This window comes from Ranitomeya imitator, chromosome 2 (genome assembly GCF_032444005.1).
Source record: "Ranitomeya imitator isolate aRanImi1 chromosome 2, aRanImi1.pri, whole genome shotgun sequence".
Taxonomy (NCBI): Eukaryota; Metazoa; Chordata; class Amphibia; order Anura; family Dendrobatidae; genus Ranitomeya; species Ranitomeya imitator.
In genome coordinates this window covers 365,325,847-365,470,025 of record NC_091283.1, presented here as the reverse complement: position 1 = coordinate 365,470,025, position 144,179 = coordinate 365,325,847, and the positions used below count along the sequence as shown (strand labels likewise).

The window sequence follows — 144,179 nt, the reverse complement described above, 5'->3', positions numbered from 1 at the left end:
AACCTTCTTTAATGATACTGAGAATCCACGGACTATTGGTGATCCTCAACCAGGCTGGGTAGAAGGCTAAAAGCCTACCGCCCACCTGGACCGCCAGTCATTGAGGCTTCTTAGAGTCCCGAGGGGAGTTAAACATATATCCCCTACCTCTTCTTCTGCTGCTGTTATATCTGGACGAATCTCTATTTGGCTCTCTATCCATCCTCTGTTGTCATCACGCCTATAAAAGGGTTTTCTCAATAGAGGGAACCACTTCTTAGAATCACCTGCCTTCTCAAGCAGCTCATCTAGTACCGGACCAAACAAATGAACCCCTTCACAGAGGATGCCACATAGTTTTGATCTGGCCTGTAAATTACCTGGCCAACATTTTATCCAAAGTGCTCTGCGGGCTGCGTTGGATAAGGCTGAGGATCTTGCGGCCAGCCTAACTGAATCTGCTGACGCATCTGAAAGGAAGGCTGCAGCATCTTGGATCATGGGCATAGAGGATAGGATTTCATTTCTAGGAACTTTATCCTTGAGTTGGTCTTCCAGGTGGCCTAGCCACACCATCAAGGACCGAGCTGTGCAAGTGGCCCCAATTGCTGGTCTCAAGGATCCCGCAGAAGTCTCCCAAGCCCCTTTAAGGAACACATCAGCTTTTCTATCAAGCGGGTCCTTTAGGTTACCTAGATCCTCAAATGGAAGAGAAGACTTTTTGCACACCTTGGCCACCGCTGCATCCAACTTCGGGACCTTGTCCCAAGAAGCTGAAGCCTCTTCCTCGAACGGATACCTTCTTTTAAATGCTGGTGGCAGTGACCCCTTCCTTTTGGGCTTCTTCCATTCCTTCGTAATCAGTGACTTGATTTTTTCCACTATAGGAAAAACCCTTCGAGATTTACGGTCTATGCCCTTGAACATAATGTCCTGAATGGAGAATTCTGACTGGGTCTCTTCAATCCCCATAGTGTTGTTGACAGCCTTCACTAGGTGATTAATCCTGTCTAGTGACAGACATGCTCGACTAGATTCTACGTCCTCTGAAGATGAAGATGATGGATGAGAATCCGAGCTCACCCCATCTGAATCCACATCTGAAACTGGGGATGGGACTTCTATCCTCTTTTGGGACCTTGTCCTGTGAGAACTGGATTTTAAGGAATCCCTGACCTCCTGTTTAACCATGTCCCTAAGGGTAGATGTCAGGTCAGGGGCCTCCTCCTCGATTAAGCGCTGTATGCAGGATCTGCACAGCTTCTTTTTATGCCCATCTGGAAGTGGCTCTGTACATACGGCACACTCCCTATGCTTGGCTTTGGAAGTACTTTTTCTCCCCTGGATAAGGAGAGAGGGAATACAAGGAGGGACAGCAATCAAAAAAGCGTACTTTCACGTAGCTCACTTACCCATCCTTGCAACAAATGGTACCGTGATCGGGGGTCCTCTCTAGCCGGAGAATCCTTACGGCCTGAGGATTTGGTAGATTTCTGAGCAGCTTTAGCTCCACCAGCGCGACTACTGCCACTAGAACGCCGCTGGGAGCTTCTCAGAGATTTCCCTGTCTGTGGCTGCTCCAGTGGTTGCTGCTGTTCACCGCACAGCTGCGGAGTTCCCTCCGGTGACTCCATGTAGGAAACAGGACAGGAACATGCAGAGGCGTCTGTGCAGGTCTTAAATCATCCCCCTCGGTACCACCCCCGGATGGGGGTCAGCAGGGCTTCCTCCAGGTGTCGTTAATCGGTACACTGTGAGCCGCGCCCCCATGCTGAGCGCCGGACTCCCTGCGGCCACAATCCCCCTTCCGCCCCTGGGCGCCGCCATTAGCCGGAGAAAAAGCGCTACCGCGCATGCGCGGCCGCGTCATCACCCCGCGCCGCTCGCCGCGTCATCCGGACACGCCCCTTCCGGTCACAGCTGCGGCGCTGAGGGCAGACGCGCAGACAGTGGCAGCGGTTGTACAGGCCCCAGAGGCCCCACAAACATGGTTCCACGGCCTACTTACCAGGTATGACAACGCGGACACCCAAGAAGCTAACCCCTTCCCTTGGGTTGCTTCCTCCTGCTGCCACCTACACCAACAGTCCCCCTGCCGTGTGGTGCTACCAACCTCCTGACCAGACCGAGGCAGGTGACCCCCGCTACCTGTATCGGCCTGTCAGGAGTGGGATAGCTTCTTTTCTTCAACCTTCTTCCCAAGGTCTGTCTGAAGAGGTTCCGCTGTCAGGGACAGGAAACCAACTGGCGGGGGAGTGAGGTGCCGCCCTTTTTATGTCTGAGGTTTCCTGTCCCTGAAGGGCGGATCCCCTCTCTCGTTGTGCTGTCATGGCGACTGAATAAAAATATCCTGTCATGGATTATTTACTGTTAAATGAAATCTGTAAAGGCAGAATTAGTTCCCTATAAAACATTTGATTAATTGACTTTCAGAAGAAAATAAATTCTAGGAATCAGATCTTGGATTCACCTTAAACAATGAGACCTAATTGTAAATTCTGCTAAAGTTCTTTTCTACGTCACATGAGAGAATGATCCAATTTATCGTTATTCACAGGCTATGCCTTCCCGGGCTTTTATGCATAAGATAGGATATATTAAATAATCCATACACTGGTCAACAGCATTTTTGGTGCCAAAGATATTTCATCGAATTTAGGGTAACTTTGGGGTGCTGATTCTGAATATGTCATCAGTTTTGCCAGATTGGCTCAAGTTTTTGAGATTTTTGGTATCTTATTTATAGCACTTGTTGGTAAATGCGACGCATCATCTCATTAATTTCTTTGGATTAGTACTTGAACTGAGCAGTTCTCAATATAGTTTTGTGTTAATTAGTGTTCTAAAAGTTTGTTCATAGCTTGATTTTTGCACTAACTTTATGTTGTTGTCTGTTTTCCAGTGAAAAGCATGAACTCATCAAGAAGAAGTTGTCTTAACGATCCAGACTCATTCTGTTACATTTGTGGTGAATACACACTGCCAAAACATAGAAGAAACATAACAGACTTCGTAAAAAAAGTGTATTTTGCCTATTTTGGGGTTATGCTTGGGGACCAAGACAAGTTTTGGGCACCACACATAGTGTGCAAAGCATGTATCGAATTATTACGAAAATGGAGCAAAGGACAAAGAAAAAGCTTCAAATTTGGTGTTCCAATGGTGTGGAGAGAGCAAAAAAATCATCATGATGACTGTTATTTCTGTGCAGTGCAAGTGCAAGGATTCAATAAGCATAAGAAACGAAAATGGGAGTAACCTAACATGGAATCTGCAAGAAGGCCTGTCCCTCATTGTGAAGATGTGCCTGTACCTGTGTTTACCATGTTACCTGACCTTCCCCCACCTGATGATGATGAAGTGTGTATTGGCAGTGTGTATTCACCACAAATGTAACAGAATGAGTCTGGATCGTTAAGACAACTTCTTCTTGATGAGTTCATGCTTTTCACTGGAAAACAGACAACAACATAAAGTTAGTGCAAAAATCAAGCTATGAACAAACTTTTAGAACACTAATTAACACAAAACTATATTGAGAACTGCTCAGTTCAAGTACTAATACAAAGAAATTAATGAGATGATGCGTCGCATTTACCAACAAGTGCTATAAATAAGATACCAAAAATCTCAAAAACTTGAGCCAATCTGGCAAAACTGATAGCATATTCAGAATCAGCACCCCAAAAATACCCCAAATTCATTAAAATATTTTGGACACCAGAAAAAAAAAATTTTTTTGTTGACCTGTGTATTGAACCTGTTGCCGAAATTATCAGGAAACATTCGGACAGGGTAGGATTCCGCAGAGAAGCAATAGAAGAGAAGGTGGCCCTCTATGCTGACGACACTTTGTTGTTCTTGGCAGAGACTTCTAATACATTACCAGTGACGATGAAGGTTATCGAAAGATTTGGGAAATATTTGGGTTAAAAGATCAACTGGAACAAATCAGTCTTAGGCTACTTTCACACTAGCGTCGGACTCGGCCCGTCGCAGTGCGTCAGGCCGAGGTACCGACGCTAGCAGTGAATGTGCCGCACAACGGGGGCAGCGGATGCATTTTTCCAGCGCATCCACTGCCCCATTGTGAGGTGCGGGGAGGTGGGTGCGGAGTTCCGGCCGCGCATGCGCGGTCGGAAATGGCGGACCGTTGGCAGCAAAAAACGTTACATGTAACGTTTTTTGCTCCCGGCGGTCCGCCACAACACGGCGCAACCGTCGCACGACGGTTGCGACGTGTGTCAATGCGTCGCTAATGTTAGTCTATGGGGCAAAAACGCATCCTGCAGACAACTTTGCAGGATGCGTTTTTTTCCCATAAACGACGCATTGCGACGTATTGAAAAAAACGCTAGTGTGAACGTAGCCTTACTCCCATTAGATAATTATGATAACCTACCTTCATATTCAGGTTCTGGCTTACAAGTAGTTTCTGAATTCAAATATTTAGGTATTAACCCCTTTCTGACATCAGAAGCAATAATTTGTTCATGTGCCCTGGGCCTATTTGACCAGGGATGGATCATTACGTCTGCACAATCGCCCGTGCACATAGTGGGTGTGCGGGCGATCGCCGCCAGGTGTCAGCTTATTCTGACAGCTCATACCCGGCACTAGGTGCCAAGAGCGTGTCTGCAGCGACCCAACCTATAAAACTGTCCCACTACAAATAAAAAAACAATACTTTATCATCATACTGCCGAAAAGTGGAATAAAACGAGATAAAAAAGAGGGATATAAATAACCATGGTACCGTTGAAAACGTCATCTTGTCCTGAAAAAAAAAGCCACCATACAGCTCCATCAGCGGAAAATTAAAAAAGTTATAGCTCTCAGAATAAAGCGATGTAAAAATAATTATTTTTTTTCTATAAAAGTTTTTATTACACAAATAGTGCAAAAACAAAAAAAAAAACAATATAAATGAGGTGTCGCTGTAATCGTACTGACCTGAAGAATAAAACTGCCTTATCAATTTTACCACACATGGAACGGCATAAAGCCTCCCCCCGCCCCAAAGAAGAAATTCCTTAATTGATGTTTTTGTTCATTCTGTCTCCCAAAAATTGGAATAGAAAGCAATCAAAAAATGTCATGTGCCCAAAAATGGTACTCGCAAAAAACAAGACATCACATGACTCTGTGGGCCATAATATGGAAAAACTATAGCTCTCAAAATGTGGTGATGCAAAAACTAATTTTTGCAATAAAAAGCGTCTTAATGTGTGACAGCAGCCAAACATAAAAACCCAATATATATCTGTTATAGCTGTCGCACCGACCTGAAAAATAAAGCAGCCTTATACCGCAGGAGGAACGGCGTAAAAAATAAATAAAACCAATTCTTCACATGCTGTTCATGTTTCCATTCTGCCTCCCAAAGATCGCAGTAAGGCTCGGCGCACATTTATCCTACGCTCTGCGCTGAGCGCTTACACCGGGGTTTCCGTGTAAATCTCTGAAATACCAAAATCAGATGGAACCCTTGGCAGAAGATTCCCCATAAAGAGGCAGATGGAGGCACTGTGGACGCCGTCTGATCCGGCGGTGTCTGTCTTTTTAAGATTGCATAAAAGTGCCGTCGGCCACAGTTTTGTGCACTTCTGAAAAGAAGGACAATGCTGAACAGAGGCCATATGGCGTCCAGAGTAACTCTGCTGCCTCTTTACAATGAATTAATACCTCGGGGGTTTCATCTGAATCACGTCACTCAGATATTTAGATGGAAACCCCAAAGGACTTAGCGCAGAGTGCTGGATAAATGTGATCCCAAACATTATGTAAAATGTTCCCAATAAAAGCTTCCACTAAATCCACAAAAAAAGCAAATCCCCACTCAGGTCCATCATCTGTTAATGGAAATATAGGGGCTTCCACGTTACTGGTAGCACACAAAGGCTCTGGGAAAGCAAAATGGCTCCTTGCCCGCCAAAAGAAATTCAGCAAATTCTGCGCTCCCAAATTCAAATGCACCCCTCACTTCTGAGCCCCACAGTGTACCTAAACCACATATTGCATCCACATTTGGCATTTCTGAAGCAATGAGAGCCTGCCTAACTTACGGGTGGCATGCCTCCAGAAGCACTGATTGGGCATGATATATCGATGTTATTTATACTATATTGGAAAATGCCGAAATTCATTATACATTCTGACAAATGGTATATTAGCTGCCATTACAGCATTCCTATCCTTTACTGAACTGTGAAATCCACTTTACTGGGTATGTTGTACTTAAATATAACTTGCTGTATTTTGTTGGGGTGGGAAGGATCAGAGACTTGTGGGGGTAATTTTGGAATTGTAATATTCATATACAAAAACTTTCAATAAAAAATACTGAATAACCCCTTAACGTCCAATGACAGACATGGTCCGTCATTGGATGCCTTCCACCATTTGGGGTGGGCTCTGGCGATGAGCCCGCACCTTTTCTGGCATATGACAGCTGATCTGATCAGCTGACATGTGCTCCTAACAGCAGCAGGTAGAATCGCGATCCACACGCGGCTGTTAATATGTTAAATGCCGCTGTCAAACTCTAACAGCGGCATTTAGCATGCACGCACATGAAGCGCGTCATTACCTCATCCCATCGGTGCCTGTGTCACATGATTATGGGTCACCGATGGGCCGGCTTGACAACCAGAGGTCTCCGTGAGACCTCTATGGTTGTCACTGCCGGATTGCTATGAGCGGCGCCTGGTGGTCAGCACTCATAGCAAGTGTGTAATTCTACTACATACAGGTGATCTGATCACGGCCTGTATGTAGCAGCGCCGATCAAGTTATGGCATCTTCTTGTCTCCCGTGGAGACTTTTGAAGCATGACAAAAGTTAAAAAAAAAAAAGTTTTTAAAAATAAAATGGAGACGCTATGAGAACCAGAAAATGTGACTCTTTTTTAACAATGTTTGGATTTTTTTTTTTGACCACTTAGATAAAAAAAGAATCTAAACATGTCTGGTGTCCAAGAACTCAATGACCTGGAGAATCATCATGGCAGGTCAGTTTTAGCATTTAGTGAACCTAGTAAAACCTTATTCAAAAATACAACTCTTCCCGCAAAAAGCAAGCCCTCACATGGCCATTTTGACCAAGAAATAAAAAAGTTGTGACCATGGGAAGAAGGGGAGAAAAAAATGGAAATGCAAAAACGGAAATACCCCTGGTTCTTAAGGGGTTAAAAAATAAAAATTCTAAATGTCTCAAGTGTAACTCTGAGACGGTAGAGCCATCTCATATGGATTCAGATTCCTGGGAAATTAGGGAATTTTGGGAACCAGTTATCTTTTTTGTCATTTCATTTTTGTAATAGGAGTCAAGATGGTTTGTTCTACTAAGGATCTAATTACTTCACGGTCGTGATCTACAAGGGGAATTATTTTTAAGAACTGGATAACTACTAACAATACGTTACACCAAGTTACACGTTGAAATAAATTAATAGCTGTGATAAGTAAAAGCAAAGAGTTGTGGAAATCCGGGCAACAATTATTGATTGAAGGGTTTTATCTTCTTTACTCTCTACTCTGAATGAGGGGGTGTCAGGGATGCATTTAAATAAAATTATGTATCTATATTTGAGCATATAAATAAAAGGACTTGGACTGGTGTCTCGTCATAAAAGCAAGGCCCGCCGTACAGATTATACTTTTCTGCACATGATTTTCTATGTTGTCAGCACATTCTACTTACGCTGTCATTGGGCTTTGCAGTTTAGAGATCTGGGAAGGTAAGGGTCAGCATCTTCTAATTCCAGCTAGTAGGGTGCATTCTCCGGGCTGTAAGCTCTTGTTGAGATAGGTCTCACTTCAACAAAAGAACTTTCAATGACCAAAGTAATCGGGACAGTTTGTGTTTAGCAGGAGAACGGTGACTGTTTGATTGTAATATGGTGGTACTACACTGAAGATAGAGCAGCCACATCCAGTGACAGAAAAGAATCTGTGACATCTCTGCATTTAGTGGTTACTACTCACCTGTGTGGCCATATGTAGGAATCTCCTCTTTACACCACTCATCTCCCTTCACATATGTCTCTGTAGTATTAATATGGGTCAGATCTTCACCCTGAAACAAATATTGTACAAGTCACAGACAGAAGGAGAAGTCACATCTATGAACAGCTCTAATCCTGCCATCTCCACCGTTCTCATTACACAAGTATAAAACATATAATACTGGTGGATAAAACAAGACTGAGCACAAGACCTTCACAGCCGTCTACACATCATAGGGGAGATCTCATGACACCTTCTCTCCATCTACCTGATGATCCTGAGGAACATTGGGATCTTCCTGTTTATAGTCCTGTGGAAGAAGAGGACGGGGACATCTCTCTGGTGTTGTCCTCTTACTGGATAGTACTGGAGGAAACACAGGGACCGAATTAATTTTTTACATACAGATAATTTATAGGACGTTTGTACTTAGTTCTGTCCATTACCTGATGATGTGAGGAGCTTGGGATCCTCCATCATGACGTCCTTGTATAGATCTTTGTGTCCTTCTAAATACTCCCATTCCTCCATGGAGAGATAGATGGTGACATCCTGACACCTTATTGGAACCTGACACATACAATGATACCATCATCCCCTGATCCCTTCATAGTGTTATTATACAATGTCCCAGTATTCCCAGCAGTGTCACCTCTCCAGTCAGCAGCTCAATCATCTTGTAGGTGAGTTCTAAGATCTTCTGGTCATTGATGTCCTCATGTTTCAGGGGATGAGGTGGAGGCCCCGTAATTGGGCTCAGGGGTCTTCCCCATCCCTCAGACACAGGGGCCTGACAGCGCTCACTAGAGGTCTTCTTCACTACTGTATAATCCTAGTTATGGAGAGACACATTAATAAATCTCTCTACAGACATTTCCAGAGTCCTCCCCTCTCCAGTTCTGTCCATCTGTTATTCCAATAGATAAGAATGGTGTAATGTGACGTCATCAGAATCTCTCACCTCTCCAGTAAGCTGGAAGAGGATCTCTAGGGTGAGGTGTAATATCCTCTCCGCCATCTTGTCCCTGTCTCTATGCATCCTTGAGGGGTCAATCGGGAAAATTCTCTTATATAGAAGATCTCCACTGAGAGGATCCGATATTGTAGGAACCTGAATGAGAAGATGATGATGTAACATCATAAAGATCTCATGTAATAATACAATTACTGGTGATAATAAGGGGAAACATATGAGGAGATAGAATGTGTAGATGTTGTACTCTTAAATCATATACAATGCAACATTAGTTCAATTAGTGATAGTCCGTTTGTGCCATTCACTAATTTGGTCACTGCTTCTTACAATCCATGCGTATTATTGCTTACCGGGGACGGTGGCTGCGATGAAGCGAGATCCCAGGGTCGCTGCTGGTGGAGGCAGGAGTGGGACGATGCTCCCCACCCCAGTCTGCATCTGCACATGCGCCGCCCCTGGCAGCCATTTTCCCTGAGTCCACCACATAGTAAACCATGTAAGTGCGGGGGCTTTGGCTTTCACAAAATGTCAACGGAGCCCCTGCCCCACCGAACACCAGCAGCATTGCACATCCGAACACCCCTTTCTCCCAGTCTGGGGTGCGCAGCATCGCCCCACTCCTGCCTCCGCCAGCAGTGACCCTGGGATCTCGCTTCACCGCAGCCACCGTCCCCGGTAAGCAATAATACGCATGGATTGTAAGAAGCAGCACCACGTTATTAAAAAAAAGAAAGTTTTTTTTTTCCTAATTTTCTCCTCAAAATTTGGGTTGCGTCTTATAATCCGGTGTGTCTTATAAACCACAAAATACGTTACATCACTATAGGGAAAACAATCTCCCTGCACAATGTTGGGGAAATCACGTCCACAACGACTTTATTATACTCTATTATCCTACACAACTATCATGTGGTGATTATCTCATATGTCCCGGGTTCAACTGTACTGACGTTAAGAATGGGGCTAAGTGAGTAATTATTAGCCAGTAAGGTGGGTGGTATCAGACTGCGGGGGCAGGGTTGTGGCCTCGGTAAACCTAACCTCCGACTCATCAATTTCACTGACTCCCGACTGACCCTACAGCACTGCCTCACTACTGAGCATGTACATCATCTCATATGCACAGATTCATCTCAACTAAAAGCAGAAATCCTCAGATCAGAAACAGAACAAACATTTATAGGACATTTCATAACTTTCCCAAATTATTAATAAAACATTTACAGCACATCATGCACTCAATTACTGAGCCCAATTTATTATATTTTTTAGGAGTAGCTCCATTACATACCGACTCCATGTCTTCGACTCCACAGATCTAGTGGACGGCACCATGTAGTATCATGCTGTGTGTGGGGGGGGGGGGGGGATGGCGGTACTGTGGGAACATTATACTGTGTGTGGTGGGATGGTGGTACTGTGGGGACATTATACTGTTTGTGGGGGATGGAGGTACTGTGGGAACATTGTACTGTGTGTGGGGGGATGGCGGTACTGTGGGAACATTATACTGTGTGTGTGGGGGATGGCGGTACTGTGGGGACATTATACTGTTTGTGGGGGATGGAGGTACTGTGGAAACATTATACTGTGTGTGGGGGGATGGTGCTACTGTGGGAACATTATAATGTGTGTGGGGATGGCAGTACTGTTGGAACATGATACTGTGTGTGGGGGGATGGCAGTACTGTGGGAACATTATACTGTGTGGGGGATGGCGGTACTGTGGGAACATTATACTGTGTGTGGGGATGGCAGTACTGTTGGAACATTATACTGTGTGTGGGGGGATGGCAGTACTGTGGGAACATTATACTGTGTGGGGGGATGGCGGTACTGTGGGAACATTATACTGTGTGTGGGGATGGCAGTACTGTTGGAACATTATACTGTGTGTGGGGGATGGTGGTACTGTGGGAACATTATCCTGTATGTGGGGGGATGGCGGTACTGTGGGAACATTATACTATGTGTGGGGGGATGGTGGTACTGTGGGAACATTATACTGTGTGTGGGGGGATGGTGGTATTGTGGGAACAATATACTGTGTGTGGGGGGATGGTAGTACTGTGGGAACATTATACTGTGTGTGGGGGGATGGTGGTACTGTGGGAACATTATACTGTGTGGGGGATGGCGGTACTGTGGGAACATTATACTGTTTGCGGGGGAATGGTGTTACTGTGGGAACATTATACTATGTGTGGGGGATGGTGGTACTGGGGAATATACTGTGTGTCGGGGATGGCAGTACTGTGGGAACATTATACTGTGCGTGGGAGGATGGCGGTACTGTGGAAACATTATACTGTGTGTGGGGGATGGCAGTACTGTGGGAACATTATACTGCGTGTGGGAGGATGGTGGTACTGTGGGAACATTACACTGTGTGTGGGGGATGGCGGTACTGTGGGAACATTTTACTGTGTGTGGGGGATGGCGGTACTGTGGGAACATTATACTGTGTGTGGGGGGATGGCGGTACTGTGGGAACATTAAACTGTGTGGGTGATGGCAGTACTGGGGGAACATTATACTGTGTGTGGGGGATGGCGGTACTGGGGGAACATTATACTGTGTGGGGGGATGGCGGTACTGGGGGAAAATTATACTGTGTGTGGGGGATGGCAGTACTATGGTAATATTATTGTGTGGGGTCCAATAAAAGGGCACAAGGGCAGCACGGTGGCGCAGTGGATAGCACAGCAGCCTTGCAGCGCTGGAGTCCTGGGTTCAAACCCCACCTTGGACAACATCTGCAAAGAGTTTTTATGTTCTCTCCGTGTTTGCGTGGGTTTCCTCCGGGTACTCCGGTTTCCTCCCACATTCCAAAAACATACTGATAGGGAATTTAGATTGTGAGCCCCAACGGGGACAGCGATGATAATGTGTGCAACCTGTAAAGCGCTGCGGAATATGTTAGCGCTATATAAAAATAAAAAAGATTAAAAAAAAGACTGTACTGTGTGATAAAAATGTGTTTAAAGGGAACCTGTCACCCCGAAAATCGCGGGTGAGGTAAGCCCACCGGCATCAGGGGTTTATCTACAGCATTGTGTAATGCTGTAGATAAGCCCCCGATTTTACCTGAACGGTGACAGGTTCCCTTTAAGGCTATGTGCACATGTCAGGATTTTATGCAGAAATTTCCTGAACAAAACCGGACTTTTTCCGCAGGAAATCTGCATGCGTTTTTCTCGCAGTTCTCTTGCGGTTTTTGTGCAGATTTTTCTCTTTTTTTTCCCAGAGCTTCAAAATGCAATAAATAGTGGGAAATCCGCATAAAATCCACAAAATTAATGAACATGCTGCGTATTTTTCCGAGATCGTGGAAAAAAAAGCGCAACATGTGCACAAAAATTGCGAAATGCATTAAAAATGATGGGATGCTTAATGTATGCTTTTTTTACCACGGAAAACAGTCAAAAACGCGAAAAATCCAGAACGTGTGCACATAGCCTCAATGTTTCCTGTTTTTCATAGTTAGGTCATATGTAACTATCAGAGGAAAAGGAACAAAAAATATTTAATTCTTAAAAGGTAACAACAGAAAAAACACCAAAATAGTCTCTTCGTGAAAGGGTTATTGTCCTCCCCCCCCCCATAGGGGCTCAAAATAGCCGGACCACCCAGAATTAGTACCCCTCCCCGCAAGTAATGGGGAATCTCCAGCACCTACCTCCACTTGCAGAGCCGCACACCACATATATGGCTGTTCTGTGCGCACAGGACCTGTGATGAGGTCACAGGAGGGGAGGAGTCAGGGGTCACATGATCAGGGGCCTCAGTGTATGCAGGACTCTGCTGTGCTGGTTGTCATGGTGCTGGATGAGGGGAAGTTTATGTGTGGGGTCAGGAGGGGTTTACAGTGTGGATGTAGCAGAGCCGTGTGTGTACGGAGAGGAGCCGTGTGTACGAGGTGAATGGAGCGGAGCTGTGTGTGTACGAGGTGTACGGAGCGGAGCCACGTGTTTGAGGTTATGGAGCGGAGCCGTGTGTGTGTACGAGGTGAATGGAGCGGAGCTGTGTGTGTACGAGGTGTACAGAGCGGAGCCGTGTGTATGAGGTGCATGGTGCAGAGCCGTGTGTGTGTGAGGCTGCCGTCACACTAGCAGTATTTGGTCAGTATTTTACATCAGTATTTGTAAGCCTTTAATGATACTATTTTGGTGCAGATACGTTCTTTTGATCGCCCATTATTGCATTTTAATGCAATGTCACAGCGACAAAAAACTTTTTTCTTGCTATGCCGTTTAGCGATCATGTTAATCCTTTATTTTTGCTCCCGAATGTCTCTGTATACTGCATTGATTTTCCATGGTATGCACTGACTTTACCCAGCTCTCCCTGGCTCCCGAATGTCTCTATATATTGCACTGACTCTTCTATGCTTCCCCTGGATCTGAGTGTCTTGGTGCAGCACATATAATATTTAAAGTATGCTTTCTCACCTATGAGCTTGTTTCCACGACCTGTTTTCATGTCTCTCATTGTGTGATCCTGGCATCTCTTTGAGTGGTCAGTCTTACCCCTCCCTCACTTTATGACCTTTGCTTAACTCTCTACATCTGGTCTCCCATACCCAGCCACCTCCTCATTCACACCTGATTGCCCTTAACTGGGGATATATTCACATGCAGGAGTCTGCTATAGACTCAGTCTGCTGCAATTTCATCTTTTAACTTCCATCTTTTTAATTATGATTCTGAATTAGACTGAATTGGACTGGAATTGACTGGAAGGTAACAGAACACCGACCACTACAATGTTTCGGTTTCTTTTCTCTTTCACCCCCATACTACTTTCCTTCTTACAATCTCCTGCAATCACTCCACCTAGTAAGGAACTAGTCATTTCTTCCTCCATACTCCCCAGCCATCTCACCTTCTCCTCAGAACTGTTCCTCCACATACAATCCTTTTTATCCAGACACACACGGCCGCATCATGTCCTATCCTGCTCCCACCTTCTAATGATCTGTCTGCTACTCCTCATTGCTGGTGACATATCCCCAAATCCCGGCCCTCCCCAATTCATCCCCACACTCGTTTCTAACCCCCTGCCACGATCCTCCGCACGTTTTCCCAACCACGACAACCTCATACCCATTCATCCAGCCCCCACTCCCCAGCTCCCCCTACTTGGAGCACTATGGAACGCACGCTCCATCTGCAACAAACTGCCATTTATCCATGACCTCTTCATCACCAACAAACTCTCCTTCCTCGGCCTCACCGAAACCTGGCTCACCCCCTCTGACTCGGCCTCTCCAGCTGCGCTCTCCTATGGCGGATTCCACCTCTCTCACACCCCTCGCCCCAGCAACAAACGCGGTGGAGGAGTTGGCTTGCTCCTGTCCGACACCTGCTCCTTCACTCCAATCCCGTTACCACCCTCCGCTAATCTTCCCTCGTTTGAGGTGCACTCTGTCCGCATCTATGCCCCCTCCAACCTCCAGCTAGCTGTCATCTACCGCCCCCCAGAACTAGCCATCTCCACCTTTCTCGACCACTTCACCACCTGGCTACTTCATTTCCTCTCTTTTGACATCCCCACTATCATCATGGGTGATTTCAATGTCCCCATTGACACTTTCACCTCAGCTGCCTCTAAACTTTTATCACTGACTGCCTCCTTCGGCCTCACTCAATGGTCCTCTGAGGCCACTCACAAAGATGGCCACACGCTGGACCTCATCTTCACCCGCCTCTGCTCCCTTACTAACCTCACTAACACACCCCTCCCCCTGTCTGACCACAACCTACTGACATTCTCATCCCTCTCCTCTCCTAGGGTGCAACCCCCACTCCACAAACTCACTCACCCTCGCAGAAATCTCAAACATCTCAACTTACAATCACTCTCTGAGTCCCTTCTCCCTCTCACAGACATAGCTTCCCTTCACGACACAGATGCTGCTGCCACTTTTTATAACACCACAATAACAGCAACACTCGATTCGGCCGCCCCACTCATGCATAGTAAAACTCGTACAATTAACAGGCAGCCCTGGCTGACCAGCCTGACCAAAGAATTGAGACGGGCTTCCAGGATTGCTGAGCGGAGATGGAAGCGATCCCACTCTGCCGACCACTTCACTGCATACAAGCAGTCCCTCGCCAGCTTCAGGTCTGCGCTCACTGCCGCAAAACAAACTTACTTCTCATCCCTCATATCCTCCCTGTCCCACAACCCTAAACAGCTTTTCAACACTTTCAATTCTCTACTCCGTCCCCCCGCACCTCCTCCCTCCCCCCTCATTTCTGCTGATGACTTCGCCTCTTTCTTTAAACAGAAGATCGATACGATCAGAGAAAGCTTTGGCCCACAGCGCCCACTACCCCTCTTAGCTGCTCAGCCCTGCTCCTCAAAAACCAGCTTCTCCACCGTGACAGAAGATCAGCTCTCCACCCTCCTGTCAAGATCACACCTCACCACCTGCACGCTTGACCCGCTCCCATCCCACCTCATCCCTAACCTTTCCACTGTCTTCATCCCAACCCTAACGCACCTCTTCAACCTCTCACTCACAACAGGTGTCTTTCCCTCATCCTTCAAGCATGCCAAGATCACACCCATCCTCAAAAAGCCCTCCCTCGACCCATCCTCTGTGTCTACCTATCGCCCGATATCTCTTCTCCCTTATGCCTCCAAATTGCTGGAGCAACACGTCCATCTTGAACTGTCCTCCCACTTCTCCTCCTGCTCCCTCTTTGATCGGTTACAATCAGGCTTCCGTTCCCATCACTCAACTGAAACTGCCCTAACTAAAGTCACCAATGACCTACTAACTGCCAGGAGCAAGCGACACTACTCTGTCCTCCTTCTCCTGGACCTGTCTTCTGCCTTTGACACTGTAGACCACTCCCTTTTGCTACAAATCCTCTCATCCCTTGGCATCACAGACTTGGCCCTTTCCTGGATCTCGTCATATCTGACAGACCGAACATTCAGTGTCTCCCTCCCCCACACCACCTCCTCACTTCGCCCCTTGTCAGTCGGTGTTCCTCAAGGCTCTGTTCTAGGACCCCTACTCTTCTCCATCTACACTTTCGGCCTGGGACAGCTCATAGAATCCCACGGTTTGCAGTACCATCTCTACGCTGATGACACGCAGATCTACCTCTCCGGACCTGACCTCTCCTCCTTGCTTACCAAAATCCCGCACTGTCTGTCTGCCATTTCAGCCTTCTTTTCTGCTCGCTTTCTACAACTGAACATGGACAAAACAGAATTCATCATCTTTCCCCCATCTCACTCTACCCCTCCACCAGACCTATCCATCAATGTCAACGGCTGCTCACTATCCCCAGTCCCACACGCCCGGTGCCTCGGGGTGATCCTCGACTCTGCCCTCTCTTTCAAGCCACATATCCAAGCCCTTGCCTCCTCCTGTCGTCTCAAACTCAAAAATATTTCCCGGATCCGTGCTTTCCTTGACCGCAACACTGCGAAAACGCTAGTGCATGCCCTTATAATCTCCCGCCTCGACTACTGCAACCTCCTACTCTCTGGACTCCCCTCTAGCACTCTGGCACCACTCCAATCCATCCTACACTCTGCTGCCCGACTAATCCACCTGTCCCCCCGCTATTCTCCAGCCTCTCCCCTGTGTCAAGCCCTTCACTGGCTTCCTATCGCCCAGAGACTCCAGTTCAAAACCCTCACACTGACATACAAAGCCATCCACAACCTGTCTCCTCCATACATCTGTGACATGGTCTCCCGGTACCTACCTACACGCAACCTCCGATCCTCCCAAGACCTCCTTCTCTACTCCCCTCTCATCTCTTCTTCCCATAACCGCATCCAAGACTTCTCCCGTGCTTCCCCCATACTCTGGAACTCTCTACCCCAACACATCAGACTCGCGCCTACCATAGAAACCTTCAAAAAGAACCTGAAGACTCATCTCTTCCGACAAGCCTACAGCCTGCAGTGATCCTCAACCTACTGAACAGCCGCACAGCCAGCTCTTCCCTCTCCTAGTGTATCCTCACCCACCCCCTGCAGACTGTGAGCCCTCGCGGGCAGGGTCCTCCCTCCTTATGTACTCGTGTGCCTTGTTATCTGCTCATGTTTAATGTATTTGTCTATATCTGCCCCGTATTCACATGTAAAGCGCCATGGAATAAATGGCGCTATAAAAATGCATAATAATAAAATAGATCGGGCGATTCTGAATGCGGCGATACCAAATACGTGTAGGTTTGATTTTTTTAAAAAAAAATTTTGAATGGAATGAAAGGGGGGTGATTTGAACTTTTATATTTTTTTTTACTTTTTTTTTTATATATTTTCAAAAACTTTTTTTTTTTTTTTTTTACTTTTGGCATGCTTCAATAGTCTCGATGGGAGACTAGAAGCTGCCATAACTCAATCGGCTCTGCTGCATACAGGCGATGATCACATTACCTATATGTAGCAGAATTATTCACTTGCCATGAGTGCCGACCACCGGGCAGTGCTCATAGCAATCCAGTAGTGACAAACATAGAGGTCTCCAGGAGACCTATGGTTGTCATGTCAACCCATCGATGACCCGCGATCACGTGACGGGGGTCACCGATTGGCAGATTTCCAGCACGATTGCTGGAAGCGCATGTTAAATACTTCTGTCAGCCATACCATAGAGACTTTGTAAAATATCCTCCCACGTGCCCTCACTTATAGGACCTATATCCTGCTCCCATTTGGGTTTAAGGGTACAACCGCTCTTTTTTAAGGACTGGCTCCATCCTCCATTGTGGAGAGGGATGATACCACTTGTCAAGCCCTCTCTGACTACATTATCTAAGAATATAGCCCCTGTTACTTGAATGAATGGGGTTTATCTAATTGCAGTGTAAAGGCATGTCTCACAGGTACTGGTAGAATCTTTTGCGTAAAATACCCAGCTCTTCCTTAAATTCCTTGAAAACCTTGAACTGGCTATCTCAAATTAGTTGTGAAATCTTGTAGAGCCCTTTATTTTGCTAGTGTCTAAAGCCGACCAGGATCGGTTTTAGACAAAGTGGGCCAAGGGCAAAATCAAAAGCGGGGCCTCAAATACAAAGATATTGCACCATCACGCAGCAGTCTCATGAAAGCTATTTATAACTGGGTGATAGAGGCTAATGGGTAACTCCAGGTAAAATGTCTGTCATATACAGTTAGGTCCATATATATTTGGACAGAGACAACATTTTACTAATTTTGGTTATAGATATTACCACAATGAATTTTAAACAAAACAATTCAGATGCAGTTGAAGTTCAGACTTTCAGCTTTCATTTGAGGGTATCCACATTAAAATTGGATGAAGGGTTTAGGAGTTTCAGCTCCTTAACATGCGCCACCCTGTTTTTAAAGGGACCAAAAGTAATTGGACAATTGAATCCAAAGCTATTTTATGGAATGGTGTGGACAATCCCTTCGTTATGTCATTCTCAATTAAGCAGATAAAAGGCCTGGAGTTGATTTGAGGTGTGGTGCTTGCATTTGGAAGATTTTGCTGTGAAGTAAACATGCGGTCAAAGGAGCTCTCCATGCAGGTGAAACAAGCCATCCTTAAGCTGCGAAAACAGAAAAAACCCATCCGAGAAATTGCTACAATATTAGGAGTGGCAAAATCTACAATTTGGTACATCCTGAGAAAGAAAGAAAGCACTGGTGAACTCATCAATGCAAAAAGACCTTGGCGCCCATGGAAGACAACAGTGGTGGATGATCGCAGAATAATCTCCATGGTCAAGAGAAACCCCTTCACAACAGCCAACCAAGTGACCAACACTCTCCAGGAGGTCGGCGTATCAATATCCAAATCTACCATAAAGAGAAGACTGCAGAAAAGTAAATACAGAGGGTTCACTGCACGGTGCAAGCCACTCATAAGCATCAAGAATAAAAAGGCTAGACTGGACTTTGCTAAAAACATCTAAAAAAGCCAGCACAGTTCTGGAAGAACTTTCTTTGGACAGATGAAACCAAGATCAACCTCTACCAGAATGATGGAAAGAGAAAAGTATGGCGAAGGCGAGGTACAGTTCATGATCCAAAGCATACCACATCATCTGTAAAACACGGCGGAGGCAGTGTGATGGCTTGGGCATACATGGCTGCCAGTGGCACTGGGTCACTAGTGTTTATTGATGATATGACACAGGACAGAAGCAGCCAAATGAATTCTGAGGTATTCAGAGACATACTGTGCGCTCAGATCAAGCCAAATGCAGCCAAACTGATTGGCCCTCGTTTCATACTACAGATGCACAATGACCCAAAACATAAAGCCAAAGCAACCCAGGAGTTTATTAAAGCAAAGAAGTGGAATATTCTTGAATGGCCAAGTCAGTCACCTGAGCTCAACCCAATTGAGCATGCATTTCACTTGTTAAAGACTACACTTCAGACAGAAAGGCCCCAAAACAAACAGCAACTGAAAACCACTGCAGTGAAGGCCTGGCAAAGCATCAAAAAGGAGGAAACACGGCGTCTGGTGATGTCCATGAGTTCAAGACTTCAGGCAGTCATTGCCAACAAACGGTTTTCAACCAAGTACTAAAAATGAACATTTTATTTAAAATTATTGAATCTGTCCAATTACTTTTGGTCCCTTTAAAAACAGGGTGGCACATGTTAAGGAGCTGAAACTCCTAAACCCATCATACAATTTGAATGTGGATACCCTTAAATGAAAGCTGAAAGTCTGAACTTCAACTGCATCTGAATTGTTTTGTTTAAAATTCATTGTGGTAATGTCTATAAATAAAATTAGAAAAATGTTGTCTCTGTCCAAATATATATGGACCTAACTGTATAAAGAGTGGAAAGCCTCTACAATTTCACAGAATCCATGAAAAAGGAGCGAGCAGGAGTTAGCTACTGCTTCTGTGATACGCATACTGTATACACACAAATGGAATATATGCTCTGTCTACATTATATATCAATAATATAACGCTGGGAGCGTCACTCTGTCCGAAGCCTTTATAGACTGCGCAGGCGCGACGCTCCTAGCGTTACATTATAGTGTCAGGAAAAAAAAATGGCGCCGGAAGGCGCGGACTGCCGGGAGCAGGGGGTTGGGAGCAGGGGGACACCGTGCACATATTTGCGCCCTGATTATGCTGTGGCACTTCATGCCACAGCAATTTGTTACTTACGCCATTCCTTTCCGCCCCGCCCATTTTCTTCGTCCTCCTGCTGCCAGAATCGGCGCCTGCGCAGTCCGCGCTTTATGGCGCCATTTTCTTGAAGACACACTGTAGGTGTGTGTCTTCAAGAAAATGGCGCCGGAAAGCGCGGACTGCGCAGGCGCCGATTCCGGCAGCAGGAGGACGAAGAAAATGGGCGAAAAGGAATGGTGTAACAAATTGCTGTGGCATGAAGCTGTGGCACTTCATGCCACAGCAATTTGTTACTTACGCCGCCTGATTCCTTTGTCCTGCTGCTGGAATCGGCGCCTGCGCCCTGCAGTGTGTCTTCAAGAAAATGGCGCCGGAAAGCGCAGACTGCGCAGCCGCCGATTCCGGCAGCAGGAGGACGAAGAAAATGGGTGGAAAGGAATGGCGTAAGTAACAAATTGCTGTGGCATGAAGCTGTGGCACTTCATGCCACAGCAATTTGTTACTTACGCCACCTGATTCCTTTCCGCCGCCATTTTCTTGGTCCTGCTTCCGGAATCGGCGCCTGCGCAGTCCGCGCTTTCCGGCGCCATTTTCTTGAAGACACACTGCAGTGTGTCTTCAAGAAAATGGCGCCGGAAAGCGCGGACTGCGCAGACACCGATTCCGCCAGCAGGAGGACCAAGAAAATGGCGGCGGAAAGGAATCAGGTGGCGCAAGTAACAAATTGCTGTGGCATGAGGCTGTGGCACTTCATGCCACAGCTATTTGTTACTTACGCCACCTGATACGGGGCATATATTATGGAGAAGCGTATGGGGCATATGGATGGGAGCAGCAAATTAAAGAACGGTGGCGCAGGATGGGAGCAGCACATGACAGAACGGGGGTGCAGGATGGGAGCAGCACATGACAGAACGGGGGTGCAGGATGGCAGCAGCACATGACAGAACGGGGGTGCAAGATGGAAGCAGCACATGACAGAACGGAGGTGCAGGATGGGAGCAGCACATGACAGAACGGGGGCGCAGGATGGGAGCAGCACATGACAGAACCGGGGCGCAGGATGGGAGCAGCACATGACAGGATGGAGGAGCAGGATGGGAGTAGCACATGACAGAACAGGGGCGCAGGATGGGAGCAGCACATGACAGAACGGGGGCGCAGGATGGGAACAGCACATGACAGAACGGGCACGCAGGATGGAAGGATGGAGAAGCACATGACAGAACGGGGGTGCAGGATGGCAGCAGCACATGACAGAACGGGGGTGCAAGATGGAAGCAGCACATGACAACAGTGGCGCAGGATGGGAGCAGCACATGACAGAACCGGGGCGCAGGATGGGAGCAGCACATGACAGGACGGGGGCGCAGGATGGGAGCAGCACATGACAGGATGGAGGAGCAGGATGGGAGCAGCACATGACAGAACAGGGGCGCAGGATGGGAGCAGCACATGACAGAACGGGGGCACAGGATGGGAACAGCACATGACAGAACGGGGGCGCAGGATGGGAGCAGCACATGACAGAACGGGGGCGCAGGATGGGAACAGCACATGACAGAACGGGCACGCAGGATGGAAGGATGGAGCAGCACATGACAGAACGGGGGTGCAGGATGGCAGCAGCACATGACAGAACGGGGGTGCAAGATGGAAGCAGCACATGACAGAACAGTGGCGCAGGATGGGAGCAGCACATGACAGAACCGGGGCGCAGGATGGGAGCAGCACATGACAGGACGGGGGCACAGGATGGGAGCAGCACATGACAGGACGGGGGCGCAGGATGGGAGCAGCACATGACAGAACCGGGGCGCAGGATGGGAGCAGCAAATGACAGAATGAAGGCGCAGGATGGGAGCAGCACATGACAGAATGGGGGCGCAGGATGGGAACAGCACATGACAGAATGGGGGCGCAGGATGGAGCAGCACATGTCAGAATGGGGGCGCAGGATGGCAGCAGCACATGACAGGATGGGGACGCAGGATGGAGCAGCACATACCAGAATGGAGACCATATACCAATATAAATGCTCGCCACCCGGGCGTAGAACGGGTTCAATAGCTAGTATATATATATATTTCTGGTAGACGGCTGCGCTGACTTTTGTCTTGATAAAACACAGTGGATCTACACCAGCAGATGACATGGCCCCTCAAACCATCATTGATTGTGGAAACTTCACACTAGACCTCAAGCAGCTTGGATTGTGTGCCTCTCCACTTGTCCTCCAGACTCTGGGACCTTAATTTCCAAGGTCTAGTGTAAAGTATCCACAATCAATGATGGTTTTGGGAGCCATGTCATCTGTTGGTGTAGGTTCACTGTGTTTTGTGTCAAGACCAAAGTCAGCGCAGCCGTCCACCAGGAAATTTTTTAGAGCACTTCATGCTTCCCTCTGCTGACAAGTTTAATTTTCCAGCATTTTCTCCTTCCCTTGTTCCAAGAGCCATAACTTTCATTTTTTCGTCAATATACCGTAGATGTACGAAGGCTTGTTTTTGAAGGACTAGAGTTAATTTTGAATGACACCATTATGTTATCATGTAATGCACTGGAAAACAGGAAAAAAATTCCAATTACCGTATATACTCGAGTATAAGCCGACCCGAGTAGTATAAGCTGAGACCCCTAATTTTGCCACAAAAAACTGGGAAAACTTAATGACTCGAGTATAAGCCTAGGGTGGAAAATGCAGCAGCTACTGGTAAATTTCAAAAATAAAAATAGATACCAATAAAAGTAAAATTAATTGAGACATCAGTAGGTTAAGTGTTTTTGAATATCCATATTGAATCAGTAGCTCCATTTAATGCTCCATACAGTTCATGATGCCCCCATAAGATGCTCCATACAAAATATGCCCCATATAATGCTCCATACAGTTTATGATGGGCCCCATAAGATGTTCCATATTAAAATATGCCCCATATAATGCTGCACAAATGTTGATTATGGCCCCATAAGATGCTCCATACAGACATTTGCCCCATATAATGCTCCACAAATGCTGATTATGGCCCCATAAGATGCTCCATAGACACATTTGCCCCGTAAAATGCTCCACAAATGCTGATTATGGCCCCATAAGATGCTCAATACAGACATTTGCCCTATATAATGCTGCACATGGCCCATACAGATATTTGCCCCATATAATGCTGTACATAGCCCCATAAGATGCTCCATACAGATATTTGCCCCATATAATGCTGCACATGGCCCCATACAGGTAGTTGCCCCATAGAATGCTGCACATGGCCCCATACAGATATTTGCCCCATATAATGCTGCACATGGCCCCATACAGATATTTGCCCCATATAATGCTGTACATAGCCCCATAAGATGCTCCATACAGATATTTGCCCCATATAATGCTGCACATGGCCCCATACAGGTAGTTGCCCCATAGAATGCTGCACATGGCCCCATACAGATATTTGCCCCATATAATGCTGCACATGGCCCCATACAGATATTTGCCCCATAGAATACTGCACATGGCCCCATACAGATATTTGCCCCATATAATGCTGCACATGGCCCCATAAGATGCTCCATACAGATATTTGCCCCATATAATGCTGCACATGGCCCCATAAGATGCTCCATACAGACATTTGCCCCTTATGCTGTTGCTGCGATTAAAAAAAAAAAAAAAAAAAATCATACTCACCTCTCAGGCCCCCGACACTTGCTATATTCACCTGATCCGTGTTCCACCGTTGGCGCCGCTGTGTCTTCCCCGTCCTCTGCACTGGCTGTTCAGGCAGAGGGCGGTGCACACACTAATCGCATCATCGTGCCTTCTGACCTGAGAGTCAGTGCAGATGACGGGGAAGACGGAGCGACGCCGACGGTTTAATGGGGAGCAGGTGAATATCGCGCACTGCGTTATACTCACCTGCTCCTGGCACGGTGTCCCTGGTTCTCCGGCGCCGGCGGCTTCTTCCTGTATTGAGCAGTCACATGAATATGCGGCTCCACCCCTATAGGAGTGAAGTCGGGTCCATATTCATTACTGTAATGAGCGGTACCATGTGACCGCTCACTACAGGAAGAAGCTGCCGGCACCGGAGAACAAGGGACTGCGCCAGGAGCAGGTGAGTATTATTACACAGCTGCCACTCCCCCTCCCCTGCCGACCCCTGGGTATGACTCGAGTATAAGCTGAGAGGGGCAATTTCAGCCTAAAAAAATGGTCTGAAATTCTCGGCTTATACTCGAGTATATACGGTAGGTTAAAATTGCAAAAAAGCTGCAATCTCGCCATTTTTTTTACCATGTTTACTATACAGTAAAACTGACCTGGCAATATGATTCCCCAGGTCTGTACGATTACATTGATACCAAACAGATAAATAAAGCAGTGGAAAAAAAAATGTAAATTTGTGAACCCCCCCCCCCCCCAAAAAAAAAAAAAAACCTTGTGTGCTTTGCTCCATGGTCTACCGCGTCACAGTCTCCGATAGAAGTGTCCAGTTTACCTCTTGTTTATGGAGGGACACCTGTAAGCTACTGGATGTTACTTTGGATTTCTCATCTTCCCCGCCCTGCATGTTTGGTGCTCTTTAGAGAGCCAATGAACGTGCAGGGATTGTCTGCCACACACTGTAATGACGCAGCCATGTTGGTTGTGGCATCACAGTGATTGGCTGGCCACTCAGCATCATCAGGTCTATATCAGACCTGGCACCATTATACTCGTCACAGTCTACTTCGGAATCAGGCATTGTAGGGACAGTTGCTTCTAAGCTAGGGAGAGATTTGCTTGTGTCTTAGTTAGTGTAGGTATACCATATATGATACACATATCATCTCAACTAACAGTCCTTCTGAGGACTAATAAAGCTGCAGAGATCAGTGCTAGGCAGGCATGCAATGTATGTGGCAGACTGCTGTGCATATAGCAAGAGGGTCCATTCCAGTTCTGTCTGCTGCTGCTTTGACAGATATTTCTAGACATAGCCCCAGGTACCAGAGGCCAGTAATCATTTTTTTATGGATCTTAACCCCTTTCTGCCAGCTGATGGAATAGTACGTCAGCTGGCAGTATCCCCCGCTTTGAGATGGGCTCCGGCGGGGTGAGCCCACCTCAAAGCTGCGCATGTCAGCTGTTTTTAACAGCTGACATGTGCGCACCATGGGCGCGAGCGGAATCGCGATCCGCCCACTCCCATTAACTAGTTAAATGCCACTGTCAAACTCTGACAACGGCATTTAACCAGTGCTGCCAGCAGCGCGGCCGGAGGTACTGATCAGGGGTCATCGGTGCATTGCCATCACAACCAGAGGTCTCCTTCAGACCTCTATGGTTGTTGATGGCAGATTACTATGAGTGCCACCCTGTGGTCGGTGCTCATAGCAAGCCTGCAATTCTGCTGCATAGAGGTGATCTGTGCATCACTTCTTTGTAGCAGAGGCGATCGATTAGTGTATGCTTCTAGCCTCCCGTGGAGGCTATTGAAGCATGCCAAAATTAAAAAAAATTGTGTTTAAAAATCAATCAAAATAAAGCAATAAAAAAAAAAATCAAAGCTACACACATTTGGTATCGCCGTGTTCAGAATCGCCCGATCTATCAATAAAAGAAAAGGATTAACCTGATCGCTAAACGGCATAGTGAGAAAAAAAATGAAACGCCAAAATTCCTTTTTTTGCTCGCCACAGCATTGCATTAAAATGCAAAAACACCCGATCAAAAGAACGTATCTGCACCAAATTGGTATCATTAAAAACATCAGCTCAGCATGAAAAAAATAAGCCCTCACCTGACCCCAGATCACAAAAAATGGAGAAGCTACCATTATTAGAAAATTGCGCAATTTGTTTTTTTAGCAAACTTGGGAATTTTTTTTACCACTTAGATAAAAGAGAACCTAGGCATGTTTGGCGTCTATGAACTTGTAATGACCTGGAGAATCATAATGGCAGGTCAGTTTTAGCATTTAGTGAACCTAGAAATAAAGCTATACTAAAAACAAGTGTGGGATTGCACTTTTTTTGCAATTTCATCGCACTTCGAATTTTTTTCCCGTTTTCTGTTACATGAGATGGTAAAACCAATGGTGTCATTCAAATGTACAACTCGTCCCACACAAAATAAGTCCCCACATGGCCATATTGACGGAAAAATAAAGTTATGGCTCTGGAAAGAAGCAGAGCGAAAAACAAAAATGGAAAAAGCTCCGGGGAGAAGGGGTTAATCCTGATCATTTGCTTAAAAAGCATTCCAGAGAACACCATTTTTCTGCTCCATTTGCCTGTTGGCACTGCAGAATACAGTCAGATCCTTTCCATATTACAGCCCTAAAAATCCATCCACTTAAAACTGTGCTTTGTCCGTCACACGGATCACATATAATTGCGCTCAAAATTCTAACATTTCTTGCCTCCATTTAAATTTAGTTGCAGTGTGTTAGCAAAGTTATTGTCACCAGTTTGCCGGTAAAAATAGTTACCTACAGGCCAGCTATTTAAAACTGTGGTTTGTCCGTCACACGGATCACATATAATTGTGCTCAAAATTCTACCATTTATGGTATCCATTTAAATTTTGGTGCAGTGTGTTAGAGAAGTTATTGACACCAGTTTGCTGGTAAAAATAGTTACAAAGAGGCCAGCTATTTAAAACTGTGGTTTGTCCGTCACACGGATCACATATAAGTTCACTCCAAATTCAGCCATTTGTATTGAACATGGATAATATTGTCCTCCATTGGGCAAGGCACGTGGCAAGGGAGGGGGAACTGGATGTGATGGTAATGGTGCATGCAGAGGCCAAGGCCATGGGCAAGCTGAAATTGTGCCACAGCAAACACTCACATCTTCCTGCCCAACCTTCCTGTCCCAATTACTACAGGACCACAGCACACCACTATTAAACCCAGCGCAGTGTCAAAAGGTTGTTTATTTGATAGTGGATAATGCTTCCAGTCACTTTGCCGCCACCACCACCTCCCTGCCTTCCACACGGTCTCAGAAGCTGTGAGTCTGGACCGCATATTCCTCACCCTGATCCTCCTTCCTCCCACAATGCCGAGTGCCCAGAGACAACTGATCCCACACTTGGACACTCCGTTCACTTTTCCATTTATAGTTTTGGGCCTCTCACCCAGTTCACTTGAAGTGGGGCAAGAGAAGGTCGCATATAGCGATGCCAAAATATTTGAGCAGCCACGGTCACATGAAGGTGATGGTGGGAAAGTGTCACAAGAGGTGGACGATGATGAGACACAATTGCCAGAAAGTCAGGAGGACCAGAGTTCAGAAATGGAAGATGAGGTGGTGGATGATGATATAGTAACTGACCCAACCTGGCAGGAGGACCTTCAGAGTGAGGACAGCAGCACACAGGGGCACCCCAACAGGCAGGAAGAAGCAGTGTGGTGGTTGCAGACAGAAGGTGGGCAACCATTCCCCGTAACACCAACACGATGGAAGTTGCCAGTACAAGTACAAATGTCAGGTCTTCCCAAGTCTGGTTGTTTTTTTAAAGAATCTGCTGATAACCCCAAAAAGGCCATTTGCACCACCTGCCAGGCCAGCATCAGCAGGGGTAGCAAAACTACCAGCCTGACCACCCCCAGCATGATCAGGCACATGGCAGCAAAGCACCCGACTTCGTGGGCCGAACACCAGGGTCCAGGAACAGTGTCTGCGGGTGACACCACTGCTTATTCCGCTGTTGTGCGTGAAAGCCAAACCCCTGTATATGGTGCATGTGAAGATGCCTATTGCCCTGTATTTGTCATTGCACACACTCAACTAGCACCATCAGGAAGTAAATCCTTGTCCCAGGGCAGTGTTCAGTTGTCCATACCCCAGTCCTCGGAACGCAAGCGCAAATACGCAGCCAACACCCCGCAGGCCAGTCTATTAAAATTCCTCATTTCACAACTGCTAGTGCTAGAAATGTTGCCTTTTAGGCTCCTGGAGATGGAAGCTTTCCACAACCTGATGGTGGTGGCCGTCCCTTGGTACTCGGTCCCCAGCACCACTATTTCTCCCCGAATTACACAAGCACATGTTCCACAAGATTAGCCATGCCCTCAACAATGGAGTTACTGGGAAAGTCCACCTAACCATGGACACGTGGACAAGTGCTTGTGGGCAGTGACTGTGCATCTCGCTGATGGCACACTGGGTTAAAATAGTGGAAGCCAGGACCCAGTTGGACCTTGGGATGGAACACGTCCTCCAGACGCCGAGGGTTGTGGGCTTTAGGTCAATCAGGGTTGTCCCCACAATCTACAGCTCCTGCACCTCCACCACCTCCTCCTCTTCAGCCTCCATCTCCAAAATGACCACATCAGTCACAAGCTGGAAGCACTGCAGCACTGTCTCAGCCAAGCTGCAACAGGCTGTGCTGAAGCTAATATGCTTAGGTGACAAACCACACAATGCTGAAGAGTTGCAGACAGCTCTGAAAGAGCAGGCAGATCTGTGGCGGACACCGCTGAACCTACAGCCAGGCATGGTCGTGTGTGGCAATGGCTGGAATCTGGTGGCAGATCTGAGGCGAGCTCACACACGTACCATGCCTGGCCTATGTGCTTAACCTCGTGGTTCAGCAGTTTCTCAAAACTTACCTAGCTGCCAGATCTGCTTGTGAAAGTACGCTGCCTGTGTGCCAATTTGAGAAAGTCAGCTACAGCTTCCGCCACCCTTGATGTGCTTCAGCAGCGTTTGCAGCTTCCGGCTCACCGACTGGTGTGTGATGTCCCCACGCCTTGGAAATCTACACTGCAGATGTTGGAAAGGATTTGTGAGCAGAAGAGGGCAATTGTTGACTACCAGCATCAACAAGGCCATCTGTATTCAGTTCAGACTCCCACATAAGACCTCAGAAGTGGACATGGATGTCAGACATATGTACCATCCTCCAAAACTTTGAGGACTCCATCGACGACATGTATTGCAGATGGAATGATTTAATACAGTAAAGTCCACTTCTTCCTTGAAACTCCATTACTAATGGGGGGCACCATGTAGAAATAGCAATTGGTAGTGTGATCGGTTGGCTCTTTTCAGATCATTGGGACTGCAAAAGGCATAGATTGCCTCTTTCTATGTAACCACTGGAGATGTGATGCAAAACTAAAGGCTCAATAGACTAAATATATTATGTAATAGACTAGATACTAACAATATGAATATATAGATTAGAGCACCATATAATCTAATGCGGAGCAACTCCCAATAGTCTATACACAATAAAGCAAATGGAGTCAAAGAGGCTCATTCATGAATACAAAAGTATAACATTTATTAAGTACATCGTCATAAAACAATCTAAGCATAATAATACAAAAGTTAGTTATAGTTTACCTCCTCCCCAAGGTCCACAAGGATGCTCAAAATCCTCCTGGGCGTCCTATTGTCTCTGGCATGGGAGGGCTAAACGAACCAATTTGTAAATATATTGACCACTATTTGAAATCACAGGTCGAGACGTTGCCCTCCTATGTCAGGGACACTATGGACGTCCTTAGACGTCTGGATGGATTGCACCTCGAGCCTGACATGCTCCTCGTGACAGCAGACGTTGAAACGCTATATACATGCATTGATCACGAGGATGGCATGCGGGTTGCGAGCTTTTTCCTTGAGGTTAGCAATCTTGATCCAGACGTCCGTGAGCTGGTGTTGGACTTGTTGCGGTTCATCTTGGAACACAATTTTTTTACGTTTAAGGACCGTTTCTTTCTGCAGAAGCGTGGTACCGCAATGGGGGCGGCATGTGCGCCTTCATATGCTAATTTATTTTTGGGATTTTGGGAGAGGGAGATTTTTCCGGATGACGCACATGCCGTCCCCCAAATCCTTAGCTGGTACCGCTTCATTGACGACATTTTTTTCATTTGGCAGGGGTCGGTCAGGGATTTAGATCATTTTGTTTCCAGTTTGAACCGCAACAATTACAACATCAGACTCACCCATACTTACCATGCTCATGAGGTTTCATTTCTGGACATCAAGATACAGGTGCAGCCTGATGGTTCACTGGGCACCGATGTGCACAGAAAGGATACCTCAGTGAATGCACTTCTACATGCCTCATCGGCACATACGGAGTCAACCATCAGGGCTGTACCTGTGGGACAATTTCTCAGGATGAGAAGAATTTGTACCTCTGATGAGGATTTTGAGCGTCAAGCTGTGGACCTTGGGGAGAGATTTAGAGAACGTGGGTATAGCAGGAGGTGTATTAAAAAGGGATATAAAAGAGCAAAAAGAACACCCAGGACCTCGCTGCTATCCCAGAACCAACAGGGACAGAGTTGTGCCAACAAAAAGGAAATGGATAAGACACAACAAGTGTCAACAAGATTCATTACAACTTTTAATTCGAATTGGGACGAATTACGTTCCATCCTATCAAAATATTGGTCGGTTCTTACAACCGATCCAATATTGAAACAACACCTCTCTGAATACCCACTGATGACGGCTAAACGAAGCCGGAACCTACGTGACATTCTCGTTAAGAGTCACTATGTGGCAAAACCACCCACAATCCCTGGCATTGGGAAACCAAGAGTGGGATTTTTCCCCTGTACTGAGTGCCTGGCATGCAAAAACCATCAGAGAGCCTCTTCCTTTTATTCTTCAGATGGGGTACAGGAATATAAAATCAGAGAATTTATAACGTGCAAGAGCACATTTGTTATATACTATGCAAAATGCACCTGTAACCTCATATATATAGGCCTCACCTCACGGGAGTTACGTGTGAGGACACGCGAACACGTGAGGGAAATCACAGCCGCAAGATTGGAAAAGGAAACAGGGAACCTCAAAACCATCCCAAGACATTTCAGGGAGAAACACAACTGCAATCCCAATGATTTGAGAGTATGTGGGATTGATAGGGTCCACGCCGGGATCAGGGGTGGTAATTTAAAACGTCTTCTTTTCCAGCGCGAATGTAGATGGATCACGGATTGAACAAACAAATTAGTTTCGCCCCGTTCCTTTAGATTGTACAGATTACCTCTGGATTTGGTATTTTATATCCGTGTGTCTTTTATGTTTTATGTGATGTCTCATTTTATTTTTATGTTTATTTCTAGTTGTACCATAAAGGGACTAAATCTATTTACAATAGCCATCTTACCGAGTGGATGATGAGTGATGCGGGAATTCGATTCACTTCTATATTTCAAGAAAGAACTGCACTGAAGTTTCTATATGTATTTATAATATGTTTATTGTTGATTTTCTATATATAATTATATATGCATATAAAAGTTATGTGAATCAATATTATTTTGTTTTTTTGACATTAGTTTTTATGTAACTTTACTTAGTATATTTTTGGAACGCTTGTGCGTCCTATCTAGCACAGTAGTATGCATTTTCAAATGTAACCTTATGTGCACATAATTAGTGACGTCTTAACGTTGCATTTGGCACGCCTCTATGCACTTTTATGATTACACTGTGATGTGCCTGGATTGGTACATATTTAGGGACACCTTGCGTCCTATTCAGTACGGACTCATGTATTTTCCATGACTCTGGTGTTAGGCACTTGGAAACTCAGTACGCACTAAGGGTTGTTTCAGCGTCCCATTTGCACAGCACTTCGCACTTTACATATGTTTATAGCTCCCGCTCTCATTTTTTCTACTACGGGCCAGTGCGCATGACCGTGACATCGGTGCTTCGGAGCATCTTTCTTGGCGCCCATTGGGTGATGCGCGCCGACCATGGCTGCCATGGAGATGGCTCCCTGGCGTCGCGCGTCGCTCAGGAGGCCGGGGATGATGCAATTTCCGGCGCCTGCGTCGCGCGTACATGCACCGTTCAGGTCCGGTTATCCACATCAGGTGCGGTAGCACTATTTAAGACCTCGTAGTGACACACTTGACACGGCCCCCTGAAGAAGCCTACGCGAAACGCGCGTAGGAGCTGGCGGTTCCGCATCCACACTACGGCAAACATGGGTGAGGTTCAGTCTTTTTAATATTGTACCACCTTGTAACGGCAGCCCCTGTATAGTGGCTACATGCAATTGTAATATTATAGCATTGAGAACTTGAACCTCTGGCCGATACACTTTATGTTTGTGTGGGTGTAGGAACATCTTTACCCGGATCCTTGTACAAATAGTGAGAAATCCTCTTTTTGTATAACTAACTTTTGTATTATTATGCTTAGATTGTTTTATGACGATGTACTTAATAAATGTTATACTTTTGTATTCATGAATGAGCCTCTTTGACTCCATTTGCTTTATTGTGTATAGATACTAACAATGCAATAATGCTAAAATAATAAAGACAACATTTTTCTATACACCTGCATGAAAGGTGTCATAAGTAATTACAACTTCCTCTGGTTCTTGAAAGTTAGAGCCAATCAACAAATTTAAGCATCATATTCATTTTCAGCACCACAAAATTAGTTAAGTTCAGCTATTTTCTTCTCTGAAACAATTTGGCTGTAGAGCAGTGTAATCACTGCCTGGAGGTGGGGTCGCTTAGGGGATTGAGGCCCTAAGCAACTGACCAGTCTTTCCCCCTCTAATACCAACTCTGACTATCACATATCTATTTCTTCACAAGGTCGGCATACGTCTAGAGGCCAAAAGTCCGAAGTGTTTAGTGGAAGATTATCTTATACACATACTGCGAGATTATAAATTCTTTTTTAGAGTAAGTTATTACAATTGTATAATCATAATCAACAGGTTTGGTTGGAGACATCAAGGTTTCTTTTACCAGGGTATTTATGTAGCACGGACACTGGACACGCAAGGTAAAACTGTGGTAGTACCTTTATCGTTTCTTGCATATATTGTTAACATTTAGATGGATTCAGACGAACGCTCCTACAAAACCTGATTAACAAAGTCATTACTACAGAACTTTATGAGACGGTGATTTATTCTGAAAGAAACACCAAAGCCCAAAATGAGAGAATCCAGGCCCCGTGGCTGGATACTCCGGATCTGGCCTCCAGCATGTTAGTACCAGATGGGGTCTATGTCTCTGGGGCTGCTCTACTCGGTATAAGGAGACCTTGATCATTCACACAAAGAGTGTGTGAGAATATTATGAGGACTATGTCTGGTCTATAGGTCATTGCACAGAGAACAATGGCGATAGTGCTATTCTTCTGTATAAAATATGTGATGTTTCTGTAGCCCTAAAATTTCCTGTAGATGATGCCTCTGTTCAGTAATTCAGGTAAGAAAAAATAGTGTGACTTATTATCAAATAAAGTGATTACTTTTTATTTAAGCATGAAATTGCTAAACCAGGCAGATAAAAACCTGTGTTCGTGCAAAATGGCATTGTCCACTGGGTCTTCATTTTCCCAGTTTAGTAATTTCATGCTTGAATAAAAGGTCAACATTTTATTTGGTATTAGGTGCCGCTATTTTTCTTACCTGGATTACAACATAGTTCTCACTATGGGATGAGCACCACTACCTGCGTTTCCTTTTCTACCTGCCTTGTGTGGTGTTATAAGATCTTTGGATGGGCGTTTCCCTCTCTGTCCTACTAAGTAGCTGTTATCTGCAGCTGGCAGTTTTGGTGAGCATTGACCCCTTCACCCCCAAGCCTGTTTTCCCCTTCATGACAGACCAAATTTTAGAACTCTTACCAGTGTCACTTTATGGCTGCCGTCACACTAGTAGTATTTGGTCAGTATTTTACCTCAGTATTTGTAAGCCAAAACCAGGAGTGGGTGATAAATGTTTCTATTATACTTTTCCTCTAATTGTTCCACTTCTGGTTTTGGCTTACAAATACTGATGTAAAATACTGACCAAATACTACTAGTGTGACGGCAGCCTATATGGTGATATCTCTGGAATGGTTTCAACAGTTCTCACTGATTCTGAGATTATTTTTTCGTGACATTTTGTACTTTACAGTGGTAAAATTTCCTCGATATCACTTGTGTTTTTTGTGGGGGAGGGGGGGGAAATCGGAAATTTGGGGAAATTTGCAATTTTCAAACTTTTAATTTTTATGCCCTTACATCAGAGAATTATGCCACACAAGATAACAGTTCCCACATGTCTTCTATACATCAGCTACATTTTTAAACATTTTTTTTTGTTAGGAAATTAGAAGGATTGAAAGTTGACCAGCGATTTTTCATTTTTATGACATTTACAAAGCCATTTGAAGTGACTTTGAGGGGTCTATATAACAGAAAATACCGAAAAGTGACAGCATTCTGAAAACTGCACCAGTCAAGGTGCTCAAAACCACATAAGAAGCTTACAGGTGCTTCACAGGAACTGAAGCAACGTGAAAAAAAAGTGAACATTTAACTTAAATTATTGTTAAACTTTAGACCACATTTTTTATTTTCAAAAGGGTAACAGGAGAAAATGGACCCCATAATTTTTTGTGCAATTTCTCCTGAGCATGCGGATACAACTGTTCAGGTGCACGTTAGATCTCAGAAGGGATGGAGTGCCTGTTCTGTCTCCGCCATCTAATTTGTTACCTTTGATTATCTGTTTGCATAATTTGCAGTTTTCTTAGTAGCTAGTATACAGTAACTGATATATTCATACCTGTATTTGTCTGTACTGTTTTGGCTCCTTCTAGCGGTCAGAGTCATGTTCACAGTTCTATTTTCTTTTTTTTCTATTTTCCATGTCTGATTCTCCTCCCCTTTGCAAAGCATTATGATGACTCAGCTTACATCTCCCTCCATTTTGTTTTCACTTCTTTCAGTCTTCTTTCAAGGAAAGACGCTTCCACTTCATCCCCCTTGCGATTGCATTGCCGGTATGTCTTTATGCTTTCTGTAGGTAATTTCTGCTCTAATAGTAGCCTAACTTACTGTGTTGTACTCCTAGTTCAGATACTAGCCTTATAAATGTTCATGCATAATGTGCAACATGTTTAGTATATATTTCTGCTATACCATGCACTGATTGTATGTATATGATTGTTTACAGTTTCACCGCATCAATATACTACTACGTTCAAGAAAGCACAGACTCAACCAGTCTCCTTATTGGACTCCGGTATAGCGGTTTAGCTGCCTATATAGCTACATATGAGCCTCCCTCATTTAGTGAGGACAGAACAGTGCCATTTGACTTTATGTATGCAAAATTAGCTGGAATCATTCGCGAACTGCAAATCGCGTTAGAGAGCCACTGATGTGCCCATACAGTGGAAACCCCCCACAATTGACCCCACTTTGGAAACTAGATCCCTCAAGAAACTTATCTAGATGTGTGATAAGCACCTTGAACCCCCAGGCACTGTACAGAAGTTTATAACGTTGAGCTGTGAAAATAAAAATTGCATTTTTTAAACAAAAAAAATGTTTTAGCTCCAAATTTTGCATTCTCAAAAGAACAGCATGAGAAATAGGGATTTTTGTGTTACTCACCGTAAAATCCTTTTCTCCGAGGCGCTCATTGGGGGACACAGGACTGTGGGTGTATGCTACTGCCGCCAGGAGGCTGATACTAAGTAAACATAAAAAAAGGTTTAGCTCCTCCTCTGTCGTATACACCCTGACATGGGCCGAAGGCAAACCCAGTTTGGTGAAAAAAAGCAGTAGGAGAACAAATATGGCAGCATTAATACAGAAACAACATGTCTCGAAAACGACCCTACCGACTGATAAAGTCAAATAACAAAAAAGAGCCATCTGGCTAATAGGGAGGGAGCTGGGTCCCCCAATGAGTGTCTCGGAGAAAAGGATTTTACGTAAGACAAAAATCCCTATTTCTCCTTCCCCTCATTGGGGGACACAGGACTGTGGGATGTCCTAAAGCAGTCCCTGGGTGGGAAATTGACTCACCGGAGTAATATCCAGGCATCTGCCGCTTATAGGTGCGCTACCGCTGCCTGAAGAATCCTTCTACCCAGGCTTGCATTTGCAAAAGTCTGAGTATGGACATTATAGTGTTTGGAAAAGGTATGCAAACTGGATCAGGTTGCTGCCTTGCAAACCTGTTCTGCCGAAGCCTGGTGCCGAAGCCCAGGAAGCCCCCACTGCTCGAGTGGAGTGAGCTCTGATTCCGGCCGGAACGATCATGCCCTTGACGCGGTAGGCCTCCTGAATAGCTGATCGTATCCACCTTGCTATGGTGGATCTTGATGCAGCGAGCCCCTTCCTGTGACCCTCAGGAAGGACGAACAGCGCATCCGTCTGCCGAAAAGGTGCCATCCAAGAAATGTACCTCCTTAGTGCTCTCACTAGGTCTAGCGTATAGAGAGCTTTTTCCACGCGGTGCGTTGGCACTGGGCAAAAAGAAGGTAAGACAATGTCCTCGTTAATGTGGAACGAGGAAACCACCTTTGGAAAAATGAGGGTGCTGGCCTGAGCACCACTTTATTTATCCTGATGGAAATGTAGAAACAGAGCCCGGCAGGATAGAGCCACCAGCTCTGATACCTGCCTAATGGAAGTTATGGCCACCAAGAACACGACTTTCCAGGAAAGATAGGTCAAAGAGACATCCTGAAGAGGCCCAGGGGGGCCCTGTAAGGCGGTACCATGTGAGTGACTCCCTGTAGAAAAGTTTTCACCTGTAAATTGATGGCAATCCTGCGCTGAAAAAGAACCGATAAGGATGATACCTGTCTTCTGAGGGTACTTGGTGTAAGCCCCGAATCCAGGCTGGCTTGGAGAAAAGCAAGGATGTTAGGAATGGAGTAACGTAGAGGGGGAAGCCCACGGTTTCCGCACCATGAAAAGAAAACCTTCCAGGTGTGATTATAAATACGTGCTGAGACGGATTTGCGGGTGCTAATCACGGTAGCGGCAACCTTTTGTGAGAATCCGGCCTGCGTCAGAATCCAAGATTCAATGGCCAGGCCATTAAACACAGGACCTCTGAGTTCTGGTGGTAGATCGGGCCCTGAGATAGTAGGTCTGGGTGCTCTGGAAGTCGCCAAGGAACCTTGGTGAGTAGCTGCACTAGGTCATCGTACCATGACCGACGAGGCAAATCTGGAGCAACCAGGATTGTTGGAACTCCATCTGTCTGGATCTTCCTGACTACCTTTGGGAGCAGCGCAAGAGGGGGAAACAGGTATGGGAGATGAAACAGGTTCCAATGTAGAATGAATGAGTCCACGGTGATTGCCTGTGGGTCTCGATACCAGGCGACAAACTTGGGTACCTTGGCACTCATTCCGGAAGGCATCAGGTCCATGTCCGGGGTTCCCCAGCGATGACATATTTCCTGAAACACCTCGGGATGGAGAGACCACTTCCCGGATGCAAGGCCCTGACGACTGAGAAAACCCGCAGCCCAGTTTTCCTCGCCCGGAATGTGGACTGCTGAAATCACAGAGTGGTTCTTTTCAGCCCAGTCGAGGACCTGTTTTACCTCGTGCATGGCTGCCCTGCTGCGGGTACCCCCTTGATGATTTATGTAGGCCACTGCTGTGGCATTGTCCGATTGAATCCGGACAGGACGGCCTGCTAGAAGATGAAAATGTTGTAGCACCAGCCGAATCGCCCGAATCTCCGATAGATTGATCGGGAGGGTTGACTCCCGCGAGGACCAGTGTCCCTGGGCTGTGTGGTGGCAAAACACTGCTCCCCAACCGAGAAGACTGGCGTCTGTCATGACTACCAGCCAATGGGCTGGGAGAAAGGGTTTCCCTTGTCATAGAGAAGGGCATGTTGACCACCATGCAAGAGCCTGTCTGACCTGGAGAGACAGACGACACCTGAGAAGCAAGATGGCTAACCGCACTTCACTTGACCGGAGCGCCAGTCCAAGTCCAGGGAACCCACTAGGACCGTAGAAGTCTGAAGATAGGAAAATGACAGCGCTCCATCCGGGTGTAATCCAAATATGAAAATTTATTAAGCCATAATAAAGCATGATAAAGACCTGTTAGGTCGAAACGTTGCTGTTTGCTGTTTTATGGCTTAATAAATTTTCATATTTGGATTACACCCGGATGGAGCGCTGTCATTTTCCTATCTTCAGACGACACCTGAGATTGAGAGAATACAGATTCTTGTCCCATGCTGCCAACAGTGCATCTTGGATAGGACAGAGATGGAATTGCACAAAAGGTACTGCCTCTATTGCCACCACCATTCTTCCTAAAACTCTCATGCAGGACCAGATTGTATGGTAGGTCGGCCGGCGAAGGATCCTCACCTCTTTGCAGAGGGTCAGGACCTTGTCCCGGTGTAGGATTGTCAACCCTTGTGAGGTGTTGAAGATCATCCCTAGAAAATAGATTTTCTGAGATGGCACAAAGGATGATTTTTTTAGATTCACCAGCCACCCTAAGCGAGAAAGCGTATCCAGGGTAATGCTGACATTTTCCTCGCAGGCTTGAAAATACTACCCCTTGATAAGGAGATCGTCTAGGTATGGCAAAACGAGTATGCCCCGGGAATGCAGGATGGATACCACTGCTGCCATGACCTTTGTAAATACCCTGGGTGCGGTGGCCAGCCCGAAAGGTAAGGCAGTGAACTGAAAATGTAGGCTGCCTACGGCAAAACGTATAAATTTTTGATGCGAAGGGAACATGGGAATGTGAAGATAAGCATCTTGAATATCTATTGAGGCCAAGAATTCTCCCTTTTCCATTGCCGCAATGACTGACCGGAGAGATTCCATTCGAAAGTGACCAAGGTTGACAAACCTGTTTAAACTTTAGGTCCAGAATGGGCCTTACAGATCCGTCTTTTTTGGGAACCATGAACAGGTTGAAATAAAACCCCTGAAATCTCTCTTCCTTCGGGACTGGAATGATGACCCCGCAGAGCCGAAGGGATTCTACAGTTCCGAACAAGGCTTGTACCTGGGATCCTGAAGTGGGAAAACGGGAGGGAAAGAACCGCCATGGGGGGAGACTGAGAAACTCTATTTTGTACCCTGAGAACATTAGATCTCTTACCCACCTGTCGTGAACCACTGACAGCCATGACTGATGAAAGAAGAGTAGACGACCGCCTACTCTGTTGGAGGTGATCGGATACCGCCTCCAGTCATTTGGCCGAAAACCTATGGGACCTAGGTCTCCTTGACCTTGGTAGCTGGGACCGCATTCTTCCCAACGGGTTTGCCCTGTAGGAGATCTGATGATCTTTGTCCTGATTAGGTCGACCTGGGCCAGCGGGGTTTGACGCTGGGGTCCACCTGGGATTACGAAAGGATTTGAAACGAGCCTGAAACTGGCGACAAAAGGGTTGTTTAATCTTTTGCTGTGGGAGAAAATTGCTTTTCCCCCCTGTGGAATCAGAAATGAGTTGATCCAGTTTTTCCCCAAATAATCAACCACCTTGATATGGGAGAGTTGTAAGGGATTTTTTCGAGGTAGAATCCGCCCACCATGTTCTCAACCAAAGGGCCCATCTAATGGCAATTGCGTTTGCGGCAGATAATGCCGCACCATTCGCTGCATCCAAAGATGCATTGATCAGGTAGCTCCCAGTTAGGGCTATCTGATTTGACATCTCTGTTAACTCCGCCGGTAGGTTCCTCTCCTGTAGAGCCTTAGTTAAAGTTTCTGACCAAGATATCATGGCCTTAGCTACCCAAGTCGCCGCAAAAGAGGGCGAAAGGGCTGCGTTTGCAGAGACCCTGATGTGGCTAAACAGTAGAAACCCCCCATAAGTGACCCTATTTTGGAAACTAGACCCCGAAAGGAACTTATCTAGATGTGTGGTGAGCACTTTGAACCCCCAAGTGCTTCACAGACGTTTACAACGCAGAGCCGTGAAAATAAAAAATCATTTTTCTTTCCTCAAAAATGATGTTTTAGCAAGCAATTTTTTATTTTCACAAGGGTAACAGGAGAAATTGGACCCCAATAATTGTTGCGCAGTTTGTCCCGAGTATGCTGGTACCCCATATGTGGGGGTAAACCACTGTTTGGGCGCACGTCGGGGCTCGGAAGTGAGGGAGCACCATTTGACTTTTTGAATACAAGATTGGCTGGAATCAATGGTGGCGCCATGTTGCGTTTGTAGACCCCTGATGTGCCTAAACAGTGGAAACCCCTCAATTCTACCTCCAACACTAACCTCCCCACACCCCTAACCCTAATCCCAACTGTAGCCATAACCCTAATCACAACCCTAATTCCAACCCTAAGGCTATGTGCCCATGTTGCGGATTCGTGTGAGATTTTTCAGCATCATTTTTGAAAAATCCGCGGGTAAAAGGCGCTGCGTTTTACCTGCGGATTTACCGTGGATTTCCAGTGTTTTTTTGTGTGGATTTCACCTGCAGATTCCTATTGAGGAACAGGTGTAAAACGCTGCGGAATCCGCACAAAGAATTGACATGCTGCGGAAAATACAACGCAGCGTTTCCGCGCTGTATTTTCCGCACCATGGGCACAGCGGATTTTGTTTTCCATAGGTTTACATGGTACTGTAAACCTGATGGAACACTGCTGCGAATCCGCAGCGGCCAATCCGCTGCGGATCCGCAGCCAAATCCGCACATAGCCTAATTCTAAAGGTATGTGCACACGCTGTGGAAAACGCCGCGAATCCGCAGCAGTTTCCCATGAGTTTACAGTTCAATGTAAACCTATCGGAAACAAAAATCGCTGTACACATGCTGCAGAAAAACTGCACGGAAATGCAGCGGTTTACATTCCGCAGCATGTCACTTCTTTCTGCGGATTCCGCAGCGGTTTTACAACTGCTCCAATAGAAAATCGCAGTTGTAAAACTGCAGTGAAATGTGCAGAAAAACCATGGTAAATCCGCCATAAATCCGCAGCGGTTTAGCACTGCGGATTTATGAAATCTGCAGCGGAAAAATCCGCAGAGGACCAGAATACGTGTGCACATATCGAAACCCTAACCCTAACCTTAGTGGGAAAAAAAAAATTCTTTATTTTTTATTGTCCCTACCTTTGGGGGTGACAAAGGGGGGGGGGGGGGAATCATTTACTATTTTTTTTATTTTGATCACTGTGATAGGTTATATCTCAGTGATCAAAATGCACTTTGGAACGAATCTGCCGGCCGGCAGATTCGGCGGGTGCACTGCGCTTGCGCCCGCCATTTTGGAAGATGGCGGCACCCAGGGAGAAGACGGACGGACCCCGGGAGGATCGGTAAGTATGATGGGATGGGGGGAGCACGGGGGGGGGATCGGAGCATGGGGGGGTGGATCGGAGCGCGGGGGGATGGATCGGAGCGCGGGGGGATGGATCGCAGCACGGGGGGTAGATCGCAGCACAGGGGGGTGGATCGGAGCACGGGGGGTGAATCGGAGCACGGGGGGTTGGATCAGAGCACAGGGGGGTGATTGGAGCACGGGGGAGCGGACAAGAGCACGGGGGGAGCGGAGCACAGGACGGAGGGGAGCCGGAGCAGTGTACCGGACAGATCGGTGGCTTGGGGGGGCGATCGGTGGGGTGGGGTGGGGGCACATTAGTGTTTCCAGCCATGGCCGATGATATTGCAGCATCGGCCATGGCTGGATTGTAATATTTCACCAGTTTTAATAGGTGAAATATTACAAATCGCTCTGATTGGCAGTTTCACTTTCAACAGCCAATCAGAGCGATCGTAGCCACGGGGGGGGTGAAGCCACCCCCCCTGGGCTAAACTACCACTCCCCCTGTCCCTGCAGATCGGCAGGGACGCGATCTTTCCATGACGCCACATAGGCGTCATAGGTCGGATTGGCACCGACTTTCATGACGCCTACGTGGCGTCAAAGGTCGAGAAGGGGTTAAGTCTCCCTCCATCTACGGACTCACTCACCTCATCCCCTACGTCAACTTTAAACAAAATTGACTTACTCCAATTTATCGTCAACCCCGAGAAAGAGCCAAATCTCTCAATAAGCCCAATGGCACTTCCCAAGGAAGCAATTGGATCACCCAAAAACAGTAGTATATCGTCCGCGTATAGCGCTATCTTTTCTTCTATTGACCCATTCTTGAACCCAGACACCTCAGCAGACTGTCGAATTTTGGCAGCCAACGGTTCCACAGCCAAAGCAAACAAAAGAGGGGAGAGTGGACACCCCTGTCTCGTCCCTCTATGTAACTTTATAGTGTGAGATAGCCCTCCCTTCACCCTAATTGTAGCCTCTGGTTGAGCATACAGCAGCTGAATCCAGGACACAAACTGAGCCAAAGCCCAAACAGTGTAAGACCTGCCACAAATATCCCCATTCTACACTATCAAATGCCTTGTGGGCATCTAAGTATGCGATAACTCTCCAACCATAGTTGTCAACCCCCAGCTGCACATTCATAAAAAGCCTTCTCAGATTAACTGCCGTAGATCTGTCAGGCATAAAACCAGACTGATCTGAATGTACCAGCTTGGAGATAACACTCGTTAGTCGGGTTACTAACACCCTAGCCAGAAGTTTGACATCCATTGTGAGCAAAGAAATTGGACGGTATGACTCAGGTTGCCGTAAATCTTTATCCTCCTTCGGAATTTCCACTATTATGGCTTCTCTCATGGAAGCTGGCAAAATCCCTCTACTCTTAGCCTCCTCCAAAACCACCCTTAATCTAGGCACTAACACTTCCCCCATACTTTTATAAATTTCAGCAGGTAACCCATCCACTCCTGGCGCCTTTCCATTTGCCATAGACTGTAATGCCCGACACAACTCCTCATCTGTAATAGGTGCCTCTAAACTTTCCCTATCATCATCATCCAACCTAGGCAACCCAAGTCCCTCTAAAAATACCACTGTGTCTCCCACCGATGCAGCCACATGAGAGGAGTATAGGTCTGCGTAAAAATCAATGAAGACTTTCAAAATCTCCGGAGTCTCCGAAACCTTCGTGCCACTCCCCGAAACCAGCGAATGGACAAACAAAGTACTCCTCTGGGCAGAAGTGTTGTGAATTCTGTGGTCAAGCTCCCTCCTGTGGTTATGAGTGGTACTTCGGCTGGTTCTGTCTATGAGCTTCCTCTGGTGGATGTGAGTGGGGCTGCGGCTTCGGAGTTTCCTTCCTCAGGTGACGAGGTTAAGTCGTTAGGTGCTGCTCTATTTAACTCCACCTAGTTCTTTGTTCCTGGCCTCAAGTCAATGTTCCAGTATTGGTCTTGCTCTCTCCTGGATCGTTCTTGTGGCCTGTCTGCCCTGCATAAGCTAAGTTCTGCTTGTGTTACTTTTGTTTGCTATTTTTTCTGTCCAGCTTGCTATATTGGTTTTTCTTGCTTGCTGGAAGCTCTGGGACGCAGAGGGAGCACCTCCGTGCCGTTAGTCGGTACGGAGGGTCTTTTTGCGCCCTCTGCGTGGTTGTTTGTAGGTTTTTGTGTTGACCGCAAAGCTATCTTTCCTGTCCTTGGTCTATTCAGTAAGTCGGGCCTCACTTTGCTAAAACCTATTTCATCTCTGTGTTTGTATTTTCATCTTTACTCACAGTCATGATATGTGGGGGGCTGCCTTTTCCTTTGGGGAATTTCTCTGAGGCAAGGTAGGCTTATTTTTCTATCTTCAGGGCTAGCTAGTTTCTCAGGCTGTGCCCGAGGCGCCTAGGTCTGGTCAGGAGCGCTCCACGGCTACCTCTAGTGTGTTGTGATAGGATTAGGGATTGCGGTCAGCAGAGTTCCCACGTCTCAGAGCTTGTCCTATGTTATTAGTAACTATCAGGTCACTTTGTGTGCTCTTAACCACCAGGTCCATTGTGTTTCTGAATCACCAGTTCATAACACAGAAGCCACCAGCGACAGCATGTGGCCCACAGTCTCCCCCTCCTGGTAATAAGCCAATCTCTGAAATTCCCGTTTCCTCTCTGTCTTTTCCAAAATAATTTTATCCATATGATTTTGAGCTACTTTTAACCTTTTCCCAGGCTCAGGGGTACTGTTATGATCAGGTAATTCAGAACCACAATGGACATTGAAGTTCAGAGCACACAAAGTGACCTGACAATTACCAAAAACAAAGGACGAGCTCTGAGACGTGGGAACTCTGCTGACCGCAATCCCTAATCCTAACACACCACACTAGAGGTAGCCGTGGATTGCGCCTAACGCTCCCTATGCAACTCGGCACAGCCTGAGAAACTAACTAGCCCTGAAGATAGAAAAATAAGCCTACCTTGCCTCAGAGAAATTCCCCAAAGGAAAAGGCAGCCCCCCACATATAATGACTGTGAGTAAGATGAAAATACAAACACAGAGATGAAATAGATTTAGCAAAGCGAGGCCCGACTTACTGAATAGACCGAGGATAGGAAAGATAGCTTTGCGGTCAACACAAAAACCTACAAACAACCACGCAGAGGGGAAAAACGACCCTCCGCACCGACTAACGGTACGGAGGTGCTCCCTCTGCGTCTCAGAGCTTCCAGCAAGCAAGAAAAACCAATAAAGCAAGCTGGACAGAAAAAATAGCAAGCAAAAATAACACAAGCAAAACTTAGCTTATGCAGGAAGACAGGCCACAGGAACGATCCAGGAGGAAGCAAGACCAATACTAGAACATTGACTGGAGGCCAGGATCAAAGCACCAGGTGGAGTTAAATAGAGCAGCACCTAACGACTTAACCTTATCACCTGAGGAAGGAAACTCAGAAGCCGCAGTACCACTCTCATCCACCAAAGGAAGCTCATAGACAGAACCAGCCGAAGTACCACTCTCGACCACAGGAGGGAGCTTGGCCACAGAATTCACAACAGTACCCCCCCCTTGAGGAGGGGTCACCGAACCCTCACCAGAGCCCCCAGGCCGACCAGGATGAGCCACATGAAAGGCACGAACCAGATCGGCAGCATGGACATCAGAGGCAAAGACCCAGGAATTATCTTCCTGACCATAACCTTTCCACTTAACCAGATACTGGAGTTTCCGTCTCGAAACACGAGAATCCAAAATCTTCTCCACTATATACTCCAATTCCCCTTCAACCAAAACCGGAGCAGGAGGATCAATAGATGGAACCACAGGTGCCACGTATCTCCGCAACAATGACCTATGGAACACGTTATGGATGGAAAAAGAAGCTGGAAGAGTCAAACGAAAAGACACAGGATTAAGAACCTCAGAAATCCTATATGGACCAATGAAACGAGGCTTAAATTTAGGAGAGGAAACCTTCATAGGAATATAACGAGATGACAACCAAACCAAATCCCCAACACGAAGTCGGGGACCCACACAGCGCCTGCGGTTAGCGAAACGTTGAGCCTTCTCCTGGGACAAAGTCAGATTGTCCACTACATGAGTCCAGATCTGCTGCAACCTATCCACCACAGTATCCACACCAGGACAGTCAGAAGACTCAACCTGCCCTGAAGAGAAACGAGGGTGGAACCCAGAATTGCAGGAAAACGGCGAAACCAAAGTAGCCGAGCTGGCCCGATTATTAAGGGCGAACTCAGCCAAAGGCAAAAAGGACACCCAATCATCCTGATCAGCAGAAACAAAACATCTCAGATATGTTTCCAAGGTCTGATTGGTTCGTTCAGTCTGGCCATTTGTCTGAGGATGGAAAGCCGAGGAAAAACACAAATCAATGCCCATCCTAGCACAAAAGGCTCGCCAAAACCTCGAAACAAACTGGGAACCTCTGTCAGAAACTATGTTCTCTGGAATGCCATGTAAACGAACCACATGCTGGAAAAACAACGGCACCAAATCAGAGGAGGAAGGCAATTTAGACAAGGGCACCAAATGGACCATCTTAGAGAAGCGATCACAAACCACCCAAATGACCGACATTCTTTGAGAGACGGGGAGATCCGAAATAAAATCCATAGAGATATGTGTCCAAGGCCTCTTCGGGACCGGCAAGGGCAAAAGCAACCCACTGGCACGAGAACAGCAGGGCTTAGCCCGAGCACAAATCCCACAGGACTGCACAAAAGAACGCACATCCCGCGACAGAGACGGCCACCAAAAGGATCTAGCCACCAAATCTCTAGTACCAAAGATTCCAGGATGACCAGCCAACACCGAACAATGAACCTCAGAGATAACTCTACTCGTCCATTTATCAGGGACAAACAGTTTCTCCGCTGGGCAACGGTCAGGTCTATTAGCCTGAAATTTTTGCAGCACCCGCCGCAAATCAGGGGAGATGGCAGACAAAATTACCCCCTCTTTGAGAATACCCGCCGGCTCAGACAAACCCGGAGAATCGGGCACAAAACTCCTAGACAGGGCATCCGCCTTCACATTTTTAGAGCCCGGAAGGTACGAAACCACAAAGTCAAAACGGGAGAAAAACAGCGACCAACGAGCCTGTCTAGGATTCAACCGTTTGGCAGACTCGAGATAAGTCAAGTTTTTGTGATCAGTCAAGACCACCACGCGATGCTTAGCTCCTTCAAGCCAATGACGCCACTCCTCGAATGCCCACTTCATGGCTAGCAACTCTCGATTGCCAACATCATAATTTCGCTCAGCAGGCGAAAATTTCCTGGAAAAGAAGGCGCATGGTTTCATCACCGAGCAATCAGAACTTCTCTGCGACAAAACAGCCCCTGCTCCAATTTCGGAAGCATCAACCTCGACCTGGAACGGAAGCGAAACATCTGGTTGGCACAACACAGGGGCAGAAGAAAAACGACGCTTCAACTCCTGAAAAGCTTCCACAGCAGCAGAAGACCAATTAACCACATCAGCACCCTTCTTGGTTAAATCAGTCAACGGTTTAGCAATGCTAGAAAAATTAGCGATGAAGAGACGATAAAAATTAGCAAATCCCAGGAACTTCTGAAGACTCTTCAGAGATGTTGGCTGAGTCCAATCATAAATGGCCTGAACTTTAACAGGGTCCATCTCGATAGTAGAAGGAGAAAAAATGAACCCCAAAAATGAAATCTTCTGAACACCAAAGAGACACTTTGACCCCTTCACAAACAAAGAATTAGCACGCAGGACCTGGAACACCATTCTGACCTGCTTCACATGAGACTCCCAATCAACCGAGAAGACCAAAATATCATCCAAGTATACAATCAGGAATTTATCCAGGTACTCTCGGAAGATGTCATGCATAAAGGACTGAAACACTGATGGAGCATTAGAAAGTCCGAATGGCATAACCAGGTACTCAAAATGGCCTTCGGGAGTATTAAATGCTGTTTTCCATTCATCGCCCCGTTTAATACGCACAAGATTATACGCACCACGAAGATCTATCTTGGTGAACCAACTAGCCCTCTTAATCCGAGCAAACAAATCAGACAGCAGCGGCAAGGGGTACTGAAATTTGACCGTAATTTTATTTAGAAGGCGGTAATCAATACAAGGTCTCAGCGAACCATCCTTCTTGGCCACAAAAAAGAACCCTGCTCCCAATGGCGACGATGACGGGCGAATATGACCCTTCTCCAAAGACTCCTTCATGTAACTCCGCATAGCGGCGTGCTCAGGTACAGATAAATTAAACAGTCGACCCTTAGGAAACTTACTACCAGGAATCAAATCGATAGCACAATCACAATCCCTATGCGGAGGTAGGGCATTGGACTTGGGCTCATCGAATACATCCCGGTAATTAGACAAGAACTCTGGGACCTCAGAAGGGGTAGATGATGAGATAGACAGAGATGGAACATCACCATGTACCCCCAGACAACCCCAGCTGGACACAGACATTGATTTCCAATCTAATACTGGGTTATGGACTTGTAGCCATGGCAACCCCAACACGACCACATCATACAGATTATGCAACACCAGAAAGCAAATATCCTCCTGGTGCGCAGGAGCCATGCACATGGTCAGCTGGGTCCAATACTGAGGCTTATTCTTGGCCAAAGGCGTAGCATCAATTCCTCTCAATGGAATAGGACACTGCAAGGGCTCCAAGACAAACCCACAGCGCCTAGCAAACTCCAAGTCCATCAAATTCAGGGCAGCGCCTGAATCCACAAATGCCATGACAGAATAGGAAGACAAAGAGCAGATCAAAGTAACGGACAAAAGAAATTTCGACTGTACCGTACCAATGGTGGCAGACCTAGCGAACCGCTTAGTGCGCTTAGGACAATCGGAGATAGCATGAGTGGAATCACCACAGTAGAAACACAGCCCATTCTGACGTCTGTGTTCTTGCCTTTCAGCTCTGGTCAAAGTCCTATCGCACTGCATAGGCTCAGGTTCATGCTCAGATAATACCGCCAAATGGTGCACAGATTTACGCTCGCGCAAGCGTCGACCGATCTGAATGGCCAAAGACAGACTCATTCAGACCAGCAGGCATAGGAAATCCCACCATGACATCCTTAAGGGCTTCAGAGAGACCCTTTCTGAAAATAGCTGCCAGCGCACATTCATTCCATTGAGTGAGCACGGACCACTTTGTAAACTTCTGACAATAAATCTCTATCTCATCCTGACCCTGACACAGAGCCAGCAAATTTTTCTCTGCCTAATCTACTGAATTAGGTTCGTCGTACAGCAATCCGAGCGCCAGAAAAAACGCATCAATATTACATAATGCAGAATCTCCTGGCGCAAGGGAAAATGCCCAGTCTTGAGGGTCGCCACGTAATAAAGAAATAATGATCTTAACTTGTTGTACTGGGTCACCAGAGGAGCGGGGTTTCAAAGCCAGAAATAGTTTACAATTATTTTTAAAATTCAAAAACTTTGCTCTATCTCCAGAAAATAACTCAGGAATAGGAATCTTAGGTTCTAACATAGGATTCTGAACCACTAAATCTTGAATATTCTGTACATTTATAGCGAGATTATCCATCAAAGAGAACAGACCTTGAATGTCCATGTCCACACCTGTGTTCTGAACCACCCTGATGTAAAGGGGAAAAGAAAGACAGAACACAGTGCAAAGAAAAAAAAATGGTCTCAGAACTTCTCTTTTCCCTCTATTGAGAAGCATTAGTACTTTGGGCCTCCAGTACTGTTATGATCTGGTAATTCAGAACCACAATGGACATTGAAGTTCAGAGCACACAAAGTGACCTGACAATTACCAAAAACAAAGGACGAGCTCTGAGACGTGGGAACTCTGCTGACCGCAATCCCTAATCCTAACACACCACACTAGAGGTAGCCGTGGATTGCGCCTAACGCTCCCTATGCAACTCGGCACAGCCTGAGAAACTAACTAGCCCTGAAGATAGAAAAATAAGCCTACCTTGCCTCAGAGAAATTCCCCAACAATGGCAGCCCCCCACATATAATGACTGTGAGTAAGATGAAAATACAAACACAGAGATGAAATAGATTTAGCAAAGTGAGGCCCGACTTACTGAATAGACCGAGGATAGGAAAGATAGCTTTGCGGTCAACACAAAAACCTACAAACAACCACGCAGAGGGGAAAAAAGACCCTCCGCACCGACTAACGGTACGGAGGTGCTCCCTCTGCGTCTCAGAGCTTCCAGCAAGCAAGAAAAGCCAATAAAGCAAGCTGGACAGAAAAAATAGCAAGCAAAAATAACACAAGCAAAACTTAGCTTATGCAGGAAGACAGGCCACAGGAACGATCCAGGAGGAAGCAAGACCAATACTAGAACATTGACTGGAGGCCAGGATCAAAGCACCAGGTGGAGTTAAATAGAGCAGCACCTAACGACTTAACCTCATCACCTGAGGAAGGAAACTCAGAAGCCGCAGTACCACTCATCCACCAAAGGAAGCTCAAAGACAGAACCAGCCGAAGTACCACTCTCGACCACAGGAGGGAGCTTGGCCACAGAATTCACAACAGGGTACCCAGTATAGCCATATCATCTTCCGCTGCCCTTAGCCCATCAATTGCTGCTTTCTCTGCTAGCTTCACCCGTCGCTTACATCTACTGATATCTCTAAACAGTAACCCTCTCAAATAGGCTTTCATAGCTTCCTATAAAGTGAGAATATCCGCACTCCCATCATTAAACTCAAATTCCTCCACCTCCCGCTTTATGTTGTCCAGATCCATACTATGCAACCAATTAGGGTGAATCTTCCACTCTCTTCTGCTTATGGCTTGTGTCCCCATCGATTGAAACTCCACGTCAATTGGACTATGATCTGAAGGAGCCCTTGGTAGATGCGTCACGTCCCCTACCATTGTGTCTAACAGTCGATTGCCAAGAGCCATATCTATTCTAGATAGGGTATCATGAGTCGGTGAATAACAATACTCTCCATAAATCAATCATACCAATTTCCCGAACATAGGTACCAAACGCAGTAATGGGACCTTCAGACCTATTCTGATTATTTTTATTTCTGTCCCAAAAATCATCGCATATATTATTAAGGTCTCCAATAATTAAAAGTGGTATCTAGCCCCTACGTCCAACCAGCTCCAACACTTCTCTAATTTTCTTGCTGGAGTAGGGAGGCGGAATGTACACCGCCGCTACACATAGCAGCACTCTATACATTTTACATTTCACCACCACATATTGACCATCCGCGTCAACATACACTTCCACCTCCTCATAACGCACACCCGTGGGAACCAATACTGACACTCCCCTTGAATACGTAGAGAAAGTAGAATGATATGCTTTCTGTATCCAGCACCTACATAGCACATCAACCCTCTCACGCACCAAGTGTGTCTCCAGCAGACATATCACAGAGACCCTTTGATCTCGAGCATACTGTAAGCTCGGCGCCCGTCTGGTCTTATCCGCTAGGCCTCTTACATTCAAACTCAATATTTTAATATGGTCCCCCATCATGCCACTCATCATTCTCCAATATATCCTCACTCCCAAGTGCAAGCTGTCTAAACCCCCCCTCCCACCCTTTCAAATCCCAGCTCCCAACCCTAACCCTCCCACAACTAAAGATTCTTCCTCTCATCAAGAGCGGGGCTCCTCTGCCTATTGCAAACACTCTTCCTTGGTTTACCCTCACCTCCCGCCACCATAAAAACCAGAACTCTTTACAACTACCAAAAACATTCCAGCGCATATAACAAAGTAAAGAAATTACAAAACATAATTGCAGTACACCGTTTAAGCCCTTCTCCTCCCTCCATGTTAACTATTACTGCACCATCTGGCCAATCAATCAAAATGGCTAAACTCAACACCTCAAAAGTTGAAAATAGCCCAATTATTGAGCAGGTATATTATATACACATTTCTCCTCCTCCAGAAACAAAGAAATAACACGTATCTGGGTCTCCACGGATTTTCAGTCTCCTTTAGCTTTTAATTTCTTAGCATTAATGTCAATCCACTGGGTAGTGTCCTCTGGTGTCAGAAAAAAATGGATTTTGTCAAAAGCCACCACTCTTAGCTTCAAAGCCACCACTCTTAGCTTCGCGGGAAACAACATAGAATATTGCACCCCCAGCTCCCCCAGTCGTCTCTTGACACCAGTAAACTTCATTCTGTTTCTGGACCGCAGCAGAATAATCCGGTAAAATGGCAATCCTCTGTCCTCCAACCGTGAGATCCCCCATTTCTCTGGCCTTCCTGAGAACAATGTACCTGTCTCTATAGTTCAGTATTTTGGCCAGCATGGTACGGGGATTAGCTCCAGGGGCAGGGGGCTGCGATGGGACCCTATGAGCTCCCTCAACAGCAAAAACTTTTGTCAACACCTCGACCCCAATTTTCTCTCTCAGCCAACGTTCAATAAACTCAGTAGGGTTTCTCCCCTCTGTTTTTTTCAGGCAGACCCACTATACGAAGGTTGTTTCTTCTGGATCTATTTTCCAGGTCCTCATTTTTTGCAGCCAGTTCTGATATCACTTGAGCAAACATTTTCTCCGCCTTTTGCAGCTTTACTACATGATCTTCAGTGCAGTGCTCACCCTCTCCTCCACTACACCCATGCGTCTGTCCATCTTATGTAGGGCAGCGTTTATCTGCGTGGTTTACCCTTCAACCTCCTGCATATGGAGGGTTAAGGCATTTAAGGATTGCTTACATGAGGAGACTAATGCAAAAACATCCCTCAGGGTCGGCTCTCCTCCCGGCATCACATCTTCTGGAGCCCGTTACCACTGCCATATTGCTTTCCCCTGCCCCCTTCTGTACCTCATTCTCCCCTGCAGAGATCGCTTCCTCCTCCTTCTTCTTATCAGATCCATCTCTGGCAAGTGTCTCTGCCTCTTCCGCTTCTTCAACCCGGGCAAACTGTTTGAGCTTTGCAGCCACCTCCATGCGCCGCTGACATGCGGCGTTAACTTTATCGGCATCTTCTCTGGCCGCAGCCCCATCTTGGATAGCTCCTGCATCCCCAGCCCCGCGTCTCTCTGCCTCTGTCGGGTCATCTCCTTTACTGGGCCTCCAAATCAGCACCGCTCCGCTCCCAGGACCATCGGCCAGCACGATTTAGACCACACAGTGGATTTTAACGTTAATAGCAGCGGGAGCGCTCTCCTATGCGTCCGCTCACATGGCCAGCTAGGACACGCCCCCAGATGTGATACTCTTAAAGAAAAATGTCAAGATATTTTCATAAAAATTGTAGTGGTTTATTGGATTGTCCACAAAAAAACACAATGCAGCAAAACATAAAATAGGTGAAATAGTTACGAACAGATTGTCCATTTGTTCCTCATCTTTCCCGAGATGGTAAAAGGCGTCTGTCTGTCATGGAGTAGAAGTCATCATGGCTACCAGCTGTTCATTCCTTCTGTGAGTCTGAAGTCTGTAGAGACTGAAGGTGACAGCCCCCACGTGACCCCCCCACCCTCCTAAGAGATGTGATTATATATGTCCCATAGAACATGTGTTCTCTCTACATGGTGTTAACTATTACGCTGAGCTACATATACAGAAATAGCTTTTGTAATGTCAGCGAGAGGCAATGTGCTCAGTACAGAATTGAGAATAAGAATTCAATAATTAATATTTAACAAGAGCGCAGGATAAATGTGAGCCGAGCCATACTGCGAAGTTTGGGAGGCAGAATAAACAAATCAACAGCAGGGGAAGAATTGGTTTTATTTATTTTTTTTTAATCTTTTCATTGTGCGGTATAAGTGATTAGACAACTTTATTCTTCGGGTCGATGTGATCACAGCGATACCAGATTTCTAGCATTTTTTTATTTGGCTGCGGTGACACATTAAAAGATGCTGTTTATTGCAAAAACAAGTTTTTGCATCCCTATATTTTGATCGCTATAATTTTCCATATTTCGGCAGACAGAGTTATGTGATGGCTTGTTTTTTGCAGGATGAATTTTTTGGGGCAAATTACATTTTTTGATCTCTTTCTATTCCGATTTTTGGGAGGCAGAATGAACAAAAACCAGCAATTTAGGAATTGTTTTTCTGTTGAGTTTTTATGCCGTTTTGCATGTGGTAAAATTGATAAGCCACGATAATTATTCGGGTCAGTAAGATTACTGTGATACTACATTCATTTTATTTTAGGTTTTGGCGTTTTTACACAATAAAAACTTTTATAGAAAAAATAAATATTTTTGCATCGCTTTATTCTAAGAGCTATAACTTTTTTTGTTTTTCGGCTGATGGAGATGTATGGCAGCTTATTTTTTGTAGGACAAGTTGATGTTTTCAGCTGTACATTTTTATTTTCATTAGTCTTTTTTATCGTGTTTTATTCCACTTTTTGTTTGACGCCATGATGATAAAACATTGTTTTTTGCCTTTTTTCTTTTTTTTTTTAAATAAAAAAAATGTTCGGTGTTCTCCAAAGGGGTTAACTAGTGGGACAATTTTATAGGTCGGGTAGTTCTGGACGTAGCGATACCAAATACCGTATATACTCGAGTATAAGCCGACCCGAGTATAAGCCGACCCCCCTAATTTTGCCACAAAAAACTGGGAAAACTTATTGACTCGAGTATAAGCCTAGGGTGGAAATGCAGCATTTACCGGTGAATTTCAAAAATAAAAATAGATCATTATTTCCCCATAGCTGTGCCATACAGTGCTCTGCACCGTTCATATTTCCCCATAGCTGTGCCCCATATACAGTGCTCTGCACCGTTCATTGTGCCCCATAGCTGTGCCATATACGGTGCTCTGCACCGTTCACTGTGCCCCATAGATGTGCCATATACGGTGCTCTGCACCGTTCATTGTGCCCCATAGCTGTGCCATACACGGTGCTCTGCACCGTTCACTGTGCCCCATAGATGTGCCATATACGGTGCTCTGCACCGTTCATTGTGCCCCATAGATGTGCCATATACGGTGCCCTGCACCGTTCACTGTGCCCCATAGATGTGCCATACAGTGCTCTGCACCGTTCATATTTCCCCATAGCTGTGCCCCATATACAGTGCTCTGCACCGTTCACTGTGCCCCATAGATGTGCCATATACGGTGCTCTGCACCGTTCACTGTGCCCCATAGATGTGCCATATACGGTGCTCTGCACCGTTCACTGTGCCCCATAGATGTGCCATATACGGTGCTCTGCACCGTTCACTGTGCCCCATAGATGTGCCATATACGGTGCTCTGCACCGTTCATTGTGCCCCATAGATGTGCCCCATATACAATGCTCTGCACCGTTCACTGTGCCCCATAGATGTGCCATATATACGGTGCTCTGCACCGTTCACTGTGCCCCATAGGTGTGCCATATACGGTGCCCTGCACCGTTCACTGTGCCCCATAGATGTGCCATATACGGTGCCCTGCACCGTTCACTGTGCCCCATAGATGTGCCATATACGGTGCTCTGCACCGTTCACTGTGCCCCATAGATGTGCCATATACGGTGCTCTGCACCGTTCACTGTGCCCCATAGATCTGCCATATACGGTGCTCTGCACCGTTCATTGTGCCCCATAGATGTGCCATATACGGTGCTCTGCACCGTTCATTGTGCCCCATAGATGTGCCATATACGGTGCTCTGCACCGTTCACTGTGCCCCATAGATGTGCCATATACGGTGCTCTGCACCGTTCACTGTGCCCCATAGATGTGCCATATACGGTGCCCTGCACCGTTCACTGTGCCCCATAGCTGTGCCATATACGGTGCCCTGCACCGTTCACTGTGCCCCATAGATGTGCCATATACGGTGCCCTGCACCGTTCACTGTGCCCCATAGATGTGCCATATACGGTGCCCTGCACCGTTCACTGTGCCCCATAGATGTGCCATATACGGTGCTCTGCACCGTTCACTGTGCCCCATAGATGTGCCATATACGGTGCCCTGCACCGTTCACTGTGCCCCATAGATGTGCCATATACGGTGCTCTGCACCGTTCACTGTGCCCCATAGATGTGCCATATACGGTGCTCTGCACCGTTCACTGTGCCCCATAGATGTGCCATATACGGTGCTCTGCACCGTTCACTGTGCCCCATAGATGTGCCATATACGGTGCTCTGCACCGTTCACTGTGCCCCATAGATGTGCCCATATACGGTGCCCTGCACCGTTCACTGTGCCCCATAGATGTGCCATATACGGTGCTCTGCACCGTTCACTGTGCCCCATAGATGTGCCATATACGGTGCTCTGCACCGTTCACTGTGCCCCATAGATGTGCCATATACGGTGCCCTGCACCGTTCACTGTGCCCCATAGATGTGCCATATACGGTGCTCTGCACCGTTCACTGTGCCCCATAGATGTGCCATATACGGTGCTCTGCACCGTTCACTGTGCCCCATAGATGTGCCATATACGGTGCCCTGCACCGTTCACTGTGCCCCATAGATGTGCCATATACAGTGCTCCGCACCGTTCACTGTGCCCCATAGATGTGCCATATACGGTGCTCTGCACCGTTCACTGTGCCCCATAGATGTGCCATATACGGTGCTCTGCACCGTTCACTGTGCCCCATAGATGTGCCATATACGGTGCTCTGCACCGTTCACTGTGCCCCATAGATGTGCCATATACAGTGCTCTGCACCGTTCACTGTGCCCCATAGATGTGCCATATACGGTGCTCTGCACCGTTCACTGTGCCCCATAGATGTGCCATATACGGTGCCCTGCACCGTTCACTGTGCCCCATAGATGTGCCATATACGGTGCTCTGCACCGTTCACTGTGCCCCATAGATGTGCCATATACGGTGCTCTGCACCGTTCACTGTGCCCCATAGATGTGCCATATACGGTGCCCTGCACCGTTCACTGTGCCCCATAGATGTGCCATATACAGTGCTCCGCACCGTTCACTGTGCCCCATAGATGTGCCATATACGGTGCTCTGCACCGTTCACTGTGCCCCATAGATGTGCCATATACGGTGCTCTGCACCGTTCACTGTGCCCCATAGATGTGCCATATACGGTGCTCTGCACCGTTCACTGTGCCCCATAGATGTGCCATATACAGTGCTCTGCACCGTTCACTGTGCCCCATAGATGTGCCATATACGGTGCTCTGCACCGTTCACTGTGCCCCATAGATGTGCCATATACGGTGCCCTGCACCGTTCATTGTGCCCCATAGCTGTGCCATATACGGTGCTCTGCACCGTTCACTGTGCCCCATAGATGTGCCATATACGGTGCTCTGCACCGTTCACTGTGCCCCATAGATGTGCCATATACAGTGCTCTGCACCGTTCACTGTGCCCCATAGATGATCCACATAAATCTCTGCCGCCGCCGCTGCTGCAATAAAAAAAAAAAACACATACTCACCTCCCTTGATTGCAGCTCCCGGCGTCTCGTTCCGGCGCCTCCATCTTCCCGGCGTCTCTGTTCTGACTGATCAGGCAGAGGGCGCCGCGCACACTATATGCGTCATCGCGCCCTCTGCCTGAACAGTCAGAGCGCAGACGCCGGGAAGATGGAGGCGCCGGCCGGGAAGATGGAGCGACGCCCGGCGGCTGGAACGCGGACAGGTGAATATGCTATACTTACCTAGTCCTGGCGATCCTCGCGCTGTCCCTCTGCCTGGTCTTCGGTGCCGCAGCTTCTTTCTCTATCAGCGGTCACCGGCACCGCTGATTAGAGGAATGAATAGGCGGCTCCGCCCCTATGGGAGGTGGAGCCGCTTATTCATTTCTGTAATGAGCGATCCCACGTGACTGCTGAAGAGGGGAAGAAGCTGCAGCACAGAAGACCGTGGGACGGCAGGGACAGTGCGAGGATCGCTGGAACTAGGTAAGTATACCTCAGCGCCCTCACCCGCCGACCCTGCCACCGACATTGACTCGAGTATAAGCCGAGAGGGGCACTTTCAGCCCAAAAATTTGGGCTGAAAATCTCGGCTTATACTCGAGTATATACGGTATGTGTACTTTTTTGCTCACTCCTTTTCTATATAAATAAATGTATTTATTGTATTAATATTTTTTTTGCTCTTTATTTTGTAATTTTTCTTTTATATTTCTACAATTTTTTAATCTTTTTTTTTTACATTGTCCCAGTATGGGATATCAACTTTTCCTGCCCTGATCTAACACTCTGCAATGCTTTTGCATTGCATGGCATCAGATCAGCATTTCTCACAGGGGGAGCCGTGTCAGCTCCGGCTATGATGGTCCGGGATCACCATGGGGACTATTGCGACTGCGTTGTGCCGATGGAAGTAGAGAGCAGACAGAAAGCTCCCTCTCTCTGCGATGCCCTTCCATATTCTGTCACTTAATAACTGCATCAGAGGGGTTAAACATCAGCCATCATTGGTGCTAGAACCAATCGTGGGTGTTGCTGCAGAGTGTTAACTCTCATATAGAGCAGACACCCACATTTTATTGCGGCGGCACTCAGAGTGAGCCCACACGATCGCCAGGAAGTACATGTACGGTGGTTTGTGGGAATGCTGCTCCGTACATATACTGTGGATGTCGGGAAGGAGCTAATCTCTTTCTCACTCTATGGAGATAATCTTACCCTAGGGTTTTGGATTGGGAATGGGATAGAGGCAGACATTTTGTTGTTATATCTGTAAAAAAAAACTGTAATAAAATATATCTGATTGCTTATTTCTTAGGACAAAAATGTTACTCCGATGCCTATCTGGAGTACTATTTCTGGTGAGGCTCACTTCCCTAATAAGATGTCATAAATTCATTAAGTGGCGTTTCTTAGTGAATTTTGCACATCTTATTGCTGAATTAAACACCAGCCTTAATTAATTGGGGCCTAAGTCTTTATTTCACAAAAAAACACAGGATAGAATTTTGTAATTGTTTATTGTACATAGGATTTATTTAACACCAGAAATATTGCCAAAGTTGACTAACAAAAGGGCCCTGAGTGTCTCAAGTGTGAGACTAACCCATTGTATGTTACTATTATGCTATAAAGTGTACATTTTGGGCGGTTGGATTATTGAGACAATTGAAGAAGCATTTAACCCCTTAATGACCATTAATAAGTCTTTTAACTGACCTAAGATATAAGACAATAGCCTCCCCATACAGGTGATAATCCAGCAGCTGTCAGCTGTACAATATAGCTGACAACTTGCTGCATCAGCCACGATCAGTGTCTGCACCGTCCATATCTGTTTAACCCTTTAGATGCTGCTGTCAATAATGACTATATCATAAAAATGGTTAAAAGAGTGTGGGGGCTCCCTCTTTATCCCTATCGGAACCCTGAGATCATGATTGTGTGGTCCTGATGTTTTCCATGGCAATTCATGACCAAATAGCGGCCTTAGAGACTCCGGGCTACAGCGGCCTGTTCAGAAGTTAGCTACATTTAGGATGCAAAAATACACATTTTCATTTCTGTCTTGCCACTTTGCATTAATTCCTGAAAAGCACCTGAAGGGTTATTAAACTACATGACAGCAGTTTTCAGTACGTCAGGGGGTGTTGTTGTTAAAATGGTATTACTTTTGGGTGTTTTCCAATATATACAACCCCTAAAGTCATTTCCAACCTGGAAAGGTCACTAAAAAAATAAATGTTGTAAATTTTCATGAAAAAAAATGAAAAATTACAGCTACACTTTTAAACATCCTAAAAAGCTAAAATAAAATCAAATAAAATAACATTTTACAAATGGTGCTGATGTAAAGCAGACATGTGGGAAATGTTATTTATTAATGTTTTTCTGTAGTATAACTATCGTATACAGTTATATGAAAAAGTTTGGGCACCCCTATTAATCTTAAGCTTAATGTTTTGGTTTTTTTTTGCAACAGCTATTTCAGTTTCATATATCTAATAACTGTTGGACACAGTAATGTTTCTGCCTTGAAATGAGGTTTATTGTACTAACAGAAAATGTGCAATCTGCATTCAAACAAAATTTGACAGGTGCATAAGTATGGGCACCCCACCAGAAAAGTGACATTAATATTTAGTAGATTCTCCTTTTGCAAAAATAACGGCCTCTAGTCGCTTCCTGTAGCTTTTAATGAGTTCCTGGATCCTGGATGAAGGTATTTTTGCCCATTCCTCCTTACAAAACAATTCCAGTTCAGTTAAGTTTGATGGTCGCCGAGCATGGACAGCCCTCTTCAAATGATCCCACAGATGTTCATATTCAGGTCTGGGGACTGGGATGGCCATTCCAGAACAGTGTAATTGTTCCTCTGCATGAATGCCTGAGTAGATTTGGAGCGGTGTTTTGGATCATTGTCTTGCTGAAAGATCCATCCCCTGCGTAACTTCAACTTTGCCACTGATTCATGAATATTATTGTCAAGAATCTGCTGATACTGAGAGGAATCCATGCGTCCCTCAACTTTAACAAGATTCCCGGTGCCGGCATTGACCACACAGCCCCAAAGCATGATGGAACCTCCATCAAATTTTACTGTGGGTAGCAAGTGTTTTTCTTGGAATGCTGTGTTTTTTGGCCGCCATGCATAACGCCTTTTTGTATGACCAAACAACTCAATCTTGGTTTCATCAGTCCACAGGACCTTGTTCCAAAAAGAAATTGGCTTCTCCAAATGTGCTTTTGCATACCTAAGCCGACTGTTTGTGGCGTGCTTGCAGAAACGGCTTCTTTCGCATCACTCTCCCATATAGCTTCTCCTTGTGCAAAGTGCGTTGTTTAGTTGACCGATGCACAGTGACACCATCTGCAGCAAGTTGATGCTGCAGCTCCCTGGAGGTGGTCTGAGGATTGTCCTTGACTGATCTCACCATTCTTCTTCTCTGCCTTTCTGATGTTTTTCTTGGCCTGCCACTTCTGGCCTTAACAAGAACTGTACCTGTGTTCTTCTATTTCCTTACTATGTTCCTCACAGTGGAAATTGACAGGTTAAATCTCTGAGACAGCTTTTTGTATCCTTCCCCTGAACAACTATGTTGAATAATCTTTGTTTTCAGATCATTAATGTTATGACCTGGTGGTGAGGACAATAATGGACCTGGTGGTTAAGAGCACACGGAATGACCTGATAGTTACTAATAACACAGGACAAGCTCTGAGACGTGGGAACTCTGCTGACCGCAATCCCTAAACCTATCACACACACTAGAAATAGCCGTGGAGCGCTCCTGACGCTCCCTAGGCGCCTCGTCACAGCCTAAGGAACTAGCTAGCCCTACAGATAGAAAAATAAAGCCTACCTTGCCTCAGAGAAATTCCCCAAAGGAACAGGCAGCCCCCCACATATAATGACTGTGAGTTAAGATGAGAATTACAAACACAGAGATGAAATAGATTTAGCAAAGTGAGGCCCGACTTACTGAAAAGACAGAGGATAGGAAAGGTAACTTTGCGGTCAGCACAAAAAACTACAAAAAGACCACACAGAGGGCGCAAAAAGACCCTCCGCACCGACTCACGGTGCGGAGGCGCTACCTCTGCGTCCCAGAGCTTCCAGCAAGCAAGACAAAAATAAAAATAGCAAGCTGGACAGAAAAAATAGCAAACAGAGAAAAACAAGCAGGAACTTAGCTTCTGCTGGGAAGACAGGTCACAAGAACGATCCAGGAGCGAACTAGACCAATACTGGAACATTGACAGGTGGCATGGAGCAATGATCTAGGTGGAGTTAAATAGAGCAGCCAGCTAACGAATTAACCTCGTCACTTGTGGAAGGAACCTCAGAAGCCGCAGCTCCACTCACAACCACCAGAGGAAGCCCATGGACAGAACCAGCCGAAGTACCATTCATGACCACAGGAGGGAGCTTAACAACAGAATTCACAACACATTAAACAGTTGTTTTGAGGAGCCCATGATGCCAATCTTCAGAGGAGATTCAAACAGGAGAACAACTTGCAAGTGGCCACTTTAAGTAGCTTTTCTCATGATTGCATACACCTGGCTATGAAGTTCAAAGCTCAATGAGGTTAGAAAACCAAAAAAAGTGCTTTAGTAAGTCAGTAAAAAGTAGGTAGGAGTATTTAAAACAAGAAAATGATACGGGTGCCCATACTTATGCACCTTATGTCAAATTTTATTTGAATGCAGACTGCAAATTTTCTGTTAGTACAATAAACCTCATTTCAAGGCAGAAACATTACTGTGTCCAACAGTTATTAGATATATGAAACTGAAATAGCTGTTGCAAAAAAAACAACAATTTTTATAAAACATTAAGCTTAAGATTAATAGGGGTGCCCAAACTTTTTCATATAACTGTATACTCGTGTATAAGCTCAGCTTTTCAGCCCCTTTTTTTTTAGCTTAATAAGACCCCCCTCGGCTTATACACGAGCCACGGTCCCAGTGCGGAGGTCTCCAGCATCTCCGGAACATGTCCGCGCTCCCCTGCAGCCTCAGTAAGTTTTTCAGTGGCTGCTGACAGGGCCGGCGGTCGGTGTTTGCACCGGGGCAAGTGCCGGTGTCCTGAGCAGGCGGGGACACCAGCGCACTATGGGGGCCATGTGCCTGTGCCGCCGCTTGCTCAGGCCCCCGGCACTTGCAATATTCACCTGTACACGTTCCACCACCGTGCTGTGTCTTCTGCATCCTCTGATCGTGACGTTCAGGTCAGAGGGCGCGATGACATGATTAGTGCATGCCCTCTGCCTGAACAGTCACTGCAGAGATCCAGCGACGCTGAGGAGCAGCGGCCAGCAACGAGAGGCATTTAATTTTTTTTGCTATTGCAGCAGAAATATACGATATATGAGCAACATAACCTGCATTTGAGCACTATATGGGGATCTTATGGGGCCCATTATCATTTTTATAGAGCATTATATGGGGCATATTTTTGTTTGGAGCATCTTATGGAGCCATCATCAACTTTATGCAGAATTATATGGGGCATATTTTTATATGGGGCATATTTTTGTTTGGAGCATCTTATGGGGCCATCATCAACTTTATGCAGCATTATATGGGGCATATTTTTCTATGGAGCATCTTAAGGGGCTATCATCAACTTTATGGAGCATTATATGGGTCATATTTTGTATGGCCCATGTCTCAATTAATATAATTTTATTGGTATCTATTTTTATTTTTGAAATTTAACAGGAGTTCCTGCATTTCCCACCCTAGGTTTATACTCGAGTCAATAAGTTTTCCCAGCTTTTTGTGGTAAAATTACCGTATTTTTCAGACTATAAGACGCACTTTCCCCCCCCCAAAAAAATATTGTGAGGAATATGGGGGGTGCGTCTTATTCGAAAGCAGGCTTACCGGTTGGTTTCGGCAGTGGTGTGGCGGCGGCAGAGGTGCTGAGGCGCGGTGGGCGGTATGGCGTGCACCTAAGCAGGGTGCCTTCCTCAGATTGAGATTGTGGTGCCCATTTTCCTGAAGCTGAGTTGCGCAGAGAGATCTCGGCTTCAGGAAAATTGCTGCCGCAATCTCCATCTGTGCACGCGCTGCTTCCCACGGCCATTCTCCTGAAGCCTCAGTAAGCAGAGTACTCAATCTGCGCACACGCGGCCTCAGAAGGATGGCCACCGCCACCAAGAAACCCGTGACCTCACCTGAGGCGTCACCACACCTGAGGAAGGGACCCTGCTCAGGTGTACGCTGTACCGCCCACCACACCTCAGCATCGCCGCACCTCTGCCGCCTCCACACCACTGCTGCAACCCCCCGGTGGACACCAGGCAGCAGTGTCACCCACCATAGCAGGAAGGGACCCTGTTCAGGTGCACGCCGTACCGCCCACCGCTCCTCAGCATCACTGCACCTCTGCTGCCACCATGCCTCCTGTGACCCTGCTGTACCACCGCCAGCCCTCAGGTAAGATACCTTAAACTCGGACAAGAAGACGGACCCCCATTTTATAAAAATCTTTTTTTCTGCTATTTTCACCCCAAAATTTGGGGTGCGTCTAATGGTCCGGTGCGTCTTATAGTCCCAAAAATACAGTAGGTGCCGTGGTGTATACGGTATCTGAATTAAAGGGATAATATATAATCAAAGTTTGAAAATTGCAAATTTTTTACATTTTTGTCAAATTTCAGATTTTTTTTATAAATAAACAAAACATATCAACCTAAATTTACCATCATAAAGTATATGTCACGCTCGCGCCCAGACTGGTTGGCGCGGGCGTGCGGTCCCACTGGACCACAGACCAAACTTCCCTGGAAGGGGCGTATCTAAGTAGCTTCCTAGGTGTTCGCTGGAGCCTCTGATGGTGAGGTCAGACTTGTGCAATAGGAAGCTACCAGGTACCACTCCAGGGTGGTGTCTGGCTGTGGCTGCTGATCCCACCGGGGAACGGAACATAGACAGGCAAGCGGGCACGGCTGGCACTCTGGCAGACAGGCGGGCATGGCTGGGACACAGGCAGACAGACGGGTACAACAGAGACACTGCTAGGTAGGCGGGCACGGCTGGCTCTCTGGTAGGCAGGCAGGTATGGCTGGCTCTCTGGCTGGACAGGTGGACAAGGCTGGTACACTGGAAGAACCGGTAGGGACCGGTCTGCAGACAGGTATGTAAAACAGGTAAGAACCTGTTCAGACAGGAGGACTTAAGAAAAGGTAGGGGAAGACCGCAAGAGTGGATGCAGAGCTGTTATAAACTGGTGATTCAGAACCACAATAGACCTGGTGGTTAAGAGCACACAAAGTGACCTGATAGTTACTAATAACATAGGATGAGCTCTGAGAAGTGGGAACTCTGCTGACCGCAATCCCTAATCCTATCACAGCACACTAGAGGTAGCCGTGGAGCGCTCCTGACCAGACCTAGGCGCCTCGGGCACAGCCTGAGAAACTAGCTAGCCCTGAAGATAGAAAAATAAGCCTACCTTGCCTCAGAGAAATTCCCCAAAGGAAAAGGCAGCCCCCCATACGTAATGACTGTGAGCAAAGATGAAAATACAAACACAGAGATGAAATAGATTTTAGCAAAGTAAGGCCCGACTTACTGAACAGACCGAGGATAGGAAAGATAGCTTTGCGGTCAGCACAAAAACCTACAAACAACCACGCAGAGGGCGCAAAAAGACCCTCCGCACCGACTAACGGTACGGAGGTGCTCCCTCTGCGTCCCAGAGCTTCCAGCAAGCAAGAAAAACCAATATAGCAAGCTGGACAGAAAAAATAGCAAACAAAAGTAACACAAGCAGAACTTAGCTTATGCAGTGAAGACAGGCCACAAGAACGATCCAGGAGAGAGCAAGACCAATACTGGAACATTGACTGGAGGCCAGGAACAAAGAACTAGGTGGAGTTAAATAGAGCAGCACCTAATGACTTAACCTCGTCACCTGAGGAAGGAAACTCAGAAGCCGCAGCCCCACTCTGTTGTGAATTCTGTGGCTGAATTCACTCCTGTGGTCACAAGTGGTATTGCAGCCTCTGGGCTTCCTCCCTCAGGTGTTTTGGTGAGCTCGTTGGCTGCCTTGCTATTTAACTCCACCTGAGTCTGTCTTCCTTGCTCCTTGTCAATGTTCCAGTGTTGGATCTGAGCTTCTGCATCTTTCCTGTGGCCTGCTGCTCTGCTAGATAAGTGTTACTTTGTTTTTGTTTCCGTTTTTTCTGTCCAGCTGTGCTATTCTTTTTTGCTGGAAGCTCTGAGACGCAAAGGGTGCACCGCCGTGCCGTTAGTTCGGCACGGTGGGTCTTTTTGCCCCCCTTTGCGTGGTTCTGCTTTACGGTTTTTTGTAGACTGCATAGTTCTCTTTGCTATCCTCGCTCTGTCTAGAATATCGGGCCTCACTTTGCTGAATCTATTTCATTCCTACGTTTTGTCTTTTCATCTTGCTAACAGTCATTATATGTGGGGGGCTGCCTATTCCTTTGGGGTATTTCTCTGAGGCAAGTCAGGCTTGTATTTCTATCTTCAGGCTAGTCAGCTCCTCAGGCAGTGCCGAGTTGCATAGGTAGTGACAGGCGCAATCCACTGCTGCTTTTAGTTGTGTGAGGATAGATTCAGGTATTGCAGTCTGCAGAGATTCCACGTCTCAGAGCTTGTTCTATTGTCTTTGGGTTATTGCCATATCACTGTATGTGCGCTGATTACTGCACACTGTGTTGCCTGATAGCACAGCATAACAGTACAAGGAGCCAAACCAATGATTCTCAATAGAGGGAAAAAGGAAGTCCTGACATCATTTTTTTTTCCTCAGCTCTGTCTTCAGTTTTTTTTTTTTTTTTCCCCTAGACATTAGAGTGCTTCAGGACACAGCTGTGGACATGGATATTCAGGCTCTGTGCTCCTCAATGGATAATCTCGTTATAAATGTACAAAAGATTCAAGATACAATTGATCAGAAATCTATGCTAGAACCAAGAATTCCTATTCCTGATTTGTTTTTTGGTGACAGAACTAAGTTCCTGAGCTTCAAAAATAATTGTAAGCTATTTCTGGCCTTGAAACCTCATTCTTCTGGTAATCCTATTCAACAGGTTTTGATTATTATTTCTTTTTTGCGCGGCGACCCTCAGGACTGGGCGTTTTCTCTTGCGCCAGGAGACCCTGCATTGAGTAATGTTGATGCGTTTTTCCAGGCGCTTGGATTGCTTTATGATGAGCCTAATTCAGTGGATCAGGCTGAGAAAAATTTGCTGGCTTTATGCCAGGGTCAGGATGATGTAGAAGTATATTGTCAGAAATTTAGGAAGTGGTCAGTACTCACTCTGTGGAATGAATCTGCACTGGCGGCTTGGTTCAGAAAGGGTCTCTCTGAAGCTCTTAAGGATGTCATGGTGGGATTTCCTATGCCTGCTGGTTTGAATGAGTCTATGTCCTTGGCCATTCAGATCGGTCGTCGCTTGCGCGAGCGTAAATCTGTGCACCATCTGGCGGTATTGTCTGAGAGTAAACCTGAGCCTATGCAGTGCGACAGGACTATGACTAAAGTTGAACGGCAAGAACACAGACGTCTGAACAGGCTGTGTTTCTACTGTGGTGATTCCACTCATGCTATTTCTAATTGTCCTAAGCGCACTAGGCGGTTCGATAGCTCTGCCGTCATTGGTACTGTACAGTCCAAATTCCTTCTGTCCATTACCTTGATATGCTCTTTGTCATCGTATTCTGTCATGGCGTTTGTGGATTCAGGCGCTGCCCTGAATCTGATGGATTTGGATTATGCTAAACGTTGTGGATTTTTCTTGGAGCCTTTGCGGTGTCCTATTCCGTTGAGAGGAATTGATGCTACACCTTTGGCCAAGAATAAGCCTCAGTACTGGGCCCAGCTGACCATGTGCATGGCTCCTGCACATCAGGAAGTTATTCGCTTTCTGGTACTGCATAATCTGCATGATGTGGTCGTGTTGGGGTTGCCATGGCTACAAACCCATAATCCAGTATTAGATTGGAACTCTATGTCGGTAACCAGCTGGGGTTGTCAGGGAGTACATGGTGATGTTCCATTTTTGTCTATTTCGTCATCCATTCCTTCTGACATCCCAGAGTTCTTGTCTGACTTTCAGGATGTATTTGAAGAGCCCAAGTCTGATGCCCTACCTCCGCATAGGAATTGTGATTGTGCTATCAATTTGATTCCTGGTAGTAAATTCCCTAAGGGTCGTTTATTTAATTTGTCCGTGCCTGAACACACCGCTATGCGCAGTTATGTGAAAGAATCCCTGGAGAAGGGACATATTCGCCCATCGTCATCACCATTGGGAGCAGGGTTCTTTTTTGTAGCCAAAAAGGATGGTTCGCTAAGACCGTGTATTGATTACCGCCTTCTTAATAAGATCACTGTTAAGTTTCAGTATCCCTTGCCATTGATATCTGACTTGTTTGCTCGGATTAAGGGGGCTAGTTGGTTTACTAAGATTGATCTTCGTGGTGCGTATAATCTGGTGAGAATCAGGCAGGGAGATGAATGGAAAACGGCATTTAATACGCCCGAGGGTCATTTTGAGTATCTGGTGATGCCGTTCGGACTTGCCAATGCTCCATCTGTTTTTCAGTCTTTTATGCATGACATCTTCCGTGAGTATCTGGATAAATTCCTGATTGTTTACTTGGATGACATTTTGATCTTCTCTGATGATTGGGAGTCTCATGTGAAGCAAGTCAGAATGGTTTTCCAGGTACTGCGTGCTAATTCCTTGTTCGTGAAGGGATCAAAGTGTCTCTTCGGTGTGCAGAAAGTTTCATTTTTGGGGTTCATCTTTTCCCCTTCTACTATCGAGATGGATCCGGTTAAGGTCCAGGCCATCCAGGATTGGACTCAGCCGACATCTCTGAAAAGTCTGCAGAAATTCCTGGGCTTTGCTAATTTTTATCGTCGCTTCATCTGTAATTTTTCTAGCATTGCCAGACCATTGACCGATTTGACCAAGAAGGGTGCTGATTTGGTTAATTGGTCTTCTGCTGCCGTGGAAGCTTTTCAGGAGTTGAAGCGTCGTTTTTGCTGTGCCCCTGTGTTGTGTCAACCAGATGTTTCTCTTCCGTTCCAGGTCGAGGTTGATGCTTCTGAGATTGGAGCAGGGGCGGTTTTGTCACAGAGAGGTTCTGGTTGCTCAGTGTTGAAACCATGTGCTTTCTTTTCCAGGAAATTTTCTGCTGCTGAGCGTAATTATGATGTGGGCAACCGAGAGTTGCTGGCCATGAAGTGGGCATTCGAGGAGTGGCGTCATTGGCTTGAGGGAGCTAAGCATCGCGTGGTGGTATTGACTGATCATAAGAATCTTACTTATCTCGAGTCTGCCAAGCGCTTGAATCCTAGACAGGCCCGTTGGTCGTTATTTTTTGCTCGTTTTGATTTTGTGATTTCGTACCTTCCGGGCTCTAAAAATGTGAAGGCGGATGCTCTGTCTAGGAGTTTTGTGCCCAACTCTCCGGGGTTATCTGAGCCGGCGAGTATCCTCAAGGAAGGAGTCATTGTGTCTGCCATCTCTCCTGATTTGCGGAGAGTGTTGCAGAAATTTCAGGCTAATAAACCTGATCGTTGTCCGGCCGAGAAACTGTTCGTCCCTGATAGGTGGACTAGTAAAGTTATCTCTGAACTTCATTGTTCGGTGCTGGCTGGTCATCCAGGAATCTTTGGTACCAGAGAGTTAGTGGCTAGATCCTTCTGGTGGCCATCTCTGTCACGGGATGTGCGTGCTTTTGTGCAGTCCTGTGGGATTTGTGCTAGGGCTAAGCCCTGCTGTTCACGTGCCAGTGGGTTGCTTTTGCCCTTGCCGGTCCCGAAGAGACCTTGGAAACATATCTGAGATGTTTTGTTTTGTGCTGACCAGGATGATTGGGTGTCATTTTTGCCGTTGGCTGAGTTCGCCCTTAATAATCGGGCCAGCTCGGCTACCTTGGTCTCTCCATTTTTCTGCAACTCTGGGTTCCATCCTCGTTTCTCTTCAGGACAGGTTGAGTCTTCGGACTGTCCTGGTGTGGATTCTGTGGTGGACAGGTTGCAGCAGATCTGGACTCAGGTAGTGGACAATTTGACCTTGTCCCAGGAGAAGGCTCAGCTTTTCGCTAATCGTAGACGCCGTGTGGGTCCCCGACTTCGTGTTGGGGATCTGGTTTGGTTATCTTCTCGTCATATTCCTATGAAGGTTTCCTCTCCTAAATTTAAACCTCGTTTTATTGGTCCGTATAGGATTTCTGAGATTCTCAATCCGGTGTCTTTTCGTCTGACCCTCCCAGACTCCTTTTCCATACATAATGTATTCCATAGGTCGTTGTTGAGAAGATACGTGGCACCTATGGTTCCATCTGTGGAGCCTCCTGCCCCTGTTTTGGTGGAGGGGGAATTGGAGTATATTGTGGAGAAAATTTTGGATTCTCGTGTCTCTAGACGGAAACTCCAGTATCTGGTCAAATGGAAGGGTTATGCTCAGGAGGATAATTCCTGGGTTTTTGCCTCTGATGTCCATGCCCCAGATCTTGTTCGTGCCTTTCATGTGGCTCATCCTGGTCGGCCTGGGGGTTCTGGTGAGGGTTCAGTGACCCCTCCTCAAGGGGGGGGTACTGTTGTGAATTCTGTGGCTGAATTCACTCCTGTGGTCACAAGTGGTATTGCAGCCTTTGGGCTTCCTCCCTCAGGTGTTTTGGTGAGCTCGTTGGCTGCCTTGCTATTTAACTCCACCTGAGTCTGTCTTCCTTGCTCCTTGTCAATGTTCCAGTGTTGGATCTGAGCTTCTGCATCTTTCCTGTGGCCTGCTGCTCTGCTAGATAAGTGTTACTTTGTTTTTGTTTCCGTTTTTTCTGTCCAGCTGTGCTATTCTTTTTTGCTGGAAGCTCTGAGACGCAAAGGGTGCACCGCCGTGCCGTTAGTTCGGCACGGTGGGTCTTTTTGCCCCCCTTTGCGTGGTTCTGCTTTACGGTTTTTTGTAGACTGCATAGTTCTCTTTGCTATCCTCGCTCTGTCTAGAATATCGGGCCTCACTTTGCTGAATCTATTTCATTCCTACGTTTTGTCTTTTCATCTTGCTAACAGTCATTATATGTGGGGGGCTGCCTATTCCTTTGGGGTATTTCTCTGAGGCAAGTCAGGCTTGTATTTCTATCTTCAGGCTAGTCAGCTCCTCAGGCAGTGCCGAGTTGCATAGGTAGTGACAGGCGCAATCCACTGCTGCTTTTAGTTGTGTGAGGATAGATTCAGGTATTGCAGTCTGCAGAGATTCCACGTCTCAGAGCTTGTTCTATTGTTTTTGGGTTATTGCCATATCACTGTATGTGCGCTGATTACTGCACACTGTGTTGCCTGATAGCACAGCATAACACCACTCACATCCACCAGAGGAAGCTCATAGACAGAACCAGCCGCAGTACCACTCATGACCACAGGAGGGAGCTTGACCACAGAATTCACAACACAGAACTAAACACAGGAGCTAGAGCCAATAACAGAGATGCCGGAGGGCGGAGCCAAAAGCAGGAGGCGGAGCCAAGAGCTGGAGGCAGAGCCAAGTGCAGCAACGCAGGAGGCGGAGCCAAGTGCAGAAACGCAGGAAGCGGAGCCAAGAGCAGGAGAAGTAGAACAGCAAAGAGCGAGCCAGGTATAACCGCAAAGAGCGGTGCCAGGTAGAACCGCAAAGAGCGGAGCCGCAGAGCAAAGCCACAGAGTGCAGAGCAAAGCCACAGAGTGCAGAGCAAAGTTACTGAGAACAGAGCTAGAGCTAAGCCACAGAGTGCAGAGCTGAGAGCAAAGCCACAGAGTGCAGAGCAAGGTAACAGAATGCAGAGCAAGGAGCAAAGCAAGGTCGCAGAGAGCGGAGCCAAAAGCGGAGCAAAGCAAGACACAGAGAATGCACAGCAGAAAAGGCAAACCAAGACAGAGATATAAACGGACAACGGAATAGGACTAGACTAAGACAGAGTCAGGAACGAGACAAGACACAGAGACATGGACACAAGCCAGGGTACGATGCCCCTCTGGGTGGCAGACATAGGCCAGGGTACGAAGCCCTGCTTGGTGGCTACACAAAAAACATAGGCCAGGGTACTAAGCCCCACTGGGTGGCTACACAGGACACAGACCAGGGTACAACGCCCCCCTGGGTGGCAGACAAGAGAGATTAACCGAGACAGGGCCTGGCGCCTCAGCAGCTAAGAACTGACTGAGGGAGTAAGTTGCACAGGCCCCCACCAATGGGTGGGGATGTCTTAAATACAGGAAGCCTCATGGCGATTGGCCAGGGACACCTTAGCAAGGTGCACACAGTCTCTATAAGAAACAAGAGTTGCTGGCGCCGCCCCCCTATACACACAGACAGAGCATGCACAGAGCAGACAGCAGACAAGAGGCACACTGCATGGAGCTGGCAGCAGAGAGCAGTCACCACAAGGCCCAGAGAAGTAAGAGAGTTTGAGTGTAATGCAGGTGGGGGATGGGAGGCAATGCAGTGATGCCAGCAGGGTTGTTACAGTATAATGTGCCACGAAAAAAATCACTGGGATTTGTCGCAACGTTCCAGAGTTACCACATAAAGTGACACTGGTTAGATTTTAAAAAATTTGTCTCTGTTACTAAGAGGTTAAAATCAAATCCTCTTAAACCTAATAATATGGGGAATAGAAAAGGGAATCAATTCCCAATCATGGTGAACAACTACTATACTTAGCACGGAAAGTTCTTTTAAAAATATGGATCCCCTCAGATGAACCTACATAGAAGGAATGGATCATAGATGTAAATAGTAACTTGCAACATGAATGTTTATTTTTGTAAAATACATACACTAAAAAAATTTGTCCAGATATGGAAATTGTGGATTTAAACAAACGGTAATGAATGGCAGATCACTGGGCATTAGGAAAAAAGAAGAAATGTTGGGTATTTTTTCGGTGGTGTGGGGGTCTGTGTCACAATACCCTTGTCCATATAGTGAATACATAAATATATAACAATATGAAATATTTAATGCTAATGTTATATTGCATTATAGATAACAGATGTATTTTAGGAACTACATATATTTTAATTCTAATGTAAGTTCTAACTTGCTATTCCTTTCTCATTTATGTATTTGCCATTACTGTGCCTGTCTCTGTTTTCTGTTGTTTTGCACAGTGTGATAAAATATATGGCTTCTCCCCTGTGTGAGTTCTCCTGTGTATAGCAAAACCTCATTTCCCTGGAAAACATTACCCATATTCTGAACATGAAAAAATTTTCTCCACTGTGCGAGTTCTCTGATGTCTAAAAACATGTGATTTAACTTGAAAACATTTTTCACATACTAAACATGAATATTTATTTTTCCTTGTGTGAGAGTGTGATGATGAGTCATTATTCATGGGCAAGCAAAGAGACAGGGTAGTCAGGAGGCACGAGGTCAGATATCAGGGGTACTCTGAATACAGATAGGTAATACAAAGGTGCGGTCAGGTAACAGTCCGGGGTCAAATGCCAGGAGGATTTGTCAAGACAAGGGAGTATGACAAAGACATATAGACCATGTCCCAAGTCAGATACCTGAAGTCAGAGTGTCCAAGGCAGAAAGGATAATCCACAAGAATAGTTAGAACAAATCATCTGAGGTCATCAGCAAGATAAAGAAGCCAGACACAGCTAGCACACACACCCAAGTTAAGGAAAGCTACAACTGATCCTGGACTGCAAATCACAACCTAGCTAAATTGCTTGAAAATAATGAAAAATGAGAGGTACCTGGGGAAATACCCAAAGGCTACATAAGATTGAGCAGCAAGGCTGTCAATCAAAATGATGACAGCCCAGCATGCTCCAGGATCAGGTTGTATGACTGGACCATCACTCATAAAAACCAACAGCCCAGCACACTCCAGATCCTATAGGGCGGCTGAGCTGTCACTCAAGGGGACCCTAGGCCAGAGTCAGATATGAAACCGTGACAGTGAGTTCTCTGGTGTAAAACAAGACCAGATTACTCTGCAAAACATTTCTCACATTCTGAATATAAAAAAGGTTTCTCTCCTGTGTGAACTTTCTCATGTCGAACAAGCTTTGATTTCTGGTTAAAATATTTCCCACACTCAGAACAAGAAAATCTTGGCTTCTCCCCTGTGTGAGTTCTCTGGTGTGTAACAAGACTTGATTTCTCTGCAAAACATTTCCCACATTCTGAACATGAAAAAGGTTTCTCCCCTGTGTGACTTCTCTGATGGACAACAAAATGTGATTTCTGATTAAAACATTTCCCACATTCTGAACATGAATATGGCTTCTCCCCTGTGTGAGTTCTTTGATGGACAACTAAAACTGGTTTTTGATTAAAACATTTCCCACATTCTGAACATGAATATGGCTTCTCTCCTGTGTGAACTCTCTCATGTCTAACAAGCTTTGATTTCTGGTTAAAATATTTCCCACACTGTGAACAAGAAAATCTTGGCTTCTCCCCTGTGTGAGTTCTATGGTGTGTAACAAGACCTGATTTCTCTGCAAAACATTTCCCACATTCTGAACAAGAATGAAGTTTCTCCCCTGTGTGAGTTCTCTGGTGTATAACAAGACCTGATTTCTCTGCAAAACATTTCCCACATTCTGAACATGAAAAAGGTTTCTCTCCTGTGTGAGTTCTCTGATGGACAACTAAATTTGATTTCTGATTAAAACATTTTCCACATTCTGAACATGAATATGGCTTCTCTCCTGTGTGAACTCTCTCGTGTCTAGCGAGCAAGGATTTCTGTTTAAAATATTTCCCACATTCAGAACAAGAAAATATTGGCTTCTCTCCTGCATGAGTTCTCTGGTGTCTAACAAGTCGTGATTTCACTAGAAAATATTTCCCACATTCTGAACATGAAAAAGGTTTCTCCCCTGTGTGAGTTCTCTGATGGCCAACTAAATGCGATTTATGATTAAAACATTTCCCACATTCTGAACATAAATATGGCTTCTCCTGTGTGTGAACGCTCTCATGTCTAACAAGTTCTGATTTATGGTTAAAATATTTCCCACACAGTGAACAAAAAAATCTCCTCTCCTTTGTGCGAATTTTTTTATGAGTAACTCGAGACATTTTGAGGGAAAACTTATTTCTATTTTCTGCACTTGATAATGGCATTTTTGCTTTAAGAGCAGTTTGACTGTTAGTCCATGATGAATCAGAAGTTTGGACCTGTTTAAGAGGATCAGATGATAGATCTTTACTGTGAAAGTATGATGGTATATCTGAAGTAATGGCATTCATTTCAATTAGATCTTGTGTGATATCAAGGTCATCTGACTTAAAAATTGCAGATGTCACTTGTCCCTCTGATCTCCAGGTATAGTCATCTGTCAAGAATAAAAAAAATATATTTTTGAATAAAATATCCTTAAAAAATACATTTATAGAACATTTCTAAAATATACATAGAAATTGCAAGTGATGCAGACAAAACCAGTTGACAATCAAACAATAGACCTCAGAACACGAACGAGTAGAGCATAATGTGCAACACTTTTTTCAGCTTCCCAAATAGTGGAATAACACACCAGCAAAAAAGATTATGTAGGCCAAAATAATACTAATAAAAACGTACCTGATAAATGGGTCTCGGCAAATGCCAACACAATGGGAAAAAAATATATTTTTTTGCAATATTCAGATTTTTTTTTTCCAAGACTTTAATAGAAAAAAATACACTATCAATGTTTGTTATCACTGTAATCAGACTGATGTGGACAATTATGTTTTCAGCCATTTTTACAGAAAAATTAACGCTGTAAAAGCAAACCCCCCAAAAAAGGCATCATTGCATTTTTTAAGATTTCGTTGCACCTAGAATTTTTTTCAATTTTTTTGCTTTAGCAAAAGGAATAGTGTCATTCAAAACTACAACTTGTCCCGCAAAAACACAAGTGCTAACACATCAACAAGAGAAAAAAAGTTATGAGTCTTGGAAAAAGAACAAGCATAACACAAACAGTGCAAAAATGAGAATTACTCAGGTCCTTAAAGGGAACCTGTCAGCAGATTTTGCTGCTATAAGATGTGGCCACTGCCTTTCAAGGCTTATCTACAGCATTCTATAATCCGGGGAGTGGAGGATGGGGAAAAACCGAAGTTAGAGGAGGAAAGGGAATTATCACACTTACAGCGGGTACAGAAAGTATTCAGACCCCTTTACATTTTTCACTCTTTGTTTCATTGCAGCCATTTGGTAAATTAAAAAAAGTTAATTTTTTTCTCATTAATGTGCAATCTGCATCCCATCCTGACTGAAAAAAAACAGTAAAGTAGAAATTTTTGCAAATTTAATAAAAAAGAAAAACCGAAATATCACAGTCATAAGTATTCAGACCCTTTGCTCAGACACTCATTTAAGTCACATGCTGTCCATTTCCTTGTGATCCTCCTTGAGATGGTTCTACTGCTTCATTGGAGTCCAGCTGTGTTTAATTACACTGATAGGAGTGTGCCTTTCCAAATCAAGTCCTATCTATATAAGACCTTACAGCTCACAGTGCATGTCAGACAAAATGAGAATCATGAGGTCAAAGGAACTGGCCAAGGAGCTCAGAGACAGAATTGTGGCAAGGCACAGCTCTGGTCAAGTTACAAAAGAATTTCTGCAGTACTCAAGATTCCTAAGAGCACAGTGGCCTCCATAATCCTTAAATGGAAGAAGTTTGGGACCACCAGAAGTCTTCCTAGACATGGCCATCCAGCCAAACGGAGCAATCATGGGAGAAGAGCCTTGGTGAGAGAGGTAAAGAAGAACCGCAAGATCACTGTGGCTGAGCTCCAGAGATGCAGTAGGGAGAAAGTTCCACAAAATCAACTATCACTGCAGCCCTCCACCAGTCGGGCCTATATGGCAGAGTGGCCCAATGGAAGCCTCTCCTCAGTGCAAGACATATGAAAGCCCGCATGGAGTTTGCTAAAAAAAAAACACATGAAGGACTCCCAGACTGTGAGAAATAAGTTTCTTAGGTCTGAGGAGATGAAGACAGACCTTTTTGGTGATAACTCTAAGCAGAATGTGTGGAGAAAATCAGGCACTGCTCATCACCTGCCCAATACTATCACAACAGTGAAACATGGTGGTGGCAGCATCATGCTATGGGGGTGAAAGAAACATGAATGTGGCCAAGTACAGAGATATCCTGGATGAAAACCTCTTCCAGAGTGCTCTGGACCTCAGACTTGGCCAAAGATTTAACTTCCAACAAGACAATGACCCTAAGCACACAGCTAAAATAACAAATAAGTGGCTTCAGAACAACTCTGTGACCATTCTTGACTGGCCCAGCAAGAGCCCTGACCTAAACCCAATTGAGCATCTCTAGAGAGACATGAAAATAGCTGTATATGATCCAACCTGATGGAAATGGAGAAGGCAGAATGGCAGAGGATCCTCAAATCCAGGTGTGAAACTTGTAGCATCATTCCCAAGCAGACTCATGGCTGTACTAGCTCAAAAGGGTGCTTCTAATCAATACTGAGAAAGTGGTCTCAATACTCATGACCATATGATATTTCAGTTTTTCTTTTTTTTTAAATTTGCAAAAAATTTCAACATTTCGCGGGGGGGGGGGGGGTCAAAAAAATTAACTTTTTTTAAATTTACAAAATGGCTGCAATGAAACAAAGAGTGAAAAATTTAAAGGGGTCTGAATACTTTCCGTACACACTGTACAAACCCAAGCAACAGTCACATATAAATCCACTAAACTCCTAATATAACCACCAAACAACAATCCTCCAATCCATGCAGCATAAACTAGCTCTGACGATATGTGTCAGTCAGGACCCAGATTATATCGTGGATAGGATTGGCTAACTGTGCTCAGCTAAGACTCCCAGAGTTTCCAACATGGCAGATTAATTAACCCCGTTACCCTCAAGAGTGGTTTGCACATTAATGACTGGGCCAATTTTTACAATTCTGACCACTGTCCCTTTATGAGGTTATAACTCTGGAACGCTTGCATGGATCCCGGTGATTCTGACATTGCTTTCTCGTGACATATTTTACTTCATGTTAGTGGTAAAATTTCTTTCATATTACTTGCATTTATTTGTGAAAAAAATGGAAATTTGGCGAAAATTTTGAAAATGTTGCAATTTTCCAACTTTGAATTTTCATACCCTTAAATAACAGAGATATGTCACCCAAAATACTTAATAAGTAACATTTTCCACATGTCTACTTTACATCAGCACAATTTTGGAACCAAAACATTTTTTTGTTAGGGAGTTATAAGGGTTAAAAGTTGACCAGCAATTTCTCATTTTTACAACACCACTTATTTTAGGGACAACATCACATTTGAAGTCACTTTGAGGGGTCTATATGATAGAAAATACCCAAGTGTGACACCATTCTAAAAACTGCACCCCTCAAGGTGCTCAAAACCACATTCAATAAGTTTATTAACCCTTCAGGTGTTTCACAGGAATTTTTGGAATGTTTTTTTTTTTTAAATGAACATTTAACTTTTTTTCACAATAAAAATTACTTCAGATACCCTTGGTAAAATAAAACAAATTTTAACAGGAGAAATTGGGACCCCAAACGTTGTTGTGCAATTTGTCCTGAGTATGCTGTATTGACACCCCTGCAATTCTGTCAGATAATACTCATTTTCTTCCTGAAAATGATTGCAAACACAAATTATTTGGTATTATTATCTTCATTTAATTTGTCTTAAATGAAAAAGCACAAAAGAGAATGAAGCAAAAACCAAAACATTGATAATTTCACACAAAACTCCAAAAATGGGCCAGACAAAAGTATTGGCTCCCTCAGCCTAATACTTGGTTGCACAACCTTTAGCCAAAATAACTGCGAACAACCGCTTCCGGTAACCATCAATAAGTTTCTTACAATGCTCTGCTGGAATTTTAGGCCATTCTTCTTTGGCAAACTGCTCCAGGTCCCTGATATTTTAAGGGTGCCTTCTCCAAACTGCCATTTTTAGATCTCTCCACAGGTGTTCTATGGGATTCAGGTCTGGACTCATTGCTGGCCACCTTAGAAGTCTCCAGTGCTTTCAAACCATTTTCTAGTGCTTTCTGAAGTGTGTTTTGGGTCATTGTCCTGCTGGAAGACCCATGACCTCTGAGGGAGACCCAGCTTTCTCACACTGGGCCCTACATTATGCAGTCCAGTGCCAGAGGCAGCAAAGCAACCCCAAAACATCTGGGAGCCTCCGCCATGTTTGACTGTAGGGACCGTGTTCTTTTCTTTGAATGCCTATTTTTTTTTTCTCCTGTAAACTCTGTGTTGATGCCTTTGCCCAAAAAGCTCTACTTTTGTCTCATCTGACCAGAGAACATTCTTCCCAAACGTTTTAGGCTTTTTCAGGTAAGTTTTGGCAAACTCCAGCCTGGCTTTTTTATGTCTCGGGGTAAGAAGTGGGGTCTTCCTGGGTCTCTTACCATACAGTCCCTTTTCATTCAGACGCCGACGGATAGTACGGGTTGACACTGTTGTACCCTCGGACTGCAGGGCAGGTTGAACTTGTTTGGATGTTAGTCGAGGTTCTTTATCCAACATCTGCACAATCTTGCGTTGAAATCTCTTGTCAATTTTTCCTTTCCGTCCACATCTAGGGAGGTTAGCCACAGTGCCATAGGCTTTAAACTTCTTGATGACACTGCGCACGGTAGACACAGGAACATTCAGGTCTTTGGAGATGGACTTGTAGCCTTGAGATTGCTCATGCTTCCTCACAATTTGGTTTCTCAAGTCCTCAGACAGTTCTTTGGTCTTCTTTCTTTTCTCCATGCTCAATGTGGTACACACAAGGACACAGGACAGCGGTTGAGTCAACTTTAATCCATGTCAACTGGCTGCAAGTGTGATTTAGTTCATTGCCAACACCTGTTAGGTGCCACAGGTAAGTTACAGGTGCTGTTAATTACACAAATTAGAGAAGCATCATATGATTTTTCGAACAGTGCCAATACTTTTGTCCACCCCCTTTTTTAATGTTTGGTGTGGAATTATATACAATTTGGCTTTAGGACAATTCTTTTTGTTTCTTCATTTATGACAAATTAAATGAACATAATACCAAATAATTTGTGTTTGCAATCATTCTCAGGAAGAAAATGAGTATTATCTGACAGAATTGCAGGGGTGTCAATACTTTTGGCCATGACTAACGCAGAGCCGTGAAAATTATTATTATTTATTGTTATAGCGCCATTTATTCCATGGCGCTTTACATGTGAGGAGGGGTATACATAAAAACAAGTACAATAATCTTAAACAAAAAAAAAAAAATTTTTTTCCACAAAAATGATTTTTAGCCCCCAGATTTGTATTTTCCCAAGGGTAACAGGAGAAATTGTACCTCAAAAGTTTGTGTGTACGCTGATACCCCATATGTGGGGGTAAACCACTGTTTGGGCACACGGCAGAGCTCGGAAGGAAGGAGCACCGTCTTACTTTTTTAGGCCCTGGGAACCATATAATTGTTAAAAAAAGAAGAAGAAAGAATTAAAATAATAAATCGTTATATTCTTACCTTCCGGCTTCCCTCGCAGCGTTCCCGCTCCTCGCGATGCTTCTGTTCCCAGTGATGCTTTGTGGCAATGACCTGTAATGACGTAGTGGTCTTGCGAGACCGATACGTCATCTGGGGTCATTGCCACGAGGCATTACTGGGAACGCGATCATCGCAAGGAGTGGGAACGCTGCGGTGGACGCCGGAAGGTGAGAATATCACAATTTATTATTTTTTTGTATTATTTTTAACTTTTAGATCTTTTTACTATTGGTGCTGCATAGGCAGCATAAATAGTAAAAAGTTGGTCACACTTGTCAAACACTATGTCAATCAGTTTTCAGATCGCTTGGAAAAGGTTTGCATTCTGCAAGCTAATTATGCTTGTAAAACGCTAGTGTTTAGCGGAAAAACCCACGGCACAGTTGCGGAATTGCTGTGGAAATTTCTGTGGCAATTCCAGATGTGTGCACATAGCCTCATCCTAATGGGAAAATGGAAATAAATATTTTTTTATTTTATTATTTTTACCTAACTAAGGCGGAGATGAGATAAAGGGGGGATAAAGGGGGGTTTGATTTACTATTTATAGCTGGTTTTTATGTTTGGCAGCTGTCACACACTAAAAGACGCTTTTTATTGCAAAAAATATTTTTTGCGTTACCACATTCTGAGAGCTATAATTTATCCATATTTTGGTCCACAGAGTCATGTGAGGTCTGTTTTTTTGTGGGACGAGTTCACGTTTTTATTGGTACTATTTTCAGGCACATGACATTTTTTGATCGCTCTTTATTCCGATTTTTGTTAGGCAGAATGAACAAAAACCATCAATTCGTGAATTTCTTTTCGGGGGCGTTTATTCCGTTTGGCGTTTGTTAAAATTGATAAAGCAGTTTTATTCTTCGGGTCAGTAGGATTACAGCGATGCCTTATGTATATCATTTTTTTATGTTTTGGCGCTTTCATGCAATAAAAACAATTTTATAGAATAAATAATTATTTTTGCATCGCTTTATTCTGAGGGCTATAACTTTTATATTTTTTTGCTGATTACGCGATACAAGATGACGTTTTCGGTGGTACCATGTTTATTTATATCCGTCTTTTTGATGTGTGTTATTACACTTTTTGTTCAGCGTTATGATGATAAAGCATTGATTTTTGCCTCTTTTATTTTTTACGATGTTCACTGAAGGGGTTAACTAGTGGGACAGTTCTATAGGTCGGGTCGTTACGGACACGGCGATACTAAATATGTGTACTTTTATTGTTTTGTTGTTTTGTTTTTTTATTTACTGTAGTTTTCGCTTTGTAAGATGCTCCGGATTATAAGACACACCCCAAATTTTGAGGAGAAAAATAGCAAAAAACTTTTTTTTTTTTTTTTTTTTTATAAATTGGTGGGGCTTCTTATAATCCATGTGTCTTATTGCTTACCGGGGTTTGTGGCTGCGGTGGATCAGGGTCGCTGCTGGAGGAAGCAGGAGTGGAGCGTTGCTGCAGGCTGGGATGAGGGGGTGTGCAGGTGTCCTGTGCTGCAGGGCGGCTCCTGTGCTGAAAGGGTGTCTCCGGTGCTGCTGGGAGCTCTGCCAACATTTTGTGAAAGGCCAGAGCCCTTCGGCAGTTCGTCCATGCTTTCCTGTGCGGTGCACTTCGGGAAAATGGCCGCCGGGAGGTGGCGCATGCGCAGATGAAGATCTTGGGACCAAGATCTCGAGAGATGAGATCTCAGTGCTGAAATCTCATCTCCTGAGATTCCGGCGGCCATTTTCCAGGAGTCCGTCACACAGGAAAGCATGGACGAAGTGCCGGGGGACTCTGGCCTTTCACAAAATGTCGCCAGAGCCCCCAGCAGCACCGGAGCCTCCAGCATCACCCCGGGCAGAAGCGGACAATCCCTCATCTCAGCCTGTAACGGTAAGCAGTATATCCACTTTATAAGACGCACCCCCATTTCCCCCCCAAATTTGGGGGAAATAAAGAGCGTCTTAGAAAGCGAAAAATACGGTACATAAAGAAATGTATTTATTGGAACAATTTTTTTCTTTTCTTTTTTTTACACATGTAAATATATATATATTTTTTTTACTTTGTCCCAGGGTGGGACATCATGCTATAGTGTCAGATCGCTGATCTGACACTTTGCACGGCACTGTGTCAGATCAGCAATCTGACAGGCTGTGTTGCAGGCTTGCCGACACCTGCTCTCAGCAGACGCTAGCAAGCCACCTCACTGCAGGACCCGGAAGGCCCCCCGCGGCCATCTTAGATCCGGGGCCTGCAGGGAGGAGGACAGAGGTGATGCTCCGAACAACGCGATCACATCGCGTTGTTCCGAGGGTCTCAGGGAAGCACGCAGGGAGCCCCTTCCCTGCGCGATGCTTCCCTATGCTGCCGGAACGCTGCAATCATGTTTGATCGAAGTTCCGGGGGTTAATGTGCCGGGAGCGGTCCATGACCGCTCCTGGCACATAGTGCCAGATGTCAGCTGTGATAATAAGCCGACACCCGGCCGCGATTTCCCGATGAGCACGGCATTTTTAGAGTTTTTAACAGAGAAAATATCTTAGAGGCTCTTGAAGGTAAAAATATCAGACCTTTCTGTATTAAATGGAACCTGTCACCAGGATTTCCCCCATATAAATTACAGCCACTACCATTACAGCCTCTTTTACGGCATACTAGAATGCTCTAAAAAAAAAGTCCCAAATCCACTCAGTAGATCCCAAAAAGATTAATTAAACCTACTGGTAATTTGATTTCCAGATAGTCCCTCAGGACAGGAAACCGGAAGGTAGTCTGTCCTTGACCTATGCAGGTACAGGATCACAGAGAGGTTAAAATGCTGCTCCCACCTCTATCTTCCAGGGTCTTTCAAACTACCAAAGAAGGGTGTGTGCAAATGGACTACATGAACCAACAGAATCCTCAGCAAGATAAAACATAAGGGAGGAGAAAGAATGGTGCCATCCTCTAGGACTACCTGGACATAGAATTACTGGTAGGTCTAATTGACCTTTTCCAGTACGTCATTCCGGACAGCACACAGGAGTAAATACCAGAGCAGAAGCAATGGGGAGAGGGGAGTGGTTGCAGAAGCCTTAAAAGACCATGGTCCCGGGCAAGAACTAGGCTAGATATAGTAACTGATCGGTACAATGAGAAGAAAATCTAGACAATAGAATCAATTTATCAAGCAGTTGAAAACCTATGAGGTGCATCTCCAGGGCCCTAACCAGGAACAATTTGCCTGGTTTTAGATCCATAATACCCCAGAACAGCAAAGCTTTGATGAAACAGATTAGAAGGATAAAATCTTTGGAAAGATACATTACCATAGTGAGTGTCTGATACTGTATATGTATAATGTCAAATGTTCAGCACAAGAGATAAGAGAAGGTGCTTGGTGATACTCAGTTATCACTCAAGTATTAGCGTGCTCGGATGTACTCATTATTCGGAGAGTATTGAGTGCTGATCGATGAAAAACTAATCCTCGCACTGCATGTTTGGCGCCGGTGACACAGACAATAGGCATGAGGGGATTGTCTGCGTGTCACTGTAATACCGTAGCCATCTTAGTTGTGGCATTACTGTGATTTGCTCGCCGTGTGACATCATTAGGGGCTATAGAAGGACAAGCGAAACACGGTTTGGCACACTGAAACCATTGCACAGCTCTTTGACACTTTGTATTGAAGGTAGAGAGTGCTTGTCAAGGCCTGTGTGCACAGTATTACGAATCAGAGGCCTGTAGTGTTGATACTGGTGCTGAAGCTGAACCTTCAGACCAACAGCTCCTCTAAGAGCTAATCGTTTGCCGCACATACAATCTGCATTTAACTTAAAAAGGGAGAGAGAGTCACAGGAGAAAGATATATATCACACCCAAAAATCGTTGAAACATTTTCCTGGGCTACATTTCTCAGCCATACGTTTCTAAGCTTTTAAAAATTTGTTTAAAAATGGATTGAATTTTAATGTTATCCATACGCTTTCACGTTCTGTTTCATTACGGTGGAGTAAATTCACAAAAACAGCTTTTACTGCTGCAGTTGACCAATGTTTTTCTTTTCTTAAAAATAAACTTGGTTTCAATAGACCTAGCAATTACAATATGCGTAAGGCATGCTTTAAAGGACAGGAAAGAGAAGTGCGGATGATGGTACACGCAGATGCCAAGGATGTGGGGAAGGTGCGACTATGTATGTTGCTGGAGCACAGGAAACACACCAATCCATGACACATAGGTTCCTGTCCCACTTTGCAGAAAGACACAGTACAACACTTCTGAAGCTAGAGCAGTGCGAACAGATGGCTGAATAGCAGATGCTTCCAGCAGGCTTGGCAGCACCACCCAGTCTTCTATATGGTCCAGTCTCCAAGCCTAAAGTCTTGATCACTTAATCCTCACTCGGATCTTTCTTCCTCCTACCATGTTGAGTCGCAGGAGACTGGTGATCCCACATTAGAACACTCCGAGGTGCTCTTTACAACATTTCTTGATTGTGGCCTCTCAACCTGCATGCTCCAATAGGGACAGGATGACATGCTGTTTAGTGATGTACAAAAGTTAGAGCAGCAATGGCCACAAGAACATGACAGTGAGAACTGGCAAATTTGGCATAAGTTGCAGGATGATGATGATGAGACACAGTTGCCCCTAAGTCTTCTTATTATTAAGTCATGAAATCAGGAGGACCAGTGTGTGGTAGTGGAAGGCGAGGTGGTGGATGACGAACTCACTGACCCATCCAGGGATGCTGGAATGCAGAGAAAGCCCAGCAGCGCTGAGGGGGAGAGATTGGCCGCACTCAAACAGACAGGAAGAGGCAGTGGGGTGACCAGAGGGACAAGGTGGAAAACTGTTCTGCAGAGCACCAATACTTGTGCATTTCTCATTCAAAGTGTTAGGTGTTCCCCTGTTTGGGACTTTTTTTAAGAGAGTTCTGAGAGTAACAAAATTGTCATTTGCAACCTGTGCCATGCCAAGATAAGCAGGGGCATGACCACTAGGAACGTAATCACCACCAGCATTAGGTTAGGTACATGTCATCTACGCACCCACTTTGGTGAGTCGAACACCTGGGTTCATGATTGGTGCCACTGGGTGACACCACGGCCTCTTCCCCTGTGCTAGGTGCTACCCAATTCCACGTCCAAAACACTGAAGGTGATTGCCCTCACCCTGCACATTTGGCCTTCGATCATCAGGCACTTCCAAATCCTTGTTCCAGCCCAGAGTTCAGCTGTCAGTACACCAGGCCTTGGACCAGAAAAGTAAATGATAAACGGGCACATATACAGGCTGCTTGCAGTGGAAATGTTGCCATTTAGGCTGGTAGACATGGAGGATTTCTGCTGACTCATGGAGGCAACCGTCCCTCGTTATTCTTTCCCCAGCCGCCACTTTTTATCCCAGTGAAGGGTGCCGCCTTGTACCAGCACATGTCCAGGAACATCACCTGTCACCTTCACCATGATAGACCATGATACAAGGAGAACTTTGCATTTTTTCCTCCTGAGGTGGAGAGGTCTTTTAAAATGGTGCTATATGAGAAGGCCATTGTGGAAAATATGTTGAAAAAATTCCTAGCAACAATGCTAGCGGCAGGGGACAAACTTCCTTGCCCAACCAAGGAGGAGAGGCCAGGCAAACACAGCAGAGGCAGGAGTACAATTTCATAACTCCAGCCCAACGCCCAGAGCCTGATTACAGGGAATTTTTGACAACGAGGGGATAGTTTTTAAAGATGGTCAAGCAATACCTGGTCGACGAATCCATCGTATTCCCCAATTCAAACTTTCAACTATTGGCTCTCAAAGCTGGACACCTGGCAAGAGCTATCCCTCTATGCCTTGGATGTGTTATGCTGCCCTGCCACTATCATCTTGTCTGAGCGTTTTTGAGTGCCGCTGGGAGGTCATAACAGACAGGCTCTTTGGCCTGTCAACAGAGGATACAGAGATTATTATTATTATTATTTATTTATATAGCACCATTGATTCCATGGTGCTGTACATGAGAAGAGATGCTCACTGTCATAAAAATAAACAAAGCCTGGATTAGCCCACAATTTTAAACACCACGAAATGACAGCAGCACATAAAGTGTTTGTAATATCCAATATTATAAATTACATATGCCAGTTGTTGCCTTCTGTTTGGCTTTGCACTTTCTGTAATGCCTTTATGACTGTATAAGTACATAACTACTTTTTCAAAATATTTTCTTTAGTTTTATTATGGATTCAAAGACTCATTCATACAGTTTAACACCGTTATTATTGCATTACAGTGGTATATAAAATGTTAAAAAAGCATAGAAAAATAGCTCAGGATTAGATTACTCATCTATGCATTGCTTTCTGTCACATTTTGGTGGTATATAACAGTAGATAAAATCGTTAGAAAATGTTGCTTGTTTCTTCATATTTCTTACCCATACACTAGTTCTGGGGTACATTTTTGTGATATAAAAGACTCCAAAAAAATGTTTAAAAATGTTGCTGTACAATATTACGTATTCCTGGGTACATTTCGATGGTATATAACCATCGAAATAACTTTTTAAAAAGTTAATTATTATATTGAGCACCTATAGACTATTCCGTGGTCTGGAGTACATTTCCTTGGTATATAACCCTCAAAAAACCTTGTTCAAAATTTATCGGTATTAAAATTGGTCAATCATGGGGTATTACATATTGGGTACATTTAGTTGCTATAAAAACCTCCAAAAAATTATTAAAAATTAGTTAAAAATGTATTAGTCTCTTGCTCACCCATAGTTGGGGGGGATATATGGGTACTGTCATGGGTTCTGGAAAAACTGGCTACCGGTAGGTAACCTTGGGGTTTCTTTCACCCATGACAGCACATCTGAGAGATTTCTGGAGAATTGAAACACCTTAGGGAGGGACCATCGCTTGCAGCACCCTTCTACCACAGGTCAAGGTCAGCAGAGGAGAATAGATCCAGTCTGTAGTGCCTGAAGAAGGTACATGGTGAGGACCAGGCAGCAGCCTTACAAACTTGATCAATCGATACCACCGCTTTCTCTGCCCAGGAGGTCGCCACGGCTCTAGTGGAATGAGCCTTGATACTGTCAGGGATCAGAGCACCACTAACACAGTAAGCTAAACTACTCCCTAAATGGCCTCCCTAATCCATCTGGCAATGGTACCTTTTATTACACCCGTAACCTTTCCTATTACCCTGGAAGGCTACAAACAGGAACGGGACTTTCATCCACTGGCTAGTCATAGATATAAACTATAGTAGTGCCCTTCTGACATCAAGATTATGAAACTTCTCCTCCCTGATTTCTTAGGGTTATGTTCAATTTGTCTTTATTAATCAATTTTGAAAATTAAAAAAAAAACATAAAATACTACCAAATATAATATGATCAAATAAGTTACGCAGGACTTAACAAAACTTGTAATAACAATATTCATATGGAAATATAAACTGGTCACTCAACATTGCAGCTGCAAAAAAGAAACTACCTAAATTTTAATATCCGCAAATGAAAAATTATTCTGAAAATTCCAACACAGAGGTTAGAAAGAGAAGAGAACTAAATAAATATTTTTTGGGGGGGTGGGTGGGAGGATTAGAAGGGAAAAGAGTGCTGAAAGAAGGGGGAGGCAACAGGAAGAACGCTTATGGAAAAAGGGAGGGAGCACAGAGCAACAACCCAGTGACACTTCCCGAGAGAACAGCCCATCTATTGGAATAGTTTACAAAAATCCTCCGAGTCCTAAAACAGGATCCAGTCGCTCCACAATCTCCTAAAACTACCATTCCAACATTCGGGGAGTATGGGTTGTTTTCCAATGTCTTGGGATCACTGAATGAGCTGCAGTTAACTAAAATTGGAGACTATCTTTTTTTTGAGAACCAATTGAAGAGGGAAAAATAGAAAGAAGAGCAATCTTAGGGCTAAACTTCAGACTTCTACCTGCAACCAAAAAGTAATTTCAAAATTTTTTTTCCCAGAATGGCTTGATTCTACTACAATCCCACCATATGTGTATCATATTACCACTATCTCTTCCACATAGCCAACGTGTCAGGAACAGATGGAAAAATAGCATGCAATTTTGAGGGATAAAGATACCATCTTATAATAATTTTATAGTTTTTTTTCCTGGGCAGGGCAAGCGAGTGATAGGATTTCTATTTACACGTAAAAACTTTCTCCCACTCCGACTGAGATAAGGATTCCCCAAGTTCCCATTCCCATGCCACCTGATAGCCCATTTTCACCCCACATCCCTCTCTGATTAGATAATTGTGTATAACTGAAATCACATGCTTAGGTGGAGGTTCCTGTAAAAATCATTTTTCAAAAGGGGAAGGTGTGAAGTGGCATAAGCGGTTTAGACCCTTAGAATATATAAAATATTGCAATTGTAGATATTCAAACCAAGAAAGGACTTTGGATGGGTACTGAGCCTGCAGATAATTGAATGATGACATCTTACCGTCAATAAGAACATGATGTACACGGGTGTCCACCACGGCCCTCCAACTGAGTAAATTCTCTCTCAAATAACTGATACACCCAGAGGTACCGTATATTTTTTCTTACAGAAAGTGTGCCATATTTTGAGTGTCTCTACTGTTAAATTATTAAAGCAACCCAGCCTGGAAGCCTGTGTCCACGGAATCCACGGAAGTGATTTGAAGGTATCTCCCCTCCTTGTTCAATCTCAACCCATTGCTTCTTACCAGGGGAAAAATGTCAATCTATAAACAGAGCTATGGTAGAGTCTTGGAAGTATGTTTTAAAGTTAGGAAGCCCTACACCTCCCAATGCTTTAGGGCGTGTTAAAGTTTGCATACAAATTCTAGGCCTAGATCTCCACCACACAAATCTTATCATAACAAAATGAAGCTTATCAAAAAAAAACTGTGGGGAGGGGATACAGCCCTGGTCTGAAAAATATACAGAAATCGAGGTAGAATATCCATTTTAATGGCATTCATCCTTCTGAACCATGATAATCTCAGTTTGCTATATCATCCAAAGATCTTAAGGGTTCGGTCTAAAAGTTTTTGATAGCTAAGAGAGAAAAGCTTGGATGGGTCAGAAGGAATGAGGACTCCCAAATATTTTATGGCATCTGCACACCATTTGAAAGGAAAGTTTGACGTTGCTAAGTAAACCTCCTCATTGGAAAGTGAAATATTCAATGGTTCTGACTTTGAATAATTCACTTTGAAGTTGCTCTAAATCTGTCAAACTCTTTCATTACAGAGGGTAAAGAAATTTGGGGCTGTGATACGTACAAAAGGAGATCATCTGCATATAGTGCTGTTATGTGATTTGCTCAGCCTATATGTATCCCATCTATGTTAGGATTGTTCCTAATTGCATTAGGAAGATGTTCCATCACTAATATATAGAACAGAGGGGACAGGGGAACAGGAATTTACAGGAACTGGAGGCTTTTTGCCAAGAAGAGTGGGCAGCTTTACCATCTGAGAAAATAAAGAACCTCATCCACAACTACCACAAAAGACTTCAAGCGGTCATTGATGTTAGAGGGGGCAATACACGGTATTAAGAAATGGGGTATGTAAACTTTTGATCAGAGTCATTTGGATGTTTTGGGTTGTCATTATGATTTCAAAAAAGAAAACACAGTCATTTGACAATAAATGGCTTCACCCACTAACTGTGAGTGGAGAAAAAGTATTGGTGTTATCATTCATATTCTCTGAAAAAAGGTCAATAAAGCAAAAATTCTGCCGGGGTATGTAAACTTTTGAGTACACTTGTATGTAGCTACCAGCCGGGGGTGAAGGAGTCTTGCTAACATTTATCAGATGTCTCATACATGTAGTGTCTAAAATGTTCTCTTTCTCTATGATATTTCTGATCTAACCACAGTCAGAGAGGTTCTTTTCTTGGATAATTCCCCTAGAATAGAAGATGAAAGCGTTTGTTTGCATAGGGTCTCCAGTGAATGAATCTGCTTCATGAGATTATCTACCTCAATACAGCTCTCATTTTTAAGTCTGGAGCAGTGTGATTAAAATGCCTCTCACTACACATTTTAGAGTCTCCCACTGTACTGGGATGGGGGTTTGATCTTAGGTACTGTATGTACCTGAAGAAAGGAGTATATAGCTTCAGACAACTCTGCAGTGCAAAGGCTACCCTTAAGAAGGTTGTCATTTACTGTAGTCTCCAAGTCCATGAGCGTTAGGACCGAGATGGGAGGGTTAAAGAAAGATAGATTGTGGCATGATCTGACCACAAAATATCTCCTATTTTAGCGACAAATTGCCACGCCAGAGCCTGGTGACTCAAAAATAAGTCTATGCGTCTATATGTATTGTGTGCGTGGGAAAAATATGTGTAGTCTTTACCCTGTGGATTTAGAACACGCCAGACAACTGTCAGTCGGAGGGCATGGAGGATCCGTTTTAGTGAATGCAACTGTCTCACAGGAACAGAATCCCGTCCAGAAAAGGAGTCCAATGAGGGGTTTAAGGTAAGGTTGAAGTCTCCGCCAGCAATTAAGACACCTTCTGTAAAATCAGAGAGATGTTAAAAAATTACATCAAGTAGCAATCTGATCCCTATTTGGGAGGTACCGATTGGCTATTGTACACAGTGGGCCTGCTAATTTTAGTTTAATGAATATGAACTTGCCCTGGTCATCAACGATAGAATCGAGAAGAGTAAAGGCTAGGGATTTATGAACTGCTATAGAGACCCCTCTGGATCTCGACTCTGGGTTAGTGCTGTGAAACCAATGATGAAAGTATGTCTATTAAGATAGGGACATGTCTTGTTTTATAGTGAGTTTCCTGCAACAAAAGGATTTGCACTTTCTGTTTATGCATGGAATATAGCAATTGAGATCACTTCTGTGGAATATTAAAGCCTCTTATGTTAACCCTCAACTGGTGAGGTGGGGTTTGCCACACCCCAGGGAATTTTTGTTCGGCTACCATTCATTGAAAATGCTGGTATGAGGATATGTGTCTCACTAGCGTCCATCCATTTCCTTGTCAACAGGATGTCATCAAGGCCTCTCTCTTCTGGCCACGCATAACAGAGCTGTCGTTAAGTGCAGTCTTGGCCTTGCTGAACCCCACATCACCACTCATGTAATTCTTTTTTTACACATTTTCAAATTTTGAAAACTTCTTTATTTTTATCAAAGTATTACATTTTCCGATACTTGTGGGTGTCAAAAATTTGGTATACTCATGTGTAATCAATCGCCAATAAGAAAACGATTCAAACAAACGTGATCTTTGCATTTTCTGTAAAAATAAGAGATTTATAAACATTGGGGTATAGGAAACCCCACATCACCATTTGCGTGACAAATAGCCCACCTCACCAGATGAGGGTTAAGCAAAGTTATTTTAAATGACGCCATGACGCCATGATTGGGAGAAAGTGAATGGAAAACGGAGGCGAGTTAGAAGGGGAGGGAAGAAGGGAATTAGGTGAAATATAAGAGAAAAAAAGAACTAAAATGCAAGTTAGACAATAAGTGAGGGGAAAGATTTATTCCACACCTGCACAGCAGAGTGTAGATCCCCTGTATGGGGGTGTACTTTTAATAGGGGACACCTCCCCCATGGCTGAACATCAAACCCCACCTGTGTAGAAAACACTGAAGATGACAAAAGAAAACAAACCCTACCAAGTATAATTGTGCTAACATTAACTTGTTACCAGCATTAATTCAGATCAAAAACACCAGGGCTATAGATCCTTCAAAGGTCAAGTTTGACAATCTTTCTAAAAAAGGGAACCAAACTTTACCAACTTGTTTCTCAGAAGAGAGCAAGAGCAGAGTGTGAAGGAAAAGTTCAGTCGGGTGGGGCAGGAGTGGGAGAAACATGTGTACGGTCTCCTCCAATCCTGGAGACCCTTCTAGGTTTACGTCTTGGGGCTCTTTGTGGCTGAGGGTTATATTCCAGGTTAGGGCCCTCAGGGAGACCTGGCCAGTGATAAGTCACCAGGAACTGGATGAACATGAGTGCATCCCTCCCGAAGAACCTGAAGACAGAACGGGAATCCTCATGAATATGGAATGTTTCACTGTCTCAGGACCTCCAGAAGTGGTCTAAGGGGGCCCTTCTTTTTTGAAGCGTGTGCCACGAGAAGTCATACAAAAGCTGGATCGAATGATCCTTGTATAGGATAGGGTCCATATTTTGGGCTTTGAATAGAATGCTTTCCTTCTGTTTATATCTGTGAACGTGACAAATTACGTCACGAGGTTTGGTTTCATCAGTGGATCTAGGACCCAGAGACCTATGTGCTCTAGCTAATTCCAATACAGAGTCCGGGTGTGCTCCCAGAATGGAGTTGAAAAGATATCTCAGTGTCATACAGATCCTTCTGAGCCACTGTTTCAGGGAACCCCCCAACCCTGATATTGTTACGCCGTCCTCTGTTTTCAATGTTCTCTACAAGTTTCATTAAGTATTCTAGTTGGTATGAATGAGAAGAAATAACTTTCATGAGAGATCAGCTTTTCTTCCATATTAGCGGTGTTATTTTCTGTGATAGACACCCTCTCTGTTAGTTGTTGCATTTCCCCTCTAATAGAGGCAGCTTCAGCCCTGTATGATGAGTCCAGTCTAGATACATAGTTCTCCATATCCTCAATGGTGGGGATAGCACGTATACATGCTCTAATATCTTCCCAGATTTTGTCAGTCTCTGTGATGTCTGCCTGCAAACTTCCCTCAGAGGCATCTGTTGGGGATGGGAACAGATACCCGTGGGAATTGCGCCTGCGGGTGGGAGAGTCACTATTCACATAGTTCTCACCGCTTTTTTAAAACGGCGATCAGGAATAAGGCCTCATAACAACCGCTGTTTTATTGCATATTGGTGGTCATTAAGGGTTTAAAAGGGATTTTGACCTAACAGCTTTAAGCAACTTATCTGTGTGCTCCACTGGAAAGCACAGACTGCCCCATATCACTGTTCCAAGAGGACTTGCTTAATATTGTCCTTCTGATAACTTTGGAAAGGAGACAGAGTTATAACAAACTTCCCTAAAGGTACCGTCACACTAAGCGACGCTGCAGCGATACCGACAACGATGTCGATCGCGGCAGCGTCGCTGTTTGGTCGCTGGAGAGCTGTCACACAGACAGCTCTCCAGCGACCAACGATCCCGAAGTCCCTGGGTAACCAGGGTAAACATCGGGTTACTAAGCGCAGGGCCACGCTTAGTAACCGGATGTTTACCCTGGTTACCGTTGTAAATGTAAAAAAACAAACACTACATACTTACATTCCCGGTGTCTGGTCATGTCCCTCGCCTTCAGCTTCCCGCACTGACTGAGCGCCGACCGTAAAGTACAGCGGTGATGTCACCGCTGCACAGCGTGCTTTACGGCTGACCGGCGCTAACCAGTCAGTGCGGGAAGCTGACGGCGAGGGACCTGGCCAGACACCGGGAATGTAAGTATGTACTGTTTGTTTTTTTACATTTACAACGGTAACCAGGGTAAACATCGGGTTACTAAGCGCGGCCCTGCGCTTAGTAACCCGATGTTTACCCTGGTTACCAGTGACGACATCGCTGAATCGGCGTCACACACGCCGATTCAGCGATGTCAGCGGGAGATCCAGCGACAAAAAGTGCTGGACTTTCCCCAGCGACCAACGATCTCCCAGCAGGGGCCTGATCGTTGGTCACTGTCACACATAACGATTTCGTTAACGATATCGTTGCTACGTCACAAAAAGCAACTATATCATTAACGATATCGTTATGTGTGACGGTACCGTAAGTGTTTTCTTCCCTTTCTTTAATAGGGTTTTTAGGGAGCACTCCACCTCAGATCTGATAATGGACCTAAGGCTTGCTGCAAAGTCAAGGGTTTCCTAATAGTCCTGTGGATGCAGTAGTCTTTCTGCCAGTCAACTGCTAGCGGGTTGTTGCATAGCACACACTCCCTGTTCCTCATCTTAGCGCTAGCATTCCTAGGCCTCTCCTAGTGATTTAAACAAACAATAAGGGTCCTATTAACAAATGGTGACATTCACAAAGATCAGTCACCATCTGCTGTCAGTTAAGGGTACCGGATTCGGAGGCAGTTGAGGGACACCTAACGCATCCTCTCTGGACACCAAGAAATTTTGAGATGCTCTGTTCCTCTGGCTGGGACGTCTGCTGCTCCAGCCACTTGAACAGCTGCCTCCCCTGTGCCCACGTTAATGGTGAACTGGTGGTGGCTGCTGCCGAATGCCTTGGTCCGTGGTAACCAGTAGTGATGAGCGAATATACTCGTTACTCGAGATTTCCCGAGCACGCTCGGGTGTCCTCAGAGTATATATCTTTCTGTGGAAACTTCCTGAAGAAGCCATGAGCCACGCGTTGAATAAACCACCCGAACATCTTATAACTATACCTAGATCCATCATTTGTCGCAGCAGCGCGGATTTTATCCACATTCATCTAGTATAACGGTTCTGAGAGGTCGCAACGCCGACCTGTGGATCTGCAGCAGCTGCCAACTACATGCTTTTACTTTGTACCACCAGGTGAGCAGTTCTCTCATAATTGATTGGAAACAATCCTGGAGATAAGACCCTATTTACGCTTTTTTTTGTCTCCTACCTTTATATAGCGCTATTGTCACAACTCCTGGGTATACTGCTGCGGGGAGAGCTAAGCGCCACAGCAAGGGAGCTGAAAGCAGAGCGGTGGGAAACTAACCGGGTAGCAAATAGGACCTTAACCACGTGACAGGGAAGGAGGTGGTTGAGGGCGGCGCCAGACGCCAGTGTGCAGAGGAGAATATGTACACTAGAGAGTAGTTAAACGTGCCAAGATCAAACCAGGGGATAACGAGGTAACCAAGGGTGAGGCGGAGGGATAGTCAGAAAGGGAGCCAAAGGTCAGAAAACCAGCATAACAAGAAAGCAAAGTTATGCACGGAGTGCAAGGCAAACAAATTGCAAACCGAGAACACACTCAAGGGGTCAGACACACAGACTAAAGGAAAGTATAGCTGACAGGGAATCCTAGTCTGGAGTGTGTATAAATACCCCTCCCAGATCAAAAGAGAGGCCAGCAACATTAACCCTGAGAGAGCAGGACATGAACCATGTCCTATACCATAACAGCTATCTTATTTTGCAGAGCTTTACATACATTATCATCACTGTCCCCATTGGGGCTCACAATCTAGATTCCCTAACAGTACGTCTTTGGAATGTGGAAGGAAACCGGAGAACCTAGAACCCATGCAAATATGGGGAGTACAAACTCCTTGCAGACGTTGTCCTTGGTGGGATTTAAACCCAGGACCCCAGTAATGCAAAGCAACAGTGCTAACCACTGAGCCACCATGCTGCCCATAGGAATACCAATACAATTTAAACAGAATGTGTATGAGGTCCTCCAGTATGTCTAATACCGGTTTTTACGTACCGGTAATAGGATTTTACGGAGCCACGACAGCACCCCTACGAGAGAGAGGGGATACGCCCACCTTCCGGACAGGAACCTACAGGATTTAAAGGGGCGGTCCCCCTCACCACTCCAGTTTGTGTTTCAGAGTATAAGGGACACCGCCATTGAGTTAGTACATAAACATATATACTTAAACATTACTAAATACCATCACCTTCTAAAGAGTGATTTTTTAAAAGCACACTTTCCCAAAAGGGTGCAGAAACCAGTGATCAACTACGGGGGAGAATGTGCGGGTGCTGTCGTGGCTCCGTAAAATCCTATTACCGGTACGTAAAAAACGGTTTTCCTATCGCCACGACAGCACCCCTACGAGAGATTTTCAAAGATCAATCACCTGGGAGGGACTACAGCACTAAGTACTGTACGGCCAAAAACTAAATTGGCCTCTGAAGATAAATCAAGACGATAATGTCTATAAAAGGTGGAAGGAGATGACCACGTTGCCGCCTTACATATTACGTCTATGGAGACGTCCGCTCTTTCCGCCCAATTTGGATTGTCACAGAAAGATGGTAAAATTATTTCCTGACTTCTATGAAATTAGGAAGCCACTTTTGGTAGGTATGCTGGATCAGGTTTTAACACTACCCTGTCCTGAAAGACCATTAAATAAGGAGGATCTATCGATAACGCTTGTAAATCACTCACTCTCCTAGCAGAGGTCAGGGCTACTAGGAAGGCTGTCTTTAAAGTTAAATTTTTGATGGAGACAGAATCTAACGGCTCAAAGGGAGGTTCTGTTAAGGCGTCTAAAACCAAATTTAAATCCCATGGTGGTAATCTAGGAATATACACTGGGTTACTACGTTCAGAGGCCTTAATAAATCGGGAAACCCATCTATTTCCCGCCACATCACTGTTATATAATGCCCCCAAGCCCAATTCTCGGCCTTTCTGTAAAAACTCCAGAATAGCCGGAATTGGAACCTTGCCTGAAAAGGGATGTTGGTAGAAGGCAAGGAACTTTTTCCAAGTTTTAGCATAGATCTTTGTAGTAACCTCTTTCCGGCTATTTAAAAGGGTAGCTATCAGAGCTTCTGAAAACCCTCTTCTCCTCAATAACTCCCTCTCAAATTCCACGCCGTCAGATGCAGGGATTCCACATTGAGGTGGCTGAATGGACCCTGAGAAAGAAGCTCCTGACTGACCGGTAGTACCCAGGGGTCGGTCACAGACATTGTCCTGAGTAACGAGAACCATGCCCTCCTGGGCCAGAAGGGGGCAATCAGGATCACTCTCGCCCTCTCCTCCCTGATCTTCCTGAGGACTATAGGGATCAGACACATTGGGGGGAACGCGTAAGCCAGAGGGAAATCCCAGTCAATTTGAAGGGAGTCTATTATACAGGGCTTGTCCGCCACTCGAAGAGAAGCAAACCTCCTGGTCTGTCTGTTCTCTCTCGTTGCAAATAGATCTATAACGGGCAACCCCCATAGGTCTACAATCTGTTTGAACACTCATCGATTTAGCACCCATTCTCCCTGACGCAGAGAATGACGGCTGAGGTAGTCTGCTTCTGTGTTGAGCTCTCCCTGAATGTGAACGGCTGACAGAGAGTGAAAGTGAGCCTCGGCTACGTTGAGTATGTCCGTGGTGATATTCATTAGAGATCTTGACCTTGTACCTCCTTGACGGTTGAGATATGCTACTACTGTTGTGGTGTCTGATTGGACTCTTACGTGCGAATCCTGCAGAGATGGTAGCAACCTGAGTAGGGCCTTTTTTACTGCCGTAAGCTCTTTCCAATTCGAGGACTCTTGAGCCTCTAAGAGAGACCATAGCCCTAGAGTCCAAACATCTCCTATATGAGCTCCCCATCCTATCGGACTGGCATCGGTTGTAACCGTATTGTCTGGAACTATACTCCAGCGTACTCCTTTCCCTAAATGTCCTATGTTTAGCCACCATCTCAGACTGTGTAGAGTGGCGGTGGATAGCCTGAGTCTTCCGCCTAATTGCCCTTGAAGACTCCTCTCTGCATCCAAGACCTGGGCCTGCAACACTCGAGTGTGGAATTGAGCCCACTGGACGGCTGGTATGCAAGATGTTAGGGATCCCAGGAGGGACATAGCATCTCTCAAAGTCAGATCTGGTCTTTTTGTTACCGTACTGACTTTGTGTACAATTCTCTGCTTTTTCTCTTCTGGAAGGAAACATAGTTGCTCTTCCGAATCTAGCAGAATACCCAGGAAAGTCTGAGTCGTTGATGGTTCCAATCTTGATTTTTCCATATTGACTAGCCAACTCAAGTCCTGTAAGGAAGATATTACATGATTTAGGCGACTTCTACATTGAGAAAATGAATTTCCCACTACCAGGAAGTCATCCAAGTAGGGTATAATTAACGTATCATGCTCTCTGACATAGGCCATTACTTCCGCCATGACCTTAGTAAACACCCTCGGCGCCATAGATTGACCAAATGGCATTGCAGCAAACTGAAAATGTCTGACCTGGTCGTTTAAGCGCACCGCCATTCTGAGGAATTGTTGATGATCCTGGTGAATGGGCAAATGGTAATACGCATCTTTTAAATCCAGGACTGTCATATAACATCTGGGAAAAAGAAGTTTAGTCTCTGTTTTAATAGATTCCATTTTAAAGGCATTGTATTTTAGATGTTTGTTCAATCTCCGTAAATTTATGATGGTTCGAAAGGATCCATCTGGCTTGGAGATCAAAAATAAAGGGGAATAGAACCCTTTCCCCTGCTGATGTTTTGGAACCTCTACTATAACCTCCTTCCGTCTTAATATCTGAATCTCATTTTCAAGGGCCTTTTGTTGGTCTAAGGAATCAGGGGCAGTCAAGATATAAAAATCAGAGGGGTTTTCCTGGAATTCTAATTTTAGCCCTGAATTAATTATACCCAGAACCCATTTGCTCGAAGATATTTTGGCCCACTGAGCATAGAAGTATTTTAATCTGCCCCCTACTGGAAGATCTTTATTAACGATAATTTCTTCTTCTTCTGGAGGAAGATGATGAAGCATTAAAGTCCGAACCTTTCTTTTTCGGGTCTGTTGGTTCCCAGTCTCGGTTGTGGTAAGGTCTTCGGTATTGGAAGCGTCTCCTGAAGGTATTCCTAAAGGTAGGATTGAAAGCTTTAGGAAAACCTTTCTTCCTATCCTCAGCCTTAGCTAGGATGTCGTCCAATACCGGGCCAAACAGGTACTCACCCCTACACGGTATTGTACACAGTTTAGCTCTCGCCTGGGCATCCCCTTTCCAGGTCTTAAGCCATAGGGCTCGGCGAGCAGCGTTTGAGAGACCTGCTGATCTTGCTGCTAATTTTAAGGAATCCACCGAGGCATCCGCTAAATACGCCACCCCTTCCCGTATTTGCAAAAGGGAGTTCAGCATCTTGTCTCTGGGCACCTTGGATTTCAGCTGTTCCTCCAGCTGGGATATCCATACCATGACGGATCTAGCCGTACACGTGCTAGAGATAGCAGGCTTGAACGCTCCCGCAGATGATTCCCATACTTTTTTCAAAAACATGTCGGCCTTTCTATCCGACGGATCTTTCAGAAGGCCCACGTCCTCCAGCGGCAAAGCACCGGCTTTAGACGTAGAAGCCACCGCTGCGTCTACTTTTGGGATTTTCATCCATTCTGCTAGATCATCGTCGTCAAAAGGATACCTTCTTTTGGCTGATGACGGCAGGAAACCTTTATCCTGCTTATCCCATTCCCGTTTTATAAGGGACTTAACTGTATCCACAACTGGGAATGTCTTACGACTCCTCTGGCACAAGCCCGCAAACATTATGTCCTGTGCGGACCTTGGCTCCTTGTTCTCTATAACACCCATGGTAGCTCGGACTCCTTTAACTAACATATCCATGTTATCCACCGAGAAACAAGGCCTTCCCTCTTCATCTGAGGAGGATGGAGATGAGGAGCGGGAACATTCATCTTCTTGCAGGGACAGACTAGATCCTGGAGATATGTCCCTGCCCGACCTTTCCTGGCGGCTGCTTCTAAGGGAATAGCTTATTTCCTCCCTGATGACCGCTCTAAGGTCTGATGACCTAAGGGGAGCTTCCTCTTCTAAGGTCTGACAGATACAAGTCTGACAAAGCCTTTTACTGTAACTGTCAGGCAAAGGAGTCGTGCATAGAGCACATTGCTTGTGCTTAGATTTTGCTGATTTTTTACCCTAAAACAAAGCACAAATAACAGACCATATCAGCACCAGGTGTTTTGTTAACACTCACCATAAGGCTGATTCTGTGAATACCGGTTCTGGAGGAGTAGGATCCAAATGTGACGCTGGGGCGCTCGCACGCTGCTGCCCCCGTACCACGCTGCTGCTGCTTCTCCTTGAGCGGCCGTTACCACTCTTGCTGTGCTGCTCCGTTCCCTCTCCATGAGGGTGCTCGGCGTCCCCTACTGAGGACATTGCTGCACGCTTCATTCCACAGCCGCCGCTCTTTTCATAACGCTGCAGCGCTCCTCCCCCGGCTTACCCCGGAAGTGTACGAACTACTTCCGGGATCACCAGCGCCGGTGTGTACCGCGCTCCACTGCGGACCAGGACGGCACTGCCCGACTCCTGGGACGCAATCGCTTGGTCAGACGAAGGGGGGTCTGCAAGCAGGACACCCCCGACGCTGCTTCCGAGCCCCCGATTCTGCCGTTCTCACAGATACCGCGCAGAGGCATGGAGGCCCGGGTAAGACTGATCCTTACTGCAGGCTCCCGCCGTCCAGACAGGAACCCAAACTGGAGTGGTGAGGGGGACCGCCCCTTTAAATCCTGTAGGTTCCTGTCCGGAAGGTGGGCGGATCCCCTCTCTCTCGTAGGGGTGCTGTCGTGGCGATAGGAAAAGAGAGTTTATCTGAGTCCCTAATTTTGGCAGTTTTTGCTTCATTTAACTGAAATTTCCTACTTTTTAATGTAAAAAATCTATTTTGGTTAACTTAAATTATCTTTTTTGCATCTCATTTAAATGTTGCCTTATTTACAAGTCATTATACAGGAAAAAATGTTTAAATTTCTTTACCTGTAAAATGAAATTTCTCGTGGATTTGCAATGTTTTATTGTCAGTCCTTTAACCCCTTCATGACCCAGCCTATTTTGACCTTAAAGACCTTGCCGTTTTTTGCAATTCTGACCAGTGTCCCTTTATGAGGTAATAACTCAGGAACGCTTCAATGGATCCTAGCGGTTCTGAGATTGTTTTTTCGTGACATATTGGGCTTCATGTTAGTGGTAAATTTAGGTCAATAAATTCTGTGTTTATTTGTGATAAAAACGGAAATTTGGCGAAAATTTTGAAAATTTCGCAATTTTCACATTTTGAATTTTTATTCTGTTAAACCAGAGAGTTATGTAACACAAAATAGTTAATAAATAACATTTCCCACACGTCTACTTTACATAAGCACAATTTTGGAAACAAATTTTTTTTTTGCTAGGAAGTTATAAGGGTTAAAATTTGACCAGCGATTTCTCATTTTTACAACGAAATTTACAAAACCATTTTTTTTAGGGACCACCTCACATTTGAAGTCAGTTTGAGGGGTCTATATGGCTGAAAATACTTAAAAGTGACACCATTCTAAAAACTGCACCCCTCAAGGTGCACAAAACCACATTCAAGAAGTTTATTAACCCTTCAGGTGCTTCACAGCAGCAGAAGCAACATGGAAGGAAAAAATGAACATTTAACTTTTTAGTCACAAAAATGATTTTTCAGCAACAATTTTTTTATTTTACCAATGGTAAAAGGAGAAACTGAACAACAAAAGTTGTTGTCCAATTTGTCCTGAGTACGCTGATACCTCATATGTGGGGGTAAACCACTGTTTGGGCGCACGGCAGGGCTTGGAAGGGAAGGAGCGCCATTTGACTTTTTGTATGAAAAATTGGCTGCACTCTTTAGCGGACACCATGTCACGTTTGGAGAGCACCCGTGTGCCTAAAAATTGGAGCTCCCCCACAAGTGACCCCATTTTGGAAACTAGACGCCCCAAGGAACTTATCTAGATGCATAGTAAGCCCTTTAAATCCCCAGGTGCTTCACAAATTGATCCGTAAAAATGAAAAAGTACTTTTTTTTCAGAAAAAAATTCTTTTAGCCTCAATTTTTTCATTTTCACACGGACAACAGGATAAAATGGATCCTAAAATTTGTTGGGCAATTTCTCCTGAGTACACCGATACCTCACATGTGGGGGTAAACCACTGTTTGGGCACATGGTAAGGCTCGGAAGGGAAGGCGCGCCTTTTGATTTTTTGAATGAAAAATTATCTCCATCGTTAGCGGACACCATGTCGCGTTTGGAGAGCCCCTGTGTGCCTATGCATTGGAGCTCCCCCACAAGTGACCCCATTTTGGAAACTAGACCCCCCAAGGAACTTATCAAGATGCATACTGAGCACTTTAAACCCCCAGGTGCTTCACAGAAGTTTATAATGCAGAGCCATGAAAATAAAAAATAATTATTCTTTTCTCAAAAATGATTTTTTAGCCTGGAATTTCCTATTTTGCCAATGGTAATAGGAGAAATTGGACCACAAATGTTGTCCAGTTTGTCCTGAGTACGCAGATACCCCATATGTGGGGGCAAACCACTGTTTGGGCGCACGGCAGGGCTCAGAAGGGAAGGCATGCCATTTGGCTTTTTAAATGGAAAATTAGCTCCAATCATTAGCGGACACCATGTCGCATTTGGAGAGCCCCTGTGTGCCTAAACATTGGAGATCCCCCACAAATGACCCCATTTTGGAAACTAGACCCCCAAAGGAACTAATCTAGATGTGTGGTGAGCACTTTGAACCCTCAAGTGCTTCACAGAAGTTTATAACGCAGAGCCATGAAAATAAAATAAAAAATTTATTTTCTCAAAAATGATTTTTTAGCCCGCAATTTTTTATTTTCCCAAGGGTAACAGGAGAAATTGGACCACAAAAGTTGTTGTCCAGTTTCTCCTGAGTAAGCTGATACCCCATGTGTGGGGGTAAACCACTGTTTGGGCACACGTCGGGGCTCAGAAGGGAAGTAGTGACTTTTGAAATGCAGACTTTGATGGAATAGTCTGCGGGCGTCACGTTGCGTTTGCAGAGCCCCTGGTGTGCCTAAACAGTAGAAACCCCCCACAAGTGACCCCATTTTGGAAACTAGACCCCCCAAGGAACTTATCTAGATAAGTGGTAAGCACTTTGAACCCCCAAGTGCTTCACAGACGTTTACAACGCAGAGCCGTGAAAATAAAAAATCATTTTTCTTTCCTCAAAAATGATGTTTTAGCAAGCAATTTTTTTATTTTCTCAAGGGTAACAGGAGAAATTGGACCCCAGTAATTGTTGCGCAGTTTGTCCTGAGTATGCTGGTACCCCATATGTGGGGGTAAACCACTGTTTGGGCACACGTCGGGGCTCGGAAGTGAGGGAGCACCATTTGACTTTTTGAATACAAGATTGGCTGGAATCAATGGTGGCGCCATGTTGCGTTTGGAGACCCCCTGATGTGCCTAAACAGTAGAAACCCCCCACTAGTGACCCCATTTTGGAAACTAGACCCTCAAAGGAACTTATCTAGATATGTGGTGAGCACTTTCAACCCCCAAGTGCTTTACAGAAGTTTATAACGCAGAGCCGTGAAAATAATAAATACGTTTTCTTTCCTCAAAAATAATTTTTTAGCCCAGAATTTTTTATTTTCCCAAGGGTTACAGGAGAAATTGGACCACAAAAGTTGTTGTCCAGTTTCTCCTGAGTAAGCTGATACCCCATGTGTGGGGGTAAACCACTGTTTGGGCACACGTCGGGGCTCAGAAGGGAAGTAGTGACTTTTGAAATGCAGACTTTGATGGAATGGTCTGCGGGCGTCACGTTGCGTTTGCAGAGCCCCTGGTGTGCCTAAACAGTAGAAACCCCCCACAAGTGACCCCATTTTGGAAACTAGACCCCCCAAGGAACTTATCTAGATAAGTGGTAAGCACTTTGAACCCCCAAGTGCTTCACAGACGTTTACAACGCAGAGCCGTGAAAATAAAAAATCATTTTTCTTTCCTCAAAAATGATGTTTTAGCAAGCAATTTTTTTATTTTCTCAAGGGTAACAGGAGAAATTGGACCCCAGTAATTGTTGCGCAGTTTGTCCTGAGTATGCTGGTACCCCATATGTGGGGGTAAACCACTGTTTGGGCACACGTCGGGGCTCGGAAATGAGGGAGCACCATTTGACTTTTTGAATACAAGATTGGCTGGAATCAATGGTGGCGCCATGTTGCGTTTGGAGACCCCCTGATGTGCCTAAACAGTGGAAACCCCTCAATTCTAACTCCAACACACCCCTAACCCTTATCCCAACTGTAGCCGTAACCCTAATCACAACCCTAACCCCAACACACCCCTAACCCCAACACACCCCTAACCCTAACCCCAACACACCCCTAACCCTAACCACAACCCTAACCCCAACACAACCCTAACCACAACCCTAATTCCAACCCAACCCTAACCCTAAGGCTATGTGCCAACGTTGCGGATTCGTATGAGATTTTTCAGCACCATTTTTGAAAAATCCGCGGGTAAAAGGCACTGCGTTTTACCTGCGGATTTACCGCGGATTGCCAGTGTTTTTTGTGCGGATTTCAACTGTGGATTCCTATTGAGGAACAGGTGTAAAACGCTGCGGAATCCGCACAAAGAATTGACATGCTGTGGAAAATACAACGCAGCGTTTCCGCGTGGTATTTTCCGCACCATGGGCACAGCGGATTTGGTTTTCCATATGTTTACATGGTACTGTAAACCTGATGGAACACTGCTGCGGATCCGCAGCCAAATCCGCACCGTGTGCACATAGCCTAATTCTAAAGGTATGTGCACACGCTGCGGAAAACGCTGCGGATCCGCAGCAGTTTCCCATGAGTTTACAGTTCAATGTAAACCTATGGAAAACAAAAATCGCTGTGCACATGGTGCGGAAAATACCACGCGGAAACGCAGCGGTTTACATTCCGCAGCATGTCACTTCTTTCTGCGGATTCTGCAGCGGTTTTACAACTGCTCCAATAGAAAATCGCAGTTGTAAAACCGCAGTGAAATGCGCAGAAAAACCGCGGTAAATCCGCGATAAATCCACAGCGGTTTAGCCCTGCGGATTTATCAAATCCTCTGCGGAAAAATCCGCAGAGGACCAGAATACGTATGCACATCTCTAACCCTAACCCTACCCCTAACCCTAACCCTACCCCTAACCCTACCCCTAACCCTAACCCTAGTTCTTACCCCAACATTAGTGGGAAAAAAAAAAATTCTTTATTTTTTTTATTGTCCCTACCTATGGGGGTGACAAAGCGGGGGGGGGGGGGGGTCATTTACTATTTTTTTTATTTTGATCACTGAGATATAACCTATCTCAGTGATCAAAACTCACTTTGGAACGAATCTGCCGGCCGGATTCGGCGGGCGCACCTCACATGCGCCCGCCAAAATGGCGGCGCCCGGGAGAGAAGACGGACGGACCCCGGGAGGCTAGGTAAATATAAGGGGGGGGGGGAGATCAGGGCACGGGGGGGGGGCGTCGGAGCACGGGGGGGTGGATCGGAGCATGGGGGGGGTGGATCGGAACACGGGGGGGTGGATTGGAGCACGGGGTGGGGGATCGCTGTGCGGGGGGGTGGATTGGAGCACGGGGGGATCGCAGTGCGGGGGGGTGGATCGGAGTGCGGGGGGTTGGATTGGAGCACGGGGGTGTGATTGGAGCACGGGGGGAGCGGACAGGAGGACGGAGGAGCGGAGCACAGGACGGAGGGGAGCGGACCACAGATCGGGGGGCTGGAGGCGATCGGTGGGGTGGGGGCACATAAGTGTTTCCAGCCATGGCCGATGGTATTGCAGCATCGGCCATGGCTGGATTGTAATATTTCACCAGTTTTTTAGGTGAAATATTACAAATCGCTCTGATTGGCAGTTTCACTTTCAACAGCCAATCAGAGCGATCGTAGCCACGGGGGGGTGAAGCCACCCCCCCTGGGCTAAACTACCACTCCCCCTGTCCCTGCAGATCGGGTGAAATGGGAGTTAACCCTTTCACCCGATCTGCAGGGACGCGATCTTTCTGTGACACAGCATATGCGTCACAGGTCGGATTGGCACCGACTTTCATGACGCATACGCTGTGTCACAGGTCGGGAAGGGGTTAAGTGGAGTAAAAAAAGTGTGACACCATTGTTCTCAGGAAAATTCTCTCATAGATCTCCCCTCAGAGTATCTGATCTAGGAGTCAGAGATGCTTCCAGGGGTCTTCCCCATGCTTATTTTCCTTCCATTTCGCACTTTTTTCCATCCATTTCAACATTTTCACTGCCCCCCAGACCTCTTGGCAGGGTCTGCCAGAAAAAAAGCTTGGCTTTTCCATTGACCCCCATTATTCTTGTTACTCGAAATGAGCATGCGAGTATTAGCAATTGCTCAGTTCGAGCAACGAGTATCCGAGCATTTTAGTGCTAGCTCATCCTTAATGGTTACTACTCACCTGGGTAGTCATATGTAGGAATCTCCTCTTTACACCACTCATCACCCATCACATTTGTGTCTGTAGCATTAATATAGGTCAGATCTTCACCCTGAAACAAATATTGCACAAGTCACTGACAGAAGAAGTCACATCTATGATCAGCTCTAATCCTGCCATCTCCACCATTCTCATTACACAAGTATAAAACATACAATACTGATGAAAACAACAAGAATGAAGACAAAACCTTCACAGCAATCTCCACATTATAGGGGAGATCTCATGACACCTGTCACGCTCGCGCCCAGACTGGTTGGTGCGGGTGTGCGGGGGTGTGGCCCCACTGGACCACAGACCAAACTTCCCTGGAAGGGGCGTAACCTAGTAGCTTCCTAGGTGTTCGCTGGAGCCTCTGATGGTGAGGTCAGACTTGGGCAATAGGAAGCTACCAGGTACCACTCCAGGGTGGTGTCTGGCTGTGGCTGCTGATCCCACCGGGGAACATAGGACAGGCAAGCGGGCATGGCTGGCACTCTGGCAGACAGGCAGGCACGGCTGGGACACAGGCAGACAGACGGGTACAACAGAGACACTGGCAGGCAGGCGGGCACGGCTGGCTCTCTGGTAGGCAGGCAGGTACGGCTGGCTCTCTGGCAGGACAGGCGGACAAGGCTGGCATACTGGAAGAACCGGTAGGGACCGGTCTGCAGACAGGTGTGTAAAACAGGGAAGAACCTGTTCAGACAGGAGGACTTAAGAAAAGGTAGAGGAAGAGCAGATGCAGAGCGAAAGCACAGGAGCTAGAGCCAATAACAGAGATGCCGGAGGTGGAGCCAAAAGCAGGAGGCGGAGCCAAGTGCAGAAACGCAGGAGGCAGAGCCAAGAGCTGGAGTCAAGTGCAGAAACGCAGGAGGCGGAGCCAAGAGCTGGAGCCGAGTGCAGAAACGCAGGAGGCGGAGCCAAGAGCTGGAGGCGGAGCCAAGTGCAGAAACACAGGAGGCGGAGCCAGGAGCTGGAGGCGGATCCAAGTGCAGAAACCCAGGAGGCGGAGCCAAGAGCGGGAGAAGTAGAACCGCAAGGAGCGGAGCCAGGTAGAACCGCAAGAAGCGGAGCAAGGTAGAACCGCAAGGAGCGGAGCAAGGTAGAACCACAAGAAGCGGAGCCGCAGAGCGAGAGCTGAGCGGAGCCGCAGAGCAGGGCCACAGAGTGCAGAGCAAAGTGCAGAGCAAAGCTACAGAGAGCAGAGCTGATAGCGAAGCCACAAAGTGCAGAGCTGAGAGCAGAGTGAGAGTGCAGAGCAAGACACGGAGTGCAGAGCAAGGTCAGAGAATGCAGAGCAAGGAGCAAAGCAAGGTAGCAGAGAGCGGAGCCGACAGCAGAGCAAAGCAAGACACAGAGGGCAGAGCAGAGCAAAGCTAGATACAGATTGCAAAGCAAGACACAGAGTACGCACAGCAGAAAAGGCAAACCAAGACAGGGATATAAACGGACACCGGAATAGGACTAGACTAAGACAGAGTCAGGAACGAGACAAGACACAGAGACATGGACACAAGCCAGGGTACGATGCCCCTCTGGGTGGCGGACATAGGCCAGGGTACGAAGCCCCGCTGGGTCGCTACACAAAAACATAGGCCAGGGTACAACGCCCCCCTGGGTGGCAGACATGAGATGAGAGTAAACAAGACAGGGCCTGGCACCTCAGCAGCTAAGAACTGACTGAGGGAGTAAGTTGCACAGGCCCCCACCAATGGGTGGGGATGTCTTAAATACAGGAAGCCTCATGGCGATTGGCCAGGGACACCTTAGCAAGGTGCACACAGTCTCTATAAGAAACAGGAGTTGCCGGCTCCCCCCTATGCACACAGACAGAGCATGCACAGAGCAAGCAGGATACATGAGGCACACAGCATGGAGCTGGCAGCAGAGAGAAGTCACAACAAGGCCCAGAGAAGTGAGTGAGTTTGAGTGTAATGCAGGTGGGGGATGGGAGGCAATGCAGTGATGCCAGCAGAGTTGTTACAACACCTTCTCTCCATCTACCTGATGATCCTGAAGAACATTGGGATTTTCTTGTTTACAGTCCTGTGGAAGAAGAGGACGGAGACATCTCTCTGGTGTTGTCCTCAAACTGGAAAGATCTGGAGGAAACACATACAGGGACTGAATTCATTCTTAACATACAGATAATTATAGACCGTGTGTATTTAGTCCTTTCTATTACCTGGTGATGTCAGGCGCTGGGGAACCTCCATCATGACGTCCCTGTACAGATCTTTGTGTCTTTCTAAATAATCCCACTCCTCCATGGAGAAATAGACGGCGACATCCTGAAACCTTATAGGAACCTGACACATACAATGATACCGTCATCCCCCCGATTCCTTCAAAGCATTACTGTATAAGGTCCCAGCATTCCCAGCAGTGTCACCTCTCCAGTCAGCAGCTCAATCATCTTGTAGATGAGTTCTAGGATCTTCTGGTCACTGATGTCCTCATGTATCAGGAGGAGAGGTGGAGGCCCCATGATTGTGCTCAGGGGTCTTCCACATCCCTCAGACACAGGGGCCTGACAGCGCTCACTAGTAGTGTTGAGCATTCCGATACCGCAAGTATCGGGTATCGGCCGATACTTGCGGTATCGGAATTCCGATACCGAGATCCGATATTTTTGTGATATCGGGTATCGGTATCGGAAGTGTAAAATAAAGAATTAAAATAAAAAATATTGTTATATTCACCTCTCCGGCGGCCCCTGGACATCAGCGGGAGGATCCGGCGTCCGGCACGGCTTCTTTCTTCAAAATGCGCGCCTTCAGGACCTGTGGAATGACGTCCCGGCTTCTGATTGGTCGCGTGCCGCCCATGTGACCGCCACGCGACCAATCAGAAGCCGCGACGTCATTCCTCAGCTAAAGTCCTAGAATGAGCGCCTTCTAGGACCTGAGGAATGACGTCGCGGCTTCTGATTGGTCGCGTGGCGGTCACATGGGCGGCACGCGACCAATCAGAAGCCGGGACGTCATTCCACAGGTCCTGAAGGCGCGCATTTTGAAGAAAGAAGCCGTGCCGGACGCCGGATCCTCCCGCTGATGTCCAGGGGCCGCCGGAGAGGTGAATATAACAATATTTTTTATTTTAATTCTTTATTTTACACTTTAATATGGATCCCAGGGCCTGAAGGAGAGTTTCCTCTCCTTCAGACCCTGGGATCCATGAGGATACATTCCGATACTTGATGTCCCATTGACTTGTATTGGTATCGGATATCGGTATCGGCGATATCCGATATTTTTCGGGTATCGGCCGATACTATCCGATACCGATACTTTCAAGTATCGGACGGTATCGCTCAACACTACTCACTAGAGGTCTTCTTCACTACCGTGTAATCCTGGTGATGGAGAGACACATATTAATAAATCTCACTACAGACATTTCCAGAGTCCTCACCTCTCCAGTTCTGTCCATCTGTTATTCCCATAGATAAGAATGATGTAATGTGACATCATCAGAATCTCTCACCTCTCCAGTAAGCCGGAAGAGGATCTCTAGGGTGAGGTGTAACATCTTCTCCACCATCTTGTCTCTGTCACTATCCATCCTTGATGGGTAAATCAGGAAAATTCTTTCATAGATCTTCACTAAGAGGAACCGATATTGTAAGGACCTAAATGGGAAGAAGATGAACCAATGTATCATCATAAAGAATCCCGTGTAATAATACATTTACTGGAGATAATAAGAGGAAACATATGAGGAACTAGAATGTGTAGATGTTGTATTGTTAGTTCATATACACTGGAACATTAGTGACAAAGTCAGATTGTTCCATTCACTGGCTATTTTGGTGACTGCTTCATCCACCGATGTGACCGGGAAATAGAGTAATAATATTTTAATCTTTTTCCAGTATTCATTTTTTTTTGTTTACATCTACTAATAAATCCTATATATTTTAAACCACACAAAAGCAGTTTTTCCTCAGAATTGGCAGCTGAATACGTTTCTCATAGACTCATCTTCCATAACGCTAATTCTCCTCTCATTTACCGACACTGGAATCGGTATTAGCAATACTGCAGGAGATATTTATTACACGTGACATGAGAAGTAACTACTTCATGATGAGGACGACATCTTCATCTTCTACTACGGCTCTAGAATCATATCTGACCAGAGTCCGTCACTGACTCCATCTCATTGGCCGCCTGTATGAATGTTTCCCGTCTTCCCTTATTCTATTGTGGTAAATCTTATGTCTCATTCACACACAGAAGTTTGAGGCATTTTGGTTTTCAGAAACACCGCAGATAGTAGTTACCGTATTTTTCGGATTTCAAAATGCACTTTTTTCCCCAAGAATATGGGTGGAAAATGGGGGTGTGTCACATAATCCGAATGCAGCTTACCAGGGAAAAATCGGTGGCGGTGGAGCAGGGTCATAGGAGGCAAGGCCATTACTGCAGGAAGCAGACGGTGGCAGGAGGGGGGCGATGCTGTGGGCCCATGGTTGGGAGGAGGGGGTGATCTGGCGGTGCGAGGCAGCTGGCCCTGGGCTTTCAGAAAACGTCGGCAATGAGCGGAGTCCATGCACTTCCAATTGATTTCTCTGTGGTGGCTCAGGGAAAATGGTCGCCCTAGGCAGCGTATGCGAAGACTTAGATCTCGGCTTCCGAGATAACGTCTATTAAGATCTCAAACTGCGCATTCACTGCCTACAGCGGCCATTGTCCCGAAGCCACTGCAGAGAAATTAATGGGAAGTGCAGGGACTTTGCTCACAGCAAACACTTTCTGAAAGCCCAGGGCTCGCAGCCTCGCAGAGAAGGGATACCCCCTCCTCCCAGCCCGATGCAGCATCGCCCCACTACCGCCACCACCAGGTTGCTTCAGCAGCAACTTTGCCTCCTGTGACACCTCTCCACCGCCGCAACCCATCTGGTAAACTATCGTAGAATAGGAATATAAGATGCACCACCATGTTATTAAAAAAAACCTGGTTTTCTATTTACATTTGGGGTGCGTCTTATGGTTTGCAAAATACGATATTTAAAACCTACATGTAGAGTGTTGTGGCCTTTTTGAATGTTTTTTTTTTGCGGCATCTTCCCTTTAGGTTTACTTATATTATAAGAAAATTGCCAGAAAAAAGCAGATGTTAAAATGTTACAAAATAAACTTGGCAGGAACAATTTTTGTAAAGAACAGGCAAGAAAATGTCAGACACATGCTCCTTTTTATCAAATGTTAACCCCTTCCGACCCTAGATGTGTCTATAAGTCCCTGTGGGCTGGTACTTACAAACCTGTGCCGTGTGGATACGTCCAAGTGATTCTGAAAGCTTAAACCCGGCACTCAGCGCCAGGAGGGGTCCTAAACCGCTCCTGGCACTTTAACCCCCTATAAATGCTGCGATCTAACTCGATTTCGGAAGCGGGCAGAGTGAAGAAAGCCTTTCTGCCCTTGGATCGGAGACCCCATAATGACAATCGCTGGGCCTGATTGTTGCCATGGTGTCCCAAAGTCGTTATGATGACATTTGGGTCACCAGTGCTAGCAAAGTTGCTTGATCATGCTCAGAGCATGATGAAGCAAATTCGTCTGTCAGTACAGCGCTAACAGTTTGTATAGCTTAGGGATGCTCCTGCATCTCTATGCTATACAAGCGATCAGCTTATACAGGGTCCAGAGTAAGGGTACCATCACACTAAGCGACGCTGCAGCGATACCGACAACGATGTCGATCGCTGCAGCGTCGCTGTTTGGTCGCTGGAGAGCTGTCACACAGATAGCTCTCCAGCGAGCAACGATCCCGAAGTCCCCTGGTAACCAGGGTAAACATCGGGTTACTAAGCGCAGGGCCGCAGTACAACTGTAGATAAATTCCCCAAAAGGTATAGTTTCCAAAATGGGGTCACTTGAGGGGGATTTCTATTCTTCTAGCAAGTAGGGTCTCTGTATATGGAATTCGCAAACTGTCCAAGAAAATCTGCACTCCAGGAGGCAAATAGCGCTCTGTTCCTCCCGAGTCTCTCTGTATGGCTGTAAGCAGTACTGTACAGTCACATATGGGGTATTGCCACATTCAGTAGAAATAGTGGGACAAACTTTGGCACCATTTTTACCTACTTTTTGTGTGAAAATGTAAAATCTGGGGCTAAAACAAAATTTTGGTGGTAAAATGTAGTTATTTTGTCTTCACTGCCCAATGTTATAAGAATGTGTGACACAACCATGGTGTCAATATGATCACTGCATCCCTATATGAATTCATTGAAATATGTAGTTTGGGGACTTCCGGGAGGCGGAGCCTGAAGATGGCCGCATCTTACTTGAGCTCCTAACCTGAAGGGGACATAAGCCTGAAAATAATCTCTAAAAAACCCCCCAAAGGTCAGGATAAGGACCGGACAAGGGTTAGTGGAAGCAGACCCGGCTCTCCGGTTTCCCCAGTTCTCCAAGGCGCAGATAGCACCGCAAGCACCGAAGCATCCCCCCTCGTGGCTGGAGACCAGCGGCTGGAGAAGAAGCTGCTGAAGGAGAGCGAACAGAACGCTTCATCTGACAGAGCAGCTGAGCTAAGCAGACTCACCAGACGGCCGCGGTAAGAAGAGAAGAGAGGTGGCGTGGAATCGTGGTGTCCCCGGCACGCAGGTGTTGAAGAGGAAGAAGGAGACAGCGTGGGGGAGGAGGTGGCTGGGCGCCAGGCGCCATCTTGCTGAAAGCGCGCCAGTCACCACACTACCAGCCGCACAAGATCACAGCAGCGGACGAGCACAGGAGAAAAGCCGTCCTGCAGCTGCAACAGAGGAAGTGAGAGGGGCATCGCTTGAGGAGAACAGCAGCGTTTCTGGCACCAGCTAATTGTGCCAGCGGAGGTATTGTGAAAGGAAGTGTGGGAGCAGAGAACGGGCGGGAGCCATTGCTCAGGTAAAGGTACTGGGCTTTAGTGGGTCTCCACCAGGAGGATTATTGAGCCCCACAGACATTGTTCCTTATTAAGCAGGACTACTGTTTACTTACAGGAGGGCATTGTGACTCCTCCTGGCACAGAAACTGTGGAACGCTGGGGAAGGGCCCACGCAGAGGGGAGCTTGGCAGCAGGGCTGCAGCAGTTCATTAGACTTTTCAATTTATCATAAAATGTAATAAGCACATTTAGCGATATCACTGACAACTTCCTTTAATTCTCAGGCACCTATTTCACCATGGATAAATTTGTGGGTAAAAATGTTAAACCTGGCAGAAGCTCCACATCAGAGGCGTAGCTAGAGCTTTTGCCGCCCGGGGCTGGTCCCGAGCTTGGCGCCCCCCCCCCCCCCCCCCCAGCAGGAATAAGACCTCAGATGTAGAACTTTAATTGTTTCGCCGGTGAATGTTACCATCACATGATCGGGACTGCAAAAATAACCAAGTTCTGCTTACCTGACCACGCTCCTGCTCTCTCCACGCAGCTGAAACGTGCACTCGCCGGCGACTGACAATGATGTCAGACGCCGGCGACATGCACACTGGGACTGACGTCAGCTGCCAGCCTCAGATTGGCTGGCGGCTGTTAACTATTGACGTGCGGGCGCGGGCCCACACGTCAATAGCGTTAAACAGCTGCAGCGCCGGCCGCAGCCCGGTGACCCACCCCCAGGGCCGGCTCCAGGTTTTTGAGGGCCCCGGGCAAAAGAGTCTCAGTGGGTCCCCCCCCCCCTTTTAACACATACCACGATTCATGATGCCCAGATACGGCAGAGAAATCTAGGTATAGTCCAATGCCAGATTTCACTTCTTACATGAGTGACAGCTATTGTAAATTCTACAGTGTATATATACAGGACAGGAGGAGTGGTACTGTGCAGTGTATATATACAGGACAGGAGGAGCGGTACTGTGCAGTGTATATATACAGGAGGAGCGGTACTGTGCGGTGTATATATACAGGACAGGAGGAGCGGTACTGTGCAGTGTATATATACAGGACAGGAGGAGTGGTACTGTGCAGTGTATATATACAGGAGGAGTGGTACTGTGCAGTGTATATATACAGGACAGGAGGAGTGGTACTGTGCAGTGTATATATACAGGACAGGAGGAGCGGTACTGTGCAGTGTATATATACAGGAGGAGCGGTACTGTGCGGTGTATATATACAGGACAGGAGGAGCGGTACTGTGCAGTGTATATATACAGGACAGGAGGAGTGGTACTGTGCAGTGTATATATACAGGACAGGAGGAGCGGTACTGTGCAGTGTATATATACAGGAGGAGCGGTACTGTGCAGTGTATATATACAGGACAGGAGGAGCGGTACTGTGCAGTGTATATATACAGGACAGGAGGAGTGGTACTGTGCAGTGTATATATACTGGACAGGAGGAGTGGTACTGTGCAGTGTGTATATACAGGAGGAGTGGTACTGTGCAGTGTATATATACAGGACAGGAGGAGCGGTACTGTGCGATGTATATATACAGGGCAGTGGTACGGTGCGGTGTATATATACAGGAGGAGTGGTACTGTGCAGTGTATATATACAGGGCAGTGGTACTGTGCGGTGTATATATACAGGAGGAGTGGTACTGTGCAGTGTATATATACAGGGCAGTGGTGCTGTGCGGTGTATATATACAGGAGGAGTGGTACTGTGCAGTGTATATATACAGGAGGAGTGGTACTGTGCAGTGTATATATACAGGAGGAGTGGTACTGTGCAGTGTATATATACAGGACAGTGGTACTGTGCAGTGTATATATACAGGAGGAGTGGTACTGTGCAGTGTATATATACAGGGCAGTGGTCCTGTGCAGTGTATATATACAGGAGGAGTGGTACTGTGCAGTGTATATATACAGGACAGGAGGAGCGGTACTGTGCAGTGTATATATACAGGACAGGAGGAGTGGTACTGTGCAGTGTGTATATACAGGAGGAGTGGTACTGTGCAGTGTATATATACAGGACAGGAGGAGCGGTACTGTGCGATGTATATATACAGGGCAGTGGTACGGTGCGGTGTATATATACAGGAGGAGTGGTACTGTGCAGTGTATATATACAGGGCAGTGGTACTGTGCGGTGTATATATACAGGAGGAGTGGTACTGTGCAGTGTATATATACAGGACAGTGGTACTGTGCAGTGTATATATACAGGGCAGTGGTGCTGTGCGGTGTATATATACAGGAGGAGTGGTACTGTGCAGTGTATATATACAGGAGGAGTGGTACTGTGCAGTGTATATATACAGGAGGAGTGGTACTGTGCAGTGTATATATACAGGACAGTGGTACTGTGCAGTGTATATATACAGGAGGAGTGGTACTGTGCAGTGTATATATACAGGAGGAGTGGTACTGTGCAGTGTATATATACAGGACAGTGGTGCTGTGCGGTGTATATATACAGGAGGAGTGGTACTGTGCAGTGTATATATACAGGAGGAGTGGTACTGTGCAGTGTATATATACAGGAGGAGTGGTACTGTGCAGTGTATATATACAGGACAGTGGTACTGTGCAGTGTATATATACAGGAGGAGTGGTACTGTGCAGGGTATATATACAGGAGGAGTGGTACTGTGCAGTGTATATATACAGGAGGAGTGGTACTGTGCAGTGTATATATACAGGAGGAGTGGTACTGTGCAGTGTATATATACAGGAGGAGTGGTACTGTGCAGTGTATATATACAGGAGGAGTGGTACTGTGCAGTGTATATATACAGGAGGAGTGGTACTGTGCAGTGTATATATACAGGAGGAGTGGTACTGTGCAGTGTATATATACAGGACAGTGGTACTGTGCAGTGTATATATACAGGAGGAGTGGTACTGTGCGGTGTATATATACAGGAGGAGTGGTACTGTGCGGTGTATATATACAGGAGGAGTGGTACTGTGCAGTGTATATATACAGGAGGAGTGGTACTGTGCAGTGTATATATACAGGAGGAGTGGTACTGTGCAGTGTATATATACAGGAGGAGTGGTACTGTGCGGTGTATATATACAGGAGGAGTGGTACTGTGCAGTGTATATATACAGGGCAGTGGTGCTGTGCGGTGTATATATACAGGAGGAGTGGTACTGTGCAGTGTATATATACAGGAGGAGTGGTACTGTGCAGTGTATATATACAGGAGGAGTGGTACTGTGCAGTGTATATATACAGGACAGTGGTACTGTGCAGTGTATATATACAGGAGGAGTGGTACTGTGCAGGGTATATATACAGGAGGAGTGGTACTGTGCAGTGTATATATACAGGAGGAGTGGTACTGTGCAGTGTATATATACAGGAGGAGTGGTACTGTGCAGTGTATATATACAGGAGGAGTGGTACTGTGCAGTGTATATATACAGGAGGAGTGGTACTGTGCAGTGTATATATACAGGAGGAGTGGTACTGTGCAGTGTATATATACAGGAGGAGTGGTACTGTGCAGGGTATATATACAGGAGGAGTGGTACTGTGCAGTGTATATATACAGGAGGAGTGGTACTGTGCAGTGTATATATACAGGACAGTGGTACTGTGCAGTGTATATATACAGGAGGAGTGGTACTGTGCAGTGTATATATACAGGAGGAGTGGTACTGTGCAGTGTATATATACAGGAGGAGTGGTACTGTGCAGTGTATATATACAGGAGGAGTGGTACTGTGCAGTGTATATATACAGGACAGTGGTACTGTGCAGTGTATATATACAGGAGGAGTGGTACTGTGCAGGGTATATATACAGGAGGAGTGGTACTGTGCAGTGTATATATACAGGAGGAGTGGTACTGTGCAGTGTATATATACAGGAGGAGTGGTACTGTGTGGTGTATATATACAGGACAGTGGTACTGTGCGGTGTATATATACAGGAGGAGTGGTACTGTGCAGTGTATATATACAGGAGGAGTGGTACTGTGCGGTGTGTATATACAGGAGGAGTGGTACTGTGCGGTGTATATATACAGGGGAGAGGTACTGTGCGGTGTATATATACAGGGGAGAGGTACTGTGCAGTGTATATATACAGGGGAGTGGTACTGTGCAGTGTATATATACAGGGGAGAGGTACTGTGCGGTGTATATATACAGGGGAGAGGTACTGTGCGGTGTATATATACAGGAGGAGTGGTACTGTGCAGTGTATATATACAGGGGAGTGGTACTGTGCAGTGTATATATACAGGAGGAGTGGTACTGTGCAGTGTATATATACAGGGGAGTGGTACTGTGCAGTGTATATATACAGGAGGAGTGGTACTGTGCGGTGTATATATACAGGAGGAGTGGTGCTGTGCAGTGTATATATACAGGAGGAGCGGTACTGTGCAGTGTATATATACAGGGGAGTGGTACTGTGCAGTGTATATATACAGGAGGAGTGGTACTGTGCGGTGTATATATACAGGAGGAGTGGTGCTGTGCAGTGTATATATACAGGAGGAGCGGTACTGTGCAGTGTATATATACAGGGGAGAGGTACTGTGCAGTGTATATATACAGGGGAGTGGTACTGTGCAGTGTATATATACAGGGGAGAGGTACTGTGCGGTGTATATATACAGGGGAGTGGTACTGTGCGGTGTATATATACAGGAGGAGTGGTACTGTGCAGTGTATATATACAGGAGGAGTGGTGCTGTGCAGTGTATATACAGGAGGAGTGGTACTGTGCAGTGTATATATACAGGAGGAGTGGTACTGTGCAGTGTATATATACAGGAGGAGTGGTACTGTGCAGTGTATATATACAGGAGGAGTGGTACTGTGCAGTGTATATATACAGGAGGAGTGGTACTGTGCGGTGTATATATACAGGAGGAGTGGTACTGTGCAGTGTATATATACAGGGGCAGTGGTACTGTGCAGTGTATATATACAGGGGAGTGGTACGGTGCAGTGTATATATACAGGGCAGTGGTACTGTGCAGTGTATATATACAGGGCAGTGGTACGGTGCATTGTATATATACAGGGCAGTGGTACTGTGCAGTGTATATATACAGGGCAGTGGTACGGTGCATTGTATATATACAGGGCAGTGGTACGGTGCATTGTATATATATAGGGCAGTGGTACGGTGCAGTGTATATATACAGGGCAGTGGTACTGTGCAGTGTATATATACAGGGGAGTGATGGTACTGTGCAGTGTATATATTTCAGCAGCCGCCCAGCCCAGGCCCCCAGCACCTGTCCTGTATATATATTATATATACTGTCATGCAGGCTGTATAGATACAGTATATACATATACAGGACAGGTGCTGGGGACCTGGGCGGCTGCTGAAGTATATAATATACAGTATATCAGCTGTGGCCGCCCCAGGTCACCCAGACTGTCAGAATACAGGGATACATCGCACTCACTCAGGGCAGCAAGGCTTGCCAAGGAGCTCCTCCAGAATCTGCCTGTCCTGATGTAAGTTCAGCAGTCAGCGAGGGGCGGGCGGAGGAGCAGAGCAGGAGAACTCTCCGCCCACAAAACAATGTCACGCTGGCTGCCTTGTTAACCCCGATGTGCCTGCACTGCCTGGCCCTGCACTGACTGAAGAGATGCTTGTGCCAGCAGGGCTAGATGCCCGCCCCCCGCATTGTGCCGCCCGGGGCGGCCCGCCCCCCCCGCACCCCCCTTCCTACGCCACTGCTCCACATGTAGCCAGGCAGGCACATCTCCTACGTCACAAAACGTTGAAGTTGAGGCTCAGAACCCGCAGTCCATTGCAAATGCTATTATTGAACGGTTGATGCCTGAGATTGATAACAGACTAGCAGCTTTTCAAACCTCATTGGACACAATTGTCTCACAAGTCAATTCTCAGGGAGCGCGAATAGCAGAAGCGGAACAAAGAATTTCGGATCTGGAGGACTCTGCTAAAGCCCTCAAGGACAAACTGGATAGTAAGGATAAGGACATCTCAGACCTTGTGGACAAGGTGGATGATCTTGAAAACAGATCCCGACGCAACAACTTGAGGCTCATAGGCCTTCCAGAATCTGTCCCCCCCTCGGAATTGGTCAAAATAACATCAATATGGCTGCCAAAATCCCTTGGAGTTTTACCATCGTCAGGTGCAATAGCCATTGAGAGAGCGCACAGGCTGGGACCGCCGAGGGGAGGAGGCAGCGACAGACCAAGACCAGTCATTTTTAAAGTATTGGATTTTCAGGACAAAATCCGCATCTTAGCAGCATTTAGAAAACAACGTTCCCTGTTATATGAGAATCACAAACTACTCCTGTTCCAAGACTACTCGGCCGCCTTGGCTGCCAGACGCAAAGCCTTCAACCCCGCATGCAAACTCTTGGTGGATAAGAATATCCGGTTTGGCTTGCAGTATCCTTCAACTTTACGCTTTGATTATGGGGGGAAAAATTGGTCCTTCAGTGACCCAGAGAAGGCTTTGAAATTTTTGCAAGAGGAGTCTCGGGCACTTGCTAGCCCTGACAAAACCTGAACGAGTAGAGCTGTTATAATTTGTCATTTTTTAAGTGATGTCGCGTTTATGTTAATACCCTTTTGTCTTTAATAGGAATGTTATTTTTTCACGTAGTGCTCACTCTGTGGATGAGCACCTTGGTTACAGTTAAAAAGTTTGAATGGTGTGGGGTTATGGGAGGGGGGAGGGATCTCTGCATGCGCAAACATAATGTTCAGGTTCTGGGAGATCTTACACTCACTCGCTGGGATGGGTGGGGGTCTCACACACAGTATTTATACATAAGTCATAGAGCTGTTCGCAAAGGTATCGGTTAATGGCGGATCAATCTGGCAAAGAAGATGCCGTAATCCGAGCTTTACAATGGTGCTCATGGAATGTGAACGGGCTAAATACCCCAATTAAGAGGAAAAAGGTTTTAAATTTTTTACAAAAACAAAATTTCCACATCATCTTCCTACAGGAAACACACTGGATTAAAAATAATCACCCTTCTTTACTCAGTAGGAAGTATACGCTCTGTGCTGAAGCTTCATTTTCCAAAAAACAGCGAGGTGTAGCCATATTAATACATAATGATCTTAAATACGAGATAACTGATACACTGGAGGACCCACAAGGCAGATTTCTTTTGGTTAGAATCGTAATCGAGGGTATGCATTTTAGCCTGGTTAATATCTATGCCCCTAATACACCTGAAGCACAATTCCAGACTAGATTGTTGGAGAGTTTGGCGGGGTGGGAGACGTCTCGGATAGTTGTGGGCGGAGACTTTAACGACGTAGCAGACGTGACCATGGATAGATCCGGTTCTGGGGTCACTCACGGACAAGGACGAGGGAATGGCATCCAATCACTCTTAGACCACCTAGATCTGGTTGACGTGTGGAGAATACAGCACCCCCTGGATAGGGACTACTCCCACTTACACGATTCCCACGCTAGGATTGATTGTTGGTTGGTGCACCCGTCATTAATACCCCTAATCACACAGTCAAACATACAAAATATCCATATATCGGATCATGCCCCAGTAACATTCAAATCTAATCTAACAACCCTAATACATCAGGAGAGGAAGTGGCGTTTTCCTTCGTACCTCTATCAGTCGGACGATTTTAAAAAATATTTGCAGATGTCATGGGAGGTCTATAAGGGTGACAACTGTGCTCATTGCGAAGACGCTCATTTGTTTTGGATGGCCTCTAAGGCCGTATTGAGGGGCCAGATTATTTCTTATGTTAGTCACAAAAAAAAGAAGTGATGAAACGTAGGGTGGACACACAAACATCATTAACCCAGGCATACAAGGACTTCAAACTAAACAATACACCAACAACAAAAGAAAAATTCTTAAGGGCTAGGGAGGAGGCGGACGCGTTGGCTCACGAGAAGGCCATGTTCAACTTAGACTACCAAAAACATAAATATTTTAAATGGGGCAATAAACCAGGGAGGGTGTTGGCGTCCCTTACACGTCCATATAGGAAAGCGACGAAAATACATAAAATCAAACTACGTGATGGTCACATCTTGGCAAATAATGAGGAAATAGTAGACGAATTCAGAGCATTTTTTAGCGAGCTATACAGCTCGGAGTCGGGAGGGGAAGAGGCGAGTGGGGAGTTTCTTAGAGATCACCTAGCACCGACACTTACAGATGAAGAAAGGGAGGCCATCAATTCTCCTATAACGCCCTCGGAGATTTTGCAAGTTATAACTAAACTGAAATTATCTAAGGCACCAGGCCCAGATGGGTTCAGCAACGAGCACTATAAAATCCTGGGAACCAGCTTGACTTCACACCTGTGTGAGTTATATAATAACATAGTTAAGTTGGGCCGCCTTCCTGACCGGTTCAACGAGGCGGTTGTCATTATTCTTCCAAAGCCAGGTAAAGATCACTCGCAGGTTGAAGGATATAGACCAATATCGTTACTTAACTCAGATTTCAAAATATTCACAAAAATTTTGGCTGACAGATTGCAAAGAATTATCCCTAGTCTGATCTCGCCGCAGCAAACTGGGTTTGTACATGGGAAATCCATCACATACAACATCAGAACAGCCCTGGGAGCCATATCCTACTGTAGAGTGAAACGACATATGAAATCTATCGTGGTTAGCCTGGACGCCGACAAGGCGTTCGACAGGGTGGCGTGGGGCTACCTGTTTGATCTGTTATCATTTAGAGGGTTTGGCTCATGGTTCTGTGAGGCAGTTAAATCTATTTATAAAAACCCGTTGTCTAGGATGTCAGTAAATAACACACTATCTAAGCCCTTTGAAATTCAGCGAGGGACACGCCAGGGTTGCCCTTTGTCTCCCCTTTTGTTTAATTTGGCACTAGACCCATTCTTGAGGACATTGCAGAGTGAGGCGACATTTGAGGGGGTGAGAGTGGGAACTGCATCTTTAAAGATCTCGGCTTTCGCTGACGACATCCTTTTATTTATTGCAAACCCAACTCAGGCAATTCCGGCTATCATGAACATCTTGGAGAAATTTGGTAAATGTTCTGGTTTTAAGGTTAATTATAGTAAGTCTGAGGCTATGGCGGTTTTCAGATCTGGGAGGTCGAACGATCCCTTGTTTCCATTTCAGTGGAGCCAGGAATCTATTAAATATCTGGGGATAAGATTGCCTGCGGACCCCTCCATCTTGTATAGAGTAAATTATAAACCTTTGATTTCCTCCATAATTAATCTTCTCCAATCGTGGAAACATTTTACGTTATCATTCTCAGGTAGATGTCATCTAATTAAGATGATAGTATTCCCTAAATTGTTATATGCCTTTCAGACGTTACCACTGCTCCTGACTAGGGCAGACCTTAGTATACTAAACTCAAATTTTCGTAAATTCATATGGGGGGTGGGAGGCAGAACGCGTATAGGTCTCTTTAAATTGCAGGCGACAAGGGCAGAAGGTGGTATAAATTTTCCTGATCTGGGTAGATACAATTTAGCAGCTAATTTTAGATATGCCATTGACTGGATAAGGGGTGTCTCTCATTACGCCAACGTTGACCTAGAACAACAATTTTACCCGCACATCTCATTGTCGGCATTGTTACATTTGAAAGGGGAGGGTCTCCCAGTAGAGATACGGGATCATTCAACTATATGGCAAACAGTACTGACCTGGAGACGTTGTAGAAAAATTTGTAAACTAAGGGCAGGTTTGTCCCCATATCAGCCTTTCTTGGACAATCCTGGGTTCATAAGGGGCTCCGCACCATCTTTCTATAGATGTCTGGCTTCTCAGGGTTGTAGGCAAGCAATCGACCTATTGGATCTTAACTTTTCGGTATTATATGCGCGTAGCTTAGCACAGAAGTGTCAGCCGAGTGGAGGGGCAGGGAAGGGGAGGACAAACCTGGATGGATTTATTAGAAATGCAAGAACACAACCGGCATCCATAAGCAACATCTACTCGGTAATACGCAAAAAATGGACGTGGGAAGTCTAGGATGTCTCCGGTCTCAGTCTACTTGTGTTCTAAATGTAAATCCCGCAACACGGATATCTATCACCATCTGTGGAGCGGCCCGAAAATTCAGGAGTTGTGGGGTAGTGTTCATGATGAGCTACAAAAGTTATGTGGAGTCAGTTTTGCGCTTACCCCTCAATGGGCTATTTTTAACATTCTTGATGAGGCACAAAACAAATTATCTAAATATATCAAAGCTACACTCATGATATGGGCCTCGGCAACCAGGAAGAGCATACTTCATCAATGGTTAAATCCGGCAGCTCCATCGCTTTCTCTTGTTCGTACAAAAATCCAATTCATATTTAAAATGGAATGGATGGATGCTTTGTCTAACAAAGAGAAAATGGCAGGCAGATTTTTGTCTACATGGTCTACTCTCATCCCGTCTCTGCCTTTGGAGACTAGGGAGAAGCTGAAAGCGCAGTTTGAAAACACACAATGGTACTTGTTACAGAGGATAGGCGGCAACTCACCAGTTCCGTGACTTGCTTTGACGGTTATGCGCATGCAGAGATTGGGGTTCTTGGGAGGGGGAGGGTTTGGGTTGAGTTTATGACTGCTAATTCATTTTGTCATTACCAACTGTATGATGGTTATATTGGAAAATTTAATAAACAGATTTAAAAAAAAAAAAAAGAAATATGTAGTTTGTAAAATGGGGTCACTTATGGGAGTTCTGCAGTTCTAGTACCTCACGGGCTCTCCCAGTGGGTCACGGCACCTGCAAACCATAACAGTAAAATCTGGAGCTCATTGCCTTCGGAGCTTTGCACTGTGCCTGAAAAATATTTCACAATTACATGTAGGGTATTGATGCACACTCAGGAAAAAATGGACCTCAGTTTGTTGTAAAAAAAAATTCCTATAAGCCCTTAGAAAAATTAGAAACTTGGGTCTTCAACAACATTTAAGTGGTAAAAATGTAATTTATTCTTTCGTCACTGCTCAATGGTAAAATGGGGTCACTTATGGGTTTTTTGCCGTTCTGGCACCTCAGGGGATGTCCCAGTGGATCATGGCACCCTGAAACCATAACAGTAAAATCTGCACTTATATATAATATGGTGCTCTTTCCCTTCTGAGCTTTTGCACTATGCCTGAAAAGCAGAGTTGTAGCTAGGGGTTCAGCTCAGGGAGGGGGCAAAAAATCCGAGTGGGCCCTTAACCGGTAACCCTGATTACAACTCAGGTGGAGCACTCTTGTTGTGGACGTAGGAGAACCTCAGCAGATGACCGCGCTGTAGCTGAAAAAAATCTCTATACAAAAACCAATACTGATATTGCTGCCATACAGTGGCATACAGTGGTAGATACCAGTCCTGAAGAATAGGCAAGAGTTTACAATACAGTTACAGATAACTTACAGGTGACATTCACTTTTACATCTTACTCAGACCGACATGACAACTTCTCCTGCCACGACTTGCTTGCTGAGATTACAACAAAGACATTTGATTTCTCACATTTCCTGCACTGTCCCCATTTATTCCCAGTCTGCGGAAAATACTCATCCTGCTGATACCCCAGTACTGAGCCGCTGCTGCTGTATGTGTCCTTATTACTGGATGATTTCACAAACTCCCCTCTCCCGCTCTCTGACCACAACATTCTTTCATTCTCTATCAAGAACTGCCATCCCGCTCAGGTCACCCCCACTTTCCACACTTATAGAAACATACAGGCCATTAACACCCAGAAACTTATGAAGAACTTGCAGTCCTCATTGGCCCCAATCTCCTCCATCTCATGTCCTGACTCTGCTCTGAAGCATTACAATGAAACCCTGCAAAGTGCTCTGGATGAAGCTGCTCCTCCTATACATAAAACAACTCGGCACAGACGGCAACAACCGTGGCACACGCTGCAAACACGTTTCCTGCAGCGGTGCTCCAGGTGCGCAGAACGTCTGTGGAGAAAATCTAATCTACCCGAAGACTTCATCCATTATAAGTTCATGCTAAAGACATACAATTCTGCCCTTCACCTCTCCAAACAAACCTACTTCAACACCCTCATCACCTCCCTGTCCAATAACCCTAAACGTCTCTTTGACACGTTCCAGTCCCTACTCAACCCAAGAGAGCAGGCCCCAACCACGGATCTCCGTGCTGACGATCTGGCCAATTACTTCAAAGAAAAAATTGACCACATTCGACAGGAAATCATCTCCCAATCTCTTCATACCATGCACTGTCCTCCCTCCCCCACTGCATCTAGTTCACTCTCTGACTTTGAAGCAGTTACAGAAGAAGAAGTAAGCAGGCTCCTTGCATCTTCTCGCCCGACCACTTGCACCAGTGACCCCATTCCGTCACATCTCCTCCAGTCCCTTTCCCCGGCTGTCACCTCTCACCTAACAAAAATATTCAACCTTTCCCTCACTTCCGGTATTTTTCCCTCCTCATTTAAGCATGCCATCATACATCCATTACTTAAAAAACCATCCCTCGATCAAAACTGTGCCGCTAATTATAGACCTGTCTCTAATCTTCCCTTCATCTCTAAACTCCTCGAACGCCTGGTCCACTCCCGTCTTACCCGCTATCTCTCAGATAACTCTCTTCTCGACCCTCTTCAATCTGGCTTCCGCTCTTTACACTCTACTGAAACTGCCCTCACTAAAGTCTCTAACGACCTACTAACAGCTAAATCTAATGGTCACTACTCCATGCTAATTCTCTTGGATCTCTCCGCAGCTTTCGATACTGTGGATCATCAGCTCCTCCTCACTATGCTCCGCTCCATCGGCCTCAAGGACACCGTTCTCTCCTGGTTCTCCTCCTATCTCTCTGACCGATCCTTCACTGTATGTTTTGCTGGTTCCTCCTCCTCTCACCTTCCCCTTACTGTTGGGGTTCCTCAAGGATCAGTCCTAGGCCCCCTCCTCTTCTCGTTGTATACTGCCCCTATTGGACAAACAATCAGTAGATTTGGTTTCCAGTACCATCTCTATGCTGACGACACCCAATTATACACTTCTTCTCCTGCTATCACACCGACCTTTTTTGAAAACACCAGTGATTGTTTTACCGCTGTCTCTAACATCATGTCCTCCCTCTATCTGAAACTTAACCTGTCAAAAACTGAACTCCTCGTGTTCTCTCCCTCTACTAACCTACCTTTGCCTGACATTGCCATCTCCGTGTGCGGTTCCACCATTACTCCAAAGCAACATGCCCGCTGCCTTGGGGTCATCCTTGATTCTGACCTTTCATTCACCCCCCACATCCAATCACTGGCTCGCTCTTCTTACCTGCATCTCAAAAACATTTCTAGAATTCGCCCTTTTCTTACTTTCGACTCTGCAAAAACTCTTACTGTTTCACTTATTCATTCTCGTCTGGACTATTGTAACTCTCTACTAATCGGCCTCCCTCTTACCAAACTTTCCCCGCTCCAATCTGTCCTGAATGCTGCTGCCAGGATCATATTCCTCACCAACCGTTACACCGATGCCTCTACCTTGTGCCAGTCATTACACTGGCTACCCATCCACTCCAGAATCCAGTACAAAACTACTACCCTCATCCACAAAGCACTCCATGGCTCAGCACCACCCTACATCTCCTCCCTGGTATCAGTCTACCACCCTACCCGTGCCCTCCGCTCCGCTAATGACCTCAGGTTAGCATCCTCAATAATCAGAACCTCCCACTCCCGTCTCCAAGACTTTACACGTGCTGCGCCGATTCTTTGGAATGCACTACCTAGGTTAATACGATTAATCCCCAATCCCCACAGTTTTAAGCGTACCCTAAAAACTCATTTGTTCAGACTGGCCTACCGCCTCAATGCATTAACCTAACTATCCCTGTGTGGCCTATTTATAAAAAAAAAAAAACTATCAGGTTCCTCGCATCATGTTCTCATTCACTTTATGCAGTTAATAGCCCACTGTGTCTGTACTGCTACATACTTAGGCAGTTAACTGGTTCATGCAGCTTTACATGAACACCCAAGCCTTACACTATGGCCGGTCCGAATAACTAAAGCAATTGTTACCATCCACCTCTCGTGTCTCCCCTTTTCCTCATAGTTTGTAAGCTTGCGAGCAGGGCCCTCATTCCTCCTGGTATCTGTTTTGAACTGTATTTCTGTTATGCTGTAATGTCTATTGTCTGTACAAGTCCCCTCTATAATTTGTAAAGCGCTGCGGAATATGTTGGCGCTATATAAATAAAAATTATTATTATTATTATTATTACTGCACCTGATACCCCAATACTGAGCCGCTGCTGCCGTATGTGTCCCTATTACTGCACCTGCTACCCCAATACTGAGCCGCTGCTGCCGTATTTGTCCCTACTACTGCACCTCATACCCAATACTGAGCCGCTGCTGCCGTATGTGGCCCTATTACTGCACCTGATACCCCAATACTGAGCCGCTGCTGCCGTTGTGTCCCTATTACTGCCCCTGATACCCCAATACTGAGCCGCTGCTGCCGTATGTGTCCCTATTACTGCACCTGATACCCCAATACTGAACCGCTGCTGCCGTATGTGTCCCTATTACTGCACCTGATACCCCAATACTGAGCCGCTGCTGCCGTATGTGTCCCTATTACTGCACCTGATATCCCAATACTGAGCCGCTGCAGCTGTATGTGTCCCTATTACAGCACCCCTGATACCCCAATACTGAGCCGCTGCTGCCGTATGTGTCCCTATTACTGCACCTGATACCCCAATACTGAGCCGCTGCTGCCGTATGTGTCCCTATTACTGCACCTGATATCCCAATACTGAGCCGCTGCAGCTGTATGTGTCCCTATTACAGCACCTGATACCCCAATACTGAGCCGCTGCAGCTGTATGTGTCCCTATTACTGCCCCCTGATACCCCAATACTGAGCCGCTGCTGCCGTATGTGTCCCTATTACTGCCCCTGATACCCCAATACTGAGCCGCTGCTGCCGTATGTGTCCCTATTACTGCACCTGATACCCCAATACTGAGCCGCTGCTGCCGTATGTGTCCCTATTACTGCACCTGATACCCCAATACTGAGCCGCTGCTGCCGTATATGTCCCTATTACTGCACCTGATACCCCAATACTGAGCCGCTGCTGCCATATGTGTCCCTATTACTGCACCTGATACCCCAATACTGAGCCGCTGCTGCCGTACGTGACCCTATTACTGCACCTGATACCCCAATACTGAGCCGCTGCTGCCGTTGTGTCCCTATTACTGCCCCTGATACCCCAATACTGAGCCGCTGCTGCCGTATGTGTCCCTATTACTGCACCTGATACCCCAATACTGAACCGCTGCTGCCGTATGTGTCCCTATTACTGCCCCTGATACCCCAATACTGAGCCGCTGCTGCCGTATGTGTCCCTATTACTGCACCTGATACCCCAATACTGAGCCGCTGCTGCCGTATGTGTCCCTATTACTACACCTGATATCCCAATACTGAGCCGCTGCAGCTGTATGTGTCCCTATTACAGCACCTGATACCCCAATACTGAGCCGCTGCAGCTGTATGTGTCCCTATTACTGCCCCTGGTACCCCAATACTGAGCCGCTGCTGACGTATGTGTCCCTATTACTGCCCGATACCCCAATACTGAGCCGCTGCTGCCGTATGTGTCCCTATTACTGCCCCTGCTGTGTGGTACAAAAGCAGGAATCCTCATGCACTACCTAGGTTAATACGATTAATCCCCAATCCCCACAGTTTTAAGCGTACCCTAAAAACTCATTTGTTCAGACTGGCCTACCGCCTCAATGCATTAACCTAACTATCCCTGTGTGGCCTATTTATAAAAAAAAAAAAACTATCAGGTTCCTCGCATCATGTTCTCATTCACTTTATGCAGTTAATAGCCCACTGTGTCTGTACTGCTACATACTTAGGCAGTTAACTGGTTCATGCAGCTTTACATGAACACCCAAGCCTTACACTATGGCCGGTCCGAATAACTAAAGCAATTGTTACCATCCACCTCTCGTGTCTCCCCTTTTCCTCATAGTTTGTAAGCTTGCGAGCAGGGCCCTCATTCCTCCTGGTATCTGTTTTGAACTGTATTTCTGTTATGCTGTAATGTCTATTGTCTGTACAAGTCCCCTCTATATTTTGTAAAGCGCTGCGGAATATGTTGGCGCTATATAAATAAAAATTATTATTATTATTATTATTACTGCACCTGATACCCCAATACTGAGCCGCTGCTGCCGTATGTGTCCCTATTACTGCACCTGCTACCCCAATACTGAGCCGCTGCTGCCGTATTTGTCCCTACTACTGCACCTCATACCCAATACTGAGCCGCTGCTGCCGTATGTGGCCCTATTACTGCACCTGATACCCCAATACTGAGCCGCTGCTGCCGTTGTGTCCCTATTACTGCCCCTGATACCCCAATACTGAGCCGCTGCTGCCGTATGTGTCCCTATTACTGCACCTGATACCCCAATACTGAACCGCTGCTGCCGTATGTGTCCCTATTACTGCACCTGATACCCCAATACTGAGCCGCTGCTGCCGTATGTGTCCCTATTACTACACCTGATATCCCAATACTGAGCCGCTGCAGCTGTATGTGTCCCTATTACAGCACCTGATACCCCAATACTGAGCCGCTGCAGCTGTATGTGTCCCTATTACTGCCCCTGGTACCCCAATACTGAGCCGCTGCTGACGTATGTGTCCCTATTACTGCCCGATACCCCAATACTGAGCCGCTGCTGCCGTATGTGTCCCTATTACTGCCCCTGCTGTGTGGTACAAAAGCAGGAATCCTCATACTGCTTTACATAGTAATGCCACCACTGTGCCCTTACATAGCAGAATGTCTCTTTTGTGCCCCCACAGTAGCTCCCACACTGTCTACAGGCCCCCTCAGTAGTCCCCACACTGTATATAAACCTCAGTTTATAACACCCCCACAGTATCTCCCACACAGTATATAGGCCCTCACAGTAGCTTTTAAACTGTATTAATGACCTTTGCATTAGCTCCAAAACTGTATAATGGCCCCCCGCAACAGCTATCACACTGTATACTGGCTCCCGCATTAGATCCCATACTGTATAATGACCTCCGCATTAGCTCCCATACTGTACAATAACCCCCACATTAGCTCCCATACTGTATAATGACCCACGCATTAGCTCCCATACTGTAGAATGACCCATGCATTAGCTCCCATACTGTATAACGACCCACGCATTTGCTCCCATACTGTGTAATAACCCCCATAGTAGCTCTCACGTTGTATAATGGCCCTAGGTGTTGCTCCTTATTGTATATTAACCCCTGAAGTAGCTCTAACACTGTATAATGGCCCCCCGAGGTAGCTCCAATGCTATGACTGTCCCGGATTGTGGGAGGCAACTTGCACAGCCCTGATATATATGACAAAGAACTAAATAGAAGGAAATAGCAACAGCCAGTGGGAGCGTATAGAGGCCAACATATGGGTATAGCTCCCTGAATGTATCCAGGTGACCCTAAAAGAAATACTCTTGTCTGTACAAGACCCCAAAGAGGGGACCGGAAAGAAAGAGGGAATTAGAAGACGGGGAGGTAAAATATTAGTCATGTAAAGAAAAAACTGCGCCCCCTGGTACATCTTATTTTTTTCCCCTTTTCTGCCTTGGGGGGGGGGGTCTTGTTGTCCAGACTGAGTATACGTTCAGGGACCTGCACCTATATGTGATCATCTGAACACACCTACTGACTCTATCATATATGAGGGATATTCATCCTCAACTCATACAGAAAAAAAGAGATATAAAAGCAGCGCTAGCAACGAATGTATAATATAAGGGCGCCAAACCTTCCAGCATTTACAGATCCTCAATATGATAGCAAAAAAAATAAGCCAGCACACCATTGAGATAAAATGAAAAGTAGCATTTCGATTCTCCTGAAAAAAGGTTCTCAGTACAACCAAAATGTCGATGAGTCCCCAATGATAACACCATTTTTTCATTTTGTCAATGGTGTGCTGTCTTCATTTTTTTTCCACTATATATTTTTACATTTTTTTTATATATACAAGGTATACAGTATATATGAAGAGGTAAAGAGACATATTGTTATCTGCGCTGTCCTGCAGTCGGGGTGATGTCTATCAGTGCAGTGCATGACATGATGACCATTTACAGTGCCTTGTGAAAGTATTCGGCCCCCTGGGACTTTTCAACCTTTTCCCATATATCATGCTTCAAACAAAGATATCAAATGTAAATTTTTGGTCAAGAATCAACAACAAATGGAACACAATTGTGAAGTTGAATGAAATTTATTGGTTATTTAAAATTTTTGTGGAAGTTCAAAAACTGAAAAGTGGGACGTGTAATATTATTCGGCCCCTTTACTTTCAGTGTAGCAAACTCACTCCAGAAGTTCATTGTGGATCTCTGAATGATCCAATGTTGTCCTAAATGCTTAATGATTATAAATATAATCCAGCGGTGTGTAATCAAGTCTCCGTATAAATGCACCTGCCCTGTGATAGTCTCTGGGTTCTGTTTGAAGCACAGAGAGCATTATGAAGACCAAGGAAAACAGGCATGTCCGTGATACTGTTGTGGAGAAGTTTAAAGCCGGATTTGGATACAAAATGATTTCCAAAATTTTAAACATCCCAAGGAGCACTGTGCAAGCGATCATATTGAAATGGAAGGAGTATCATACCACTGCAAATCTACCAAAACCCGGCCGTCCCTCTAAACTTTCATCTCAAACAAGGAGAAGACTGATCAGAGATGCAGCCAAGAGGCCCATGATCACTCTGGATGAACTGCAGAGATCTATAGCTGAGGTGGGACAGTCTGTCCAGGACAACAATCAGTCGTACAGTGCACAAATCTTGCCTTATGGAAGAGTGGCAAGAAGAAAGCCATTTCTCAAAGATATCCATAAAAAAATGTAATTTGAAGTTTGCATAAAGCTACCTGGGAGGCACACCAAACATGTGGAAGAAGGTGCTCTGGTTAGATGAAACCAAAATTGAACTTTTTGGCAACAATGCCAAACTATATATTTGGCGTAAAGGCAACACAGCTCATCACCCCGAACACACCATCCCCCACTGTCAAACATGGTGGTGGCAGCATCATGGTTTGGGCTTGCTTTTCTTCAGCAGGGACAGGGAAGATGGTAAAAATTGATGAGAAGATGGATGGAGCCAAATACAGTACCATTCTTAAAAAAAAACCTGTTGGAGTCTGCAAAAGACCAGAGACTGAGATTTGTCTTCCAACAAGACAATGATCCCAAACATAAAGCAAAATCTACAATGGAATAGTTCACAAATAAACGTATCCAGGTGTTAGAATGGCCAAGTCAAAGTCCAGACCTCAATCCAATCGAGTATCCAACAAAGTATTAAGTTAAAGGGGCCGAATAATATTGCACGCCCCACTTTTCAGTTTTTGAATTTCCACAAAAATTTAAAATAATCAATACATTTCGTTCAACTTCAAAATTGTGTTCCACTTGTTGCTGATTCTTCATCAAAAATTTACATTTGGTATCTTTATGTTTGAAGCATGATATGTGAGAAAAGTTTGAAAAGTTCCAGGGGCCGAATACTTTCGCAAGGCACTATATGTCAGTCCCTCTATCTGAGGCACCATGAGATTTATGGCAACTGCTTTGAAGTTTTTTACAGATCAGGCGATTTGCAGACAGAGACACCGATCTGTTCAAAATTTCAAACAGCCTCCATAAATCTACTGTGCCTCAGCAAGATGGCAAATACAATAAAAGGAAACATCCAGGACTTGTCAGGACGTGATCAGCATCCTGCCCCCTCCTCCGATCCCGGGTGCAGGCAGTAGCCTGAGCTCCTACTCACAGCACCATCCTGTCATTCGTCCTGCTCTTCTCTGGCGAGAAGAAGCTGGTGCTCTGCGCTGTAACGTCTCTCCTGCAGTCACACAGGGTGCAATGTAGCGTGTCTGCAGTTTGCCAGAGCCAGCTTACAGGTACAGTGCAGACATCTAGAGTCCCGGGGGGCGTATTCTCACATCTCTAGATCAGACAGTGGTAGTACAGGGAGATCATGTCTTCTTGCATTACAGTGGAGCTTAACTACATCGGCGTGCTGCGGACGCTGACATTAACAGTGGCAGTAGCTCAGAGCAAGGGGCCCAGGGCAATCACACCCTCTGCCCCCCTGGTAGCTACGCTACTGCATAAAAGTATTTCCCGATTACATGTAGGGTATAGGTGCACTCAGAATAAATGTACCTGTTTGTTGTAAAAATGTCCTATTAGCCCCTAGAAAAATTAAAAACTTGGGTCTTAACATTTTAGAGGTAAAAATGTAATGTATTCTTTCTTTACCGCTCAATGGTATAAAAGACTACCTACAAATAAACTGAAGCATATGCCAAGTAAAAATAAAAATAAAAATGTATTTAACAAATATTGACACACAACTATTTAAAAAGATTCAGTGGATGAATACACACATATGGACCTGAGAACACAGGAATTACTATACCCATGCCATAAACATATTCAAAAAAATGGATAAATATCCAGAACATATAAAGAAAACATTTTTCTCTTGGGTTCCTCAGAAAGGGCTATCTTATATTTGGAACAAAGCTTTCTTGAATGTTAATCAATGTTATATAACTCAATATATTTCACTTTGCAAACAGTGCTTTTGGACTCATATGTCAGCCAAATTTGGTATTCAATATAACATTCATAAAGCATAGACACATAAATAAGGAAAAGAGTTTTCCATACAGCTCTATTTAGATGCCCATATAGCTTATGCCGGCGGTATTGTCGGGTATTGACATGCGAGACTCGTCCGAGTTTCTCGCATGTGAGTATGAGCTCTACTGAGGATCCTTGGAGGAAGTTGTAAATGAAGAAAAAAAACACCTCAATTTTAGCAATAAGAAATATACATCACTATAGGGAAAACAATCTCCCTGCACAATGTTGGGGAAATCACGTCCACAGCGACGTCAACTATACAACTATTGTGTGGTGATTATCTCATATGTCCCGGGTTCAGCTGTACTGACATTAAGATTGGGGCTAAGCGAGTATTTATTAGCCAGTGGGGAGGGTAGTACCAGACTGGGGGGGCGGCCTATAGTATCATACTGTGTATGGGCATGGCAGAACTGTGTATGGGGATGGCGGTACTGTGGGAACATTATGCTGTGCATGGGGATGGCAGTACTGTGGGAACATTATACTGTGTGTGGGGGGATGGTGGTACTGTTGGAACATTATACTGTGTGTGGGGGATGGTGGTACTGTGGGAACATTATACTATGTGTGGGGGGATGGCGGTACTGTGGGAACATTATACTGTGTGTGAGGGGATGGTGGTACTGGGGGAACATTATACTGTGTGTGGGGGGATGGCGGTACTGTGAGAACATTATACTGTGTATGTGGGGAATGGCGGTACTGTGGGAACATTATACTGTATGTGGGGGGATGGCAGTACTGTGGGAACATTATACTGTATGTGGGGGGGATGGCAGTACTGTGGGAACATATTGTGTGAGGGGGGATTGCGGTACTGTGGGAACATTATACTGTATGTGGGGGAGATGGCGGTACTGTGGGAACATTATACTGTGTGTGGGGGGATGGCGGTACTGTGGGAACATCATACTGTGTGTGGGGGGGATGGTGGTACTGTGGGAACATTATACTGTATTTGGGGGAGATGGCGGTACTGTGGGAACACTATACTGTATGTGGGAAGGATGGCGGTACTATGGGAATATTATACTGTGTGTGGGGGGATGGCGGTACTGTGGGAACATTATACTATGTGTGGGGGGATGGCGGTACTGAGGGAACATTATACTGTGTGTGGGGGGATGGCGGTACTGTGGGAACATTATACTATGTGTGGGGGGATGGCGGTACTGTGGGAACATTATACTGTGTGTGAGGGGATGGTGGTACTGGGGGAACATTATACTGTGTGTGAGGGGATGGCGGTACTGGGGGAACATTATACTGTGTGTGGGGGGATGGCAGTACTGTGGGCACATTATACTGTATTTGGGGGAGATGGCGGTACTGTGGGAACATTATACTGTGTGTGGGAAATAACAGTACTATGGGAACATTATACTGTATTTGGGGGAGATGGCGGTACTGTGGGAACATTACACTGTATGTGGGAAGGATGGCGGTACTATGGGATTATACTGTGTGTGGGGGGATGGCGATACTGTGGGAACATTATACTGTGTGTGGGAAATGGCAGTAGTGTGGGAACATTATACTGTATTTGGGGGAGATGGCGGTACTGTGGGAACATTACACGGTATGTGGGAAGGATGGCGGTACTATGGGATTATACTGTGTGTGGGGGGATGGCGATACTGTGGGAACATTATACTGTGTGGGGGGGTGGCGGTACTACGGGAACACTATACTGTGTATGGGGGGATGGAGGTACTATGGGAACATTATACTGTGTGTGGAGGGGATGGCAGTACTAGGGGAACATAGCAAATAGATCAATGGCTGCACTCAACTGTACTAAAGCAAGGAAATGTGCGATACATGAAATGTGAATAGCATAATGGCTTGTGAAATCTATGAAAAAAAACACATGAGATGCTTAGCACAAGATTTGGCCAAAAAATGTGAGCCCATCCACCAAACGTCAAGGTAATCTCAGATCGGATGGGTCCCTGACCTGTCTACTTTGTGTGAACACTTACCTCTGGCTAATAACATGGTAAAGCCTGCATTTATAGAAAGGTCGGAACCAACTGTGTGTGGAGGTAATTAAAATCACAGCATGGTGAAGGGCGGGGCGTTCAAGTCAGACTAGATTGCTGTTCAGTCAGTTTACCTATAGTTACTAAGTACTAGGGGAACATTATACTGTGTGTGTGGGATGGCGGTACTGTGGGAACATTATACTGTGTGGGGGGATGGAGGTGCTGGGAGAACATTATACTGTGTGTGTGGGGGATGGCGGTACTGTGGGAACATTATACTGTGTGTGGGGGATGGCGGTACTGTGGGAACATTATACTGTGTGGGGGGATGGAGGTGCTGGGAGAACATTATACTGTGTGTGTGGGGGATGGCGGTACTGTGGGAATATTATACTTTGTGGGGGGATGGAGGTACTGGGAGAACATTATACTGTGTAGAGCAGGGGTGTCAAACTGCATTCCTCGAGGGCTGCAAACAGTCATATTTTCAGGATTTCCTTGCATTGCACAGGTGATAATTTAATCACCTGCAGAGAATGATTCCAGCACCTTGTGCAATGCTAAGGAAATCTTGAAAACACGCATGGTTTGAGGCCCTCGAGGAATGCAGTTTGACACCCCTGGTGTAGAGTCCAATAAAGGGCACTGTACTGTGTGAGTCAAATGTGTTTCTATGTTTCCTATAGTTGGGTCGTATGTATCTGTCAGGGGAAAAGGTTCAAAAAATAAGTAATGCTTAGAAAGGGACAATAGAAAAACACCAAAATTGTCTCAGCGCTGAAGGGGATACTGCCCCCGCCTAAGGACTCATACTCACGAGGCAATACCCTGCGCTGCTGCCGACACTCAGATCGGAACGTGCGGCCACATAGGAATACATGCAGCTGCAAGCTCCACACCTCTGTTCCAGGAATTGACATGCGAGACTCATCCGAGTCTCGCGCAAGTGAGTATGAGCCCTAAGGCTGCTGTCACACTAGCAGTATTTGGTCAGTATTTTACATCAGTATTTGTAGCCAAAACCAGGAGTGGAACAAATAGAGGAAAAGTATAATAGAAACATATGCACCACTTCTGTATTTATCACCCACTCCTGGTTTTAACCCCTTAAGCCCCAAGGGTGGTTTGTACGTTAATGACCGGGCCAATTTTTACAATTCTGACCACTGTCCCTTTATGAGGTTATAACTCTGGAACGCTTCAACGGATCCCAGTGATTCTGACATTGTTTTCTCGGAACATATTGTACTTCATGATAGTGGTAAAATTTATTTGATATTACCTGCGTTTATTTGTGAAAAAAACGGAAATTTGGCGAAAAGTTTGAAAATTTCGCAATTTTCCAACTTTGAATTTTTATGCAATTAAATCACAGAGATATGTCACACAAAATACTTAATAAGTAACATTTCCCACATGTCTACTTTACATCAGCACAATTTTGGAACCAAAATTTTTTTTTTTTAGGGAGTTATAAGGGTTAAAAGTTGACCAGCAATTTCTCATTTTTACAACACCATTTTATTTTAGCGACCACATCTCATTTGAAGTCATTTTGAGGGGTCTATATGATAGAAAATACCCAAGTGTGACACCATTCTAAAAACTGCACCCCTCAAGGTGCTCAAAACCATATTCAAGAAGTTTATTAACCCTTCTGGTGCTTCACAGGAATTTTTGGAATGTTTAAATAAAAATGAACATTTCACTTTTTTTCACAAAAAATTTACTTCAGCTCCAATTTGTTTTATTTTACCAAGGGTAACAGGAGAAAATGGACCCCAAAAGTTGTTGTACAATTTGTCCTGAGTACGCCGATACCCCATATGTGGGGGTAAACCACTGTTTGGGCGCATGACAGAGCTCGGAAGCGAAGGAGCGCAATTTGACTTTTCAATGCAAAATTGACTGGAATTGAGATGGGATGCCATGTTGCGTTTGGGGAGCCCCTGATGTGCCTAAACATTGAAACCCCCCACAAGTGACACCATTTTGGAAAGTAGACCCCCTAAGGAACTTATCTAGAGGTGTGGTAAGCACTTTGACCCACCAAGTGCTTCACAGAAGTTTATAATGCAGAACCGTAAAAATAAAAAATCATATTTTTTCACAAAAATTATCTTTTCACCCCCAATTTTTTATTTTCCCAAGGGTAAGAGAAGAAATTGGACCCCAAAAGTTGTTGTACAATTTGTCCTGAGTACGCTGATACCCCATATGTGGGGGTAAACCACTGTTTGGGCGCATGGGAGAGCTCGGAAGGGAAGTAGCGCCGTTTGATTTTTCAATGCAAAATTGACAGGAATTGAGATGGGACCCCATGTTGCGTTTGGAGAGCCACTGATGTGCCTAAACATTGAAACCCCCCACAAGTGACACCATTTTGGAAAGTAGACCCCCTAAGGAACTTATCTACATGTGTTTTGAGCGCTTTGACCCACCAAGGGCTTCACAGAAGTTTATAATGCAGAGCCGTAAAAATAAAACAAAAATTTTTTCCCACAAAAATTATTTTTTTAGCCCCCAGTTTTGTATTTTCCCGAGGGTAGCAGGAGAAATTGGACCCCAAAAGTTGTTGTCCAATTTGTCCTGAGTGCGCTGATACCCCATATGTGGGGGGGAACCACCGTTTGGACGCATGGAAGGGCTCGGAAGGGAAGGAGCGCCATTTGGAATGCAGACATAGATGGAATGGTCTGCAGGCGTCACATTGCGTTTGCGGAGCCCCTAATGTACCTAAACAGTAGAAACCCCCCACAAGTGACACCATGTTGGAAAGTAGACCCCCTAAGGAACTTATCTAGATGTGTGGTGAGCGCTTTGACCCACCAAGGGCTTCACAGAAGTTTATAATGCAGAGCCGTAAAAATAAAACAAAAATTTTTTCCCACAAAAATTATTTTTTTAGCCCCCAGTTTTGTATTTTCCCGAGGGAAGCAGGAGAAATTGGACCCCAAAAGTTGTTGTCCAATTTGTCCTGAGTGCGCTGATACCCCATATGTGGGGGGGAACCACCGTTTGGACGCATGGAAGGGCTCGGAAGGGAAGGAGCGCCATTTGGAATGCAGACTTAGATGGAATGGTCTGCAGGCGTCACATTGCGTTTCCAGTGCCTCTAAAGTACCTAAACAGTAGAAACCCCCCACAAGTGACATCATGTTGGAAAGTAGACCCCCTAAGGAACTTATCTAGATGTGTTGTAAGAACTTTGAACCCCCAAGTGTTTCACTACAGTTTATAACGCAGAGCAGTGAATATAAAAAATCTTTTTTTCCCCACAAAAATTATATTTTAGCCCCCAGTTTTGTATTTTCCCAAGGGTAACAGGAGAAATTGGACCCCAAAGGTTGTTGTCCTATTTGTCCTGAGTACGCTGATACCCCATATGTTGGGGTAAACCCCTGTTTGGGCACACGGGAGAGCTCGGAAGGGAAGGAGCACTGTTTTACTTTTTCAACGCAGAATTGGCTGGAATTGAGATCGGACACCATGTCGCGTTTGGAGAGCCCCTGATGTGCCTAAACAGTGGAAACCCCCCAATTATAACTGAAACCCTAATCCAAACACACCCCTAACCCTAATCCCAACAGTAACCCTAACCACACCTCTAACCCTGACACACCAACCCCAATCCCAACCCTATTCCCAACCGTAAATGTAATCTAAACCCTAATCGTAACTATAGCCCCAACCCTAACCCTAACTTTAACCCCAACCCTAACGGTAGCCTTAACCCTAGCCCCAACCCTAGCCCTAACCCTAGCCCTAACCCTAACCCTAGCCCCAACCCTAACCCTAGCCCTAACCCTAACCCTAGCCCTAACCCTAACCCTAGCCCTAACCCTAACCCTAGCCCTAATGGGAAAATGGAAATACATACATTTTTTTTATTTTTCCCTAACTAAGGGGGTGATGAAGGGGGGTTTGATTTACTTTTATAGCGGGTTTTTTAGCAGATTTTTATGATTGGCAGCCGTCACACACTGAAAGACGCTTTTTATTGCAAAAAATATTTTTTGCGTTACCACATTTTGAGAGCTATAAATTTTCCATATTTTGGTCCACAGAGTTATGTGAGGTCTTGTTTTTTGCGGGACGAGTTGATGTTTTTATTGGCAACATTTTTGGGCACGTCACATTTTTTTGATCGCTTTTTATTCCGATTTTTGTGAGGCAGAATGACCAAAAACCAGCTATTCATGAATTTCTTTTGGGGGAGGCGTTTATACCGTTCCGCGTTTGGTAAAATTGATAAAGCAGTTTTATTCTTCGGGTCAGTACGATTACAGCGATACCTCATTTATATTATTTTTTTATGTTTTGGCGCTTTTATACGATAAAAATTATTTTATAGAAAAAATAATTATTTTTGCATCGCTTTATTCTGAGGACTATAACTTTTTTATTTTTTTGCTGATCATGATGTATGGCGGCTTGTTTTTTGCGGGACAAGATGTCGCTTTCAGCGGTACCATGGTTATTTATATCTGTCTTTTTGATCGCGTGTTATTCCACTTTTTGTTCGGCGGTATGATAATAAAGCGTTGTTTTTTGCCTCGTTTTTTTTTTTTTCCTTACGGTGTTTACTGAAGGGGTTAACTAGTTGGCCAGTTTTATAGGTCGGGTCGTTACGGACGCGGCGATACTAAATATGTGTACTTTTATTTTTTTTTATTTAGATAAAGAAATGTATTTATGGGAATAGTGTATATATTTTTTTTTTTTCATTATTTCGGAATATTTTTTTTTATTTTTTTTTACACATTTGGAAATTTTTTTTTTTACTTTTTTACTTTGCCCCAGGTGGGGACATCACAGATCGATGATCTGACAGTTTGCACAGCACTCTGTCAGATCACCAATCTGATAGAAGTGCAGGCTGCTTCACAGTGCACTGCTCTGAGCAGGCTTCTGTGAAGCCACCTCCCTCCCTGCAGGACCCGGATCCGCGGCCATCTTGGATCCGGGCCTGGAAGTAGCAGGGAGGGAGGTAAGACCCTCGCAGCAACGCAATCACATTGCGTTGCTGCGGGGGGCTCAGGGAAGCCCGCAGGGAGCCCCCTCCCTGCGGGAAGCTTCCCTATACCGCCGGCACATCGCGATCATCTTTGATCGCGGTGTGCCGGGGGTTAATGTGCCGGGAGCGGTCCGTTGTTAGCTGCGATAGGCAGCTGACACCCGGCCGCGATTGGCAGCGCTCCCCCCGTGAGCGCGGCCGATCGCATATGACGTACTATCCCGTCACTGGGAATTAAGTCCCAGGGCACCTCGACGGGATAGTACGTCATATGGGATAAAGGGGTTAAAGGGAACCTGTCACCCCCAAAATCGATGGTGTGGTAAGCTCACCGTCATCAGGGGCTTATCTACAGCATTCTGTAATGCTGTAGATAAGCCGCCGATGTTACCTGAAAGAGGAGAAAAAGAGTTTAGATTATACTCACCCAGGGGTGGTCCTGCTCCGATGGGATGGGTGTCTCAGGTCCGGGACAGCGCCTCCCATCTTCATTCCATGACATCCTCTTCTGGTCTTCACGCCGTGGCTCCGGCGCAGGCGTACTTTGTCTGCCCTGTTGAGGGCAGAGCAAAGTACTGCAGTGCGCAGGCGCCGGGCCTCTCTGACCTTTCCAGTGCATTGCAGTACTTTGCTCTGCCCTCAATAGGGCAGACAAAGTACGCCTGCGCCGGAGCCGCGGTGTGAAGACCAGAAGAGGACGTCATGGAATGAAGATGGGAGGTGCTGTACCGAACCTGAGACACCCACCGGAGCAGGACCGCCCCTGGGTGAGTATAATCTAAATTCTTTTTCTCCTCTTTCAGGTAACATCGGCGGCTTATCTACAGCATTACAGAATGCTGTAGATAAGCCCCTGATGACGGTGGACTTACCTCACCATCGATTTTGGGGGTGACAGGTTCCCTTTAAGCTTACAAAGACTGCTAATGTGATGGCAGCCTAATAATGGGGAATCTCCAGCACCTACCTCCACCTGCAGAGCCGCACACCACATATATGGCTGTTCTGTGCGCACAGGACCTGTGATGAGGTCACAGGAGGGGAGGAGTCAGGGGTCACATGATCAGGGGCCTCAGTGTATGCAGGACTCTGCTGTGCTGGTTGTCATGGTGCTGGATGAGGGGGATTTATGTGTGGGGTCAGGAGGGGTTTACAGTGTGGATGTAGCAGAGCCGTGTGTGTACAAGGTGTACGGAGCGGAGCCGTGTGTGTACGAGGTGTACGGAGCCATGTTTGTACGAGGTGAACGGAGCAGAGCCATGTGTGTAGGGAGCTGATCCGCATGTGTATGAGGTGAGCGGAGCTGCGTGTGTGTACAAGGTGTACGGAGCAGAGCCGTGTGTGTACGAGGAGTACAGAGCGGAGCCGTGTGTGTACGAGATGTACGGAGCGGAGCCGTGTGTGTACGAGGTGTACGGAGCGGAGCCGTGTGTGTACGAGGTGTACGGAGCGGAGCCGTGTGTGTGCAAGGTGTACGGAGTGGAGCCGCATGTGTACGAGGTGTACGGGGTGGAGCTGCGTGTGTACGAGGTGTATGGAGCGAAGCCGTGTGTGTACAGTGCGGAGCCGCGTGTGTACGGAGCGAAGCTGTGTGAGTACAAGGTGTACGGAGCGGAGCCGTCTGTGAGTACGAGGTGAGCGGAGCCGTCTGTGAGTACGAGGTGTACGGAGCGGAGCCGTCTGTGAGTACGAGGTGTACGGAGCGGAGCCGTCTGTGAGTACGAGGTGTACGGAGCAGAGCCGCGTGTGTACGAGGTGTACGGAGAGGAGCCGTGTGTAGGGAGCGGAGCCGCATGTGTATGAGGTGTATGGAGCGGAGCCGCCTGTGAGTACGAGGTGTACGGAGCAGAGCCGCGTGTGTAGGGAGTGGAGCTGCATGTGTACGAGGTGTTCAGGGCGGAGCTGCGTGTGTAGGAGGTGTATGGAGCAAAGCCATGTGTGTACAGAGCAGAGCCGTGTGTGTACAGGGTGTACAGAGCGAAGCCGTGTGTGTGCGAGGTGTACAGAGAGGAGCCGTGTGTGTAGGGAGCGGAGCCGCATGTGTATGAGGTGTATGGAGCGGAGCCGCCTGTGAGTACGAGGTGTACGGAGCAGAGCCACGTGTGTAGGGAGTGGAGCCGCATGTGTACGAGGTGTTCGGGGCGGAGCTGCGTGTGCACGAGGTGTATGGCGCAAAGGCGTGTGTGTACAGAGCAGAGCCGCGTGTGTACAGGGTGTACGGAGCGGAGCCGTGTGTGTATGAGGTGAACAGAACAGAGCCGTGTGTGTAGGGAGCGGAGCGGAGGTGTACTGATAGGAGCCGTGTGTGTATAAGGTGTATAGAGCGGAGCTGTGTGTGTACAAGGTGTATGGAGCAAAGCCGTGTGTATACGAGGTGAACGGAACAGAGCCGTGTGTGTAGGGAGCGGAGCCGCATGTGTATGAGGTGTACGGAGCGGAGCCGCCTGTGAGTACAAGGTGTACGGAGAGGAGCCGTGTGTGTATAAGGTGTATAGAGTGGAGCTGTGTGTGTACGAGCTGTACGGAGCAGAGCCGTGTGTATACGAGGTATCCTGAGGAGAGCCGTGTGTGTACAGAGCGGAGCCGCGTGTGTATGGGGTGTTCGGAGCAAAGCCGTATGTGTACGAGGTGTACGCAGCGTAGCCACGTGTATACGAGGTGTACGGAGCGGAGCCGTGTGTTTACGAGGGGTACGGATCGGAACCGTATGTGTGCGAGGTGTACGGAGCGGATCTGTGTGTGTACAAGGTGTACGGAACAGAGCCGTGTGTGTATGGAGCGGAGCCGCGTGTGTACGAGGTGTACGGAGTGGAGCTGTGTGTGTATGATGTGTCCGGAGTGGAGCCGTGTGGATGAAGTGTACGGAACAGAGCCGTGTGTGTACGGAGCGGAGCCGCATGTGTACAAGGTGTGCGGAGCAGAGTGTGCGGTGTAATGTAAAATTACACTGACAGGTTAGAATAGATATATACACATAGTATAGGTATATATATATATATGTATGTATATATATATATATATATATATATATATATATATATACAGATCAAGAGTTTGGACACACCTTCTCATTTAAAGATTTTTCTGTATTTTCATGACTATGAAAATTGTACATTCTGACTGAAGGCATCAAAACTATGAAATAACACATGTGGAATTATATACAAAAGAGTGTGAAACAACTGAAAATATGTCTTATATTCTAGGTTCTTCAAAGTAGCCACCTTTTGCTTTGATGACTGCTTTGCACACTCTTGGCATTCTCTTGAGCTTCAAGAGGTAGTCACCGGGAATGGTCTTCCAACAATCTTGAAGGAGTTCCCAGAGATGCTTAGCACTTGTTGGTCCTTTTGCCTTCACTCTGCGGTCCAGCTCACCCCAAACCATCTCGATTGGGTTCAGGTCTAGTGACTGTGGAGGCCAGATCATCTGGCGTAGCACCCCATCACTCTCCTTCTTGGTCAAATAGCCCTTCCACAGCCTGGAGGTGTGTTTGGGGTCATTGTCCTGTTGAAAAATAAATGATGGTCCAACTAAACGCAAACCGGATGGAATAGCATGCCGCTGCAAGATGCTGTGGTAGCCATGCTGGTTCAGTATACCTTCAATTTTGAATAATTCCCCAACAGTGTCACCAGCAAAGCACCTCCACACCATCACTCCTCCTCCATGCTTCACGGTGGGAACCAGGCATGTAGAGTCCATCCGTTCACCTTTTCTGCGTCGCACAAAGACACGGTGGTTGGAACCAAAGATCTCAAATTTGGACTTATCAGACCAAAGCACAGATTTCCACAGGTCTAATGTCCATTCCTTGTGTTCTTTAGCCCAAACAAGTCTCTTCTGCTTGTTGCCTGTCCTTAGCAGTGGTTTCCTAGCAGCTATTTTACCATGAAGGCCTGCTGCACAAAGTCTCCTCTTAACAGTTGTTGTAGAGATGTGTCTGCTGATAGAACTCTGTGTGGCATTGACCTGGTCTCTAATCTGAGCTGCTGTTAAGCTGCGATTTCTGAGGCTGGTGACTCGGATAAACTTATCCTCAGAAGCAGAGGTGACTCTTTGTCTTCCTTTCCTGGGGCGGTCCTCATGTGAGCCAGTTTCTTTGTAGCGCTTCATGGTTTTTGCCACTGCACTTGGGGACACTTTCAAAGTTTGCCCAATTTTTCAGACTGACTGACCTTCATTTCTTAAAGTAAGGATGGCCACTTGTTTTTCTTTAATTAGCTGTTTTTTTCTTGCCATAAAACGAATTCTAACAGTCTATTCAGTAGGACTATCAGCTGTGTATCCACCAGACTTCTGCACAACACAACTGATGGTTTCAACCCCATTTATTAGGCAAGAAATCCCACTTATTAAACCTGACAGGGCACACCTGTGAAGTCAAAACCATTTCTGGTGATTATCTCTTGAACCTCATCAAGAGAATGCCAAGAGTGTGCAAAGCAGCCATCAAAGAAAAAGGTGGCTACTTTGAAGAACCTAGAATATAAGAAATATTTTCAGTTGTTTCACACTTTTTTGTTAAGTATATAATTCCACATGTGTTAATTCATAGTTTTGATGCCTTCAGTGTGAATGTACAATTTT

At 45.8% G+C, this 144,179-nt stretch overlaps 2 protein-coding genes and 1 long non-coding RNA gene across 4 annotated transcripts in view; all 3 read right to left on the bottom strand.

Moving 5' to 3' along the window:
- LOC138663879 (oocyte zinc finger protein XlCOF7.1-like) overlaps positions 1 to 34,724 on the bottom strand; it is a 46,357-nt gene extending 11,633 nt beyond the window's left edge. The window contains exons 1-6 of one of the 2 annotated variants that reach the window (XM_069750246.1): positions 34,624 to 34,724; positions 8,947 to 9,096; positions 8,638 to 8,817; positions 8,432 to 8,555; positions 8,254 to 8,351; positions 7,965 to 8,055 (exon numbers count right to left, since the gene is read on the bottom strand). In XM_069750246.1, the coding sequence (XP_069606347.1) occupies positions 7,965 to 8,055; positions 8,254 to 8,351; positions 8,432 to 8,555; positions 8,638 to 8,817; positions 8,947 to 9,024 (571 nt within the window). In that variant the 5' untranslated portion in view covers positions 9,025 to 9,096; positions 34,624 to 34,724. Of the gene's footprint in view, positions 1 to 7,964; positions 8,056 to 8,253; positions 8,352 to 8,431; positions 8,556 to 8,637; positions 8,818 to 8,946; positions 9,097 to 12,640; positions 12,679 to 34,623 lie in introns of those variants that run through there. The other variant, XM_069750245.1, reaches the window with a different exon arrangement.
- Positions 34,725 to 71,261: 36,537 nt separating this feature from the next.
- Positions 71,262 to 107,535, bottom strand: LOC138663883 (oocyte zinc finger protein XlCOF22-like). Its single transcript, XM_069750251.1, has 5 exons — positions 107,390 to 107,535; positions 107,183 to 107,306; positions 107,002 to 107,099; positions 104,977 to 105,067; positions 71,262 to 73,828 (listed from the first exon to the last, which is right to left on the bottom strand). Exons 1-5 carry the CDS (start codon positions 107,483 to 107,485, stop codon positions 72,471 to 72,473), a joined length of 1,767 nt encoding a protein of 588 aa, XP_069606352.1. The 5' UTR covers positions 107,486 to 107,535; the 3' UTR covers positions 71,262 to 72,470.
- Positions 107,536 to 108,319: 784 nt separating this feature from the next.
- On the bottom strand, positions 108,320 to 140,613 carry LOC138663903 (uncharacterized). Its single transcript, XR_011318253.1, has 3 exons — positions 140,557 to 140,613; positions 108,484 to 108,628; positions 108,320 to 108,352 (listed from the first exon to the last, which is right to left on the bottom strand). It is a non-coding gene; the product is annotated as an uncharacterized lncRNA (long non-coding RNA).
- Between the last annotated feature and the right edge of the window lie 3,566 nt (positions 140,614 to 144,179).

Bases quoted from the DNA above. Each gene is read 5' to 3' on its own strand.
- LOC138663883 (XM_069750251.1), bottom strand. From the start codon at position 107,485: ATGGGGCCTCCACCTCTCCTCCTGATACATGAGGACATCAGTGACCAG. The intron at 107,307-107,389 runs GTGACACTGCTG...TGTATGTGTCAG, and splicing joins TTGAGCTGCTGACTGGAGAG to GTTCCTATAAGGTTTCAGGA. The intron at 107,100-107,182 runs GTAATAGAAAGG...TGTTTCCTCCAG, and splicing joins CCAGCGCCTGACATCACCAG to ATCTTTCCAGTTTGAGGACA.